This window comes from Podarcis tiliguerta (genome assembly GCF_965153285.1).
Source record: "Podarcis tiliguerta genome assembly, chromosome: 17".
In the NCBI taxonomy this organism is placed as follows: Eukaryota; Metazoa; Chordata; class Lepidosauria; order Squamata; family Lacertidae; genus Podarcis; species Podarcis tiliguerta.
This window is the reverse complement of record NC_139550.1, coordinates 14,895,444-15,016,150: the sequence shown is the minus strand read 5'-3', so window position 1 is coordinate 15,016,150 and position 120,707 is coordinate 14,895,444. Positions and strand designations below refer to the sequence as shown.

At 44.1% G+C, this 120,707-nt stretch overlaps 3 protein-coding genes and 1 long non-coding RNA gene across 15 annotated transcripts; 1 reads left to right on the top strand and 3 right to left on the bottom strand.

Moving 5' to 3' along the window:
- Positions 1 to 10,670: 10,670 nt before the first annotated feature.
- Positions 10,671 to 78,315, top strand: KIAA1958. 8 transcript variants are annotated; one of them, XM_083419861.1, is made up of 5 exons: positions 10,671 to 10,993; positions 25,879 to 27,043; positions 45,393 to 45,476; positions 61,023 to 61,195; positions 65,083 to 66,229. In XM_083419861.1, the coding sequence occupies exons 2-5, from the start codon at positions 25,903 to 25,905 to the stop codon at positions 65,884 to 65,886; spliced, it is 2,202 nt and encodes a 733-aa protein (XP_083275987.1). In that variant the 5' UTR covers positions 10,671 to 10,993; positions 25,879 to 25,902; the 3' UTR covers positions 65,887 to 66,229. The 8 variants fall into 8 exon arrangements, with proteins under 8 accessions (XP_083275987.1, XP_083275983.1, XP_083275985.1 ...); XM_083419857.1 differs by lacking the exon at positions 45,393 to 45,476; XM_083419859.1 differs by lacking the exons at positions 45,393 to 45,476; positions 65,083 to 66,229 and adding an exon at positions 77,795 to 78,315 and having other exon boundaries at positions 10,673 to 10,993.
- Positions 47,672 to 49,063, bottom strand: LOC310668024. The gene is made up of 2 exons (XR_014506553.1): positions 48,180 to 49,063; positions 47,672 to 48,146 (listed from the first exon to the last, which is right to left on the bottom strand). It is a non-coding gene; the product is annotated as an uncharacterized lncRNA (long non-coding RNA).
- Positions 78,316 to 79,499: 1,184 nt separating the features above from the next.
- On the bottom strand, positions 79,500 to 90,031 carry INIP (INTS3 and NABP interacting protein). Of its 3 annotated transcripts, XM_083420900.1 has the most exons (7): positions 89,765 to 90,031; positions 88,171 to 88,263; positions 87,138 to 87,219; positions 83,193 to 83,295; positions 81,078 to 81,137; positions 80,564 to 80,654; positions 79,500 to 79,775 (listed from the first exon to the last, which is right to left on the bottom strand). In XM_083420900.1, the coding sequence occupies exons 3-7, from the start codon at positions 87,160 to 87,162 to the stop codon at positions 79,680 to 79,682; spliced, it is 375 nt and encodes a 124-aa protein (XP_083277026.1). In that variant the 5' UTR covers positions 87,163 to 87,219; positions 88,171 to 88,263; positions 89,765 to 90,031; the 3' UTR covers positions 79,500 to 79,679. The 3 variants fall into 3 exon arrangements, with proteins under 3 accessions (XP_083277026.1, XP_083277025.1, XP_083277027.1); XM_083420899.1 differs by lacking the exon at positions 88,171 to 88,263 and having other exon boundaries at positions 89,765 to 90,028; XM_083420901.1 differs by lacking the exons at positions 81,078 to 81,137; positions 88,171 to 88,263 and having other exon boundaries at positions 89,765 to 90,026.
- Positions 90,032 to 94,008: 3,977 nt separating this feature from the next.
- On the bottom strand, positions 94,009 to 112,557 carry LOC310667538 (maestro heat-like repeat-containing protein family member 7). 3 transcript variants are annotated; one of them, XM_083420159.1, is made up of 14 exons: positions 112,542 to 112,557; positions 112,080 to 112,163; positions 110,191 to 110,648; positions 109,628 to 109,752; positions 107,327 to 107,461; positions 106,574 to 106,653; positions 104,589 to 104,694; positions 103,308 to 103,403; positions 102,690 to 102,794; positions 101,839 to 101,974; positions 100,056 to 100,147; positions 98,291 to 98,443; positions 97,092 to 97,188; positions 94,009 to 95,215 (listed from the first exon to the last, which is right to left on the bottom strand). In XM_083420159.1, coding segments are annotated over exons 2-14 (1,608 nt in total). In that variant the 5' UTR covers positions 112,082 to 112,163; positions 112,542 to 112,557; the 3' UTR covers positions 94,009 to 95,192. The 3 variants fall into 3 exon arrangements, with proteins under 3 accessions (XP_083276285.1, XP_083276286.1, XP_083276284.1); XM_083420160.1 differs by lacking the exon at positions 112,542 to 112,557 and having other exon boundaries at positions 110,191 to 110,326; positions 110,582 to 110,648; positions 112,080 to 112,438; XM_083420158.1 differs by lacking the exon at positions 112,542 to 112,557 and having other exon boundaries at positions 112,080 to 112,435.
- Positions 112,558 to 120,707: the final 8,150 nt, after the last annotated feature.

Here is a 120,707-nt window from a genome sequence, read left to right as displayed (position 1 = left end):
GCAAGCCGGAGATGGTCTGTAGCGTCTTATTGGTGTCTGTGGCAAGGGGTGGTGTTGATTGGATGTTGCTGTGGCAATTGGGCGGGCAATAGGCGATAGACGTTAGGAGGCTGTTGCGATGCACACGAGTATCAGCGTCAGCCAGGCGGGTGAGTGGTTATTGAAAGAAAAAAAAAGCATAGCAACTCTGTGCAATCTATCCCCATTTTCTTTATTTTTGGTCCCCCCAAATAGGGGATGTTTTACACATGGGGGGGGGTGTTATACACGGAACAGTATGGTAATTATTATTTAGTAAAACAGGAGCTCCTCAATGAAAAATATCAGTAATAGCCAGATAATCCTTTGTAAGATGCCTTATTCTCCTGGCCTGGCTCACTCACCATTCAAGAGGGATGATGAGGACACCCTTCAGCATTGCCCAGAAACCTCTCCAACACACTGAGATTCTATGGCAGATACATAGCATTTTTTACGTGCAGAAAGGATTCTCTGAAAGTAAGAAGTTTGCAATGCAGCACTGAAGAGCACCAGATTTTTATTTGTTCTCCTGGTTTTTATGTTTTCAGGCTACTTCCACGGTCCCATATAGGCCTATAAAAGCCTGTGGCAATATATTCTCAAATAAAGTTGTGAAGCAGATCTCGTTCAGAGGGATTATCTCTGAGCTCTAAAGAGTAGCCGTTTTCCCAGTGAATAAGCCTTTTGTAACTTACGCATGTGATGTTTATGTACTCTGAACGTTTCATGTTTGCCAGAAGAATAGCAGTGACCTTTTTCAAAGCGACACACACAGCGATGTATGCTCAGACTCCCACTGTGATTTTGTGTATTTCACACAGCCTAGCAACTTCCACATTAACCGCAAGACAAAGTGCAGTCTGGTTTTGCCTCTGCGTTTTGTCCTCTGCTGGATTTATCTGCCCCCACCCCCCTCTCCCTCTTCAGTATTAAACCTGATTATAGAAGAAAATGGCACATACCAATGTGAATTTAGATGGAGGTCAGTGGAGAGATGCAGTGAAAAATAGAAAGGGCAAGAAGGAATAATTACACCCCACCCACCCACCTGCAGACCTCCTAGGTCGGACTCCATCAAATTTATAAGAAGTAAGAGTTTCTTCTTCACTGCCTGAGTTTTCTAACTCTACTCCATACCTTTTAAATATGATAATTCTGGACCTAAGGTTGTGGAGGGAGGAGAGCTGCCTTGGAAAAATTAATCCACTTTTACCAGAAAAAATATTATTCAGAAGTGAGGAGGAAGAAGGTATTGTAATGATGAGCATGATCTAAAGTTGAACATAATATGTAGTGCAATTTTTTTTCCAGGAAAAAGAGGTGCCAGAATTCACCACGAACTTCTCCCTTGTTCTCTTAGAATTGCAATGGCGCCTACCTGAGAGGTGCTGGAACTGAGTTGAGTTCCGGCAAGTTCTGGCCAGGGGAAAAAAGCCCTAATAATATGTGAGAAGGATTGGGGGCTCAGGGGCACAACATTAGGGAGAAAGACTTCAGTCTGACCATAGCTCAGTACAGTTAGAGCATTAGATTTTTAATCTCAGGGTTGTGGGTTTGAGCCTGATGTTGGGCAAACAATTCCTGCGTTGGACTGAATGACTTAGTGGTTTCTTCCAGCTCTAACAGAGTCTGGAATCTTCACCAGGATTCAATCTTTCAGGCAAAATGCAAGACGTGTACTCTGCTTTAGAATGGGACAACCAGAGAGGGCTTGCTCTGCAGTGGTGTCCCAAGGATGGGGCGCCCTCTCCTTTGACTGCAAATTGGTACCTGCTCTTTTGAGATCTTGGCAACAGGTGAAAACCTATTTATTCCACCAGGCCTTTAGAGTGACTTAATTACCTGAGCCTTGTTCTGATTGCTCAGCTGCTGTTCCTGTATTATGATATTATTTGCTCCTTTTATCTCTGTAAATGTGATTGTATTCTTTGTGCTTTTAATATTTTGACTTTATCCCACTCCGATACCATGTATGAATAAGGGCAGGCTAATTTTTAAACAAACAAAACAAAACAAAACATACCAATAAGTTCAAAGGGCATTTAGAGAAATTAATTATGGATAGATCTCTGAATAAACCTATTGCAAACACCAGGTGTTGCTGCAAACACGTTTGAGTTATTTTCAGTAGGCTGGGTTTCTCTGAACCCACAAGTGAACATTTTATGTCCTAATACTTTATGGATCAAAAGAATTCTGCTGATGTTGCCAGTCAGGTTATTACATTACTAACTATAGACAGAGCAGATCTGGGGAACTGCAATTATTCCCCCTTGTTTTTCCTCATTGGCACATATATATCTGGCTAGTTTACTAATTTAGATGGGCTTATGCATACCAATAGTGATGCATGGAAGTGAGAGCTGGACCATAAAGAAGGCTGATCGCCAAAGAATTGATGCTTTTGAATTATGGTGCTGGAGGAGACTCTTGAGAGTCCCATGGACTGCAAGAAGATCAAACCTCTCCATTCTTAAGGAAATCAACCCTGAGTGCTCACTGGAAGGACAGATCGTGAAGCTGAGGCTCCAATACTTTGGCCACCTCATGAGAAGAGAAGACTCCCTGGAAAAGACCCTGATATTGGGAAAGATGGAGGGAACAAGGAGAAGGGGACGACAGAGGACGAGATGGCTGGACAGTGTTCTCAAAGCTACCAGCATGAGTTTGACTAAACTGCGGGAGGCAGTGGAAGACAGGAGTGCCTGGCGTGCTCTGGTCCAGGGGGTCACAAAGAGTTGGACACGACTAAACGACTAAACAACAACAACAACAACAATGCATACCAAAGGCATAAATCCCTTTTCTCTCTCCAAAAAAAGAGAGGAGAGGAATGTTTGCTCTGTGTTGTTGACAATGCTATACTATAGTTGTTTAATACTTCATAGCAACTATAGTATAGCATTGTCACCAATACAGAGCGAACCTGCCTACAGCATTTCACAGGTGGAAAGAGAGAAACTCATTTATGTTGCACCCATGTTTTCACACCAAGCTATTGTTCCTGAACCTATTCCCCTGTTTGCTGAATGTACTACTACAACTTCTACATACAGTATTCATTTACTCTGCTATAGCTTGCTCTGGAGTGATTTAAAAGTGAAGAGAGTTTTAACCTGATTCAAAAGTGAAGTTTTGTTCTGTTTGTTAAAGATTCACTAGAACAGACTTCTCCGCCCTGGTGCCCTTTAGATGCTTCATGCTGCCTGGAACTTAATGGGATTTGTGCTACAAAACATCTGAAATGCACCAGGTTGGGGAAGGCTCCACCACAACAACATGCTTGGTGACAATATATTATCAACAGTTCAAAATGAACTGCACCAGCTGCAGCTAGTAATTGGCAGAATTTTGTGAGTTTGCTCTGTCCTGCAATTTCCCACTCCCGAATTCCTGCTTAACGCTTGGAGAGTCTCCAAAACATAATTCTGAAATTGGCAATTTGCTGCAACTTTCTGTTCCTTCCACTGTTCCACTGGGATCTTTCCCTCTCCTTTCTGTTATTCATATGCATTGATAAATCAATGTATGTATGCTTGAATCGAGATTCTTTTTGCATAATGCATTATTGATCTACACAAGTGCATGGCTACCATAGAAGAGATATATATATATACAAAATAACTGAAGAAACCAAAAGCTGTGGCCAACTGTATGCTTGAATTCCAGAATTAAATTCAGAATTGCAGGAACACCCTGTGCAAAAGAATCTTGATAGAATTGTTATTTGCATGTGATTAAAATAAAAAAAAATGTTCACAAGCATACTGGTGATTCAAAGGAAGAAAAAGGCACTGAATTGAAGTGGTGAGAGCTTCGGGAAACTTCATTTGAATAGCACCTTCGAAATTTGTATTGCCCTAGTTCTGTTTATGAAAGCAAAGCAGATAAAGATCTGGTGATAAATTTAGGATTCATTCAGAAACATCATTAGCTGCTGCTTATGAAAGGACAGTCACTTCATAGTCCCCAGGCTGCAATCCTGACCTCACTGATGTGGAAATAAGCCTCACTGAATTCAATAAGACTAACTTTTTATAAAGAACACAGGATTAGGATTGCACAATTAATGCATATGCACAAGAGATAAGGCACGTCTGTTTCCTTTGGCCTCTCCTAACAAAGGAAAAGCAGAGACATCACCTTGCCAACAAAGGTCCGTATAGTAAAAGCCATGGTTTTCCCAGTAGTGATGTATGGAAGTGAGAGCTGGACCATAAAGAAGGCTGATCGCCGAAGAATTGATGCTTTTGAATTATGGTGCTGGAGGAGACTCTTGAGAGTCCCATGGACTGCAAGAAGATCAAACCTATCCATTCTTAAGGAAGTCAGCCCTGAGTGCTCACTGGAAGGACAGATCGTGAAGCTGAGGCTCCAATACTTTCGCCACCTCATGAGAAGAGAAGACTCCCTGGAAAAGACCCTGATGTTGGGAAAGATGGAGGGCACAAGGAGAAGGGGACGACAGAGGACGAGATGGTTGGACGGTGTTCTCGAAGCTACCAGCATGAGTTTGACTAAACTGCGGGAGGCAGTGGAAGACAGGAGTGCCTGGCGTGCTCTGGTCCATGGGGTCACGAAGAGTTGGACACAACTAAACCACTAAACAACAACAACAAAGAGTCTGAAAAGATGCCCCTGAGAATAGGCTCGGTCTCTACGAAGAAATGTTGTATAACTATTACAAGAGCCACAGATTGTCTAGGGTTTCCCCCGAAAAGTTAATCTCATACTGGTTACCATTGTACTTTTAAATCTTCACATGATTGTGGGTTATTGCTTCTGTATTTCCCCCCTCTGTGTATGTTCAATTTTTATTGAATTTTTTGTTCAATTTTTATTGAACATACCTTCTCGCTAGAAGGAACATCCTCCTATCAGATGCCAAAGAGATAAACAACTACAGTGGTGCCTCGCAAGATGAAATTAATTCATTCTGCGAGTTTTTTTCGTCTTGTGAATTTTTTCGTCTTGCGAAGCACCAATGTGTATTGACAGTTTCCCATAGGAATGCATTGGCGGTTTTAAAAAAAAGGCCAAGACGTTTTCGTCTTGCGAAGCAAGTCCATAGGGAAATCCATCTTGCGAAGCAACTCAGAAAACGAAAAACTCTTTCGTCTTGCGAGTTTTTCATCTTCCGAGGCATTTGTCTTGCGAGGTACCACTGTATCTGACATTTAGAGGACATCTGAAGGCATTTAGACAACATCTTTAGGGAATGACTAATGTTTTAATGTACTTTTAATCTTTGTTAGAAGGGGAAACCCAGCCAGATGGGAGGGGTACAAATAATTTCTTCTTCTTCTTCTACTACTACTACTACTACTACTACTACTATCAACCTGGATCCTAAAGTATGGTATCATTTTTAGTGTCACAGTTACAGATCTCAGGAAGATGCTAGTCTATTCAAGTTTTGTGAACCTGGCACAACAGCACAAGAGCAGTCCTGAGGAATTGGACAGAAAATGGATTTCGGCCAAGTGAATAATAAAGGGTTCATGAACAGGACTATCTTTGTCCTAATACATACAGAAGTATCTTGCTTCAAAAGTAGTTAAAGATGTAAAAATCTAAGACACTGCATAGTGAAAATAACACTGTACTGTATACTGAAAAGTGAAGATTACATTTATAATAGCCGCCCAATGTGTTCTTTGGTTTTGCAACGTATCCAGAAGATACACTGTGTTATCCTCAGGTAATTTAAAATGCCTTTCATATATTGTTAATAATTCCATTCAACCACCTACTCTCTAATTAGGTCACCTGCTTTACTGGGTTTATTCATCTTTTATAATTGTGAGAATAAATTGTGGCTAAAATTAGTTGCACAACCTATTTATGGCCTTATCATATGAGCTGCCATATGGGCTTAAGAAATCTGCAGGTCGAGAAAGCAAAGTCTCTATCGTGTTCTGCTTTCTACAGAGAAGAGCCATTTCAACAATGGCCTCCACTGCCACTTCACACAGGGCCAGTGTGTCTGTTGCACAATCCTTTGCATAAGTAGTTGGAAATACCTCTCATGGTGTTCAGTACGGCTTATTCCCAGGTAAGTGTTACACAGCATTAGGCAACTATAACATAATTTCTTCTTGCAGCTAGAATCATTATACAAGCACGTAGCTCCCGAATGTCTTATGCAAGACATACATGCCTTGTCTTGACACTGAAATGAACCTATTCTGATTTTTCTTGCATCTATGATATGTTATAAGAAAAAGCTGCTCTTTTTCCTTTATGGAGTACCCAAGGGTCCTCTTTTTAGGTTCTCTATCGGCAGGAGAAAATAACAGAGGCCAACTAGAGAATATGAGAAGCAAGGCAGCTAGTAAGCCTGATCAATGTTCTTATACATTCACATTATTTTCAATCTACCTAGATCCCTTGGACTTCCCCCAGCCCAGCCCACCCGGTTTCCAATTTCCCCCTATATATATATTTTTGCATCTAATTACATTTTCTAATCCATTTGATCTCCTTTTTTACCTTGACTCATATTACATTATAAGTGTTACAACAATCCTGGTAACGTTTTTAAGTATACACAGTGGTCTTTCAGATATTCTATAAACTTTTCCCACTCTTGACTGAATTTCTTATCATCTTGGTGTCTGATCCTCATGGTCATCTTTGCCATTTTGGCATAGTCCAGTATCGTGGTTATCCATTCTTCTTCAGTTGGGACTTTCTCTTCCTTCCACTTCTGGGCAAGTAGCATTATTGCGGCTGTTGTTGCATACATAGTCTTTGTAAATCTTTTGGTATTTAATCTCCTGTTAACCCTAGTAAGAAGGCTTCTGGTTTTTGATAAAGTTATCTTAAACATTTTTTTTCAATTCATTATATATCATTTCCCAGAAGTCTTTTACTATTTTACATGTCCACCACATGTGGTAAACAGTACCTTCTTTATCTTTACACTTCTAACATAAGTTGGAGGTGTTTTTATACATTTTTGCTAATTTTACTGGAGTCAAATACCAATGGTACATCATTTTCATGTAGTTTTCTTTTAATTTTAAGTAAATTTTAAGTCCTCTTTCCACAACTTCTCCCATAAGTTAAATTGTATATTATAACCCACATTTTTTGCCCAGTCAGGGTTTGCGTTTTCTTGGGGAAAATGAGGCACAGTAGAGACTGGTGTCTTTATGAAATGTGGTTTATTCACACATATTTACACCTGAGTTAGCCAGGATAGCTCAGTCAGTAGAGCATGAGACTCTTAATCCCAGGGTTGTGGATTCTAACCTTCTACCCCTATGATTCTATGATATTTGATACAATGTGCTAATAAAATGGGGGAGAATTTCAGACAGAGACAGCCTGTTTCTACAATCCAGAAATAGCAGTCAGATTTTACTTTGATGCAAGAAATTTAGGTTGCATTCCCAAACACAGTTACTCGGGAGTAAGTCCTGTCAAGCTCAAATACCTCTTCTAAAATTAATATTTTCTTTTTGAGGGGGAGGGACCCTGGAGCCAACAGGGGACAACACCCCACTCCCATAAATGGCTTCAGGGAAGAGATGCTCCTTAGACCCTCGGCAGGGAAGAAAATGATTATTTCCCCTTCCACCACTGCTCTGGTCCCCCATTAATTATTGCCCACCCAAAATCAATTTGCATTTTTAAAATATAAATTTCAAAGATGCACTTAATACCACATTGTTAGAAAATTGTAGCATGCACACACATAGCAGACACACACTCCAATTCTTCACCCTTCAATATTCAGAAAATATCCCCTGAGAAAAACCACACTTTATTTTAGCACACAGAACAATCCCAAAAGCCAACCTGGCTCTCCTAATTAATGACTCCAAATATTTCCCCTGCAGAAGGAAATGTCTTGGAGAAACCGTTCCCCAGAGTTCTTTCACTTACAAATCCTTCAACTCCTGTGACCTGGATTCAAGAACTGAAGTTATTGACCATCTCAAAAGAAGGGCTAGACTGCCCAGGCAATGCAGTCAAGTAAAACATTATCAGGGATCTTGGGAGACAGGACAGAAGCAGCACTCTTCAATTTCTGTTGTGGACTGCCTCTTTCTGTGATTTATGGATGATGCTTTTTGGGTAGTCTTTGCCTAAGGGGCCAGGCAATTTCTAAAGTCTTTAAAAGTTCTTGCACAACTTTGTCCTGGGTCCTCGCCTCCTTGCAAGGGGGGGGGGGCTCTTTTGCAACAGAAAAATAAAGATGGTGTAGTGGTTAACAGCGGTGGACTTGTAATCTGGTGAACAGGGTTCGCTTCCCTGCTCCTTCACATGCAGCTGCTGGGTGACCTTGGGCTAGTCACACTTCTCTGTAGTCTCTCAGCCTCACTCACCTCACAGAGTGTTTGTTGTGGGGGAGGAAGGGGAAGGAGATTGTTGGTCGCTTTGAGACTCCTTGAGGGGTGCTGGAGGAGACTCTTGAGAGTCCCATGGACTGCAAGAAGATCAAACCTATCCATTCTTAGGGAAATCAGCCCTGAGTGCTCACTGGAAGGACAGATCGTGAAGCTGAGGCTCCAATACTTTGGCCACCTCATGAGAAGAAAAGACTCCCTGGAAAAGACCCTTATGCTGGGAAAGATTGAGGGCCAAGGAGAAGGGGACAGCAGAGGACGAGATGGTTGGACAGTGTTCTCGAAGCTACCAGCATGAGTTTGACCAAGCTGTGGGAGGCAGTGGAAGACAGAAGTGCCTGGCGTGCTCTGGTCCATGGGGTCACAAAGAGTCAGACACGTTTAAACAACTAAACAACAACAAGGGGAGTGAAAGGTGGGACATCAAGTCCAAACTCCTCCTCCTCCTCCTCCTCCTCCTCCTCCTCCTCCTCCTCCTCTTCTTCTTCCCTGGATCCCTGCCGCCACCCATTTTTCTCTGACCGATAATTGACTGGGGGCGGGGGGGGGGGAGGACATACACAGTCATTTGATGGGCTGCAAAAGCCAAGCCCAATCTGCAGTTTGGCCCTTAGATGCGTGTCTTTAGAGAAGAATCTGCCACCCACACTTGATGTTTTCCTGGAGAGAAGCAGGAACCTACTACGAAGCGTGGAGAGAGTCTGACGCTATGGAAATCTCCTGCAATTTCCACGGGCTCCAGCAAGCTGCAGCCGTGCCTCAGAAAATACTCTCCCCTGGTCGAGAAACAACTGGGTTGGGGGCGGAGGACGACAGGAGCCCAGCGCGTCACTTCGGCGCTCGCTCTCTCTCTCCTCCGCCACGCTTTTCCTAGTTCACAAACAACAACAATACAGTACAAACCTCCCACCAACAAGACAAACGAGAGATCTGTCGATTTAGTGATTGAAAATATCCCCCTTGCTGCTGCTTTCTGTGCTACTTCTGCACACAGAGAGCGCGGAGAGAGCTCTTCCCGCCCGGCTCCTTTCCCGAAGGCGGACATTTGCTTCGACATTGTATTGAACGTGCTGCTTATTGCCTCGCCGTTGAATAACATGCTCCCTCCCTCCCGCTCCTCCATCTTCCTCCCTCTCCCTCTTCAGGGAGATTAGGCGCCCCTCTCTGCGCTATGAGAAGGCGGGAGACGACGCTCCCCGGAAAGCAACGATAATAAAGGCGTACTGCTGTTGTGCTATATTACAATTCTTCACAGTCGCTCCCTTGAAACTGCGTTGTTGGGACGTCGCTCGCCATTGACCAGGATATCTTATGAAATAAACGCCGGGGAAGAATCCAAAATGAAGGAAACGGTGAAAGGATGAGGAGAGCGCCCATTCTGGACTCTCTCTGTCTCTCTCTCTGAATGACCCGTGTCTTTTAACACACATATATGCCGTGTTATATGTGCATATATAGGAAGCGGAGGACACCCCCCTCGGTGCTGACACGTATTGTTTCGCAATGCTCACGTTCTCAAAGCAGTGCTTTGGGATTCGCGACACGTCTAGCCTGCCTTATCTCGGCGCAAATCAACGCCTTAAAAAAAAAAAGAATCGCTTGCAGGGTTTCTGCCGTTTTTAACAGGATGCGAAAATTTGTCGAGACCGGTGACGGGGGGGGGGGATCTTTTGCAGTTATGGCAGAACTAGCTATGGCAACGATGTTCTCTCATCTCCTCCCCGCTTCCCTCTCAGCAGGGAGGGGGGAAACGTGGTGGGTGGGGGGCACAGCTACAGCACACCCCCTACACATTCATAAAAGGCTTTGAAAATGCGCGCACTGGCTTTCGCTTGCGTATCTCTTTATGGATATATATGGATATAATATTACATACTCGACGTCTATGTATTGATCCGACAGATGTTGCATATTACACCGTATGCACTAACGCTGTGTCGAGACGCCAAGTGTACTCCTATAGATGGTTGTATACTAGTGTGGCGGGAGAAACCCAGCCAGATGGGCGGGGTAATAATAATAATAACAACAATAATAATGGTTTGGCACACAAACGCCCCGAATATAGTACGGTAGCTGCGATGCCTTCTCCGCCACTCCTAGATTATCCATCACCATCTCTTTGTAGCTGAGGGCTTGAGGCAGGGATATATAGCATGGAGGTCTCCGTCTGTGTCTCTGTGTGTTGGGGCAGCGGGAGGCAGCAGCGGCAGGGGCTGGCGACGCGTGTGTAACCGGGCTGGGTGTGTGTGACTTCCTGTGGTATATTTATGGCCAGGGCTTCGATTTCCGGTAGCTGATACGAGCCCTCTCTCCTCGCACGGAGCGTTTAATAATATCGCTGAGGGGGAAGGAGGAGGGAAAGCTTTCTGCACACACATACACACACGCACGCGCGCGCACAGTGTGAGGTGAGGAGGAGGAAGACCGAGCGCGGGGATGAAAGACACCTCAGGCACGCACACACACACACAAAACACACTCTCCTTCCTAGTCCGAACAATATATGACGGTCAGGAGCGCAACCGCGCCATTCAATATCACGAATAGAGCACCGGCTCCTCCCGCCCCTCGCGACACGCGCGCCCCGCATTCCTATGGACAGGCACGTGCAGGTAGGTGGATAGGAGAGCCGCGGCGGCGGCGGCGGCGGCGGGGGAGTGTTGGGGAGGGGGGCAAGCAGAAGCGAAATGGCGCGAGTCAGTGGAAGGGGCGCGTATGCTCTATTCTCTCTCGCGCGCGCGAAAGGAGGGCTGGCCGCTCCGGAGTACTTTTGACAACTGAGGGGACCTGAGAGGGGGAGAAAGTCTTCTTCTCGCTCTGCCGTTTTGGCGGGAGGGGGCGGGAAGGCGGCTAGCGTTCAGACGAGAGAGGTGTGCGTGTATGAGAGAGAGATAGGGCAGTTATTGCATGGAGGAAGGAGGCGATATGGGTGAGGAGCGTCTCCCCCCCCCCAAAAAAAACAAATAAACACTGTGTCTCTGCTGTGGCCTCTTTGGAAAGCTCGAGCTCTCGACCCCGCACTTAACGAGGGGGCGTGTATTGACCGGCATTTATTGCGCGAGCAAGTTTATTAGAGCATGAAAGGAACGAAGCGTTTGGCTCTCTTTCCTCCTCCTCTAGCGAAGGGGGGAAAGCAGAGGCTTCGAAGACGCGAGTCGAGAGATGGCTGAATTCAGAAGTGGGCACGGAGCGCGCGAGGCAGGACGGGCAGGTGTGTCGCGGGGGTCGTGGGGAAAGCGCCTTTTCTGTGGGGTTGGAGGGAACGGGGCCGCGCGCGTTCCGGGAGGAAGCGTCGCTGTACGTGGCTGGAGTGGAGTATGGCGTGGGGTCTTCAGTTATTAGCGGGCGCGTTATCAGCCTGGATAGCGCAGTTGGCTCGGGCAGGGTGCTGGTGACTCCAAGGTCGCAGGTTCGATCCCCGTATGGGACAAGTGCGCATTTCTTCGTTGCAGCGGGTTGGACTAGATGATCCTCAGGTTCATGTAACAATCCTATGTTCTGTATAGTATTTAGTAAGAAAGCTGGGGCAAGGTGTGGCGGGACAGGAGAATGAAGTGTCTCTCTTTGAGGCAAGCAGCGCCCTGCTATACATGCCTACTCAGAAGTAAGAGCCATCGAGCCATCGAGCTCAACCTCTCTTGCACCCAGGTAAGTGGGTGAAGGACTCTTCCCACTCGGAAAGAGCTCACCCCGTATTCTGTTTAATACGGATCCGCACTAGCACACGAGAATCGTTATGCCCTGGTCCTGGAATTTCGTCGTGCAGAAATCAGCCTTTCTTTACTTTGACCTAAAAAGACGAAAAGGAGAAGCAGAAAGGAGGGGTGGGGGGCAAGAAGAGCTACAAGGAAAAGCTTTCTGCTTTGTTAAGCGGGGGGGGGGGGGGGGAGGGATACTTCATTTCTCTATAGAGTCTCTAGTTGGTTGGAAGTTTTCTCTCGCGCGCGCTTCTCTTGCCGGGTGTCGCACGTTTGCTTGCGGCTTGTTCCCTAACAGTAGAAAGGCTGTAGAAAGGTGTCCCTCTTTGATTTTGGTAGGAAATGCATCCATTACAGTCCTCTAAAGCACAATTCTATAAACACATTGAACTCCCTGAAGCTTACTTCTGAGTGGGCATGTACAGAATTACGGCGTTCATGGCAGAAGTCAAAGCCAAGCACTGCTAGCAGAACCAAAGGCTTAGAGTCCTAGCAAGAAGTTCAAGGGAGAAAATGCTTTCCTTCCTTTTCTCTCTCTCTCTCTCTCTCTCTCTCTCTCTCTCTCTGCTTCACATTTACTTTCCCTGCAACAGAAGGGGAGCATGGAAAAGTATTAGCACCCTTCTCTCAGTAATTCTAAATTCCAGTTAGTTTTTCATCCCGAATTAAGGTGATAGTCAAGTGACAAATACCGAAACCTCTGTTAACAGAGGCCCTGATGTTATCTCCTAGGATGCTTTCACTATTTTCTCACTCTCTTTATACATGGGCGTGGCCAAGGGGGGGGGCAGAGAGGGGCAGCTCCTCCATCAATAAAAAAGTACATAGCTAACTGAGGTTCTGCCCCCCCACCAAACACCCATGTTGTCTTATCAACGTTTGCAGAACATTATATGTTGCATCCAGAGCATTCACTGAGCGTTCACCCTTACTGTTTGCAGGGGCAAAAGTGGTTGTTAATTGAGCATGCATTCTGCTTTGTTTTGTGGGGAGGTTAGAGAATGTTGCCTCAGTCAAGTGTTATACCACACTTTCCAATGCATTTCCCTGTCACTTTCCTTGTTGCAAGAAGTTGGACCATTTGGGGAAGTGATTTGTTGTGCAAGACCTCTAAATCAACTTTAGCTGCATAGGCTGATAAATGTTTTCTGATAAATTATTGAATCCCACCTGAAAATTGCAATGGTCCGGAAGTGCCCTCAGTCTGAAAAGTGATAGTTGGTAAACGTGTATGTAGTATATTCTCATATCTTTCTATGAAAGCTGATTAGCAGAATTTCACCTTCCCCCAAGATCCACATATTTTAGTCACCTTCGCTAACTCTGAAGTCATCTCTCTTTTGCCCAGAGTTTCTGATCCAGAGTTTCTGGTGAAATGGGCTCTTGTCCACAAAGTTTATGCCACAATAAATCTGTCTTTTAAGTTTCCACAGTAAGCTTTGTTGTTTTTATATAAGCTCTTGCTATTGACTCTTAACAATAAAGTCGCATTAGTAAGGAAAGAAAAAGAGTAGACAAAACTATGTATTTTCATCCACTTTGTGGCTCTCATTCTTGTGGGCTCTACATGGCTACAAATATTTGTATGTTTTTCAAGAAAAAAAGTATGAGTCATATTTACATTTTGGCACCGATTCTGTATATCCTTTTGGATTAAAATTCAGGATCCTATTTAATGTGTTTGTTTACAATACAGAACTGTATTGCTTTAAATTATTAGGCTCTCTGAAGTGTAGTATAAAAGTAAAGCAGCTTACTGAACTGGTTGTCATACTTACACGCTAATTGCAAAGAGACAAAACTTTTAAAACTAGATATACAATATAAGTAATAGAAAAAAGTATGCAAATAACAGTTATGTTGTTTGGGTTCCTGTTTAATATCTTATGAGCCATGGATTTGTTATTTGGGACACTTTCTGGAACCTAGCCAAACAGGTATGTAAGAGATTTTGTTTGTTTAAAGCACAGTAGCTGAAGGATATGTGTGGTAAAATGTTATATCGAGAAATGGAGTCACTAGTCGTACCTTAGAAGTCTAATGGAATCCGTTCCGGAAGTCCGTTCGACTTCCAAAATGTTCAGAAGCCAAAGTGCGGCTTCTAATTGGCTGCAGGAAGCCCTGCTAGACATTCAGCTTCCAAAAGAAAGTTTGAAAACCGGAACACTCACTTCCGGGTTTCAATTGTTCGGGAGCCAATTTTTTTGGGATCCAAGGCATTCAAGATCCAAGGTAGGTACGACTGTACTAGAATGTTGGATTCCAGCATCAGGGAGACCTATATTCAACTCCCCTGCCCCCATCAAATTCACTGCATGACCTTGGGCCATTGACTATAACCTTCTCCAGGTATTTTGTTTCCATGTTAACAAGTAAGGCAGGGATGAATGTGCTTGCTCTGATCCACATCACTGTCTCTCTTGGTGAAGATCCAAAGCAGGAGACAGTTGTACTCAAGGAGGCTCCTTATGTCAGATCGTCACCCTCCTCCAACTTTTGGAGGGCAATAGAGCTAGTGCATTCATTCTCACAACCCTCTTCGCGTCTTAACTGAATACAGAAACATTAATGCCTGAAGAAGACTTACATCTCAGCCTAATATGCACCATAGGGTTGCTGCGGGGATAATGTAAGGGGACATTATGCATGCTGCTCAGTTTTCCTTGAAGGAAGGGCAGGAAAAGAATATGACAAACTCAGTGAGTAGATTCTTCCATGATAAATAGAACACTTTCTTCATTTGGCATACACCTAGGGGTATACATTCGGTTGTTTCTTTTATTTGAACTCATATTGGCTCCTCCAAGCTTTGAGCAAGCAGCTCTTCAAGCCAACTTCCAGCATCACTGATTTGAAACTCTGGTAACTACATCTATATCTCACAACCTATTTCCCAGAACAGACAGCTGTAGAACATATGAGATACTGTCTTTTATTAGATTAACCAACCTGTCCAAAGACATATTAGAATTTTGAGTTTCACTGAATTCTTCATCAGGCAAAAAAGGGCATTCGGAGCATAAAAGTTTGGTCTTGGTTTAGACCTCTGTTTCTGAAGATTAAAGTTTCGCATGGCTAGAAATTAGATTACTTTTTGGCTAGTGATGGGCACCTTTTATGAGTTCTCAAATTACAAACTTGTAAGGTTCATGGAAAGTCCAAGTAAAACAGCACAATATGAAATAATGTTCACCTAAAGTTATCAAAGTTTTTGTGATGACACACACATTCTTTAAATAATTGCCTAGCCAGTTGCCAAATGTCCATCTCAGCTAGCAAAAACTCTTTGTGTAACTCTTCCAACATTATACATTATTGTTATTTATTTATTACGTTTATATTCCGCCTTCCATCCAAGGATCACAGGATGGTTTACAATATAAAAAACAGAAAATACACAACATAGTTACAAATGAAACAATGTATAATGACACTGTCTTTAAATATAGTATCAGATTTGATTGGAAGAATCACTTGACTTTGCTACCATTTCATAAGTTGTTGTGATCAAATGTACTTTATTATGGTTTGCTTTAAAAATTCCTCTTGATGTTACTTTAATTAGTTTCTTCAAAGGAGCAATGGAGCAAATTTTAATTGAGCAGAAAACTGACACGTTATAGTAATGTGATGCCTTGCCATAGCCTCCCCCACTTTTTAACTACATACTAGTCATAATGAGCCTAAGAGACAGGATCCAGTCTTTGAGAGTAGTTTACTGCTTTATGCAAAAGCAAACTTGGATTTGTCATAAGAATGTAGCAGAATATATTAAGAAACATGTCAGAGAGGATGCAATTAGATAAGAAAGAACCTTAAAACACAATTGTATGTAATTTGGGTTATAATCATTGATGCTAAGTGAGTGGGAAGCAATTAGTTTTGTTGAACTGGAGTATGATTGTTGAGTAAATGTAAATTTCTATATGGGGAAAAATACTATTTTTAAAAAAAGAAGAATCAATGTATTTAGCATTAACTCTGGAATTTTGTACTCAATTCTGATGAAACTAAGCCTCCTAGGAGTCTTTTGCTCTAGGCAGTTTAGTTTTGGTGAGAATCAAGTATACACCTCGAGAGTTAATGCTAAATGCCTTACTTCTGGTATATGAGCCACCATAGCTTCCAGAGGGCTGTAAAAAATTGTGTCCTGGGCTTTTTAGACCTGTCTATCCATGTACTGGGATGCGGGTGGTGCTGAAGCTAGGGCTTGCTGATCAGAAGGTGGGTGGTTCGAAACCCCCACGACAGGGTGAGCTCCTGTTGCTTGGTCCCAGCTCCTGCCAACCTAGCAGTTCAAAAGCACACTAAAAATGCAAGTAGGTAAATAGGTACCCCTCTGGTGGGAAGGTAAACGGCGTTTCCGTGTGCTGGTCTGGTTTCGCCAGAAGCAGCTTAGTCATGCTGGCCACATGACCCGGAGAAACTGTCTGCGGAAGTGGACAAACGCTGGCTCCCTCGGCCTGTAAATCGAGGTGAGCGCCGCAACCCCAGAGTCGTTCACGACTGGACTTAATTGTCAGGGGACCCTTTACCTTTACCTCTCTATCAGGTCCTCAGTGATGCTGTACAAGGATGCCTGTACAACCTGAATAAAGTTCTCTACCCTAAAGTGATGTGTTAAAGAGAAAGGCAGACTAAAGAGATGCAAAAGAGGAGACACATCTTGACTGAGATCAACATAAAATGACCTGTGATAGGAGAAGATGCATGAACTTGCAGCACCCTTCCGTCTCCTATGAATGTGAAAAGGGCAAAATCGTCTCCTTCCCTACACAGTCATCATGCAGTGTTAGCCTTTCTAGCCAAAAGTGTAAGAAAAATTAGCATAAACCAAAACAATTTTATTATTTGTACCTGCCCATCTGACTGGGTTGCCCCAGCTTCCAGTATATACAGAAACATAATAAAACAGAGAGCTAAGACATTAAAAACAAAAAACAAAAAATTATTTCATGCATCCTTGGCACAATACCACTGTACTCTGCACTCTATCATACAATACCTATGTAATAGTGGTCCAAAGTTAACTGACAAACTTTTCATAAAATGACCTTGGAGCAACAGCTATTTAATTATAATTCTATTGACCTTTGTTCAAAATATTGATTTTTTTGTGGGTAAAAGAAAAAAGGAAATCAGCCATATTGAATGAATTATTCTGTAAGGCAGAAATTATCATGTATCTGTGCTCAAGTATGTTTCCTTGGTAACTAATATACTACACAGATTCCATAATGAGTTGCTCAGTCTGCTAGCAACTGTGTATATTGCCTTGCTCAGTAATTGTGTCTTGAAGTGAGTACAAGGTCTTGTTTATATGACTATTCAAACACATGCTATCAAAGATAAATTACACTGAAAAATGGAAATCTTCCACCTACGGGACTATATTTCTGGTATATACAGAGTGATATATTGTATAAAAGTTCCTGCGTAAATAATGCAAAATATTTATTCTGCTTGAGAGATCTTGCATCTAAAGGTATAAGCTCATACATAATATGTACTGCTCATGCGCCCTAAGCCTGCAGTACAATAAGCTCATAATTCATTGGATTCAGTTTCTATGTGCAATCTGATCCTATGTGCTTTTACTGAGAAGTTAACCCCAGTGAGTTCAGTGGTGGATAACTCAATGAAAATGTCAACTCATTGTATGGCAGTGGGTGGGTGAAGAAGCAAATTCCATGCGAGGGATTATTAGGAAAGGGATTGCAAATAAAACTGTTGCTGCCTTAATGCCTTTACATAAATCTATGGTGCAACGACATTTGGAATATTGTGTACAGTTCTTGTTGCTTCATCTCAAAAAGGTTATTAAATTGTACAGCTTGAGAAGGTGAATTGAAATGATACAAGGCTTTAACCCCCTTGCGTACAGGGAAAGGTTTATGCTTTTTTTGACTTTATAGTTGGACTGTGTGTGTGAGAGAGAGGGGAGATAATAAAATGATACAAGTGTAGAGAAAGTACATAGAGAAAAGCTATCCAGCTCTTCCCTGACATAGCCCAAGATGCAGGATAGGGGCAGCAGAATAAGATGGAACGTTGAAAGACATAGGAAGCAGCTAACCTGTTGCAGTGGCAGCGAGTTGTTAGCTTCCACAGTTGACCATGTTCCTGGAGCCATGGGAGAATAGCTCCATGAGCAATAGTCTTCTCAGAAGCAAAGACCTACTCATGTCCTAGGCAGGTGTGGTTTGAAATCATAATATGAAAGGAAGAGGAGGGATGAGGCCAAGGGAGGAGTTTGATTGCTTAGGGAGGCTACCAGGACCTAGCTGCCTGAAGAAGCCAATGCTGGTTGCCTGGCTTCCCAGAAGAGCTGACCTCGGACTCTCCTAGTGAGAGATCGCATCTGCTCTCTTTTGTTGACCTCTGCCTGAGCGAGCCAACCGGTACTGCTTTTAAAAGTGCGTCTAAAGACGCCAGTATCTCACAAGCTGAGATCCATTTTTTTCTGTGCGATTAGTGTTTGAAGGGGAAAAAATGATCCTACCATCACCATTGCCATGGTATGGTGAAGCAGTCATGCTTCCCTCCTCCTGGTACAGGTTGAAGTTTTCTACCATCTACTTGAGCATCTTAGTAGATCAAGGACTTACCCAGAAGCAGAGGAATGCAAGAAAAGTGCCTAGGACAGATTAGATCCACAGTAAGAGAGTTTCTCATTCCACAGGTCAGTCAGGCTATTGAAAGAGCAGCTGTTGTCATAACCAGGAAGCTGCTTCCACATAATGTTCTGGCAACCAATTGAATCTTTATGTCTCAGGAGACAGAGTTCATCCAAGTTCCACCTAAACATTAGGAAGAACTTCCTGACAGTAAGAGCTGTTCGACAGTGGAATTTGCTGCCAAGGAGTGTGGTGGAGTCTCCTTCTTTGGAGGTCTTTAAGCAGAGGCTTGACAACCATATGTCAGGAGTGCTCTGATGGTGTTTCCTGCTTGGCAGGGGGTTGGACTCGATGGCCCTTGTGGTCTCTTCCAACTCTATGATTCTATGATTCTATGAAATTAGCCATCCATCCTTACAAAGATTTGGGAGCCTTTACTAGGTAATAATCAGTTCATCAGCGATCTTTGTCAGAATTCCTAACTTGTCCCTGATTTACAATGCCACACATACAGTCACAGATGAACTAGCTGCATTTTGCACTGGATACTTGGCAAAGTGGTAGTATCTTTGTAGGGTGATATGATGCTATATCCTGCTCGTCCTTCTCTGTGATGGTTATGGGTTGGATATTGACTGGAACTGGTTTGGCCAGATGTGGTCTTCCTTATCATCCAGCCAGGTTTCAGTAATGCATGCCAAATCAGTAGCTTTATCCTGAATGAAATTGGATAACAGATGTCTTGTTTGGCAGGAGCCAATTATACCTCCTCTGTAAAGTGAAGGTGAAAAAATATTTGCTCATATGCTTGCAAGCAATTACATTGATTTGGAATGCCCTAGTATGGGTTCAGAACTGCCATAGATTTAGTACTTTTTTCACTCTGACATAGCATTTGGAATCCATGCAGTTCCAACAAAATATATGTAGTTATGTCATGTTTCCTCCCTGCTGCAAATTTGTTTGCAGTTCTCACCATGCCTCCGTTCCAGCTAGCGTCTTGCTAAATAAACTGTTCTGAAGCATTGCATTGCATTCTAATACGCCAATCTGCAGAAAATTAAGGTTGGCCACCTTCTGGGTGCAATCAAAGAGAACTCTCTGGCATAGGATAATGTACGAAGTGGAATTTTATTTTTATATTTCCCTTTGGCATGAAAAATACTCCATTATGCCAAGCTTGTGTTTTCTGAACCAGCTATGCATGACAGCAGTAGAGCTTCGCTCTAATACAGAAACAGAAACATTTGTATGGGAGGTTGTTATTCAACAGGGTCTTAATTTACAAGAAACATGTTACACTTTAATTGAGCCCTTTTCAGCAAGCTGCACCTGCTTTTACAGACACATCTTGTGTGCATATGTACAATTTCTGAAGGACGGTTAAAATCTGTTCGCTTTAATCAGAAGCCAAGGCCAAACAGAAATGCTAGTACTGTATTATAAAGATGGTATTATTACAGTGGTACCTCGGGTTACATACGCTTCAGGTTACATGCGCTTCAGGTTACAGATTCTGCTAACCCAGAAATAGTACTTTGGGTTAAGAACTTTGCTTCAGGATGAGAACAGAAATCGTGCTCCGGAGGCGCGGCGGCAGTGGGAGGCCCCATTAGCTAAAGTGGTGCTTTAGGTTAAGAACAGTTTCAGGTTGAGAACAGACCTCCGGAACAAATTAAGTACTTAACCCAAGGTACCACTGTATATCTGCTGGGTGACCATATTTTATTAAGTAGATTGGTTGCTTAATAAGCCTAGGGTGATTGGTTGTTCCCCAAAAGGGATCTAATGGCAGGAAAAGTGTCTCTGAAAAGTGATGCCTTTCAGCTAATATGAGGGGCAGACGAATGACAACATTGACTCTTGAACAGGCAGACTAAAATAAACACCTCTGTTTATGTTGAGGCGGGCAGTGGACTTGTATCTACCAGCTGTGTGACTTGTGACTGCTAGCTTCTCCATGTGGCGTATTTGGGGCCAAATAGGAACCCTTCCCCTTGGTGGAAATGCCCTAGGTGTGTACATCAGAATGTGCAGAGGGCTCCTTCTCATGCTTGGCAAACATATGGCCAGCAGAGGAGGGGCCTGGCCAGTGTGTACATCATGGAACATGGGCCAGCAAACTTTTTCAGCAGGTGGCTGGGCCACTGTCCCTCAGAGCTTGTGGGGGGGCTGGACTATATTTTAGAGGGGGGGAGAACAAATTCCTATGCCCCATAAATAACCCAGTGATGTATTTTAAATAAAAGCACACATTCTACTCATGTAAAAACACTCTGATTCCCGGACCACCCGCAGGCTGGATTTAGAAGGCGATTGGGCCAGATCCGCCCCTGAGCCTTAGTTTGCCTGCTCATGGAATAGAGTCAATGTGCAGGTGTAAAAGCAAATCAATATTTTGTTTCTATACCAATTGCTCAGTGTAGGTGCTCCCCTAAAAACTATGAGTGGGAAAATGCATAAGTGCAATTAGGGAGTAGGGAGAAATTCAATTTTGCCTTCATTTTAAGGAGAAGCCACCTACTTCTTGAAGCAATACATGAATCAAAATAAGGTTATCCTTTGGAATTCACTAAACCCTTTTGGACTTCACTGCTTAGACAAGTAACCAGTATTGTACTGGATAGTAGACCCCATAAAGGTAAACTATTGGGTTTAAAAAACCCATGTACCGGTATCTCAAATTCTGTTGCCACCTGTTCTCTCAGCTACTAACATAATCGTTCCGTTTATGTTGTTTCGGCTGAATGTAGCTTTTGGACAGACAGAAAGTATATATTAACAGTGATATTGTCATGCTGCAAAACTGAAATGTCGCAAGTAAAAGTGAGATGAAAGCATACTAAATTTATGACCCAGTTTGCACATCTTTTTAAACCATAGTTAATGCTTTACTGTGAATGCGAAGACTGCTCCCACTTTATTCCTTCACCTATTGTGAGCAGGAGTGACAAACTGTGGTCCCTGGGTTGGATCCGAAACTGGCATCATTGCACATTTAAGTGAACCATAGCATGCTTGGAAACCCAAGAACAATCTTTGGCTTCACTTTGTGGTTTGTTTTGAGTGAAACAAACCACCATTTTTTTGTACTTTTACAAACCATAGGCTTAATTCAAGCATGCTGGTATCTTCTTGTTTCTCAGTGGCCCCTTTTTGGCTACAGTTCTACTGGTATCCACCCCCTGAATTTGCTCTTAGTGGAAGTTCAAGCTTATGTAGTGTAACGCTAACCTGGGCAGTATGACAGCAGTTCTCAGTATGCTGGCAAGTTGTAAGGAAGAGTTTGAGTAGGAAAGTATGCTGGAAGACTTAGTTCTTTCTTCCCTTTGGTACATAGGATATTGGGACTAGATCATTATTTGGTCTGATCCAGAAGGGATTTTCTTATAGTATGCAGTCGTACCTCGGAAGTCGAATACCTTGCGAGTTGAACGGTTTGGCTCCTGAACACCGCAAACCCAGAAGTGAGTGTTCTGGTTTGCAAACGTTCTTTGGAACACGAACATCCAACGCAGCTTCCGATTGGCTGCAGGAGCTTCCTGCAGCCAATCGGAAGCCACGCCTTGGTTTCTAAATGTTTTGGAAGTCTAAGAGACTTCCGGAACAGATTCCATTCAACTTCCAAGGTACGACTGTATCTGGTATAATGTAGAATATAAGACATTGTATTATCAGGTCAAGTTACACTTTTATACTGAATTAACTCAACGCAACACTCAAGTTTCAGTTACAGATGCTGGGTTTGGCATTGCTTTAGCATGTGACTTTATTCAAATGTTGTTCTGCTTTGTCCTTAATTGCCTGATCAAGCTGTGAAAGTGCATAGTAAATTCTAAAAGCTAATTCACCAATATCATTTTCTCCACATTCATAATTGTAATGTACAGAGTTTCATACAGCATCAGAGCAGCGGAAATCAAGTTATAATATATATTTAGTAGAGAAACAGTTTCTTTTTGTCTTCGGACAGGGTTTTCAGGAGGTTGGCAAAGGAAAAACAACCGTATCGTTTCCACGTCATTCATTCATTACACTTATTTACTGGAAAGTATTTGAGGGTGGGTGGAATAGTACACTCTGTTGCTTTTACGTCTTCCAGACATTTAGGAGAGGAAACTGAAGAGGCAGCACCTGATAAACATGCACCACATATAATAGCATTACTGGTAAGGACATTTAATTCACTCTCCAGTTATGAGTTTGGTCAGATGAGTTGCATTCAGTTTGCAACACAGTAATGAGTGTTGTGCAGTCTCAAGTAATCAGTCACAGAACAAAATGGATTTTTTTTCATTAGGTGTGTATTATTTTTTATATATGATGTAAATGTTCATCAGACATCTGAGGCCACTATCAACTGAATACTGTGTATTTTGGTTGCAGAAGCAGAAGAGGTGTTATTTTACCTTTCTGCACAAAGGCAGGCTCAAAACTTTTCCTGTTGTTTTAGTGCAATCATGAACCCTTAATGGGTTCTTTGAGGTGCAATGTAACTTTGATCCGTTTATTAAAAAAATTAAAACCAGCCTTTCTACTAGGGATTGAAAGGGTAGTAGTTTTTGGTGATGCATGTGCAGTGCTATCTTAAATTGGTATATTCAGATGCAAAGTCCTACTGGATTCAATGGTTCTGACTCCCTTGAAGTGTGCACAGGATTTCAGCCTTCATCTCCACCCCATACACTATCCCAAAACAGTTTGCAAAAGGTAATTGCTCACTGTATGTATTCTCAGAGCTTTTTTCAGTGTTCTTCAGATGGCAGAATGCACTTTACCAGTCAATCTGTTTGCAGTCTGTTCAGCACCTGTTGAGCAGGCAGTTGTAGCTGAAGTCTTGCCATGCTATACTTGGCAAAGCAACCTTTTCCCCAGAAGACTTGCCAATGGTAGCAGAATGGTAGTAGATGACTAGAAGGAATGCAGTGCTGTGCTATGGCTTAAGCAAATGGAAAATGAAATCCTTCATTAAAATTCTGTAAACTGGAAAGAACAAAATATATTAATAAATATGGTTCACTGTTTATTAGATCACCTGCTGGTGATACTGCATTGCTACAGCAGTCTCTCCTGATTTAAAAACAAAAACAAGCAAAACACCAGTATTAAAATCCTCTTCTGTTAACGCCATTACACCGTTGAAGCAACTTATTCCCCCCCCCTAAATTAACCTGCAGTTATGGTTGTGTTGTATATAAATAGAGGCAGCACGAATTTTCAAACACTTGCTGCACTGTGTGAGGCAATAAAACTGAAACGGAACAGTAATTAATTCTCACAAGAGCAAAGAACTCGATATAAAATGCAGCTGAGAAGCTTCAAAGGAAAATATTTTGGGACTGCAATGTTATTTTATTTGTACTAAGCACAATGTGAGTTGGCCCCAAAATGATGTTCTCTCAAAGTGTGTTCTCATTATGATAGATAAAGTGTGCAGAGGGTGTGTGTGTCTGTGTATTGCATCTGTCCATGGTATCCCCGACAGTTAAAAGTGAGATCTTCATTGGATAGTCCTTCTACAAGTCACTCTCCATATAAGAGGTTGTCATTTTGAGTCCTCTGTTCCCTTCAGTCCTTCAAGGGTCACCTGCAGCCTCTACTGCAACATTATCCCCAGGCGCAACATTTATCCCAATAGGAATGAAAAGCAGCAATTCACTTAAGTGGCAGAGATCTAGGGATGTTATTCCAGGACTGTGCCTGTACATCCTCTGTGGAGCCAATCCAGACTCCACATCCCTGATCGTCCCATCCTCCCACCTTCTCATGCATCAGGAGAAATGGCAGGGCAGGAACGCATGCATAGCACCTTGAAGGAGCTTCAAGGTCACAAGTGAGGGATGGGGAGCCCCCATTTCCATGGTGGCAGAAATGCAACTCTTCCTTAAGAAGTCCAGCAAGCCTCTTGAGGAGCCAAGGAACTCTCATGAGATTGCAATGTGTGCCTATGGCAGATGCAAGTAGGAGGCCAAGGGTGAAGACAGCTCAAAGCTTTCTTTGTTCCATGGCTAGGTGACAAAGTCAAACAGGATGGGGAGCAACCAGATGCTCCTGCCCACCATTTCTGAGGAGAACAGATAGAGAATCCAGGAGGGCCAAAGGAGGGTGCCAGGTCAAAGGCAGCATTTAAGCCTTCATGGTGACTACCACGGCTGGAGTGCTACTTGAGGACATCACTGTGTTGGGCACTAAACTGGCCCCTTTGATGACCGCAGTGTTAGGGCCCTGGGTTATTGGTCTCTGTCAGCTATGTCCCATACTGCAACCTCCTTACACCCATCAAGGAAACTGTGCAAGGGAAGCCCCCATAGAATGCATTGCCATAACCAGTATCCAGTTTTACTTGTGGGATTGCCTTGTTCCACATGGAGCATAGCATGAGAGGGGGTTAATCCTTAAAGCAAATTGGGATTCTGCCCGCCACCCAACATGCAAACTTCAAGCATTTCAATCTGAATTGAAAATTTTGCCAGAGTCCATAAAGTGAAAAACCAGACACAAAAGTTGTTGAACTTCAAAAGAAATTTGAAGTTTCTGAGCTATTTTAAAAGAACGTGGGTTGCCATGTGTCCGGGTTTCCCCAAACACTTGCGTGATTTTCGGAAATTCCACCTGGACGCTATCTTGGATATGTCTGGGGAAACCCAGCCATATAGCAGCCCTGCTATAGGGAGTGATAGAGGTTTCAAGTCCTCACCCCTCATGCTAGAGTTTTGATCCCTATCAGTTTCTGCACTTAAGGGAACAAACATGGAGCTAATATATTGCCTAATTTGTGATCTAAAATTGTTTCACTTTGATAGGGTCATGCCCATGTTAAGCCCATTTGATTACAGCATGAATTGCAGCCTGAGTCCAAACATGCTTACTCAGAAGCAAGCCACAATGATTTCAAGTAGCTTTGCATAGGACTGCAGCTTTGAGCAAGACAACAACATATGGATTGGATCCTTAATATCTTTGCTACATCCAAATGCTTAACCAACTAAAACTAAACCTCTGCAGAAATAAATGGCTATGCTGAGAAGCACCTTTAAAAACTTGTTGATTACTGCGTTTACTATTTTACATGGTTCTTTGTGCGAGGAAAACATAAATAACACACACACACACGTAAAATGTGAAGTCAAATTCAACCGCAAACTTTGGTTCCAGTGTAAAGTTTTCTTGTGTCTCCTCTAGGAACAGAGCTGTTGAGCCTGCACCATGGAGGACTGCCTTCACACTTCTTCCGAAAACCTTTCCAAGCTGGTCAGCTGGGCCCACAGCCACGGGACCATATGCACCCTCATTCCAAATCTGAAGCACCTTCTTTCAGAGGGCTCACATGGCAACCTGACAGCTATGTGGGGCTGCAGTGCAGGCCATGCCTATCACTGGCCCCTGACGGCAACCTGTAGAGCAGGCTCGCAGGAAAGGGTATGTTTCCAGGACAACAGGAGCTTCAACTCAGACAGCCCCAGCCTCATGGGCATGCCCTCGGACACACAAGCCAGCCCAGTGGAACGCTACTCTGGGAGGCCAGGGAAAGCAAAGTTGGACTGCAACAGAACCAGAGACTCCTGTGATTTCTCTTACTGCAGTGAGCCCTCAGAGTTAGACGAAACCGTGGAGGAATATGAAGATGAAGCTACTCTTTTTGACATGGTCTGTGAGTCCTCGGTGACAGATGAAGATAGCGACTTTGAACCTCGCCCTCAAAGATCTCAGACCAATTCCCGCAAAAGGCCAGCCCCGGGCGCCACCTCCTCGTTCCATCCAGGCTCCCATTCTCAGGTCGTCGACGAGAACAGCAGCAATGTGTCCGTCAAAAAAATCAAGCAAGAACTTCCCGAGGATTATTACATTGTGGCTAATGCAGAGATCACCGGCGGCATCGACGGCCCTGCATTGTCCTTGACACAGATGTCAAAACCCAAAGCTCACCCAGCAGCCTCCTACCCTGTGCCATCTAAATCCACCCCTCATTCGCCACCTTCACTCATTGCTGAATATGATTTGCAGAACATCTCTGCCTCCTCCCAGAAGCCTCCCAAAGTAACTCTGGCTTCTCCAAGTAAAGGGCCTGGTAGCAGCCTGGCTGCCAACCCTCAGGCAGCCCTGCAGATGCCTGCCAGCACTTCCAATGCTGGCAAGCCGTTAAGCATTCCTTTATCAGCCTTGCAACTCCCTGGGCAAGAGGAGCAAGCAGCCTCAGAAGATGCCCTCCAGCCTGTGCCAAATCAGGTTCCCAGCGATGTAGCATTGTCTCCTTCTGCTAGCACAGAGCCAGAAGTTAGCTCCAGTCAGCAGCACCCAAGCACAGCTCCCGCCATCACCACAGAGCCAATGGCACAGACAATACCAGGTATCAATACTTGGAATGCTTCTCATGATGTATTGGGTTTTTTGGGGGGAGGTATTTTAAAATGGGGCCCTCTCAGTGATGGCTCTGACCTGGTGGAATGCTCTGTCCCATGAGACCAGGGCCCTGCAGGATTTAACTTCTTTCCAGAGGGCCTGTAAGACAGATCTATTCCACCTGGCTTTCAACTTGAATTTAGCCTCATCTTTTATTCCCCTTCCTTCCCTCCCCCTCCCCTTTTTATGAAGATTACCCGCTCTGGGATCCCACAGCTAATTCTCCCCTGGTCTCCTCGCTGGCCCAAATAGGACTAATTTAGCCAGCTAGCCCTGGTGATCAATGTTTATTGGATGGATTTCCCCCCTAAATTGATTTTTGAATTCTGAATTTATTGTTATTCATGTTTTATACTGTATTTTATGCTATTTTTTGTTGTTGCATCAACTAAGTGTTTTAAATTTGTTGTTAGCCACCTTGAGCCTGGTTTTCTGAACAGGGAAGGGCGGGGTATAAATAAATTATTATTATTATTATTATTATTATTATTATTATTTGAAGGTATAAGTTTTAGTGCAAGTATGGATCATATTACAGGCTGTGCTTTTTCTCTGGCAGTATGCATCAGTATGCAGTACCACCGCCTTTGGGGAGGGAAGGAGGAGGGAGGGCTCTTGGACCGTGTCAGAGCATTGCACCTCCTTCCCAAAGCCTGGGAAGCATTTGCCCAGCTTAAGGAAGGAGGTGCTATGCTCTGACAGGACCCCAGAGCCCTGCCACCTCCTTCACAAAGCCAGGTGGGGAAAGCCTCTTCACCTGGGCAGCAGCACCCTAGTAGGTGAGTGGGTGGGCAAGGTAGCATCAATCAGCTAACCCACCTTTACCTCCCAGCCTTGGTCAGGCCACACCCCTCCCCCATTTGCTGGTTCCTCCCTTTGCTTGTTAGTGAGCGCTAGCACCCCCCCCCCGGGGGAGGGGAAACACTGATTATAGGTCACATTAAAAAAAGAAGAAAATGTGTTAACATATTGGTAAAGAATAAGTATGATTGTTCCTGCAAAGGTAGTTCACAAAGAGATCACTAAGGGGGTTTGTTTACCATGCCATGGCACAGACTTCAATGCGTCAAGACAGTCAAATACAGTTAAATGGAAGTAAGACCCAGTGTTTCAGTGGGGCTTGTTTCTGCAGAATGGCTGGGCCAAGCCGCTGCATCATAAATTGTCTCTTATGTGGAGGGGGACACATGCCTGGTTCTTAGAAGGTGAGCCTTCTGAGAGGGAGGGATTTTTATCCTGGGCAACCTCTGGCAGTGATGGGCAGAAATTGCAACGTGATGGTGTTCTGTTCCTGAACAGAAAAGACTGCCTTGCATTTCATGGAGGGCAAATGGGAGTCAACCAGACTTGGTAGGGAACTCCACGATGAAAGAGTTCTACAGCTCCTACAGAAAAGGCTAGTGATAGCCTCTTGTCAGACTTCAGGCATAATCCAAGCAGGACCCCAGCTAAGCTCTTCTAAGGAACAAGAGGACTATACAGTACAGGAAGAGGCTCTCATTCTCATACTTTGACTTTTGAAGATCAAAAGCTATGGGTTGAGCGATACCAGTGTATAAACTAAGTGCAACTCAGCAGCACTTAAGGGTTGCTGTAACTGACATCAATTGCTATTGTCCCCCACTCCAAAAAAAGAAAAAGAAAAAAAGGCTACTATAGTATTAATCCATTAAACAAAATCAACCCCTGTCATGTTAAAACTAATGAAGTTACAATTTGAATGTTAATCCAAAATTTTGTAGGTTTTGTCGATCAGTAGATCTAGGACTTCAATGGCTTAAGCTTGGGGTCTAGCCTAGTGAGTTATCCAGACTGTATATATGCTCTGATCCCAAAGCCCTCTTCAGGCATGGAAGGGAACAGAGATGTGATTGGAAAGCTCTATAAGTTATTTTGTATTAGGCCAAGCAATCTGATACATATGCTAGGAGTCTAGATTTCTGCTCTTGCCTGGTCAATAGGTTTTCTTCTTAGCTTTTTGTTGGAAATCCTTTTTATGAACTATTTCACAATTGGTTTCAATCTAACATTCTCTATGTTTTGGAATGTCATGAAGTGAAGTTTGAAATGTGCTTTTCTTTTCTTTGTTTTTTTAATGTTGCAACTTGACGTCAGAACCTTCTAAAAGTTTTATTGCCTTTGAACCAACAGTATTTTTAATACTGCATCTTGTATATAGTTCCCTTGTTGTGCAAAGACAATTGGCAGCAAAATGTGAGATGTTTAAAACAGTAGGTGCTTTATTTGCTGACAAAAGGGAACATTTCTTTAGAGTATTTGTATCTGAATGTTGCTAAGACTTAGATTTTATTGAATAAATAGTGATTCATTGTAACTGTTGAGTGCTTTTATATGGACCTTGCAATCCTTTAATGGTAAAAAAAGTTTATTCATCCTAAATAGAAGTCTGGCTAGCCAAAGTCCATTATAAACCTTTTAATGCTGAAAATAAACACTTGTTCACCAGTTTTATAACCTTGGTTATCTATGTAGCAAAAAGTATATTAAACTTAAACACAGGTTTAAATTTTGTCCTTTGCAATCCTCTCTACTCAAAAGACTTACCAAAGGGAACCCTTCATATTCCAGTCCTTTAGCGCTATGCGTATGTAAACCATAGACAACTTACCTTGCAGATTTTAGATGTGGTTTGAGAGCAGGGGCAAGATTCAGATAGGGCTCCCCCAAGCTTCCTTTTGATATATTTAAAATTAAATTATGAAAAAGACAAGATTGCAAAGAACATTGCTTGTGAACATTTCCTACTTTTTAATGCCTCATAATAACTATATTTTCTTTTTTCAAATTTTATTTTCAATTTTTCATCATTAACATCATTCAAACTTAAATTCAACAATATTAATACAATTGCGGGATATTTTCAATACAGTTGACTTAACAGTGACTTAACAATATACTAACTTAACAATATAGCACTGCTTAACAGTGACATCCTTCTTTTTTTATAAAAAAGGAGAGTGGTTTCTGCCTTGTACATGGACCCAATTAATATTTTATAATAATATGCATGCAGTGTGCAGAACTAGCATGTTGGCTGGAGAAATAGATACTTAAAGAGGTTCAAACATATGTGATCAGTGGTACAGTTAGGGTAGTTTTTGATTCTGGGTGGAATGATCTTGTAGCCCTGTCTCAACCGGACCGAATGGTCTTATGAGGACCCCTGTCTTTAAATGCGAATGTGTATTAGTTACTTCAAAATGTGGTAAATCAGCCCTACTGCTATTCATTCCTCAGGTACAGAACAAGCCCTGTCCTTATCTGAGTGCACCACTAGATAGTGATTTGGAATGTGCTGGGGCAACAGAGGCTTCATCTGTTGAAATTTCCTCTTCTGTATAACCACTAAAGGTGCACAAGTTTTGTCTTCCATTGCATGAGGGCCAGTTGCGTCTTTGATGCCAGTTGCTGATCACAAGTGATGTGAAAATTTGCTTGCTTGCTTGCTTGATAGATAGAAGTACCGTATATCATCTATCCTAAGCCCCCAGGACTGGGCTAGGCTTTTTGTAGCATAAATCTTAACAAACGAATTATCAAAACATACATGCATACATGTATTGCAGAGAAAGTTACAGAGCCTTAACTTAAGATTCAGAGCTCTCAACCACTACGGCAAATTGGGCTCTGATTTTGCATGACAGAATTTATAGCTCTTGGCTAAGGCGATTTCTGCAGATAGCCTCTAGGGTCACATCCAGATGGAAGTGGTCAAATGAACAATTAAACTACTGTTGTGGATTAATCAGATGCCCTCTCCCTCTTTCCTGCTTGAAATAAAAGCAGGAAATAAAGGCCACTGGCCATTCAGCATAAAAAATGGAGCCTAGCTCTGCCGCTGAGCTAAATATAACACGATCTCCTGGCACACCATTTTCAGTTGAAGAAATGTCCAAACTTGTGGCTTTAATGTAATGTACTGTGTGCCGTTGGGACAGGGTTAGCTACAAAACCAGTGGGTATATATGAGTTCAGACCTGTGGCTACCTGCACACTGCCCAAAAAGAGGAAATGCAACACTAAAAAAAAAAGACAAAAGAGAACACCAATTTGCATGTGCTAATTTATAAGCATAGGTGCATACAGTGGTGCCCCGCAAGACGAATGCCTCGCAAGACGGAAAACCCGCTAGACGAAAGGGTTTTCCGTTTTTCAATGCGCTTCGCAGGACGAATTTCTCTATGGGCTTGCTTCGCAAAACGAAAATGTCTTGCGATTCTTGCGATTTTTTTCCGCTCCCCACCCCCTTTTTCTAAGGCACTAAGCTGCTAATAGCCTTTTAGCAGCTAATCCACTAATCCCTTAAGCCTTTAATAGCCTCTAATAGCCGCTAAACCGCTAATAGCGCTAATCCGCTAATGGGCTTGCTTCACAAGACGAAAAAAACGCTAGACGAAGAGACTCGCGGAACGGATTCTTTTCATCTTGCGAGGCACCACTGTATTTAGAAGTAATTGCTATAATATAAAGAGAAAGCACAGTACATTTTCTCTCTCTTCTGGGGAAGACCTGTGTGCCTTTCAGCCTTCTGTGCTGTCTGTTAGGGGGCAACTCCCAGCTCCTGCTGGTCATCCTTCCTATGGTTCTTTGTTATTAAACTGAACCTGGGCCTTCAAATACAGAACTGTACTCTGATGACCTTTCAATAGAAGGTTCTCCTCTGTAATGTAGGACAGCTGGCCATCTTTCTGCCTCAGTTCCAGTGCCGGATTTATGTATAAGCCAGTGATGGCCAAACTTGACCTTCCAGCTGTTTTGGGACTACAATTCCCATCATCCCTGACCACTGGTCCTGTTACCTAGGGATGATGGGAGTCATAGTCCCAAAACAGCTGGAGGGCCAAGTTTGGCCATCTCTGGTATAAGCTAAACAAGCTATAGCTTAGGGCCCCACTCTCTTGGCCCCCCCCCATTTTTTTAAAACCCTGGATGTACATTTCCAAAATATAAGATAAGTTCAACAATTACTTTGATGAAATACATATTTTGTTATGTGCAAACGGCTTTAGATATCTATTAGGTCCATAAATTACCGTATACCATATATTCAACACAAAAAACAGTGGCCATTTGTTGTTGACAAAGGACAGCTGGACATATAAAGAGCCCCATTACCTTCAGTAGCTTAGGGCCTCATCAAACCTAAATCCAGCCCTGCTCAGTTCTACACCTTAAAAAAAATCAAAATCAAAGGATATTTGCAAACCCTGAAGTACTTACTTGTTCATTGGGCAGGGTGAAGGCAGGAAAACTAGCTGGGAGAGTGCTGATTGTATTCTGTGGATTTGTGATAAGTCAGAATGCTTAAAATAGGCAATGCTTAAAATTTAAAATATGTGACATCCCTTTCACAGGGCAGATGGGAAGAATTCAGATTTCATTTGCTGCATACTGTTTCCTCTGCAATGAACTTTCAGATTTTTGTTTTTGTTTTTGCAAAGCTGATAGTGCTGGCAGATTCATTTGCAGAAAAGGAATTATAAATCATATGCTTTACACTCCTTCCTTGCACTGGTGATCTTTGCTTTATCCCTTACCCCACCCTGCCCTATCATGCTGTCCCTATCATGGTGTCCATCTATTTATATTACTGCCAGTAAGTACTGACAGAAAAATGTATGGCTCTGTGTGCTGGGATTTCCTTATGGCACCCTGGCAACTGTTTGCTCCCATACCCAACAATCAGAGCATTTGTCTTCCCCACCCAGTACAACATGGTGCTGCTAGATCAGATATGTTTATGTGCCAAGTTTCTGTTTTCTTTCCTCTTGCTCTGTAGTCTGGCTCCATAGAAATTCAAATAGACACGCTGCTCCCCGGCCTCCTGTATTGTTTGGGGCTTGTCCTGTGAAGCTCACTTGATTTAATTGCAACTCTGGGAAAACAAATTAAGAGTCAGAAAGGTTGGTCTTTGCATTCTCACTTCAGCTGTGCATGCATATGCTGTTTGTTTTGGCTTCCATTCACAGATATACATAAACACACACACACACACACACACACACATATATTCATTCTGCTGCATTTTGTCTTCTGGCTTATGATAGCTGTCAAACGATGAGGCCCCAACTAAATCACGCAACAAGCCTACTGCCAGTTTTAGGCTTAAACAAAAGTGTGAATATTTATTACAGGAAAGCAAGGAGGCATCTGAAAACCACACAGCAAAACAGATTATGTATAACATAAGGCAATCGTAAATGTCTCCCTTTCAAAATGATGAATTAAAAACATCTGAGGTGATTCCCTCCTCCTCTCCAGAATTTAATTATTCAGTTTGTGCTATTAAGAGTCCAGAAACAATTATGGGAGGAAGGGAGCGGGGAGACGAGCTGAAAAATATCCATTGCACAATTACGTTGGGGATATGCGCAAACACTGCCCTTTAACAGCAAGTATGTATGAAGAAGAAAAACTGAGCCAAGTCCAGAGTTAATTAGATAAGGAGGGTAATGGTTATGGCCAATGTTCACTAGCACAATTTATGAAACTCAGACTGCCACCAATTTACATGTTTTGGATGTTCACAGACATATATATTTCCATAATCAACATGTGTGTGGACCGATGAAGTCGAATTTGAATGGAGAAAACATGGATTCCAAGTGAGATCCAGCTCAAATGTGAACAAGTCCCAAAAGTGAGGGTAAACATTGTAAATAAATATACTCCTGGTTGCATAGGTAATTAAGAAATATATAAAAGTATGGAACTGCATTATGCTGTGTCAGACCATTGTTCCATCTAACTCAGGGATTCCCAAACTTGGGTCTTCAGCTGTTTTTGGACTACAACTCCCATCATCCTTAGTTAGCAGGACCAGTGGTCAGGGATGATAGGAATTGTAGTATGAAAACAGCTGGAGACCCAAGGTTGGGAAACCCTGAGCTAGCTCAATATCGTCAACAATGATGAAACAGCAGCTTTCTCAACTTTCAGGCAGGAGTCCTTTGAAGCCATACTTGGGTGTGCTTCAGTTTACCTCAGACCTTCTGCATACAAACCACAAGATCTACCACTAAGCTATGAACCCTAGTTCATAAACCCACTAAAGATTAGAATCTACTCCAGAAAAAGTGCAGCTTTGGTATTCAGCTGACCAATGAAAAAGTAGCCCACTGCTCTGCTTCCAGATCTTTATTTGTTGGGTTTTTGTTGTGAACTGTCTAGAGCTGTTATAGGGAGAGACATGCTAGAAATATTTTAAATAAAATAAATAATAGGTCCCCTGGAAATTCAGAAATTGCTGATACGAACAAGTATCTGCCTGATCTTGATGGCAATGGCTCCTGATTTTGGATATCCTTTATTCCTGGCAAGGCTTTACCCCCTTCCCCCGCCCCAAATTGCCAACAGCATTCACTGGAGAGGTTTTCATACTGTGCCTAATCAGAAAGAATGCAAGCTGGGGGAACGGGAGGCACATTATTTTTTTAAAGTCAGAAACTTGATCTGATGCAAAATTTGAAAAGAAAACGGGAACATTGATGTAAAAGCAGTCTTTTTGTAGCTATGTTCATTCCAAGGTGAGAACACCATGAAAATGAGATTCCCTGGGCAGTTTGTATGGGTTCTCTCTGCACTATTAGAAGCTGACAGCAATAGCTCACATGTTATATCTTTACATCTCCAGTGGATATAACACATAAATCAGAACAGAGCATCTGTGATTCACTACCTTTGGCAATATAATAATATAAGAAATCCTGCTTAGGGCCTAAGAACTGTGTGGACCCTCTTATAAGCAATATATCACCTGAGTACTGTCAGGTTCTACAGAAAACTCCAGAGTGTGATTTACTATATTAATTACAGTCTTGTGGCTTCGTGCTGCTAAGCCTGAAATTACAACCGCATTCCAAAGTTGATTTAAGAATATTCTTTGGTTAGGAATACAGCACAGCTTATTATGATTAATGTAATAAAATATTTATTCCATATTCTGTTTTTTCTTTGTTTCTCTGTTTAGTGCCCTACTTAGGAGACCTGTACAAAAGTTGTAGCATCACATTACCAAGGCCAGACTGGATGCGATGGCAACAATATGTGTCTGCCCTATTCAGGCATAAAGCATGTAGTGTAGAGGCAACTCCCAATTTACGCAGGGGTTATGTTCCAAGGCACTGTGCATTTAAGTGAAATCGCTTATATTTGAAACACCCCTGAAAAGGCCTGCTATATACTCTATAACAAGGTTGAAATCAGTACCAATTCCTCTTATCCTTCTCCCCACATGTTATGCAATGCTGACACACCATATTAATTCATTTTACCAGGCTGTCAGATGAAAGGTAATATAAGGAATATAATTGACATTATAGAATATCTGGAGGTCAGGAATGAAAAACAAGCGGCGCTGGTGTTTATAGATGCAGAGAAGGCCTTTGACAACGTTTCATGGTTATTTATGAAAAAAAACACACAATAGAAATGATAAATTTTGGAGAATCATTCTGTAGAGGAATTGACGCAATTTATTCAGACCAACAGGCCATGCTGATTGTGAATAACACGACAACTGAAAAATGTAAAATAACGAAGGGTACAAGACAATTCACTAACAGAACAATTCTATATATGTATTATGTCAGGACCAGGAGATCCACTGACAGAATTACCACCATATCCTATGCATGGAAGGGGGAAGGCACCCAACCGGAACGTTTTGTGTTTTTATGCTGTGAATGGCCCTTTAATCTTTGGATGAAGGGTGGTATGTAATAAAGAAAAACAGGAAAACAGCACCCTCTGCATCCCTGGAAATGCTGCCATACCCTACCAATCAGGAATTGCGCTGGTGACGCTGTCCACATGCCCCCCAAACACGGAAGCAATCATTCAATGCATGATGATAGGGAAGACCCTTTACTGATAAACACATAGAATAATAAAATTGTGGAAGGGACCCTGAGCATCATCTAGTCCAGGGGTTGTCAACCTGGACCCTACTGCCCACTAGTGGGTGTTTCAGGATTCTTGGTGGGCACTAGAGGGTTCTATGGCACAAGCTCAATCCTTCCATCGAGCACTGGTGGGCGGTAAGGAAATTTTACCATCCAAAAAGATGCATTAGTGGGTGGTAGGTATAAAAAGGTTGTCTACCCCTGATCTAGTCCAGCCCCCTGCAATGTAGAAATATGCAGCTGTCCCATATGGGGATCGAACCCACAACCTTGGCGTTATCAGCACCATGCTCTAGTCATCTGAGCTATCCAGGTGATCATGATAATACGAAAACCCATTTATAGATAAGCATCTGTGTTGGGCAGTGGCTTGATATATAGTAGGGTAGCAGGTACAAGTGTCCCTATATGGCACTAGCTTCATGCTAGGAATGCATTCACTCCTTGCATAACTGTCTGCCATGGAGATTCCAAGGACTCAGAATCCGGTCTAGAGCAACCCTACACAGGACTATCTGGGAGCATCCTGGCCATTGCTGCCTCTAGGGGTCCTAATTTGGCTCCCAAGGTCCTTTATCCCCAAATCACACCCACCTGCCCCACCCCCAATATTGTATGTCACATCACGGGTGAGGCAGGTAAATGCCAGCCTGTCATCACATTGAAGTCCATTTCCAAGCTGCAAAGTCAAAGGAAGGGAAATTTCTTGCATCCGGTCTTGTGTTGCTGTGAAGTTGCACTACTGATGGTCTGTACGAATATGTAATAAGTCATAAATATGCTCTTGTACTGCTCTTGTACAGGGTGCCACTGACACCCTGCCTCAGTGGCATAGTGTGGGGGGTGCAGGGGGGGCCGGCCGCACCGGGCACAACATCTGGGGGTTAGGATTAGGGGGCGCAAATCCACGGGTTAGGGGGTGCAAATTACTTGCCTTGCCCCGGGTACTGACAACCCACGCTACGCCACTGCCCTGCCTATATAAGTGCTGGAATATACTGAGAGTCAGTGTGGTGTATTGGTTAGAGTGTTAGACTATGATTTGGGAAACCAGGTTTCAAATCCCTGCTCATCCATGAAGCTCACTGGGTGACAGTGGACCAGGCTCCATCAGTCATTGCATTAAGGCTCTTCAATGCTGACCAGCGTATTGAGTATTCATTCATTCTGACTGGTTTGTGAGAAGGTTATAAGGAATTACATCAGGCAATTTTCATCCCATACTTTCCATTGCATTTTCCTGTTACTTCGCTTATCACAAAAAACCCGACATTTTTGAAGGGGAGGGTGGGGAGTGGGCTTGTTGTGCAAGAACACCAAATCAACTTGAATTGCAGAGCCTGAACTTTTCGATATGTGATTGTATCACACCTCAGAATAGCAACAGTCCAGAATAGCCCATTGTCTCTCAAAAGCCAAGTCATGTGCGCTGGACCAGGAAATGAACTTTTTATAGCATGAGCCTCTGCTCTGATTTATTAATTGAAGTAGGTCAAGCAAGAATAGAAACAATTATTGAAACTTGGCACCTGGGAATCCAACCAAATTTTTAGTGGATGTAAGTAAACTAGAGTAAGTGAATCTAAGAGAGAAGTTATAACATTTGAAATCTGGTCTGTCATCTTCAGACTTTTTCTTCTCCAAAACGAAACAAAAAACAGAATAATAACTATTTCTTCTGTAAATGTAAAGGCTGTAACTTGGATGTCATAGCCAATCAGGGGTCAGAGACTGGAACTGGAACACAGGATAACCAGCTTCCTCTTCCTGCCCTTCCCAGAAATGACTGGTGACTTTTTAGTGCTTAGAGCAGCAGATGATGCTCTTCACACAGCCCAAGGTTGGTAAAAAACCAGTGAAATAAGCAAAGTGATTTGATGGCTTGCTTGCCCTGTAATGGCATGCAAAATCTCCCACCTGAAGAATGCTGCTCACACTTCCTGCTGGTAAAACCAACCCTGACAGCTCTCTTCTGATCTTAAAGAGGGATTTTCCTCTTCCCTCGCTTCAGCTGCTGATTGTCATCATACCTGGTTAAGGGCCAGCAAATTCTGGTGAAGGTTATTTCTAAACTCAGAACCTGTCACTCAACAAACTCCAGATCCCTAAACCATGTCTAGTGGCTATATGACTCCAAGAGCATATATTATATTTGCTAATGTTGGAAGAGTTGACGAGACTCTTAGTTCATAATAGCATAATAGCCTCATTGCAGGCTGTCATTCACTTTCCTCATGCAAGAATTAAGAAACCCATAATCCATGTGACTTATGTTGTGACAAGCGCTGCTATAATAATTGGATGACTGTCTAGACATAGACAGGAGGCTGTTTTGGTATGGTATGTTGGCAGTCAAAATTCTGCCGACATGGAAAGTTCTAATTGTTGAGTGTGTGTGTTACCTACCCTGAAGAATGGTCACTCTGAGTGGCTTAAACTGGAGTTCCTTTATTCTATACTGAACTCATTCATTCATTCATTCATTCAATCAATCATTTAGTATTTGCATTATTTTTACTTATTTTTGTAGAAGTAATTTTCTGAAGACTGGCACAATATAGCCTCTGAAAATCTGTGATTGTAATGATCACATTGTGGCCGATCAATTTCATGTTGCTATAGCAGATTACTCCCCCACCCCCAATGTAACTAGGTGGCATTTGTCAGTGATGTGGGACATTGTGCAGGTTTCTTCTGAAACTAATGTGTTTGAAGCTTCAGGATCAATGTCTTATATAGAGGCGGTGACATCAGCGATGGAAGAGACATTAACAGAACAATCCTGCACATGTTTACTCAGATGTTAACCCCATTGAGCTCAATGTCCTATGTGTGTTTACATGGGCATGCACTGAATTCAAGTGTATAGAATTGCAGGGGTTCAGCACATTCTTATGCATGTTTACTTGGAAGTGTGTCACAATGTGTTGATTGGGGTTAACCCCTAGGTGAGAGTGCATAGTATCAGAATCTTACAATACAGAAATCGGAAGATTCCATTGTCAAAGGTACACTGGTATTATTATTATTATTATTAGTAGTAGTAGTAGTAGTAGTAGTAGTATACTGCCCTATACCCTTAGGTCTCAGGGCGGTTCACAACATAAAATCACAATATAAAACACAAAATACATAATAAAAACAAAAACAACCCAATAATCCCCCTCGACACATTTTAAAAGGGCATTAGATGCCAATCAGCTAAAGGCCTGGTTAAAGAGGAATGTTTTTGCCAGGCACCTAAAGGTGTGTACAGTGGTACCTCGGGTTACAGACATTCAGGTTACAGATGCTTCAGGTTACAGACTCTGCTAACCCAGAAATAGTACCTCAGGTTAAGAACTTTGCTTCAGGATGAGAACAGAAATTATGCTCTGGCGGTGCGGCAGCAGCGGGAGGCCCCATTAGCTAAAGTGGTGCTTCAGGTTAAGAACAGTTTCAGGTTAAGAACGGACCTCCAGAACAAATTAAGTTCTTAACCCGAGGTACCACTGTAATGAAGGCGCCAGCCAAACCTCCCTGAGCCTCCACAAATGGTCCCATTCTGGGTGGCCGCCATCTGGATTTCTCAAGGAGGAGGCACACAAAGAAGGACCTCAGAGGATGATCTCAGGGTCCAGATTGGCTCATATGGAAAGAGGCGGTCCTTGAGGTATTGCGGTCCTGAGCCATTTAGAATGAATGAAACAGGGCAAAGTCACGGGCAGGATGGAGACAGCACAAAGAAGGGGCATAACTGGCACCACATCTCACCCTTTTAATCCACACAGATGCCCCCGTTGATGCCTTAATCTTGCATCAGCCCTAGGCCTGGTGCAAAAAAAAAATATCCCTCCTATTGACTTTGGTGGAGGGGGGGAATTGTATCCATGATAGCCCTGCCACATCACCCTGACAGAGCATAGGATATAGTGTAACTCTGCCCTCAACAACATGGTGCCCTTGGTATCTTTGGACTACAATCCCCATCAACCCCAGCCAACATGACCAATGATTGGGGGTGATGGAAGCTGCAGTCCAGCAAAACCAGGAGAACATCAGGAGGTAGCTCTACTCATAACCACATCATGCTACCACCAGAATATAAACCTGTCACTGGTAGACCATGGCCATATCCACACCATACATTGAAAGCACTCAGCTACCACTTTAATAGTCCTGTGATTCCAAATCTAGCCTGGTCAGGTGCAATATGCTCTCCTTCCATCTCACAAAACAACTGAGCATCCAAGTCCAGGGACCGTGTGTTTCAGCTGTTTGCTGTTGTTCATTATTCTCTCTCTGTCTCCCTTTGCATTCCACAGGCCACTCTCCCACAGGGGCAGGATCTGCCCTACACCCCCTTTCTGTGCTGACCACAAGGGAGACCCACCCCATGACAAGTAGCAGTGACCTCTGTAGGGGGGTTATGACCTACCTGCTCCTGGTAGGCTCCTGCACCCTTGAAAATCTCTTTATGACAGGCAGTTATGCAACAGATGAAGGTGTTCCTAGCATGGAGCTTGTGCTAAAAATGGACCTGCTGTCTGTTGAGCACGAAAATCCTGCTGGGGCAACTGGTTGGCAACTCTCCCTGTGTATCTTTCTGGTTCACAATCTTCTCCAACCTGGATACTGTTCAATAAAGGCATTGGCAATGTCGCCTGCATTGTTTCGTTGACAGATCACTATCTCCCACCCCCTCCTTGTGTGACCTAGTTCCAGCTAGACTCTAGGTGGGGCTTTTGATGGGCTCCATAGTTCCTCCACCTCCTCCACTCTGTTTACTCAGGTTTTCTAAACTGGGATGGAGGCTACCTAGTTTCAGGCCTACCTACTTTCAGGCTACCTAGGTGAAATGGGGAAGAGCCTCCACCGGGTGTCTTCTTCTTTTTTGGTGACCACTCATAGCTGAATAAGACGGCCTTCCATGAATATGGTCTTAACAGTCTTCCTGTAGGTGACTGTGGAGGCCAGTTCTGGATCCACACGTCCTTCCACAGTGGGGACATAGGTTTCTGGGCAGGAACTGATCACAGTGAGGGTTTGCCAAACGTGCCTTCCTGTTAGCTCGTTTCCGCCTTTCGTCCTGAGTTTGTGCTTCTTCAAAGTTCACAACGCCTTTGGTGAAGGCTCTTCTCCAATTGGAGTGCTCACAGACTAGTGATTCCCAAGTGTCTGTGTTTAAACTACATTTTTTTAAAAAAAATTTGCCTTGAGAACATCTTTAAACCTCTTTTGTTGCCCACCGGCATAACGCTTACCATTCTTAAGTTTGGAACAGAGTATTCCTTTGGAAGACGGTAATCAAGCATCCGAACAACATGACCAGTCCAATGAAGTTGATGTTGAAGAATCATTGCTTCGACACCAGTGATCTCTGCTTCTTCCAGTACACTGGCATTTGTTCACCTGTCTTCCCAAGTGATATGGGATAAGGCAGTCAGCTGCAGGTGAAGGGGTGGAGAGCATAGGAGCTAATTCCTAGGGGCTGTGGTCCCTTCACCCCCAATAAAATATTTGAGGGGGTCAGGGTCCGCCCCCCCCCCAAATTGATGGACATTGCATTCAAACGGTGTGAGTACACCACATCATATGATTAATTATGTGGTGTGGGGCTTACCTGGGCACTACCCAATATTTTATTCAAATCAGTGCCTTTGCTGAGCACTGGAGACAATACAGGTTTCCTTTACCGCATCTAAAACCAAACCAAAACCTGGAAAACATTATTTTATATATATTTCAAACAGATACGGAATCATGCAGCAGAAAGAGGGAGGACATGGATACATAATAATACAGAGAGCCTCTTTTGCATTGAAAATAGGACAATAAAACTCCTCAAGCCATTTAGTCACAGCCCTTGATCATAATTCATTTGCATGGGCTAATTTCATTTTAGAAAACATTTAGTCCTTGTCACAGTGATCAACATTAAATATGATGTCGTGTCAAAACAGCTGACATGCAAATTGTATGCCTGTCAGCATTTCACAATGAGCATGAAGTCAGCTGCGCACACACACGCACCTCTTTCTTGCTGGGGAAACCAGGGCACTTGAAGAGCAAGTCAGAATGGTCTTTCTTCTTTCATAACATCACCTTTGTGGGAGTTGATCTGCAGTGCACACACTTCACTGGCACATGAAGAATATCTCAGAGCGAGGTGGAGGAAGGTATATGGTTGCCACATAGTCACTACCCAGTGGTGTTTCTTGATCCTTGTTATTGCTGAAATAGGTCTTCCTTGATCTCTTAGTTGTATGGGGGTGGGGAGAGGATGCACCTCATCGCCTGCATCCCATACGACTGAAGACTCCAAAACACTGCCTCCTCCTCCTCCTCCTCCTCCTCCTCCTCCTCCTCCTCCTCTTGCAGCCTCTATTGGGCCAAGTTCTTTTGGTGTGGGATTAGACCAGCATACTGGAGACTTTATCAGACAGAGCAGAGAAATAGCTAATGGACCACCACTTTTCATGTGACAGGTGCACATTTTGTACATATAGCCTGCACTCTTTCCTTCAACAATGCACTGTTGTTTCAGGGGAGGGGTTTTTAACCTTTCCCCCATGATGCAGTCCTAATCAAAATTGTCTCCTTATTGTGGAAGGGCTAACAGCAGCTTCCGTTGGCATAGTCTGACCCCTTCCTTTGGTAATCCTCACAGAACTCTAGCCCAATGGTTGCCATTAATTTGATTTGATTTTGAATTGATTTTAGAATGAATTGATTTTAGAATATATTGATTTTAGAATGCATTTCAATGACTTGATTGTGATTTTATGTAAACTGTGTTACTTTTATTGTTGTTAGCTGCTATGAGCCCGGCTTCAGCTGGGGAGGGCAGGGTACAAATAAAATTATTATTATTATTATTATTATTATTATTATTATTATTATTATTATTATTATCATCATCAGCTCCTAGTGGCTGCTGAGGTTCCTTTGCCTCCCCCATAAAATATTTGAGCCCCCCTCTCGTTGATGTGCATTGCTACTTAAATGGTGTGTGTGAATCCCCTCTTGTGATCAGTTATGTGGGGTGGGGCTTATCTACCCCCCCTTTTTTATTCAAGTTGGCACCCTTAGTAGCTTCTTTTGTTTTTTTGTGAGGGGGTGTGTGCAACGAAAGTGGCATGCTAATAAGGTTAAAACCCCTCCCTGTGTGCTGCGTTCCCAGTCTTAGTAGTAGTAATAGTAGTTAAAGTATCAATAAAAACCTCTTTCACAATGTAATCATCATACAGTTATAATACAGTAACAAACACACACCAAAACTCATATTCTCTCAAAGGTTTGCATGTTAAAGAACAGAGATCATGATCAAAGGAAATGGAGTCTGTTAACAATTTATACGAAAAGAGAATTAAACATATGAGCTGGCTTGGATTATTTACTTCTATAAATCCCAATTATGATCCTAATCTGGGGCCAAGGTTGCTGACAGATGAATGTGTGTTTAAGTGAATATGAAGAATGAAGGGGATACATGTTCCTGAAAAAAAGCTGGAAGTAATAGCTATGCTCATTTTTAATGGTTTTTACTTATTGCTGGTTTTAACTTGGCTAGGAACCATGATTGAGGGATGTGCTAGAAATCTTATCAGAAAGACCAAACTTTTCAGCCCCCTGGCTTCACTGAAGCTGATTTTCTGGGAGGTATAGGACATGGAACTTCTCTCCCTCTCCCCCCCCCCCCATGTTACACTCAATTTTATTTATACAAAATGCCTTGAGTGAAAAGAAGAAAACTATCGCTAGTCAGCCGCTCTTGCCATCTGCAGGCAAGGTGGTCACTTGGCATTCTTAGCATTGTTGGCCTTCATTTTCTACAGCCCTTTCTTGTTGTTTTCCTTTGCAAAATGCATGTTCTGGAGGAACTTGGGATCAGCCCCCTTCAGAGATTCATATCTATTTGATCTGGGTTTCTTATTGCCCGTTTCTGTGCCACTTGCGAGACTGGTGTGGTTCTTGGACTTAGCCATCACTTAAACCTGAACCTCCGCCACAGTTCAGACCAAAACCAGAGGAGCCTGACATGGAACTTCTTTATTATTTGGAGACCCAGGTCACATTTTAAGAGACTGAAATCAATCAAAACAAAACTATTCATTTCTAAAGGTATGGAGAGGTGATGATGTTGAAGTCACATGACGTCAGTCTGTTTCAGATTGGGTCTTCTCCTATTCTGGTCAATTTTCAGATTCTCACTTAAATCCAGTTATCCACATTTCCACATCAGTTTGAGATAGATAGATAGATAGATAGATAGATGATAGATAGATAGATAGATAGATAGATAGATAGATAGATAGATATAGATACGTAGATAGATGATAGATAGTCCTCATGAAAATTCATCAGCATTTTAGTGCATTCTCCTAATAGACATCTTTTTGTATGCACTTTTGCTTAAAATTCATATTTTTGCAATGCACTTTTGCCTGATATGATGCATTTTATAAGTTATTTTCAGCAATATATGCATTTCTATACACACGTACATTTTTGTACACATTATTTGGCTAGAGAACTGCACTGCAAAATTTGGAAAATTGTGAATGTTGAAGGATGGCTATGTTTTAGCTCGTGCATTTTTGGGGAGGAAGTGTGAATTAGGTAGGTTTGCCTCTAAATGTAAATTCAGATGGATTTCTCCCCCATCTCTACCTGTGGCCTTCCAGACGTTGTTGGACTCCCATCAGCTCCAACTAGCATGGTCAATGTCAGGGATGTTGGGAGTTGGATCCCTGTAGCATCTGGAGGGCTTCAGATTTTCCATCCCTGCTGTAGACGTATCACTATATTTTTGCCGCTTGTAGCAAACTGCACTGCAATTAAAACATTTTGCTCTGGGTATGTTAACATTCTGTATTGCACAAATATGTATTATGCTGAAAGAGACAGCTGATTTACCACGCCGAAAAGTGCATTTCATTAAAAGTGTTTTCGATGTATTAAATGTGGCTTTAGTTTTGTGTTGTTGTTGGAACCAGCGCAACCTCTGGTTTCACAAATGAAATGGTTTGAGAATGGGGGTTACCTTTCTTAATTGGGCGTCTGCACAGAACAGTGGAGAGTTTTTCTATTTTCTAGCTTCTTTCAAAATGCAGACCAACTCAAATCTCATATTCCACCCCGTGCCTATTACAAATCTCCCTGCACAAAAAATGTGAGCCAGTGATTAGTTAGTTTTTCATATCCTTGATAACATCATTTGTGAAACTGAAGTTGGCTTTCCAAACATGGCAGGTATGTAACACGTAATACGCTTGCAAACTTTGTGAACATTAATTTCCCCCCTTTTGTTTAAAGGAAAATTTACATTTGAGAAAAAAGCGTTATCTCCTAAACTCATTCCGTTCCCATCTCTTCTTTTGCCTCTCCCAGACCAAGATGAGAGAGCTGCAGAACTGAGCAGAGAGCAAAATGAGAAAACCATACGCAGTACCCAGACAGCCCTCCGAAACTTCAGGGAGTTTCTCATCTCTAAGTATCCCTCGGAAACCCGGGAGATCTACATCATTCCTTGCAAAGAGCTGGATGCTTACTTAGCATCGTTCTTTGTCGATGCCCGGCAGAAGGATGGTTCAGAATACGAGCCAAATAGTTTGGCCAATTACCAATGTGGGCTGGAGAGGTATCTCAAGGAGCACCGATACGGATACAGCATTACCAGGGACAAGGAATTCAAGAGGTCTCAAGAAGCCCTGAAGCAGAAGCAGATAGAGCTGAGGTGCAAAGGGAAAGGCAACAAGCCGCACAAGTCCATGAAGCTTACCTTTGCAGATGAGCTTATCTTACGCAAGAGAGGGCTACTGAGCCGATACAACCCCGAGGGACTGCTGAACCTCGTCTGGCTTAACAACACCAAGGCGTTTGGCCATTGTACCGGCTTCCACGGCTCCACCCTCAAATGGGGGGACATTAGGCTTCGGGTGACAGAGACAGGGCTGGAATATTTGGAATGGATGGGTCAAGACAGCGGCGATGGGAGCACCAAAACCAAGAGGACGGGCACGGACTCCAGAGTGTACGCAACGCAACACGCTCCACAGACCTGCCCCGTGCAAGACTACAAGGAGTACGCACAAAGGCGCCCCCCTGCAATGCGATATGAGGACGCTCCCTTCTACTTGTCCATCAAGCCAGTTGTTAACCTAGCTGCACTTCATTGGTACAATTGCCAAGCCCTAGGTAAAAATAAGCTGGCCAAGATGGTCAAGACAATGTGCGAGAAGGGGAACATCCCCGGTAGGAAGACGAACTTCAGCGTGTACCAGAGCTGCAGCACACTCTCCGAAGCTCAAAGCAACCAGCTGGTTCTGATTTGCAACAACTTAAGCCAGCAGGCTGCTCAGTCCATGGCGAACCATTCCGGCTCTGGCAACTTCATCGTGTCTGCATCTTATGACTCTTCTTCAGACACGGCTTGAGAGGACTCAAGATGGGAACATGTTGCGTTTGAAGCTGTGGGACTGTGCCCAGGGACACACATCAGTTGTGATTCTACACGGCTACCCTCCTGACTCACCTTTCCCCAGTGTTAATTCACTTTATTAAAACAAATAATATATAAATATAAATATATATTCTTTTTACAAAGACGTGAATAGAAATAGTTTAGTATAACTTATATAGTATTTATAGTGCTGATATGGGGGGGGGGAATGAAACCTACTTATAGGGTGCTAATATAATGGTAGATTTTCAAAATGGGAAATAATTTTCAGGCATATACAAGGCAGGCAATAGTCTTTAGGCAGAAGCAAGCAACACTACGCACTTAAGTCAGTTGTAACACAGCCATATCGTGAGAAGACCCTCTGTGAAGACAACATGGTTCACAAGTGGGAACTGAGCACTGGGGACACCGTGCCCAATACTGGTGCCCCAAAGTGCTTTTCTGCACCTCCTGTTTATTGCCTTTGAGCTTGTGCAGAAGATGTTGTCATTAAATCATGTCCAAAATGCATCACTTGCACCTAAACGTATTTGGTTTTTTAAAAAATAATAACGAGGGTATATTCCCCTTGATGCTTCATGTCTTTTGAAAGTTTGCTGTTAATATGACATGAATTCAGTATTGTGTGTGGAAGGAAGAGGGATAATTTTCTATTTTCTTTCTTGCCGGCAAATATGGTTCTTTTCCAGCCTGATTTAAGGGGGAGAGAAGGAACAAAGAAAATGGGAAGCAGCTTACTGGAGCATTTTTCCTCTATTTTTCATTTTCTCCTTGTGTCTCAGTTGTGCCAGCTTGTGGGGTGGGGAAGACATGATAATGATCAACAAAGTGAAAAATAACAGTGGTCGTAAAAAAAAAGTATAATATTTATCCATATGCAAAAACAAGTGTCATGGCAAAAAACTAGACTGTTACACAAACAAACAATCTTAACTTTCCCTAGCTGAAAACCAGTGTTTTAGCACTTTTGTGACAAGTCATTTTAAAAATATATATATACTGTCAAAGATTCAGCTCTAGATGCTACACCAAGCAGCCACAATGCAAAACAGAATTATAAGGTTGCTTAAATTGTGGCCAGCATTTGTATTTCCTTGATAAAATACAGCAATAACAGCAAAAACAATGCCCCCCCCATCTCCCAGAAACCATGAAAAGCTGAGAGTACAGTCGCAAACCTCATTTTGTTGTTGTTTTAATGGGGGGCGGGGATTTTTCTAGGGAATCAACATGAAAACAGAGAGACCTCCCTGCCCCTCTAAGTTCCAAGCACACTTGTTGTGTGATGCTCCATAATAATAAACACACATGCTTTTTGGAGTCTTTGTCCTGGCTAGATCTGGAGAGAACTGGGCTTTCTTTTCCAAGGCTCAAGCACAGTTGTTCCCCAGCAGCAGGGCTTCCCTGCCATACAGTATATCAAGGGTAGCCAATGTGGGGCCCTCCATATGGTCTTGGGACTCCCAGATTGCATCATCGCCAGCCAGCATGGCCAATGACAAGGATGATCAGAGTTGTAGTCTGGAAGCATCTTCCCAATACACTGGCTACCTCTACAATACAGTCATGCCTTGGAAGTTGAACACCTTGCGACTCGAATGCTTTGGCTCCCAAACGCCTCAAACCTGGAAGCAAGTGCTCCGGTTTGCAAATGCTCTTTGGAACCCAAATGCCCAATGCTTGTTATGTGGGTTCCGATTGGCTGCAGGAACCTCCTGCAGCCAATCGGAAGCCACACCTTGGTTTCCAAATGTTTTGGAAGTCGAACGGACTTCCAGAATGGATTCCATTTGACTTCCAAGGTACGAATGTATGTGATTCTTACAGATTGCCACACTACCAGTGTGTACAGAGGGCACCAGATTGAGGAAAGCTGATCTGGCCCCATATTCCATTATATACAACTCAGCACTAGGAAATCTGTAGCGGGGGCCCCGGGGGACTTTTGATCTATATGCCACATTTAATCCTCCTGGTGATTTGATTTTCCCATTGCATATTTTAGGAAATTTGCATTGTTTCATTACAGAACAATTTTCTATTGAGCGGATTTTTTATAGTATATTAAATCTCATGCAGTAACATCTGATCGGGGCGGGGCAACTTGAATAAAATATGGGGGGCAGGAATGCATAATTGATCATTAGACATGACACATGCACACCATTTGAATGGCAATGCTCATCAACTTTAAGGGAGGACAGGCCCCTCAAATATTTTATGGGGGGGGGGGAGGGAGAAGGGACCTCAGCCCACAGGAGTTGGCCCCTATGCATCTGATGTTTTCTAACTCAAGAATAACCAACTATTCATGTGGGGCCTAAAAGCAGATCTGGAAGCCCTTTGTCTGTGCCTGATGTATGGGGCAGATGAAAGAGCAGCTAGGACTTTTGCACTTTTAATTGCTGTGTAGAAGAGGGGATTTCAGCATCACAATCTGCTTAAGGTGCAATAGCCCTGTCTACATTTTCATTTGGCCACCAAGGCTAGTATATAGTCTATGCCCATATTTCCACTCATAAGGATAAAAAAAAAATGTTTTCATGTTACAGGAGCCATTCCATACATAGTTGCATCTGTCTTTGGGAGTTTATAATGCTCCCTGGATAGCTCAGTTGGTTAGACCAAGGTGCCGATAACGCCAAGGTTGCAGGTTCGATCCCTGTATGGACCAGCTGCATATTCCTGCATTGCAGGGGGTTGGACTAGATGATCCTCAGGGTCCCTTCCAACTCTACAGTGCTATGCTATGATTCTGCTATTCCAGCTTTGCTTGAGCACATTGCCCCTTAACTTGTAGCACTCTTATTGGTAGATGTCATCAACTTTAGTACAGAACCTGCCCATTTGTGTAGAGATCAGTTTGTGCAGCAAAATATACTTCCCCTCTTCCCATGACTGCTGAGAATATGGAAGTTGGTTGTCCCTGTTTTCTTCTAACCAATTCCCTGTTCCAACTGAAGTCAACTTTTTAAGCAGTTTTTTTTTTGGGGGGGGGGAGGGGAGGAGTAATTTGCTTCTAAAAAATAAATAAATCTCTGTCTTGCCAAAAAATAAAAAAAATTCTATGCATTGTGTAATTCAGTGATGTTCCTGTTAAATATGCATGTTTTATCAATGCATTTGTGATCTTTGTAGGATTGTTAACCATTGCTGCTATAACCATTTATTGTAGTTAAATGGGGGGAAATGGTACAGTTTACTGTGAGGGCTGTGCAAGTTAATAGTTTTATGTGTGACATTACAACTTGTATCTTTTTTATTTTTAATTTATATATTTTTTAATCTGGAGTTCATACTAGTGCCTTCTGTAGAAGGAAAATATAATATGTTGTGGTTGATAAATCGTGCCAAATTTTCAAGTCATGCTGTTCTAAGGCATCCAGTCTGTGACCAGGGCAAACAAATAGTTAATGTGTTATTTTGGGCCCAACTTTATATTGTTATTATAAATCATTTAAATAGCACTTTTAAAATGTCCTAGGTGGGTCATTATGATTCTCATTATACAGTAGGGGAAACCGTGGCTTCCCAGGGTGCATCAAGATGACAGACTTTAACTAGTTTAGCAATCATTTCTTTTTCCCATGGAACCCAAAAAATCTATTGTAACTGTGAGGGGGGGATGCTAAAGATATAACAGAATTCTCAGCTATTCACAGTCTAAGGTTTTAGTGAAACTTTGGCCCTGGGAAAAACTACCTTTTATCTTTACCAAGATAGTTCCTAATAAATTTTCGTAAACACTTCCCCCACAGTGTTGCAGTGTATTTTATGGGAGGTGCTGTAACCCTTCACAGTGTCTACAACATCATTTAAAGACTGTCATCTCACCAAGCGAGTTGGCCACTAACAAGCTCTCAGTTTTGCAAATGGAAACCAGATAAGCAGCTGAGGTCTTTCCCCTAAATTAAATAACATAAAAGTGGGGGGGAAAAAGTTTAGGTGCTGGATGGCAAAGGATTCTTGGCTGGTGAAACAGGAAGTTGCTAACTGAGGAACTCTGGATCCCGGTTAGTTACATGATTTTGTGGAATTCTTTATCTGATTATTTAGTAAGCTTCACGGAGAGCCACATCTCCACAGTACTGCACCTGCTTTGCATTCAGAAGGCGCCAAGTTCAATCCCCAGGGATGGGGAACATGTGGCCTTCCAGATGTTAGATTCCAGTTCCCATCAGCCCCAGGCAGCATGTCCAATGGTCAGGGATTGTGAGAGTTGTAGTCCAAAGGAACATAGGTTTCCCATCATTGGTGTAGACCAGGCACCCTCAAACTTGGCCCTTCAGCTGTTCATCATCCCTGACCACTGGTCCTGTTAGCTAGGGATGATGGGAGTTGTAGTCCCAAAACAGCTGGAGGGCCGAGTCTGGGGATGCCTGGTGTAGACACTACCAAACTAGATGGGCTAATGGTCTTTTTTGGTATAAGGCCATTTCCTATATTCCTGGAATAGGTAAGGTAAAGGAGGCTGTGGTCTAAACCACTGAGCCTCTTGGGCTTGCCTATCAGAAGGTTGGCGGTTTGAATCCCCGCAGCAGGGTGAGCTCCCGTTGCTCTATCCCCGCTCCTGCGAACCTAGCAGTTCGAAAGCACGGCAGTGCAAGTAGATAAATAAGTACCACTGTGGCGGGAAGGTAAATGGTGTTTCCATGCGCTCTGGTTTCTGTCACAGTGGCCCGTTGTGCCAGAAGTGGTTTAGTCATGCTGGCCACATGACCCAAAAAGCTGTCTGCGGACAAACACCTGCTCCATCAGCCTGAAAGTGAGATGAGCGCCGCAATCCCATAGTTGCCTTTGACTGGATGTAACCATCCAGGGGTCCCTTTACCTTTACCTTTTATTCCTGGAATAGAACGATCATTTGTATAATAAATCAGTAGTGAAGCTATAATTCGGAGAGCAATACCTTCAGACGAAAGACTTGCAAATTACTTTATTATTTTCGTGATGACCTTGTTCTAATTTTTTTTTAAAAGCTAATTGCAATATGCATGACTCTTTTTTATTTTTGTTCCATCCAAAAGCTGATCCAGCTCATGCAGGAATCACTAGGAGTTACTTGCTAAAACTGGAGTTTTATGAAGTGCAAAAGCTCCTGGTCACAAGCTTCTCAAGGTGATGTGCAGTGAAAACAGCAGAAAACAGTTTTGTTGTTGTTTAGTCGTTTAGTCATGTCTGACTCTTCATCACCCTATGGACCAGAGCACGCCAGGCACTCCTGTCTTCCACTGCCTCCTGCAGTTTGGTCAAACTCATGCTGGTAGCTTCGAGAACACCGTCCAACCATCTCGTCCTCTGTCGTCCCCTTCTCCTTGTGCCCTCCATCTTTCCCAACATCAGGGTCTTTTCCAGGGAGTCTTCTCTTCTCATGAGGTGGCCAAAGTATTGGAGCCTCAGCTTCACGATCTGTCCTTCCTGTGAGCACTCAGGGCTGATTTCCTTAAGAATGAATAGGTTTGATCTTCTTGCAGTCCATGGGACTCTCAAAAGTCTCCTCCAGCACCATAATTCAAAAGCATCAATTCTTTGGCTATCAGCCTTCTTTATGGTCCAGCTCTCACTTCCATACATCACTACTTGGAAAACCATAGCTTTAACTATACAAACCTTTGTTTGCAAGGTGATGTCTCTGATTTTTAAGATGCTGTCTAGTTTGTCATTGCTTTTCTCCCAAGAAGCAGGCGTCTTTTAATTTTGTGACTGCTGTCACCATCTGCAGTGATCATGGAGCCCAAGAAAGTAAAATCTCTCACTGCCTCCATTTCTTCCCCTTCTATTTGCCAGGAGGTGATGGGACCAGTGGCCATGATCTTCAGAAAACAGTTTAGAAATAGGTAAAAGCACCCCCCAATAAAACCCACCCCAGATACTTTTAAAACGAATGTATGAATGGCACATTGCACTTGCTGTGTGAGAACAGATCCAGCTCTGCCTGTTGAGAATTCTGAAGGCTTCTCCGCTGTCAAATGGCAGTCAAATATGCAGAACGTAAGGAGCATATTTGCTTCTCTCTCTCTCTTGAGGCTAATTTCCCCTGCTCCTATCTCTTTTAATACTTAGGGGAAAGCAGCTGCCAAGGAAAGAGATTAAAGTAGACTGGCAATCAGATCCTCTGCATGTTTGGCTTTGAGCACTATCACCTCCAGCTTCCTTTGCATGCTTTTAGAGGAGTTACCATCAGACACAAGTGGCAACTCACAATACATGACTGATGGGATGCATTCAACCTGGTATATGATAAATTGCACAAGCCTATTTTAATTCAATAATTTTCTTCTCTCTCCCCCCCCCCCCCTTTTAATGGAAATATGTATCTGTGACAATGCAATGATGGCAAAGCACAGAAGGTCCACTTTGTCTCACCGTGGTCCATGCCAATTGCAATCTGATTATAAGACGCTAGGTGGCTGAACATCAGAATGGCTTTAGGATAGATTCAATGGAGGTCCCTGAAATGTCCCATTCCTAGCCAGTTCTGTGCTGCTCAACCGTTTTGTGCAACACTACTGTGCAAACACAGTACAAAAACTGTGGTGCAAATAAACCTTGCAAAAGTAACACAACAGCACCTTCTATGAGATACAGAAACAGCAATTGTTGTACCCTGTCCTGAAGACCTGCATACTTGTATAGTGACTTGGTGGTATAAGCCCACTGGTCTATCCCTTCCAATAAAATAAAAGGGATATCAAGAGGACTTGAACCTTGAGAAGAAGGGAAGGGCCCCCTGGGTGTTCTAGATTACAGCTCCCTGCTACCCCAGACAATTGGCAATGCTGGCTGGGGTTGACAGAACTTGGGACGCCAATGACTGGGGTGCACCAGGTTAAAAAAGGGTAAAGGGGCCCCTGACCATTAGGTCCAGTTGCGGACGACTCTGGGGTTGCGGCGCTCATCTCGCTTTATTGGCCAAGGGAGCCGGTGTACAGCTTCCGGGTCATGTGGCTAGCATGACTAAGCCGCTTCTGGCGAACTAGAGCAGCGCATGGAAACGCCGTTTACCTTCCCACCAGAGTGGTACCTATTCATCTACTTGCACTTTGATGTGCTTTCAAACTGCTAGGTTGGCAGGAGCTGGGACCGAGCAACGGGAGCTCACCCCGTCGCAGGGATTCAAACCGACGACCTTCTGATCGGCAAGCCCTAGGCTCTGTGGTTTAGATCACAGCGCCACCGGCATCCCGCACCAGGTTAGGGAAGACTTTTAAAATAAATATTTCAGTTCTGACATAATGAATTGTTTCTTTGACTTTACTCTGATGATTGATTTGGGTAGGGAGCTGCACTACCTGTCCTGGTTCTGTAGGGGAGCCCACAGAGCAAGGCAATCAGCCCAGTACGGAGTCAGACCAGTGGTTCATCTAGCTCAGTATTGTCTACACTGACAGGCAGCAGCTTGCCAGGGTTTCATGCCAGGGTGTCTCCTGTCCCTGCTTGCAGTTGCAGAGGATTGAACCTGGGACCTTCTGAATGCCAAGCAGATGCTCTACGTCTGAGCTATGGCCCTTCCTTTATATACCGTATTTTTCGCTCTATAGGACGCACCGGACTATAGGAGGGGGAGAACAGGAAAAAAAATATTCCCCCCCTCTGCTTAGTGCCCCTTCAGTGAAGCGGCAGGAGAAATGGAGCCCCTTCCACAGTGTTCCATGTGACGCTCAGCTCTCTAAATGCTAAATTTGTTACAAAAGAAAAGGTACCTGCTGTTAAATCTGATAGCAAACAGGGACATCTGCATGGTGAAGGAAATTTGGGGCACTCTGGGGATTCAAATGAGCTCCCTTCCCTCAACTTGTATTGGTTGAGAAATATCCGTGACCCCTTAAGATCCTCATGCAAATTGTGTGCAATTTAGTAGGAAAACAGGGAATACATAGAAAAAGTGAAAGTTTTTTTTTTAAAGTAGATTACTCATTTATGCAGGCAATTATATGATTCTCAAAAGAAAAATGGAGTTGTGTTTTAATTTGATTTTTTTTTTTTTAGGTGAGAGCTTGTATTTTACAATGGCCAATTCTGATGTTTTAGTGGGGGGAAACATTTAATGTCATTGTTTACTGCCCATGATTGTATTAAAAAGTTTCATAAATGACTTTGTGAAAGGTTAATTTCATTGGATGTACAGTGTTGACAACTGTTGAGGGGCATTTTATCATTTTAAAATATGTGTGAGTAGAGTAATGCTCTGGTGTGCCAGTAATGCTCAGAAGGTTCTGCTCTTTATCTAATTTGTATCACACTCTTCTTCCCTATAATTTGGGCTCGCATAGATGTGGAAGACCACATTTTATTCCATAGTTTATGCACCGTGCAAAGAAGTACTTCCTTTCGCCTGTCCTGAATCTTGCCAACAATAACTTAGTAACAATATTTTATTATTTATGCCCCTCCCATCTGGCTGGGTTGCTTCCAACACACATAAAAATAATAAAACACCAAACATTAATACAATCTGATCCAATATAAAACTTTAAAATAAACAACTTCTACCAGATAAGGCAATATTCAATAAATCCATTAGAACCCAATAGTAAACAGTAAAATTAAACACCAGCAAATAATCATTAAACACTTTACACTTATCAGTTACAACAAAGAATTACTAATCTATAATCTAAAAAAAATATCAGCAAATCACAATGCATAAAATACCACAAAACATACAAAACCATGTTAAAGATTCAAATTGAAAACCAAGGACATATCCCTGAACTCCTCTTCTGTCTTCCCAGCTGCCTCTGCAGGAAAGACTCTCAAGGCTTGAGGGTGGGGCAAGGCAGGTGGAAAAAGCATTGTCTTATGATCAGCAGAAACTCTCTCTCCCCTCAGTTGGTCCTCGAGTTGTTATTATTATTATTATTATTATGAGAGAGGGAGAGAAACACCCTCTCCATTTTCTCCACACAGTGCGTAACAGTATATGCCTCTGTCATGTCGCCCGCTTAAGTCTGCTAAGTGTCCCACTGGTGATAAAGGACAGCTAACACCAGCTATTTCTGACTTCCTTCCCTAGTCCTGAGGCTGAACAGTGTAGGGACAAGGATGCCATCAAATCAGTAACAGCAACAACTCCCCTCCGAGGCTCATGGCTTCCTAACTTTAAAGCACATCAGAAGCACAATAGAAAGCTGCTAAGGACCTTTGGCTATCCAGACCCCCAGGCCATCATGACAATAGGTTTACAGGTTGTACAGGCCTAGTTTTGCACATGGAAAACCCAGGTTCAAATCCATGCTCATCTATGACTCTTACTGGATAACCAGGGGTGGTCCATCTTTCTCAGCCTAGGTTTTGGGCTGGAAGGACAAAACACCACTCTTGAGTTCTCTGGAAGAAAGAAGGGCTGCAAGTGCACTAACATCACAGATCCAAGTCTGCAGGCCTAAGGCAAGGCAGACAGGCAAAAGGCAAATCATATGGAGGCTCCAACAGGAGTCTTTCCCTTTGCCTGTGTTGTGTCTACAGCGTGCTTCAAAACCACAGGCAAATTCTTTCCCTGTGATTACAGAAAGCAGCCGGCTTTGCAGAAAACAGTTCATTAAGTTAGGCACAGATAGAATACTGAGGCTAATGGCATGTGTAGCTAACACAGAATTAATTGACCATCTCAGTGGATTGCTTTTGGAAAGAAGCTCTCAGCACCGTGATCCTAAACCTAAACACATCAAAACGAAAAGAAAAAGCCACTCACACAACCAGATTAGCATGTTGGTGATATGGGCAGAGTGGAATTTGTGCAAAGTCCATTAGCATGTGATGAAACAGCTATGTGATGGGCACGGACATGTGGCCTTTCATATGACATGGACCAGTAAATATGGGCTAAGCCAAGGCTGCCACACCTGGAACTACCCCTGGAGTGTTCATTCTCCAACCCAGGAATGGGGTCCTTGCAGCTACTTAGTGGCAAAGCCCAGTATCTGAGGCTATGTGTCTCTAACTACCAGTTGCGGGGAAGCACAAGTGAGGAGACTGCAATCACACTCAGTCTCTGGTTGGCCACTGTGCGTATAGGATGCTGGACTAGATGGGCCTTTGGCCTGATCCTGCAGGCTGGTCTTACATTGTTACTTCTAGCCCCTTCCTCCAGCATCGGTGACATCCAGGTCTTATTGCCAAGTTGGCTATGTCCTAGTCACCAAGAAAACTGCACCCATCAGGGACTTAGCCGTTGGGTTCTTTTCTTCATGGTTTCCCAGTTTCTCAGGGCAGCACCATGGTTTGTGTATTAGGCTTGGTTTTCCAACTCTCTATCCACCCTACTCTTATTCTGACCTATCAAATAGCTTGGGCTTTTGTATCAGGGGTAGGGAACCTTGTCATACATGTGGAGGAAGAACTTAAACACGTTGCAGAGTTCCCCAAAAATAGACCAGAGGCAATTTCATCCAGCAGAGCTTTGACTGGTGCTGAAGGCAAATAAGCATAATGGTCCAATCCATTCAGATTGGCACAGTCCATAGAAATCCAGTTGCAGCAGACTTAACAAACTTGCAAGAAACTTATAATACCGGTAAGTCCAAAACCTTAACACTAAGCATACTATGTACAACACCAGACCAGAACAAAAGAGAGATAGAAAGAGAAAGTGAGTGAAACCCAGGCTCCTTGTGGCCTCCTGTTATGGTCAGCATGACCTTGCAGAAGAGATAACAGAACCAGTTTAAAGCAGCTGTACTCAGCTTCTCAGAAGGAATAACCGAAACAAGAACCTTCTTTCACACAGAGGAGAAAAACTTCCAGTAGCTTCCTGAATCCTCCTGTATTAATCAGAATAGGAAAGATCTCTACACATCAGATCAGCACTTTCTGCACTAAGAAATGCAAACTCCAGATATTGCTGGACTACATCTCCCATCACCCCTGACCTTTGGATTGGACTGATCGGATTCTCCATATTTGCTGTAAGAGCATGAAATACCACACATGAAAACCAGTGTGGTGTTGTGGTTAGTGTTAGACTGACCCCAGGGAGAACTAAGTTCAAGTCTCCCCCATCATCTGCAAAATCTATTGGGTAATAGTCACCCCATGATTTTCTCTCAGGCTCACAAGGACTTTCCCCCCCTGAAGGTAAAAGACCTAGAGGCCTTATGTGCTACACTAAGCTCTTTATGGGAATGGTGGAATAAAAATCTGATAATCTGAGTACAGAGCAGCCACTGAAAGTGTACTCAGAGTTCTTAAGTGGTATAGAGATGGTACACGCATCAGCCATAAACTATGACAACACTCCAGTCTTTAAAACTAACCCACTGCCTCTCCTGCTGTTATGGAAGTTTGAGAGCCTCCCTGTCTTCAAATGACTTCATTTTAATTCACCTCAAAGTTGCTCAAGCTCTGGCACGCTGCCTCTTCAGATACAATCAAGGGAGTGACTCTCGTGATGCAGACCAGAGCAAAATTCTCACTGCAGTTGGAAATGAACCCTTGTTTTGCTTTATAATTCTTGCCAAGAACAAATGAAACTTGGCTGCTTTCCCTGGAAAGGCGTGTGAGGTTTTAATAAAGAAGAACTAATGGTTTTCTCACCCCGTCTCTTTCTCCCCTGTTTGTATTATTATTGCGCATATTAATATTATAATTACAGATAGTAACATTACTAGGAGCTGCTTTGTAGCACACTGGGAGGAATACTTTGAAAACAGAAAACAAATGCAAGTTTCTACAGCGTTTTCACATGAAGTCAGATCAGAATTTCATTTTTTTAATTAAGTCAGTTTCTGGTTTTGGCCTGATATAACCTTATGAGCAATCACTAATTCTATTATGCTCTTAATTGAGTTATGTTCCTGTTGTTGAGTACAGCGCTCTTTCTCTTTTTTCATGTACCGTGAACCACTGTAGATCTGGACCCAATGCAAATCACTGCCAGTGCTTTAGCTACTCGGGGGAAAGCATTTTAATCTGTGATAAATTCTTACGCTTGCTGTGATGCAGTTTTATTTATTTATTTATTACTGGGACTGGTAAACAGAGGAAGACTTTAAGGGCACCTCCAAACTGTAGCTATTTTTGGGTGGGATTCAATCAGATACCAGGAATAAAACTGCTAGCACTTATGCAAAACAAAACAGGGTTTGATATGGTTTAGAATTGGATGGGGGGGGGCACGTGTTGAGATACTTTTGTTGCAGGGGGGTTGGACTAGATCAGGGGTCAGCAAACTTTTTCAGCAGGGGGCTGGTCCGCTGTCCCTCAGACCTTGTGGGGGGGCAGACTATATTTTTGGGGAAAATATGAATGAATTCCTATGCCCCACAAATAACCCAGAGATGCATTTTAAATAAAAGCACATACTCTACTCATGTAAAAACATCAGGCAGGCCCCACAAATAACCCAGAGATTCACTTTAAATAAAAGAACACATTCTACTCATGTAAAAACAAACTGATTCCCGGACTGTCCGCAGGCTGGATTCAGAAGGCGATTGGGCCGGATCCGGCCCCTGGGCCTTAGTTTGCCTATCCATGGAATAGATTACCGTACTCTTGTGGCACCTTCCAACTCTACAATTCTACGATTCTAAGTTTGTGTGTTTACAATCGATTGGTAGCACTTGCGGAACGAATCTGTTTCCCCAAAGGATCAAATTTTTCGCAATAAGGAAAATGACACAAAAATGCTCTGGATATGTAACAAAGCCAATTGCCACAACACAGGAGACTAGCCTGGCTTAATTAAGCTTGTGACTCTTGTAGACCCAAGGATTAAAAGTGTTGGGCACACAATTTAGCACCCCAAGTCTTAATTAAATCCTGACACTTGTTGGGTCTGGAGATTATGGTGGCCTGGGCCCCCACTAACTCATAACAGTATAAAGCATATTTGAAAGTATAGCGTATGCAATAAAATTACAATGCAGCAATAAAAAGATACTGCTCTTTCATAAGAGTTATTAAGAGCCCTTTCCCAATTTGTGAGTTATCTTTCAGCATATATACACATTGCAACATCTCTGCACATTTGCTATTCTGGCTTTCTCATGGCAGCTGCAGTCCAGTGTCCAAGGATCTGTGGTAGTGAGTCTTAGGCAGTGCTTTTTTTCTGGGGGGACACAAGGGTATGCACACCCCTAAACCTTTTGTGAATCTAAGTTTGGCCTCATTGAGAGGCAGTATTTCAATATGAATAAGAGGAGTACCCCTAAACATTTTTTAAAGAAAAAAATAGCACTGGCCTTAAGTATGCTTAATTGTCCACTCAGCTGAATGTGAAAACAACAGAAGACTGTATGTCTGCCAATACTCAAATTATGGGGGAGGGGGCAAGAGGGGTCCCTATCCTGTTATTTGCAACACTGTCTAACTTACCACAAGTTAGAGCTGAAGCACTGGCGCCACATTTTGAATCGGGGGCCCAGCTCCCCCAATATTGGTTGTCCCAGCCACTCTGAGTGGCTTCCAACACATATAAAAACATAATAAAACATGAAACATTAAAAAAAAAACTTCAGATGTCTTCTAAAGGTTATATAATTACTCCAACATTCATCCAATGAAAATAGGGACATCCTAAGGAAAAGCAGGACATTCCAGGATCAAATAAGAAATCAGGATGGCTTCTGCAAATCCGGGACTATCCCTGGAAAATAGGGACACATGGAGGGTCTGAAATTTTGGTTTGTGCAATTTAAGTGAATTAAAGCAAGCAAGCAACAACAAAATGCACCAGACTTTTTTTGCAGTTTGGAAAGCGATGGGGCAGGCAAATGATTAACAAGAAGACAAATAAATGCATTGCAAACAAATTAGGAGGAATGCTCATCGTTTCATAGAACTGCAACACAAATATCAGAATTAATATGACTGGACTGCGTGTGTTTTGTGCAAGCAAATCAAGGTCATCTGGCGTCTACACACACACGCCCCAACTCAAGTTTTCTTTTTCCAGATCTGAGCAGCTCTGCTAAGGAGAGCAAGAAGCCCATGGTTCTCCTCTGTGACTCCAGGGCAGCTTGGCCAGTCACTTCCCGTGCCAGAGCATTTGAAGTGCATGATCTCTGAGTGCATTACCATATAGATTTTCTAGCAGAATGTGAAAAAACTACATATAGGGATGCAGAAACAAAATCAGTTATAATGCTGAGCATAAATAGCCTACACATTCCTTATCTTAATAGAGTTCTCCCCCTCCTGGCAGCAGTTAGTAAGGGTCTTCCTTAGATCTTTTCTCAATGCAAAAAGGTCGTGCGTATTTTTTCACCTACAAAATTTATAGTGCTTAATATTTTTCATCGTTGAGGCCACTGAGACAATCTCAATATGAGCTGTGCTGAAAACACTTCCCTGAGCCGAAAGCTTCAATAATAAATGTGTGTTTAATGGCTGAAGTGAGATTTCCCTGTGTTGGCTCATGGGGGCTGCAATCCTGCCCCTTTAAAAGGAATAGGAGTTGTTTTTATTTTGTTTTAAAGACTTCAGTAGGAGCTGGATTGCATCTTCATTTTCTTAATATGCCTTACATTCTTGGCACAACAGCTCTCAGCAGACATATTATTATAGAAGCAAGACAAATTTACTTTGCATTTCCCTTCCTCTTTGTTTTTCAGCCTATTCAACAAAGCTCAATAAATTCCCCATCTTCAATTTTGATGATGACTTGAAGTACTTTTGCATCAGTGCGGTGAGCCCAAATACGACAAAAGCAACTCTGTATGCTCTGAATGTGTGGCGATACTGGTGTATGACGAAAGGCCTGAAAGATTACATGGACATTACAAAGGTGAGTGGCCTTGGTTCTGATGGTGTACTGTAACTAGATTAAATCTGCAAGGCAGAAGCCTTATTTATCTGGTGAAACCTGCCCCAATCTGGTGCCCTCCAGGTAATTTTGGACTACAACTCCCATCAACCCCAGCCAGCATGACCAATGCTAAGGCCTTATGGGAGTTGTAGTCCAAAACAGCTGGAGGGCACCAGCTGAGGAAGGGTTCTGTAGGCTTCCACTTTGTTCTCAGGCCCAATTCAAAGTCCTGGCCTCAAGGTTTACTGCCCATAGGGCCTGAGACCAGGATATCTCAAGGACAACCTTCTTCTGTCTGAACTTCCCTGTGTTTGTTTCTTTTTGGCATTTGAAGCCCAGTTGGTTGTTGTTCTGGCTTCTGAAGTACAGCAGGGGGAATGTGAGGCTGCTAGGATTGCCATACGTCCAGAATTTCTTAGATTTTCACTTTTTGAAATATGGCAGCCCTTCCTATCTCAGCGGTGGTGCTTAAGCTGTGGAATATCCTACTACACAGGTAGTTTCTGAACTGAGCGAGAATCTCCCAGGAACCTTTACTCAGCATGCAAAGAGTTGGTGGTGCTGGCAGATGTCTAACCAATAGGCGATGGCCAGAGGTGCCAGCTTGTGAGGGCAATTGGAGGGGCCAACGTTGCACGTGTGAAGTCAGATATGTGCAGTGTCCCAATGTGATGCACACGTGATGACAGGAGGAGCCGGAGGGAGAAGCTGAATGCAGTGGCCACACAGATGCAATGGCTGGCGGCCCGTCCTCGTCCTCTTCCTGATGCTGTCACTGGCAGGAAGCTGCTTCAACCCACCTTCCTGTCCGCAGGAGCAGCAGCAGGAGAAGAAGTAGATGACCGCTGGAGCTGTGCCGTGCTTGGCTCTGTGCTTCACCTCCACGCTTTTGGGACATTGTGGGGCAGAACCAACCCCCAAAATGGACTTGGCCCCCAGGAGTTGGCACCCCTGGCGATGGCATAGCTAGGGGGGATGGCAGGCAAGTGAGGAGGCAGAGGGCAGGCTGTGGCACCAAGGCCTGGCTAAAAGTAGGCCCAAGAACCACTGTTTGAGAAAACACCATTCTGCTAGTATTCAGAGAACGTTCAGTGTGTGGGGTCAACACCATGAAGTCTCTACCAGTTTTACTGATAGAGGTTTGAGAGGAAACATGCAGGTCCCATTTCTACCCAATTACTAAGTAATATGTCAATCTGCTCCGGCTGATAAATGTATGGCTTATTCTATTGATAGTAAATCACTTTAATATATTAGGTTACCTGTGTTCAGGGCTGCTTTGCATTGATTCTCCTCGCTCCTGATCTATCATTAGCCACCGCCCCACGTTTTTCGCAAAATTTCTGGCTACAGGCCCAAGAAGTCTCCGTGTAGCTTAATAAAGCCTGAGGTACAGATGTGAAATAAGATAGCCGAAATTAATCTTGTGATGAGACAACACAAAGAAAAAGGCTCCTTGCAACTTTCATGGCTTTCAGCATCAAAGGCAATGTTATTCATGCCTTCCTCCTGTTTATGCCAGCATCTCATTATAACCAGCTTAAAGCTTTCCTTTTAATTATGAGCTTTATAGAGGCTGTAAGTAGATCTGAGTGGCAAGGCAGGATGGGAAGTTTCTGCTACTCAGGTGCAACAGGGAAAATGTAAGAGCTGGACAGCTGTTTATTTAATAGCTGGAAAAATCCAGGCTATAGATCTCAGGGCCAAATTAGACACATTGTTCGATATATGTTTTTTCCTGTCAATGTGCAGAGCTTCTTTAAAAAACAGAAATGCCAATAGCATCAGCTGAGGAGAGATTGGTAATATCATAGCAGGCATGGAGGGAGAGTTTAACCCTTTCTTCCCCTGCTGAGCCACTGAGGACAAACCCTCATGGAAGCTAGCATTTGTGCTGTAGATGTCAACAGATAATTTCCCTCAAAGCAAATTCTAGCGTTAGAAGAGTTATTTACCCCAGGGGTTGGGGAAGGTGAGGGGGTTAAATTTCCTATTCTGGACAGTCGTCTGCCCTTTTCCCTTTACAAACAAGCATGTTAAATGCATAGGTGCATTGAACCTTGGGGCAAGTTTGGCCCTCAGTGCTCCACAAACTGAGATGCTGCTGCTGCTGCTGCTGCTGCTGCTGCTGCTGCAGAAAGGCATTTGCAGAACAAACAGTTGAAGATGATACAAACCTGGAAGCCATGTGCCACAGGTAGCGCAGGGAAGGGGCTATATGGAAGGTCGGCAGTAGTCTGATCTGGGCGAAAATTCCTTCCTGCCCCCAGATTTGGTGACTGGTCAGAGACTGGGAATGAGTCACCCTAAGGCAATTCTGACTGGGGCATTTCAGTTCCATCCAACTTCCTTTCCTTGGTTCAGGTAGCGTTGTATTCTGCTACAGCATGGTAATTTGATGATTGTTAGACATGAGTTAGGGAATAAGCAGGACCAGCCCGATGATGATGATGATGATGATGACTTACCGTATTTTTTGCTCTATAAGACTCACTTTTCCCCTCCTAAAAAGTAAGGGGAAATGTGTGTGCGTCTTATGGAGTGAATGCAAGCTGCGCAGCTATCCCAGAAGCCAGAACAGCAAGAGGGATTGCTGCTTTCACTGCGCAGCGATCCCTCTTGCTGTTCTGGCTTCTGAGATTCAGAATATTTTTTTTCTTGTTTTCCTCCTCCAAAAACTAGGTGCGTCTTGTGGTTTGGTGAGTCTTATAGAGCGAAAAATACGGTATATATCACCCTTCATCAAAAGATCTCAGGGCAGTTTACAAGATAAAATCTGGGACAAAGTCCCTCCTGCACAGAGAAACTATCTTTAGATATCCTTTCCATTAGATGGAGCCACCTCCAGCTATGAATTTGGGGTGCCACGAAAAGACAGCAAGCGGATAGTTATCTAACATATCATTATTATGTTTTTACTGCTGGGGAAGTGGGAGAGGCAATTCTGGAATTTCCTGCCTTGTAAAATAACTTGGCTGGCCTTGGGTACTATGCACCTTGACGAGATGTGGGGAGTGCTCTTTCTGCTCCTCCTTAGGCAGCAAAATGTCTTGGGCCAGCCCTGTGAATAAGGAATTTGCCATGGTCCTTGGAACCATGAAGTAAGTAAGTGGTAGAAGGGTCCAAGTTCAACCCCCAGCATCTCCTGGTAAGACTGGGGGAAAGAACTCATGGAGAGCCACTGCCAGACAGTGTAGCATAGCTGGCCCACCCATAAGGCAGGATGAAACCATTGCCTCAGGCAGCAGATCCAGACCGCTGCCACCACAAGTAGTCCTTGGATCTGCAAGGTCAATTCTCTGCAAAAGATTGGTTTGGCTCTGAGTGCAGTAGTGTAGCATGAGCGGAGTCACAAGGGCAGTTGCCCTGGACGCAAAATTCTTAAGGGCACAAAATTTCAAATGAAAAAGGAAGAAAGTAGTAGTAATAATAACAATAATAGTTGTGCAACCTCCCCACCACACAGAAAATCTCCCATGTCCACATGGGTAGACAGAGGAGCAGTTGGTTGCTAGATTGTCCTCTGCAAAGGCTTTAAAAAGATACCTGCTCCAAACTAATCCCCCTTCCCGCTTTCTGCTGTGCTTGACACTCGCAGAGCTCTGTGGCTGCCACTTGGATAGGCCACTAAACTATTGCCCCTTCATTCCAGCCTATTGGCGAGCAGTGCCAAGGATATTTGCTTTGCCCCGGGCACTGGCAACCCATGCTACACCACTGTCTGAATGCTAATACATTAGCTCAGTTCAATTTTTCAGACCCAGCTCTTGTTAAACAACCAAAGAAACCAAAAAAGGTGGTCATGGTGGGCAGGGGAAATCGTTCTGTGAGAGTTAATGCAAACGCTCCCATTCCTTGCAAGCCAGATCCCAGCGGTGAAGCTGAACGAGCTCCTTGAAGATTTCTATGTCACCGTGAAGAAAACCGACGGCTCTGATTTCCTGGCCACCTCTCTTCACGCTATCCGCCGAGGGTTAGACCGGATCCTGAAGAATGCTGGGATTGGTTTCTCCATCACAAGCGGAAGCTTTGGTTCTTCCACCAAGAAGCTCAAGGAGAAGCTGAGGGTGCTCAGCAAGGCTGGGATGTCTGGTGCCCGCTCTCGCAACATCATCTATTTTTCCCTTTCCGACGAAGAAGAGATGTGGAGGATTGGGTGCTTGGGTGACGGGAGCCCAGTAGCCTTGCTGTCCACTGTGGTAAAATACAACAGCCAGTACCTCAACATGAGGACACTTCAGGAACATGCTGATTTAATGTACGGGGACATTGAGCTGCTGAAAGATTCACAGAACCGGCCCTTTTTTGCCAGAACAGACAATGTGAAACGGGAGAAAAGGCTGGGCTCAAACAGAGTGTGCTACGGCCAGATATACCACGACCACTCCAAAGGGCACAAGGTTTGTCCTTACTGCCTCCTTTACAAGTACATGTACATCCACCGGCCTCCTTCGCAAATGGAAGGCAAGTCACCTTTCTACCTGACTGCTCGGAAAGAGACTATTGGCATGGGCAGCGTCTGGTATGAGGAGCAGAGGATGGGCTTGCGGTCACTGAGGGGGGTCGTCCCAAAGCTGGCCAGAAAGGTCAAGCTTGACCACTGCGAGAACTTCACTTTCATCTCCTTCACCCAGGCCTCCCGGAAGTTTGGCTCTCTGAACTCCTATTAGTAAGGGCCAATCTAGGTGTGAAGTTAATTGTTTGAATGCAATTGCTCTGCATTTTTAATTTTTTACAAAAACCTGTAAAGAGGTTGGGTGAGAACACGCTGAACAGCATGGATGTTGAAGGTGATGGGTATTGTAGTCTTTTCTCCTTTGCTATGATCCCAGTGATAATTGCCCCAATCCCTGGTGCTTCATTTTGCATTGGAAGGAAAACCTCCCTCCATGTGCAAATAGCAGCTTTTGGGGGGGGGGGGCGGAGAGAGCTATTTTTATCAACTTCACAAAAGGGGAGAAAGGGTTAAACTTACCTACCCATGCTGCTCAGCCTCTCCAGCCACTGCTGCTACTTACTATATATATATATATATATATATATATATATACACACACACATATATACATATAAAATGCAAGTTAATTACATCCACTCAATTAACACCATGTTAGCCTTCTATCACTTCCAAGTCAATTGGACAGCAGCAAGAGCCTCTTTCAGTTTGCACACTTGCAGGCTGGCTGTTGTGTGAATTTTAATAAGCAGTTGTATATTGTATGACCTGCTGATGTTTCGTTAATGAAGTGGCTGCACCTTCATACAAACCGATATCTACCCCTAAACTATGTTGATATTTTATTAGGACATTGTGCTTCTACATGCAGTAAAATTGCTTTGGGAGTCTGATTTATCAGTGCCTTTTAGAATAGGCTTTGTAAGCCAACTGATCAAGAGAAAGAGGCTCAGTAGCCCAGTAGCTGTATTAGATCACCAACAATGTAGGTTATTTGTAAATGTCAAGAATATATATACATATATGGAGATATATGAATGCGGGTGGGGCTGTGGTCTAAACCACAGAGCCTAGGGCTTGCCGATCAGAAGGTGGCCAGTTCAGATCCCCGCGACGGGGTGAGCTCCCGTTGCTCGGTCCCTACTCCTGCCAACCTAGCAGTTCGAAAGCACGTCAAAGTGCAAGTAGATAAAGTGCAGTCCTCTGGAAATCTATTCTAGAGGTTTGGGAGACCCTCCAGTACAGCATGAAGGGTGGTGCAGGGGGGCTGCAGGGGAAAAGGGAAAAAGGATATTGCCTCCCTTCCTCTTCCATTAGCAGACCCCTCTACTGGATCAAAAGCCATTTTGTGTCTTTTGATCAGCAGCACTGAATTTCATCCAGAGTTTGGATGTACAATGAGCCATGGTTAAGGGGTAGACAGTGTATTTCTGGATCCTGCATGGACTGCCTCTGCCTTTGCCCTCTTGTATGCTAATTCTTGCATCTTCTCCTTTATCCTCATTCAGCATCACATATGACTGTTGGAAAACATTTTCATCAGGTTTTGGTGTTGTGTGCAACTGCAGCTAATGTGCTGAGCCTGGTGCATTCATGACAACACCCTCTTCAGTTTGTGACTGTAATTTAATTACTACATTCAGAATTACCCAGGTTAATTTTATCCAGGGTTAACAGGAGATGCTTGCAACTTAAAACCTAGGCAGAGAGATAGAGAGGTGTTATGTCTGAATCAGGCCAGAGTCTTTTCCATAGATTAAATGTTTTGGAGAAGTTTGATATTTTCTATCCAGGGGATTAACTTAGGTTGGCTCTGAGCGGGGTTCAAATGCGTTTATGTATTCATGGAACAAGATTCTCTCCCTCTACTTTATGTGCTGCCACAACCCCTAAATCTGCTCTGGAGCATTGGGAGAATTTCCAGCACAGGTTGATGGGGTACACAATGAGAAGAGAGGGAGGGAAAGCCCTATGGGGAAAGAGATTATTGGGTTGTTTTTGTTTTTATTATGTATTTTATGTTTTTATTTTGTGATTTTATATTGTAACTGCCCTGAGACCTGCAAGTACAGGGCGATATACAAATTTAATAAATAAGGAAAATAAATATTAATAATATTGCTCAAGTAGACCTTGTTTTCCACACATATACCCTACTTTGGGCTACACCTAATTCCACCCTCTGGTTCTACAGAACATCCATTTATAGCTTTCTTCATTTGCAAGTATTTTGTGGAAAAAAATTACTTTGGCATTAATTAGTTCTGGTTAAAACATTCCTCTCTTGCAGGGATGAGGGGATCTGTAGCCTAGCAAATGTCATTGTGTTATAACTTCCATCATCCCTGACTAGCCGTGCTGTCTGGAGCTGATGGCAGTCGGAGTTCAGGGAGAAGTGGGCACAGATTTTTCTATCCTTGCTCTATTGCCTTTCCATCTGAGGCAATTCCAGGAAGCTGGAACAGTGTGGTAGATCGATGGGAGTCGTGACCTACGAATTATATTTTCTACTATGCTGTTTTAGATTTTGTAACCCTAGAGATACGTCTTTGGAATGAGAGACTTTTCACAATTAAAGGCTAATATCTCTTGAAGCAGAAGTCGTTTTGTTTCCACTTGTGGTTGGCATTAAGAAGGTTATGTTCCTCTAAACTGCAGGTGTATCCACCTACCTGTTCATTACATCACAAAACCAGGCTTATCCCCCCCACATGTACCTTGAAGTTAATAGAGACAAGTAGAGATAATGATTTGAATAATCACAAATAAAGGAAAGTTGGTTACCCATTTTTCATCTGTCCATGGAGATAGTGGGGAAGGAGAATCTAAAGGCCCAACTTTCTCTGGGACTGTCTCTTCCCTCTCTAAGCCTTCCTAAAACTCTTCCTCTGCCTCCTCTTCTCCTGTCTCTGATGGCCTGACCTGCTCCTCTTCCGCTGCCTCATGGGTGGCACAGAACCCCACAAATCACTGCCCCCTTCCCTTGGATCATCCTCCTGCTCCCCTTGCCTCCTCTTTCTGCCCTTCAGACATCTGCCTGTCTTTGGCATTCAGGGTAAGTAAGTCTAATATTTTACCAATGAAAATCAGAGTTTGATTGTGTCTGTCCTGTTTTCCCAACAAGCATGATAAATATGACCCTAGTAAGTATTGATCGAATGTTTGGACTTTTGTTATTCTTGGCTCTGACGCCTTCTTCTGAGGGAGCTATTGTTTTGGCTACAGTTGGCTGTCTATATCATGTTAAACCTCATTCCCCATCTTTGTAATTATGCTCTGCAGTAGATGGATGGATGGATGAAACGATAGATGGATAGGAAGACAGGCAGACATATCAGAGCACAATAATTTCAGAGACTGGGAGTGAAAAGATCTGGAATTAAAATTGTGTATGTTTGTGTGTAATTACTGAGACTTATGGTAAAACATATGGAATCAGTTTCCCCTTCAAATGTATCCCATATCCTTCAGATGGAATTCAATATCCTTTGTTTTCCAAGTTTTTGTGATCTTTCCTCCTTCTAAACTATAACATACATTTCAAGGCATGTCAAAATACTCTGGCTCTAAATTACATCATTAAATTAATCTAATCCAGCATTTGAACATACGGTATGTTCTCTTATTAATAAAATATTTAAATATATACAAAATTCTTCCCCCACAAGGTAATTCCCTCACCTTTAAAATTGATCATCAACCAATTAACTGGCCTAAAGACAGTAAGTTAAAGACCAGAGTAACTTAGAATGAATAAAGTCCTTTCCCATAAGGCTCTTAGGTAGGATGTGAAAAAAGCATTCTTAATATCACGTTCTCTTTCTCTCATTCTGGATTCATGAATACAAAATAAATTCCATGTGCTAGCTCTTTAATGAAAGTTAGTAACAATGCAATCCGTACATGCCTATTCAAGAAGTCCGATTAAGTTCAATGTTCAAAGTGTATATAGGATTGCTTCCTAAATGGGCCAACAGAATGAGTACACATTCAGTTAAAGAAATGGAATTTTCCTCATATTATCCTCCGAACAACCCTGTCAGGTAGGCATGGCTGACGAAGATATGCCCGAGGCAATTCAGTGAACTTCATCGCTGCACGGGGATCCAGTATTGCACAACTTGTAAAACAGATAGGCTCAGTTTTGTCACTTCCCAACAAGGACCAAGTAGAGCATTATTCTGGTGTAGCATTTCAGTAGCATTCAAAAGGACAAAGGGATATTCATGAGCTATCTGGTAAAAGAATCCTCATTTCTTGGAATGAATGGCTATGCAAGATTGGGTTTTCGAGTATTGTTATGTTCTCTGTTCCAAGGGTATGCAGTTCAAATCTCTCTGAGGTCTACTTTTACATTAGAATTAATTCAAATGGGCTGCATGGCTATGTTAGCTGTGGGGAAATTTTTTTAAAAAATTTTTTGGTAGTCACACTGTCAGCACAGTGTTTTCTTTTTCACGTATGCTTAGCGAATCTCTCCACTGCCTTTCTGTTACCTTTTCCTCTTTTTCTATCTTTGCCCCATAGAATTCACTTTTGATTCTTTCCCAATTACCTCAACTCTCCATTCTGGGCTTCACTAGATCAGGCTGTCTGGACAAGTTTTTGTTTTGTTTTAAAAGTTAAAGATTTTCAATGCCCCCATTGCGTTGTTGAGAGTTGTTGGCGAGGAGCCCTGAGGACTCTGATGAAAAAGTGGAATAAACGTGCTTCTAAGAAATACATATATATGTGTGTGTGTATATATATATACATATATATATATATATATATATATATATGGAATGTTGTTCGTTCACTATGCATTTGGATACTTCTAAAGATATCGCAACCAAATTTTGCATACCGGTTCCTAAGGGAAAGAAAGGATCTTGCCTGTGTTTGAATTCAACTGGACGCCATTTTGAATCAAGGCGGCAGACCGAATCTTTCAAAACCGTACTGATGGTGGAGTTTCCTTAGACTTCCCAAGCAACGCCAGGTCTAAGGCTGCTCGTAAAAATTAAAAAAATTAAAATGGAAGGTGAGCAGATGTGACCAAAAACGGGGGTGGGGGTGGAACTGTGTTTCAGCACATTCCACCAGAAAAAAGCACTGCCTCTGTTGTTTATCACCAGCATCTGATCAACAGGATTACAGTGGTACCTCGGGTTAAGTACTTAATTCGTTCTAGAGGTCCGTACTTATCCTGAAACTGTTCTTAATCTGAAGCACCACTTTAGCTAATGGGGCCTCCTGCTACTGCCGTGCCACTGGAGCACGATTTCTGTTCTCATTCTGAAGCAAAGTTCTTAACCTGAAGCAATATTTCTGGGTTAACGGAGTCTGTAAGAAGCGTATGTAACCTGAAGCGTATGTAACCCAAGGTACCACTGTATACTGCCTCTGGATGTGGAGGTTCAACTGTACCTGCTGTTGCTTCTTTTGCCACTGAATTAATATAGTCAATTTTTATGCATTGCGCCTAATTTCCTTTTGTCTTTCTTGATTTCCCTATCAGTCGGTTTTGCTTGGTGACCCAGAGTTCTAATAAAATGGGGGGCGGAGAATATCTCTCCAGTTCATTCTGAAGTGCTACAATCTCATAAGAGGACTGTACCACATTTGTTTTAGCATGTTTGAATCTGTTCTTAGGGCGAGGAGTCACAAATGTTTTGGGGGATAGAAACACCAATCAAAACAAAATATATGCCATAATATTTACACAAACGCAAATCATAAGCTGTCTCCTATGTAAGCCATCTAGTTGTGGGAACTCTTCAGGCATATTTGTGGAGGAGAAGTATCCTTTCTGTAAAAGAATGACAGCAGTCCAGCAATGGAAATATACTGTAAGGTCTGAAATTGAGGGGAAACCAGCAAACAATATGGTCCAGAACAATATTGTAAATACAATGAAGTTCATCGAAAGTTTCTGGTTTCTCTAGACCCTTTATTATCTGCATTCCCAGAGATATATTATTTAGTGTTTTCTCTCTGGAAAGCTATCAGCAGCAAAAGTAAACTCTGCTATATATTAAGTGGCCATTACTGGACTCCTGAGACTTTGTTTTTGAAAGCATCCCTTGTAAAACCTGACCTTTTGCAGAGAAAGAAGCTGGGAGCCAATTACTTGGAAAAGGATTGCTATTTTCACACAGCCTTTGTGGCTACCCTCCTGAGAGGTTCAGATTTGCGACAAGAGACAAAAGCTAATTTAATTTGAGATATAAGGTGTGTTGATTTCAGTACACTGCTGGCACGGTTTCAGTCACAGCACTGTCTCCCCTCTTACCCTTTGAAGTTTAGAAAGCTGGTGCCATTTTCTTTCTTCTTACAAGTGCTGCAGTCAGATGTGGAACATCCTAGGATGTCTCTGATATCGAAACACCAGGACCGTCAATTAGGCAACAAATGCTTTTGATGATTAAGGGATGGGGGCAAAAATAGCCATTTCCAAAATCCTGAGGCTTTAGCTGTCAACAACTGATAAATGTAACATTGCAGGGACATACCAAGGTCAAGAATCTGTCTTTGTTTCCTAGGAATCTGCTAAATTAATCTGATGGTGAGCGTTACACAAAGGAAACTTTCCTCTTTGGGTGAGGCGGCTGGAAGAATTGAATTTAGTTACCCAGAGGAAAGGTTAAGCTCATGATAATAGTAAGTGTAATAATAATACACCACGCTGCCTCAGTAACTAGTTCAATGAAATATGAGGGGTGGTGGGCTACAACCGTGTTTGTGTGTGTCTTTCTGTGCACATTCTCCTTCCTAGACTCACCACCTCAGTTATCCATCAAGTGTTCTTTCATGTGAAACCAAAACTGCCTGGTTTATGCTGGTTAGTTTATTGCAGCCTCTTCATTGGGTGTGAAGCATCAGAACAAAGCAAGGATTGTTTCTTCTTGCAAACACTGCGGCGACACTTTCTCTCTACAACTTATCTCTCCCTCTCTCACGCTCACTTTCCCTCGCTCTAAAGGGGTGTCCTGGATCTGGGCTGGAGTTTCCCACTTCTGCTCCGTCTAATAAGACTGCCATCTGATCTCCGCTCTTTGTTACGGGTGCCCCTGATTCAGCATAATAATTCCTCCATAGTGGGAGGCTAGGGAAGTGGCAGAGGAAGAGTGTGTGCGGTGGGGGCGGGCTGCCCCGGGTGTCACCACTGAGGGGGGGTGACAAAATGCCAGGCAGCACTCACTGTGGGGCCTTCAGCGTGCCCGAGCCATGCGTCTCTCCTGGGAGTGACGCAGTGGCTTGGATGTCCACAGTCTCCACACTGCCCCAAATGGTTTGCCTGCTGCCTCCTGCTCAGCTATAGGGTGGCTGAGTGGGAGGAGGCTTGGAGGCCCCATGGAGTGTCCTGCCCCGGCTGCCCCCCCCCCCCCGTGGGTGCAGGGCACATGTGCTGCCTCAGGTGCCCAATCGGCTTGCTCCACCGCTGGCTAGGGATGAATGACACAAGAGGATGACCAAGCTGCCAGCACTTGATGTTGGGGGGGAGATGGGGGAGAACATTTGTTTGTGGCCTTTAAAGTTTCACTGGCAACTTTTTATGAGTAAGAAACTGAATGATGCTTTAATGTTTGAGTGGAGTGTCATAGTGTGTGCCCTTTAAGTTGTGTGATGGATTGCATCAGCATGAGGTGGCCACATGGAAAGCAGGTCACCCCAAATTAATATTGGCATGCTTTTTAGCAGCTTGCGCATAAATCTGCAAAAGTGTCTTTCAGTGGAGTAGGGTTAGTTTGGTTAGAATCGAATACAGCCGTACCTTGGAAGTGGAACAGAATCTGTTCCGGCAGTCCGTTCGACTTCCTAAACATTCGAAAACCAAAGCACGACTTCTGATTGGCTGCAGGCAGGGGCAGAGGAAGGGGGGTGCAGTGGGTGCGGTCCGCCCCGGGTGTCACCACTGAGGGGGGTGACGAAATGCTGGGCGGCACTCACCGCGGGGCCTAAAGCGCGCCTGAGCCACACGTCTCTCCTGGGAGAGACACGGTGGCTTGGGCGCGTGCAGGCTCCACGCTGCCCATACGGTCTGCCTGCTGCCTCCCCCCCCCCCAGCTGTAGGGCAGCTGAGTAGGAGGAGGCAGGCAGACTCCGGAGGCCCCACAGTGCGTCCATAGGTGGCTCGCCCTGCCCTCGCCCGCCCCTTTGGCCGGCTCATCCCACCCCTATGGACAGCTCGCCCTGCCCCTGGGCACGCTGCCTCAGGCGCCAAACGGCTTCCTCCTCCACTGGCTGCAGGAAGCTCCTGCAGCTTGTGCATCGAGTTTTGATCATTCAGGAGCAGATTTGTTCGGGAGCCTAGGCGTTTGAGGTCCAAGGTATGGCTGTAGAGTGGTACCTTGGTTTATGAACTTAATCCATTCCAGAAGTCCGTTCTTAAACCAAAGAATTATTAAACCAAGGCATGCTTTCCCATAGCAGCAAGGGACTCAATTTACAAATGGAACACACTCAACAGGAAGCGGAGCATGTTCTTGTTCCAAGGCAAAGTTCACAAACCAAAACACCTACTTCCGGGTTTGCAGTGTTCTGAATACAAGTTGTTCATAAACTAAGCTGTTCTTAAACCAAGGTACCATTGTATACCCTTCCAGAGTTCATGCTAAATACATGACTTCTGCTAAATGAGCCACCATAGCTGCTAGAGGGCTCTGAAAATGTGTGTCGTGGGCTTTTTAAATTCTTCTACCCATGTACTATCTGAAACCAAAGTGGCACATTGGTTGCCAGATGTGAGATGTATTGGCATAATTTTCAGCTCTCCTGCCCCACTATTTAGTGTTTGAAAGCCCAGGATCCAAATAGTATGTTTTGCAGCACAATCGTGTACACCAGGGGGTGCCTAACCTTTTGCCCTCCAGATGTTTATGAATGCCACCTTCTCTTTTGTTCCTGACCATTGACCATCTTGGCTGGGACTGACGAGAGTTTGAGTCAACCACATTTGAATGGGTCACAGGTGTCCCCTCACAGAGCTACAATTTCCTGCACCAATAACAAAGGGCAGTTCCCAGCGTTCTTCAGGGGGAATTGTGCATTCAATGTATGCTGGGTACGCAGCCTCGTGTTATGCAAGGCTTGCCTTTCTCTGACAGTTAATGATGGCAAAATATTGCCGCTGATTTACATGCAAAGGAGTTCCTACCTAGCTTTGATTTCCTGAGGGTATTTCTCCCACTTCTTCCTGCTGCCAGCTGTTTTTTTCCAGTTCTTTTACCTAAGCCAGACTACAAAGGGATTAGAGACACAATTACATCCCTGAATGTAAACAACAAATATTGCATAGTTCAAAAACACTGCTGTTAGCTGGTAAATAATAAATTGCACCCCACCTAGGAAAGATCTGACAGTGATTCACAGAATGCTGGCTTCGTTGCTCATAAAAGCCTCTTTCCCTGTTTTGAGAAAGCTGACATATTTATGGTGGGACTGTAGGATACAGTTTGTAATTCACTGTTAATAATTATTTACAGCAAATTTCCCTCCTTCTGAAGCCAGCAGAGAGCTGTCAAATGGGAAGATTTCGCAATTTATATGGGGCTGTGTGCATTAGGCAAGCCCGGGAGTATATTAACTTATGGCTGCCTGGAATCCATTTGACAGCAAATAGATCATGAGAAGCAAAATAGTGTCAGAAACAGGAGGGGGGAGAAAATGTTTCCATTTTAGAAACAATTTTAAACATCAGACAAAGAAAAAAAGCATGTCATTCACCGGAGCATTAGATTTTCCTTAGTTTTGAAGAAAACCCCCAGTGAATTTTGTACCTAAATAGTTCAGTTCTCGAGTGTGAATTTTGAAACGTTTCTACATTTTATAAGTGAAATATGCTGTACTCCAAACCATGGGAGAATCACAAGGAGCTATAGGTAGAGTCCTGAAATCCCATGAAAGGTGAATGACAGAGAGCACCTGAGCTCCTGTATGTGTGATGCAGAAGCAAAAAAAAAAAAAAAAAAAAAAAAAGCTAATTCTATTCTAGGCTGTATCAACAGAAGTATACAGTGGTACCTCGGGTTAAGTACTTAATTCGTTCCGGAGGTCCATACTTAACCTGAAACTGTTCTTAACCTGAAGCACCACTTTAGCTAATGGGGCCTCCTGCTGTCGCCACGCTGCCGGAGCCCGATTTCTGTTCTTATCCTGAAGCAAAGTTCTTAACCTGAAGCACTATTTCTGGGTTAGCGGAGTCTGTAACCTGAAGCGTATGTAACCTGAAGCGTATGTAACCCGAGGTACCACTGTACTGTCTAGATAAAGGGAAGTAATAGGACCACTCCGTTCTGCCTTCATTAAACCACACCTGGAATACTGTGTCCAAATTTGGACAGCACAATTTAAGGATGTTGACAAGCTGGAACATGTGCAGAAGAGGGCAACCAAGGTGATCAAGGTTCTGGAAACAAAACCTTACGAGGAGCGCTTGGAGGAGATGTGTATGTTTAGCCTGGAAAAGATGAGACTGAGAAATACGACAGCCATCTTCAAGTATCTCAAGGGCTGTTGCCTGGGAAATGGAACAAGCTTGTTTTCTCTTGCTCTGGAGGGTAGGACTCGAACCAATGGCTTCAAGTTACAAGAAATGAAATTCTGACTAAACATCAGGAAAATACTTTCTGATATTAAGAGCTGTTTGACAGTGGAACTGTTCAACTTCCTTGGAGGTTTTTAAATAGAGGCTGGATGGCTATCTGTCCTGTGTGCTTTAGCCGAGATTCTTGCATTGCAGTGGGCTGGACTAGATGACCCTCAGTGTCCCTCCAACTCTACAATTCTCTGTGATAAAAGTCATGCAGCCTTTCTAAATATTGATTTGTTCTCATGGCCCCTTCCAGTTCTACAATTCTATGAAATGTAAAAGTGTTCAAATTATCAAAAGATACGACTCATACTGAACATAACTGCCCCTTGAGCATGGCTGGTTCCAGACTTGTGGACCCATGGCTTAGAATGGTCTTCCCCACCAGTTGTTTTGAATGAAAACTCCTATTATATTTCACCAGTACCCGTACCGGCCAGTGGCGTAGCGTGGGTTGTCAGCACCCGGGGCAAGGCAAGTAATTTGTGCCCCCTAACCCGGGGCAAGGCAAGTAATTTGCGCCCCCCCCCCGCTGCACTGTCCCTCCCCCAGATAGTCCCTCGCTCTCTCTCCACACCGCACCGCACGCCTGGCACCCTCCCCTCCACAGTGGGCGGCGACCCGGCGGCTCGGATCGGATTCGCACAGCCAGCACTGCAGTGAGAGAGAGTGAGTGAGCCAGGTAGGGGCAGAGAGCTGCGAGTGCGAGCGCGCCCCCCCAGATGTTGCGCCCGGTGCGGCCGGCCCCCCTGCACCCCCACGCTACGCCACTGGTACTGGCTAAAGGTAAAGGTAAAGGTACCCCTGACCATTAGGTCCAGTTGCGGATGACTCTGGGGTTGTGGCGCTAATCTCGCTCTATAGGCCGAGGGAGCCGGTGTTTGTCTGCAGACAGCTTCCAGGTCATGTGGCCAGCATGACTAAGCCGCTTCTGCAGAACCAGAGTAGTGCACCGAAAGAGTGTTTACCTTCCCGCCGGAGCGGTACCTATTTATCTACTTGCACTTTGACGTGCTTTTCAACTGCTAGGTTGGCAGGAGCAGGGACTGAGCAGCGGAAGCTCACCCCATTGCAGGGATTCGAACCACCGACCTTCTGATTGGCAAGCCCTAGGCTCTGTGGTTTACACCACAGCGCCACCTGCGTCCTCAGCCGTACCGGCTAAGGGTGGGCTAACTGAAGTAGGAAGCCAACTACATTTGGATGAGCAATTTTGAGATGAGCAATGACAAAAATGAAGAAGTGAATGGAAGCTTATCCAAATATTTCAATCCAGCAAGGTGTGTGTGTGGGGGGGGGGGGGGACATGCACAAGAATGTTGGTTTATGAATGCACAACTGGGAAGTGATGCAACAAGAAGTGTTGGATCAGGGCCAAACTGGACCGGTCTGGGTTGTGTGGTCATGTATATTTTCAACACAATCTTCTGTGGACAGAAGACATGAGATTAGCTCATTTGCCTAGACATATAGGTGATCTTCTTTTCACAGCTATGGTCCTGCCAGTCTTGAAGATTATATGGCAGTATTTCTTTTTCTTTTTATTCAGACTCCCTCTTGTGGCAGAACATGATTAAGAACCCAGTTCTAACCAAAAGAAAAAAATTCCTTCTGGTAGCACCTTAGAGACCAACTAAGTTTGTTATTGGTATGAGCTTTCGTCAAAATTTGAAACGTGGTTCGTTTTAAGAAATCTGCAACATGGGCCTGATGACTTCACTTCTTTTAAAAACTCCCGAATCTGCACTTTGGTTGCAGGGGCGCTCCGTTCCCTAAAAATTGAAGCCTATTGTTTTGTACTCAAGAAAATGCAGCAATCTCCCACACCCCAGGCCGAGTTATCTTGAACAGGGTGTAAGTAATAGGACCCAACTGGAAATTGTACGGTTGTCACTAATCACACAACCTTCCATTCTCGAATCTCGTCATGAATTGTCATGAAATTGTCAGCATTTGTTACCTTGTTCCTTTAAAGTTGTCGTTGTCGTTGTTAATGTTTACACAACTAAGCAATTGTGCTGCTTAAGACTTCTATGTGATGACTATATACACATGTGCCTTTCTTTTGGGGGGGGGCGGGAATCACTGAAGAATATGAAAGGGTGGCAGACAAATTGTTTATCATGGGCTGATGTCTGTCAAGGAAATAAACACCTATCAGACTTTTAGAAGACATCTGAAGGCAGCCCAGGCAAGTTTTTGCCTGGCAAGTTTTTAAAGTTTGCCTGGCAAGTTTTTAAGTAGGCAAGTTTTTAATGTTTGCTGTTTTACTGTGTTTGAGGTTTTGATTTGTTGGAAGCCACCCAGAGAGGCTAGGTCAACCAGTTAGATGGGTGGCATATCAATAAATTGTTGCTGCTGCTGCTGCTGCTGCAATAACCTGAGTCAAATGTTGTCTTTTACCCCAGTCTTCAGATACTGAAACACACACACATGTCACACAAATACTAACATCTGAAAATATTCAAACCCAGGGCAGGCTGGTGATGTGATAGTCACTTTAATGTTGGTTAAGTATGTGATCTGTGGTCCTGGAAGCCCAATGTTCAAAGCTCACCACAAATATCAATTTCCTAGGTGGCTGAAAGGAAATCACACCTCCCCCCCCCTCTCTCACACACACTCATCTGGAACATCAGTATAACAATACTGACCTACCTTACAAGGTTTTTGCAACAACTATGGAAATAATGCAAGTAGAGCCTTGAGATGCTTCAGTGTGCTCTACTGAATTACCGGTATTTAATGGGCGGGTGGCGCTGTGGGTTAAAGCCTCAGTGCCTAGGGCTTGCCGATCGAAAGGTTGGCGGTTCGAATCCCCCGGCGGGGTGTGCTCCCGTTGTTCGGTCCCAGCGCCTGCCAACCTAGCAGTTCGAAAGCACCCCTGGTGCAAGTAGATAAATAGGGACCGCTTACTAGCGGGAAGGTAAACGGCGTTTCCGTGTGCGGCTCTGGCTCGCCAGAGCAGCGATGTCACGCTGGCCACGTGACCCGGAATGTCTTTGGACAGCGCTGGCCCCCGGCCTCTTGAGTGAGATGGGCGCACAACCCTAGAGTCTGTCAAGACTGGCCCGCACGGGCAGGGGTACCTTTACCTTTAATGGGCTATACTAGGTGTGTTACTTAATGAGATTGATGGGCATGTGGTAAACTGAACTAAAAGAGCAAGGAAAGATTGAAAACCACAACTCAAGTACAAAATAGTAATATCCAGCTCTGAAAACCAAAGGAAAGAAAAACAGGGTGCCTGAGAATTCATTTTAAGTAGTTTAATGCCACCACCAAAAATAAAAAAAATAAAAATGAAAGCCATTACAATGAGTAAAAAAGAAATCAGTTTTGAGTCCTCTCTTATTTTCACAAACCATCGACTGAAAGTTTGGAGAAGCAGCAGCTGCAGTAGTGGATGATCTTCATTCTAAGGGCTCTCTGTCTCACTCTGACTCAAGTCGTGGCAACACAGGGAGAATAAGGTTTCCAAAGGCGGAGTCTTGGGTTATAAAGTATCCTGAAGAATGTGCATGAGCATGCTGGAAGAGGAAGAGACAACACCTGGAAAATGGCACATGTAATACACCCATGCAAGAGTAGCCTCCCCACGGCGCTAGCCAAGCAATAGGAGGGCATGAAAAACACAAATCAGATTCAGAGGTGGTTTGGTGGTGGTTGGTTGTTTTTTATAAAAAATTCTATATTGGAGGTTTCAATCCTTTTGATTTAATCCTTTTGACATCTATGGGATTTAATTCTGTGTGGCACTGCAACTGAAATATTCTTAAGAGTCAGGATCTGGAATTCAATGTAAAAGACAGGTGCTAATGCTTATGGGATTGTCTATAATTTCTTCAGGCTCCCTTTGCATCCTCTGCTGCTTGAATTCCAGCCTGTCAGGATGCAGGGGAGAAATGAGCCTGAATCTAAAATGAAAAAAACGATGTGGTACAGCAGGCGCAGGCACACTCAGCCCTCCAGATGTTTTGAGACTACAATTCCCATCATCCCTGACCACTGGTCCTGTTAGCTATGGATGATGGGAGTTGTAGTTCCAAAACATCTGGAGGGCCGAGTTTGCCTCTGCCTGTGGTTCAGGATGGCCAGGCACCAATGCTATTATTACCGCATCACAAATAATTCTGATATACAACTATGTTATCACTGTGCAAGTCATAAAGCTGCAAGATGCATGTTAGTTTTGGTCCCTACCACATGCAAAAAGGACCTTAGGAGCAACAGCTTCCAACGCACCAAGACCAAAAAAAACAAAACAACGAAATACGGATCCTGCCAACCTGAGTCTTATGTGACTGGGACGACTCACCTGCAGAGCGGCCTTTTGCTGCGCCGCTATGTGCTGCTGCTCAGCATGATCGCGGAAATCCTTGTTAAGGGAGGATCTAGCTAGAGAGATGCTACAAGCAACAGAAAGGAAGGGGAAAATGAGGCGTCACACAAGTGCAGCAAAGGAAACAGCCACCACGAGATCATGGGTGGGGTGGGCATTTCAGAGTCAAGAAAGTTCCATGATCTCCTACTTGGAAATACAAGGCTTGAAATTTTGGGGGGATTCGATCATGCAAGGCGGTGTTTGTGTGAACACACACCAGGCGGACCGTTCTGTTCTGGAACTCTCACCCCAGCGGAGGCAGGTCAAGTCAAATGGAAAGGAAAGCCCTGCCCCAGAATAAGCCAAAAGGAAGTCAGCTGGAAGTCATGCAGCAGAATGATGCTAGGGGAACCCCTGGCACATTTTGGGGTTGGTTTGTTTTTGCTCGTTCACCAGCGCCACCCAATGACTTGCCTAAGTGATACCTGAATAAAACAGCACTACTAACCAGGGGTCCATAGTCTTCAGGATGGGGAGTTCATATGTTTGGAAGAGTGGCTGCAGAACTCTGTATGCAGGAAAAGAGTTTCCCATTGAGATCGAGCCCGGACAAGGTCTCTCCATAGTCAACATGTTGACAAGTTAACAGTGCACAAAAACGCTACTACTACACCATGAGCAATAAATCAAGTTCTAGGCTAAACTCTTGGGGTATGGGAAAGAGGAAGAACTGATATAAGAGAGAGTCACACATATTCCTTGTTCCCTTCAGGTTCCACTTAAACATCTCAGTGGCTTACTGTAAAATCTCAGGTCTAGAAAAACTACGATAAGGTCCAACATCTGGAAGGGGAGGTTTGGAGGTGATGGTGAAAAGGTGTGGACTGGCCGCTGTGAGGTTCTGCTACTTCCTTGGGGGAAAGTGCCCTGAAATAGCTGGTTATGTGTACGCTCTGGGCAAAATACAAATGCATCTCTGACAATGACAACTTGGCAGTCTCTGACAACTTGGCACTCCTAATAAAGAGACGAAATCTTCCCCTCTACGTTCACCTTGCAAGGCTTTCCCAACTGCTCTGAAAAACTGAATGTCTACATAGGCAATAAAAGTGTTCAGACACACAAATGCTCCTGTGAGCTATTCAATGTCATTTTATAACAAATATTTGAAAGATAGAGAGAGGCAGAGGGACGGAAGAAGCTTTCTGCACCTAGTTCTCTGATAAATTGTTTTGGTGCTGAAATAGAGCACCTAAGAAATCAAACAATCGCATGCACTTCACTAAGTGTGCATATAGACCTAAGAAGGAATAAAACTGTAAAGAAGACTGGTGTGGTTTTTTTTTTAAGTGTGGAAATGAACAACTTATGCTTTCCTTAAAAAAATATTCTGAAAAGGTTTTTAAATACTGGGAAAGGGTTGTAGATCAGTAGTAGAGCATCTCCCTTGTTTGCAAAAGCTCTCAATTCAATGTCTAGCATCTCCAGGTAGCAATGGGGATGTGCCCTTCTTGAAACTCTGTGGAGAGCTGCTGCCAGTCAGGCAGAGACAATAATCAGTTAGATGGACCCAGATTTAGTAACACAGAGGGAAAATGTTTGGTTTTGATGGGTTCCAGGAACCTACTGAGGTTCTTCTGCTGTAATTTGATATGTGCTCTAACATTCTCATCTTCTACTGCTGGCAGCCTTCAGTGTTTGCATTTTTATAATTTGCTCGTTTATCTAGATAACTTCTACCCCAATTTTCTACACAAAGATGTACTTGTAGTGCTTTGTACTTCTGATCTGCAGCATTGTATTTTAAAGGTTAGCTGCTACTGATCTGCTTGATAATTTCAATTGCCATTTTATTGAGATTTACGTTAGCCACTCTGGGTGCCAGCAAGAGGAAATGTTGGGTGTAATAACCAGCCAACAAACAAACAAACAAATAATAAACAAAAGCTATATGGTGTTGTGGTTATTAAGATCAGTGTGTTTTAGTCAGTGCTTTTTTCTGGGGGTACACATACCCCTAAACATATTGTGAATCTAAGTTTGGCCTCATATTTCAATATGAATAAGAAAATGAGAGTACCCCTAAATGTTTTTTAAAAGGAAAAAAAAGCACTGGTTTTAGTGTGTTAGCTGCCTTTGAGAGCCACCTTTGTCTGAGGAGTGGATGAAAATAGATTTAAAATAAAATAAAATCGGGGCTGCTAGTGTGTGGGGCACACATGCAACCAAAAAGACATCCCCAGGTGCCTACAGGGTCCCCTCCCCGTGCTGAAATTCGGTTTGAAAAAAGCATTCTATTGTCTCTGTGTTGTGCTCACAACAGTTCATCTGGTTTGCAAATGCATTCACAAGCCCAATCAGTTTTGGCAACCTCAACTGTATTTAACTTCTCCTCTTCCAGAGGGAAAGAGCAATGGGAGAGGGTCAGAAGACAGAAATCCAAGGAACATGCTGGCTGCCCTCCTCAAAGCTACATTTTTGGGGAACAACTAGTGCACAACTCTGTTGTGAAACGGGCTTATTGGATGAACATGCAGCTGACATGAGAAAGCTGCATGTGGCTTTCCTCTTTGATCTGAGAGCAAGACTGAAAGGAAGAGACAGGTCTCTAAACATACTGTACCTGGCTCCGGGGTGATTCGTGGAAGACTGGTTTTGCATCAGTAGCTTCCTCTTCTCTTTGTCGAGCTCAGCCAAGATCGCAACCCTGTTCTTATTCTGAAAGCCTGGGAAGAGTGAGAGGAATGTAAAATGTTACTGATGCATCCTATTTCTCTGAGCCACCTTGTAACCCTACTGGCTTAAAGCGAATGATGATGAATATCAATGATGAATATATTAATCTTCAGAGCCAACGAGCACAATCCTTGAAGTCTATTTATAACTTTCCTTTCCCCTCTCCTCATTAACAACATGAAATACCTTCCTAACAATGTCATCCATACTAACCATTTAAATAAGTCTTTAATCTCAAGCCTGGCTTTCAAGAGCTGTCTGTTTTACACTGCAATAAGGTTTCTGGTATTAAAAGCACTGCTTCCTCCATTAGAAATACCTCAGCATAGATTCCTGAATTCCAACCATCTTAGTCTATAAATGCCAAACATTTGTGACCGGAATAATTTATATGTGTGAAACTCTCGTGCCATGGCTGATTGCAGAAGGTTTGGCAAAAATCAGGCATATATATGTGTCTGTGTTCTTCTGCCACTCATAGGAACAGGATAAAATCTTAAGATTCAGAGTTTTGGTTGTTGGAGCCAGTCATGGTGTAGTAGCTAGGGCATTGGGCTAGGACCCAGGACACCAGGGTTCAAATGCCCACCCAGCCATAAAGCTCACTGGGTGACCTTGGGCCAGTCACTGCTGCTTGGCTGGACATCCTTCCCATAGTTGTTGTGAAGATAAAATGGGAAGAGGGAGGCAGCTCACATGCATGACCTTCAACAACTTGGAGGGAATGTGGGGTGAGACATACATATTTTACTTTAAAAGTGAACAGCCCTTGCTCAGGGCATTGAACCAAAGGTGAATTGTTCTGGAAACTCTGCAAATGCCATCTTGGTACTCAATATAACCCCCCAATTAATTGGTGGTGGTGGTTGTCACCATGAGCTCATTGATGCTTATATTCACTTGCTTTGCTATAAGCTAATGGACTTGCTTTGATGTTTTCCTTATCTGTGGGCTTGGGGTGCTGGGCTCTGAGCCCAGAAAGGGGAACTATCTGTAAGATTTGGGTATTTGCCACCTATGCCCTCATCTGGGGAGGTGAAGTGATGGGGACTCCTGGCCAAAGTGACGTACGCTGCCAATGTACAAATACATGAGAACACAGTTCTCTCAGGAATGCCTATTTAAGGAGGTGAGCACACTAACATGGCAAAAAGCAGAGTTGTAGAGCTGGAGGGGACCATAGGGTTCATCTAGCCCAACCCTGTGAAATGCAGGAATCTTGCAGGACAAAGAGAGGTTGTTTTGTTTTTGAATGCCAAAGTCTCTTTACCAAGTTAGTACTCTAGCTGAGAAATATCCATACATATGCCTAAGCTTCTTCATTCCAAATCAGACCAATGGTCTATTAAGTCAAGTAGGGATACTGACTGGCCACAGGTCTCCAAGATTTCAGATCCTGGCCTCTCTGTTGCTCTGGAAGCTTGCCTTGGACCAAGGAGAAAGCACAGGAGGTGATCTTTTCCTCCTCAGTCCAAGCCTCCAATGATCACCTCAGAGTCAGGGATTGGCACACCTGATTATGCACCATTTAAATAATAATAATAATAATAATAATAATAATAATAATAATAATATACCACCCTTCAGCCATTACACCATAAAAAGCACAATAAATGGGCTTGATTTGGACTTTGGGCTGAGAGGAAGAATGTACAGTGGTGCCTCGCAAGACGAAAAGAATCCGTTCTGCGAGTCTCTTCGTCTAGTGGTTTTTTCGTCTTGCGAAGCAACCCTATTAGCGGATTAGCGCTATTAGCGGTTTAGCGGCTATTAGCGGTGATTAAAGGCTTAAGGGATTAGCGGATTAGCTGCTAAAAGGCTATTAGCAGCTTAGTGCCTTAGAAAAAGGCGGTGGGGAGCGGAAAAAAACCCGCAGGAACTCGCAAGCCCATAGAGAAATTCGTCCTGCAAAGCACCTCCAAAACGGAAAACCCTTTCGTTTAGCGGGTTTTCCGTCTTGCGAGGCATTCGTCTTGCGGGGCACCACTGTATGTACTTTCCAGGGTGCTGCAGAATTTTACGGAGGATGTTCTGCTATTTTTCAGAAAGGCAGGCTAGGGTCTCTCCTGGCAGTAGAGATTCTGCCCTCCTGAGCCAGACTACCAAATTCTGGACCTGAATAATCATCCACATACAGACTAGCAAAGCTTAGAAACAGAATACAGTAGCCCTGCCTTCCCCAACGTGGTGCCCGTCACCTGTTGGTGGACTGCCAATTCCCATCATCCTTGGCTATTGGGCATGTTGGCTAGGGCTGATGGGAATTAGAGTCCAGCAACATCTAGATGGCCCCGGCTTGGGGAAGGTTGGCGTAAGCGATTACTGCACCACTTACAATAACCTAATTGCGTCTCGCACAATTACCATCTACAAGCCAATTCTCTCAACCTCTTTCTTTCTTACAACAAACTACATTCTGATGTATTCTCCCACATGCTCAGTAACAATTAAGGAGAATTCATGTCGCTTATTAGATTTCCTTTGAATTATTAAAGTATGAATATTTTACTTGCCTCCAATAACTGTGACCACACAGACAGAATAATGCAAGGCATTATGGATGTGGTGTCCTTGGGGAAATCTGCACATAAAGACTAATTAATGACCTCAAGTTGCAGGCTGTGTATTAGGACTAGTGATTTAAATGCTAAATAAAAAGGTCTCGGTCCTTATCCTTCACAAAGAATAACACAATTCTGAAATGTACTGTGACTTTAAATTAGATTAGGGTTGCCAGGTCAGGAGCATCCCAGACCCTGAGATTTCAGGGCCCATTCTTGAGACCCGAGGCAACCCTGCTGATGGCTTTGGAGATGGAGGTTAATTGGGAAAGTGGAGGAGAAAGGGGAGGGGAGACACTCCCCAATGCAATAATCTGCAGCCAGCTCCTGTCAGTTTGCTGAAGTTTGCAAGCAACATGTATAGGCTTCTTAATATCTGTCTGTCTGTCTTCTGTCTGTCTGTCTGTCTGTCTATCTCTCTATCTATATCTATCTATCTATCTATCTATCTATCTATCTATCTATCTATCTATCATCTATCTATCTATATCTATCTATCTATCTATCTATCTATCTATCTATCTATCATCTATCATCTATCTATCTATCTATCTATCTATCATCTATCTATCATCTATCTATCTATCTATCTATCTATCTATCTATCATCTATCTATCTATCTATCTATCTATCATCTATCTATCTATCTATCATCTATCTATCTATCATCTATCTATCTATCTATCATCTATCATCTATCTTTAAGGCACTCTCAGCCACCTGGAGACTTAAGGCCTGCCACCAAGAGGGGGCCAGGCAAGGTTCGAGACTCAAGATCAGACCTGGAGGTCTGGCAACCACAATTAGGATAGTTTAATAAGGAAAAGAGTCAACTCTATATTAACACATATTACAGAAACAGGAAATGATCCATGAATGGTTCTCTTTTTATATACTCTCACACGACAAAAACAACCAACAGATCAATGCTTTATTATTATTATTTTAAGCACTGATGATGAGAGAAAAGTTCATTTTACAAAACTGATCCCTGGGTATAGGCTCCACAACCTTTCCCCATAACAGTCAAGTTACACATTCAGAAGCTTCATGTAAAACAATCTTCAATGACAGTAGGATTTCCTTATCTACCTATAAGTTTCCCTATTTTTTCAGCCAATTCACCCAGGGTGATTTACTGCCTCAGGACATTTCTAATATTGCTTTCTAATTATTTCTAATGCTGATTTCTAAGCTAGCAGGGATATTGCATGTTTTTCCACATAAAAGAGAATCTGTGGTCCTAGTTATACGGAAATGCAACATTTACCTTGTCCAGGAGGATTGGAAGCCATCTTGCCAGGTTTCCCCTTAATTTAACAAGAAGCAGCTATAACCTGCTATGTGAAAACCTATCAAAATGAACAGAAATTAATGTGTGAACATAAAGGCATGCAACTCCAAAGCTCAGCAAAATCTTCGACCAACAACTCTCGGGAATGGTTGCAAACAATACAAAGTAGAAGCTAGGTTGGTTTTATTTCTTTATAGCAGTATTTTCAACGCTGCCAATTTGTACAATATAAGACGGCAGGCTGCAACATTATATACAATAAAATATAAAACACCATTAAAACAGTAAAAGACAATTATAGCAAACACAAAGATTAACTGGTTTATTGTAGCATAAGCTTTCATGGTATAAAGATCAGTTTTTGTTTTTTGTTTAAAAAGGTCATTGCATTGAAAACCTGCACATAAATGCAGCCGGCAGCAGTGGCAGAGTTTCATGCTCCAGCACCGGGGGCGGCGGGGGCGGAGAGCAGGCGGGGGCGGGGCTGGCGCACATCCCAGGGGCATGGTGCGCCACCCACAGTGATGTGGTGCGTGTCCTGAGGGTGTGGTGTGTCGCCCGCAGGGATGTGGCACGCGTCCTGGGGGTGTGGCTTGCCACCTGCAGGGGCGTGGCTCCCAGCGCCGCCGCCGGGGGGCAGCCGCAATGGCACCCCACTGGGATTGCGCTGCCAGGGGCAGTGTGCTCCCCCTGCACTCCTCTTCCTCCGCCAGTGGCCAGCAGGTTGTTACTGGAGCTGCTACCTCCAAGCAATCGGCCCACTTTTAGAAACAGCTGCACTGATTTGTTAGTAGTGGTCTTAAAAGTCCTTTGAAGGTAAACAGCCTTTCCGTGGCCTCTGGCACTTGTCATGGGGTCCCATTGCGCCAGAAGCGGTTTAGTCATGCTGGCCACATCACCCAGAAAGCTGTCTGTGGACAAGCGCCAGCTCCCTCGGCCTGAAAGCAAGATGAGTGCCACAACCCCATAGTCACCTTTGACAGGACTTAACCATCCAGGGGTCCTTTACCTTTTACATGTTACAGCTAAGGACGAGGATACCTGAAGGCTCACAGGTATGAACCTGCGTGCTTTCTGATCTCATCACTGGAAGTCTCCCATCCTGTGTATGCCAACAACCACTGAAATACATTTCATTGGTACCAGGGAAAATGTCTCCTCAGCAGCTGTGCCCTGACTTTGAAACTCTCACCTGAGGGAAGACTTCCTTTTCCAGAAAGGCCTTTTGCTTTTAACTGTGCTGTAAAATTGATTTAACAGGGCGCTTCCTACTGTTATTTTCCCCACGGCTGTTCCTATTTAGTAGCTTGTTTTTAAATGTGCATGGTATTGCGGCTTTTATTTTTTTACTCATTGCAACCCACCTTGGTTGGCTTTTTTCTCCATGAAAGATGGGATAAAAATGCTTTAAAACAAAGTAAATGGACCAATGGGAATCTGGAGTTCCAGATACCCAACGTTCAGGGACAGCTGGTCACCCATTTGCTCAGAAGAGGAGAGTTAAGCTGGCAAAAAAAATACTGGCTCATTTTGAACATCCCACTAGAAAAGCTCGGAAGCTAGTTTGTTTCAACAAACCACAGTTCAGGTTAACCTCAGTTTAAGGTTTAGATAACGCAATAAAGTGCAGTTAAACAAACAAACAAACAAAATGTTTCCAATCTCTTCCTCAAAGATCATCCCAAATTTTGATATCTAGGGTGGTCGGGGGGGTGCACACCCTTATGAAACATCCTGCACACACCTGTGGGCCAATTGTCAGTAGGTAAAGCTCTTCTTAGAATGAGATATGGCAATAAGACTCTAAAATAATAATAATTTTATTATTTGTACCCCATCCATCTAACTGGATTGCTCTAGCCACTCTGGGCAGCTTCCAACATATAGACTATATACTACAGGGCTGCTTTCAGATGTCTCCTGAAGGTTATATTGTTACTTATCTTGACATCTGATGGGAAGGCGTTCCACAGGGTGGGTGCCACCACCGAGAAGGCCCTCTCTTCCTTAGTTTGTTACGCAGGCACTAATGACCAAGCTGTCCTGCCCAGAAAAAGAATAGGCAACCTTACTGTCCTCAACCAGTCAAAGCTGAGAAGAGAGTGGAGCAGAGAACCTGGTGGGACTAGCACCCTACAAACAACCCTGTATAAAACAAAAGCTTGCTAAAGACATATGCACAACCTTGTGACAAGCTTTTTTTAAGAAAATAAAACCCACAAAAAGGCTGCAATTCTATACCCACCTACCTGAGACTAAATCCCATCAGAGCTAGTCGATGCATTATTTGAGCCGGCCAGCAGAAATCTGCACTAATTTAACAATGATTTATTACACTTTCTCCTAAAAAAAAACTATGCCCAAAGCTGTTGATCCTCTCTGCTCTTATTTGGTAGCCCTGACTCCGACTCCTCCCTCCCTTCCTTACACTCCTATGCATTGAAACAGGAACAAGGAGGGTTACAATCTCCTAATCATTATTTTAAAAATAAAAATAAATATGCATAGTGGGTAGGATAGGGGACAGAGACTAGCGGATTAATATGTTCAGTCAATCAATCAATCAATCAATCAATCAAAAGCCCCGCCCCAGTTTAAAATACCTGGCAGGTGGGAATCCCAATTCATCCCTATCCTTCACGTGGGTTGTTTGCTCTCCCTTTTTCTCTCCTTTGCTCTCCCCACCCCCGTTTGCACAGATGGGCTCTCCCGCGGCTCCCCCTCTTCCTCGGTTGGGATGCTCCCTCCGAACTTGACGTTCCCGATGAAGGAGCGATGAACTCGCTTCGCCGCGTCTGCGCGTGCGCGCGGCGAAAGGAAACTCGCCGCCCTTTCCTTCCCACCGCTCGATCTCTAGCGGCGTCTGAAAAGGGTAGAATCAACGCTCTAGCCTCTCTGCAGACTTATAAAAAGTGCAGGGGTGCCGCACGTCTGCCAGCTTCCGAGCTGAGTTGGAACTTTCACGTGATGCTTTGATGAGGACGAACGAGCGACTTAGAAGGATGTCCGAGCGGGGCAACGTTAGCAAAGACGATCTTTGCTGCTGTTTTTTTTCCCGTGAGTGGGATTTCTGGCCCGAAATCCAAATCGGAGCTGTTGAAGAATCCCAACTGTTGTTCAATTATTATTATTCTTAAGGACTAGCTACGTTTTTTTTATTATTATTGAAGGTCTCTAACTGCATGGTTGCACCGGACTACACTGCGGGGCTGTTGTAAGCCACTCTCTCTTAGACACGACGTTTACACACACGCATACACAGCCGCAACTTAATAATAATAGCGATCGGTTTGCATTTTGCAGAAAACGGTAGGTAGGTAGGTAGGTAGATCGAACTGAAATTTAAAACCACATTTTCACATTCAAATAAGATCTGCTTCTACCTTTTGATAGGGTGGGGGATGTTACATTGCTGTCCGTTCAAAGGCACTCTCAATTTCTGAATTTCTCTGCTGTATTCTCATGGGCGTAGTCAGGATTTATGGGGGGGGGGAGGAAACCCACCTGTCATCATCCTCTATCTGGCTCTGTCTGGTACAGGGTTTCCCAAACTTGGGTCTCCAGCTGTTTTTAGACTACAACTCCCATCATTCCTAGCTAGCAGAACCAGTGGTCAGGGATGATGGAAGATGTAGCCCCCCCCCGAACGTCTGGAGACCCCAAGTTTGGTAACAAATTCGGAATGAAATGTTTTAAATTGCTTTCTTTTGACCCCAAGTGCTCAGAAAAAAGCTATCTCAAATCTTTCTACAATTTCTACTTTTGGTTAAGTATTTTTATTTATTTACTTGAATTGGGGGGCAGCTGACCCTCCTGGTTACGCCCATGTGTTTTCCATTGTCCACTGCTATCCATGCTGGTGGATGGTTTTCAAAAGAAATGGAATCGGAAGAAGCTTGCAAGTCTCTACTCCAAGCAATGGAAGTCGAGTCTTCATCTTTTGTAAGTCTGTGGGAAATAACACTGACAGACACTGCAGGGCAATGAAACAGGAAGCGAGTGCAAAAAACAGGGAGCAAAGTGGCTATTGGTAACATAGATGCAAGAAAGGGAGAGACTGATACATCCTTCACTCATGGGCAGAATTCTGTGGCTACTTTTGATGCCCTGTGTCTGCTGGGCAGAGCATCTCTTTGTACACAGAAGGTCCCAGGTTCAGTCGATGTGGGATGTTCGGTCTGAAACCCTGGAGCGCCGTTGCCAGTCAGTGCAGACAACACTGGGCTCTGTGGACTCAGTGAAGGCCAGCTTCCTATGTGTGTGCTTTGCATATTTGAAGGGTAAAAGTAACAGGTGCTCATAAGAGACAACGCAGAAGACCTGGAGTTTATCACTGCAGCCGTGTGGCAATATCACTCCTCGCTCACTCCTCACTTGTCCCTGTTGCTTTGTTATAAGTAGCTTTTTGTGGCTGCCTTTCCTTTGCCTAAATTAGTAACAGGAACATACAAATATCACCTATTTCCCCTCTTTCTTTCTTTTTATACTTTCAGAGTTCTATAGCAAAATCTCCCCCCCCCCCACTTGTGTTTCCTAGAAGTACAGTATAGCAGTATTCTCTCTGCCCCCCCATTTTTATTTTTATTTTTGTTTCTCTGTTTAATTTTTGTTGGGTTGCTGTAGGTTAAATGTTTAGTTGAGGTTGGCGGCTACTTTAATTTTTGGGTATAACTGTAAACTGTTTACTGTATTATTGTTATTGGTTTTTACTGATTTATTGGTTTATATGTTGTTTGTATATAGGATATCTTTTTTTAAATGTTTGATGCTTTGTTGTGTTTTATATGTTGTAAGCCCCCCAGGGTGGCTGGGGAAACTCAGCCAGATGGGCGGGATATAAAAAAAATAAATTATTATTCCATTCCACTACCCTATCACCCCAAAAAGTAGAAGCAAAGGCAAAAGTCATGCCTTTTAAACTAATGTCTTACTGTGTGATTTATTTATTTTTAAAGCAAGCTTGCCTTACCACTACTCATTGTGCTATGGGTGGAGAAATAAACTGGGGGCGAGGTTGCTTAATAGGCTTCCGACAAGGTATTTTTTCTGTTCAAAATGGCCTAGAAGCATTAAGCTGGGGGGATTCTGAGAAGGGAAAACTCCACTAAGAATGTTTAAGGCTGCAGTCCCTTTGCCTCTCCCCCCCCCAGCTGCTCCTCTGCATAGGCTGCAATTGTATACCTATTTTCCCAAGAGTAAGCCCATTGACTGCCTATTTGATTGTTCTTTATTTCAAATAATGTCAAAGAAATCTATGGAATTATGAACAGCCTGCAGTTAGTTGCCGTTGGCCCAATTTATCATTGGGGGGGGGTCATCTGTTAGTTACTTCTGAGTAGCCGGAGATGGAGGAGACTCTTGAGAGTCCCATGGACTGCAAGAAGATCAAACCTATCCATTCTGAAGGAAATCAACCCTGTGCTCACTGGAAGGACAGATCCTGAAGCTGAGGCTCCAATACTTTGGCCACCTCATGAGAAGAGAAGACTCCCTGGAAAAGACCCTGATGTTGGGAAAGATGGAGGGCGCAAGGAGAAGGGGACGGCAGAGGACGAGATGGTTGGATAGTGTTGACGAAGCTACGAACATGAGTTTGACCAAACTGTGGGAGGCAGTGGAAGACAGGAGTGCCTGGCGTGCTCAAGTCCATGGGGTCACGAAGTGTCGGACACAACTAAATGACTAAACAACAACAACAGCCATACATAAGACTGTGGTGTTAAACTCGCCTCTTCTCAAAGCTGCTTTAAAAAATAAAATTGGGAGGTTACATGCAGCTGCTTACAATACCACTGTTGTGTGAAAAGGTACTCTCTCTTGCCTGCCCCGAATGTGTTTTAGGCACACCTGTAGGATTCCTTATGGTGATTTCACAGGATTTGACACACTGTGGTGGATCAATGAGTGAAGAGTGTACCAGTGTTCCAATGACACACTGCTGCCAGAATAGCCCCCACTTGCTTCAGTGTTGCATTTTGAGGTGTTAATGTAGCACTCTGAGAGTGGCACAGGAAATGGCAATGGATACAAAGGAACATGAGTGTTACACACGACCCACACTGAAACATCCCAAAGGTTCTCCGCATATCTTGGGTTTGGCTTCCTTCAAATGAAGATCGCTGGAAACAGTGGTCTCTTTGTGATATATCATTTATTTACATGTACATACCCATACCCTCCAACATTTCTCCGATGAAAATAGGGATGTCCTATTCCATCATATTAATAATAATAATTTTATCTGGCTCGATTGCCCTAGGCCCTCTGGGCAGCTTACGAAATATATAAAAACATAATAAAGCATTAAATAACTTTCCTATACAGGACTGCCTTCAAATATATTCTAAAAGTTGTGTAGTTATTTCCTTGGTTCGGGGGACACATAACTTCTTAGCCTCCAACATGCTTTTGATGAAAATAGAGACGTCCTAAGGAAAAGCAGGACATTCTGGGATCAAATCAGAAACCGGGACGGCTTCTGTAAATCTGGGGCTGTCCCTGGAAAATAGGGACACTTGGGTGGAATCTAGACACACATAAAAAATGCTGTGAAAATGCTTTTTTAAAAAAGTTTTAAAAATATACAGTGGTACCTCAGGTTACATATGCTTCAGGTTACATACGCTTCAGGTTACAGACTCTGCTAACCCAGAAATAGTACCTCGGGTTAAGAACTTTGCTTCAGGATGAGAACAGAAATCGTGCTCTGGCGGTGCGGCGGCAGCAGGAGGCCCCATTAGCTAAAGTGGTGCTTCAGGTTAAGAACAGTTTCAGGTTGAGAACAGACCTCCAGAATGAATTAAGTACGTAACCAGAGGTACCACTGTATATTGAATTTGCTATAAGCTCACCTTCGCCATCTAGTGTCACATTTGTACAATGCACTTAAAACACACTTAAAACGTTATATTTGCAGCTGTACAGCTGAGTCCTTGGGAGGGTCTGATATACAGGCTGAGCAAAACATGACGTTTCAGGCATTAACACTCCAACAGGTCTTGCTCCTCCATTGGCTTTTTGGGGAGTGTGGGGACAGCAACACCCAATGCCATAGCTTTGGGTCCAGCACAGAAAGCAAATCAAGCCTGTGCCTCTCTGCATTGTGGTTCAACTGCCAGCTTTATTGTTCTTACTCTCACCATTGAATTCGAACATATTTAATGCCTGACGCCTATAAATGGATAACAATGGCACCAGGCATGCCTTCCTAGGGAGAGGATTCTGCAAACAGGGAACCACCGCCTGCGTTTCATGCTGCCACTCAACACACACCTCCTGTGTGAGGGCTCATGCTGAGAAGGGCCACCGAGGACAAACATAGGGTAAATATAAATATTAATTAATTAAAATAAATATATCATATACTCACACTGTTTTCTTATTCCCCTGCCTGCCCTCCAGTGGGCTGTTTTTACATGTGTTTTTTGTTTTCTTTTTTGAGTAGAACCACATGGTTATTGTTATTGTTATTGTTATTATTAACCAGTGTTTGATTTTAATCACATCTGTTCTGCAAAGTAACACAAACTGGCTTACACACACACAAAAAAAACAATTCAGTGCAACACAAGATAAACTCCAGCCTAAGCAAAAACAATTCACAGCAAAATACACAGCAAGAGAAAGGAATCACAATGCTCAGTTAATTGTAAAAAAAGTAAAAATAAAATAAAAGTAGTTTGTGTCATGCTTTGGGGATCACTTATGGGTGTGTGCCCAGCAGGTACACACCTCTCTGTCTGCCCTCTGTCTGTTGGCACTGCGCCCAGCGATATGCCCCCCGCCTCAAGCTCCCAAGTGTATTTTATAGCCAGTGCTGCTCTGAGATCCGGTACAAGGCTGGTTCTGGGAAGAAGCCATCCCTGGAGTCCCTCTTGGTTCCTAGGCAGCTGCCTTTGCCTTTCTGCCGCAGTGGTTGGGGTTGAAGAAGAGACAAGCTCTGCAGAAGAGGCCGATGAAACGCACAGAGGAGAAGTCTGATCTGCTGCTGTCCTCTCCTTCCTGCCTGAAGGAATATTATGGTTCATCCTTTTAATTCTCGGGCATCATTTTACCTGGACAGAAAAACAAGTAGAACGGGGAGACTTAATTATTCAAGCTAGGATTTAACTAGAGATGATAAGCATGAAGGCATTGTTTAGGGGAGGCTGCAAGTTCGGGCTCAGAGGGAGCTGCGGCTCACCAGCTCTTGTCTGACCACAACGCCCATCAAACCCAGGCTTGAGGGCAGATACCAAAAGATTCCAACTGAGAAACGACTCTGCCCCTGTGGAGATGGCAATCTGGAAACAGTGGCTCATGTTCTCCTGTCCTGCCCCCTTTATAAAGATCTGAGGAATGAGATCATCACCCCACTCTTACTTACCATCCCAGGCCGCCCATCTGCGGCCACATTGTCCTTTCTTTTATCATATCAAAATGAACAGACAACAGCAAAGGTTGCTAGGTTTATCGAGGGTGCAATGAGATTAAGGGCCACTTTCCGTGTGCGGCTCTGGCTTGCCAGAGTAGCTTCGTCACGCTGGTCACGTGACCCGGAAGTGTCTTCGGACAGCGCTGGCTCCCGGCCTACAGAGTGAGATGAGTGCACATCCCTAGAGTCTGGCAAGACTGGCCCATACGGGCAGGGGTACCTTTACCTTTTTATCTGAAGAATAATCGTGGTCATTTGATTGCCCTTTTTACCCATTGTTGTCTTTTTAATGGTATATACTGTTTGTTTTATGTTGCTATGGCCGTTGGCTAATGCGAATAAAGTTTATCTATCTATCTAACGCAGGCATCAAGGATGATGAGAACTGTATTCAGATAACATTGGGAGGGTGACATCTTCCCCATCCCTGCTGCAGGTCTTTTATAAGAAAGAATAATTTCCCCCCATTATACTGAAATTTTGATGTAGATCTAGGGGCAATTACAGTATATTAAAAGGTGCAGTTTGTAACACTGGGATCAGTGGGAACTCTTTTCCTATTGCAGTGTGTGTGTGTGTGTGTGTGTGCGCACACACACGCATGTTGGGGGCCCCCAGTCTGTATATATTGTATGTGTAAATTTTGCAGCTGGTGGGGAAGGGTTAAACATCTTCTCCCCTATACACTACAGTCCTGATGAAAATTGCCCCCACACTTGCTTTTTTTTTGGGGGGGGGATAACTTTTATTGGGAATAATAATAATAATAATAATAATAATTTTATTATTTATATCCCCCCATCTGGCAGGGTTTCCCCAGCCACAAACAAGGATTATGGGAATAATAAATGATACAAATAAGCAGAACAAGTTTTCTCGTGCCATTTCTATATTCAGTTCAATTTGATCTTTATTACGGTCCAGAGACCCAACAGATCATTACAAAGCAATACACAATTTAGACAGCCTACTATATTGCAAAAACAGCATAATAAATTTGCAGTAAGCCCTCCATCCAGAAAACAGCAATGCTGATGTGACTGCTAGCAGTTCATTCAGCTTCACATGTAGTTAGGCTCTCAAATGCAATGAAGCTTCATAAAAAATAGTATCCCTACGTATAAATGTCAACCTTTTGCCTCCCCTGTTTAATTCTGGGTGTCTTGTTGAATCCTTGCTGCATAAGCACAGCTCACTGAAGTCCAAGCAGACCTTAAATCCCAACCGCACGAGTAAACTATCATGTGATTCTCTTAGCTTGACATTGTCCTTTCCCATTTCCCAATTATGGACTGGAAACTGCTGTTTACCAGGCAATAATATTTGCTTAGGTAGCACAGTGTAATCTACTTTGAAGGCCACCAGGCCTCCAAGCTCTTGTGCAGAGAGAGGCCGTTCCCATTATCTACTATCAAACTCTGTTTTAACTGGAAATATTGGGGGTTGGAGTGCTGAACCTAGAACCTTCAAAGCTAAGTATATGCTCTGGGCTTGTCTCTTGAGTCTGACAGCATTACCTCTACTTGCAAAGAAGCCTTGCAATGCTTCTGGCACCTCTCTGAGTATCTGAAGCTTGTAGATCTGCTGGTAGATCTTCTCCGCTACGTCTTCTGCCTGGAAAGATGAAACGACGGCAAGCATCAGGCTACCTTTGGGTGCAGGTTTCTCTGCTCTGACGTGAGATCTCTTTTCTCCTGCTTTGAGTTTGGAATCTTTTTCAGCCTGAGGGCCACATTGCCTCAGAGACAACCTTCCAGGGGCCAATAGTGGGTGGGGCAACAGATGGGTCTGCAGGAGTGTGCCTTTGGGGGTGAAGTCAAACAGTTGAGCTAGCAGCACTGAAATGACCTCATCAGGGTGCAAGCCTGGGCCAGATGATAAGACCTCATGCTTGCTGATGTGGTCCAAAGGAAAGCAGAGCAAAACGTGGGCTGTAGGAGTTGCTGGAGGGAGACATACAAGGTGCCATCTAACCATCTTAGGGACTCCACTCTGGATTTGTGTAGGGTTTACTCCTTAACCTTTTCTTCTCCCAAAGATATCCTGCAAGGTAGCAGAAGATCAGAGTTTTCCTTCTCCTAGATCAGGCTTCCTCAACCTCGGCCCTCCAGATGTTTTTGGCCTACAACTCCCATGATCCCTAGCTAGCAGTGGTCAGGGATGCTGGGAATTGTAGTCTCAAAACATCTGGAGGGCCAAGTCTGAGGAAGCCTGTCCTAGATGGCCCCTCTCCCTAGGTGGACGAGCCTCATCTGTTCTTCACTTCCCTCTACAGCACATGCAGAAACTACTTTCTTGACCGCTGGACCAACTATTGGTCTCATCCACTCAATCTGCCAGAGAATGTGTTCACATGCAGGGGAAGTCCCTAACTCACTGATGATTTGAGACCTGTTGGCTATCCTCACCTGGTTTAGCCAGCCAGTCAAATCTGGTTTACGGGATGTGGCCACTGTCGCATGCTGACAGCTTCTAGGAGCCACAGGTAAGAGCTGAGTGCAGGGTGGAGACCAAAAGTGGACATTGTACCCCAGAAGAAGGTGCGTCACCCACCAGAGGTCCTGCCCCTCCCCTAACACTTCATACACCCTAGTAGGCTACAGTCCAGCCACCAGTGGCACCATCTTGCACCCACGACTGCGGATACCCAGGGCCCAACTGATGTCTTGGTGGTAAAGCAGTTTCTGATGTTTGGAAGCCTATCTTGGTAGCTCACCTTATCTGCCATTATCTCATTGGCCTTTCCCAGGTGGGAAAACACTAGGAGGATCCCAGCCTCTCTTATCCTTAGCTCAGGATTATAAATGGCCCTCAAAGATGTCTCCATAAAGGTTCTCTTCTGATCTTCTGTGAAGATGTTTCTGAACAGCTAAAATCAAAAGTGTCCACATTTTAAAGATTGCGTGGCAGAAGTACATGTATATATATGTGTATATGTGTGTGTGTATAGATACATATGTGTGTGTGTATGTGTGTACATTTGAATGGAACAAGTGGAGATCCATAACAAAAGTTACAGTGTCTTCTTTTCCTAAGGCCCCTCCAAATGGGTGTCATTGTGGTTGTATTCTGCAACATATTATTCTTGACATGGGAGGTGGGTTTATTCTGCTTTAGCTTGCTCTGCGATGCTTCCTCAGTGCCAGCACATGATTGCTGTCAAGCAACAAAAGCAGGACAACAATCAACCAGGACAGTTGTGGTATAGAAAGCTATGGAACTTCAGCAAGACATTGTGGGGTGTGCACTGACTGGAAATGAGCAGTGTGACTACCCCCAAAACTTTTGCAGTTGCAAACAATCCTTCAAGCAGGATTATGTGTGACCACCCCAATAACTTCATGAGCACAAATAATCATGAATGGAAAGGGATTCATCTGGAGGGATAATCATCTCTGGAGGATCTGGTGTCCCTCACAGGAGTCCTGTGAAGGGCTCCACCCAACCTGGAATTAGGAGCTGTGTAGCACTGGTTGGGCTTGAGCAGGGAAGAGTATCATGAGAAGAAAGGAAGAAAAAGACATACTTCTTTCTTTCCTAACCCCCATCCTTGGGAGAACTTACCCCATTCTTCCAAATAAGTCTGAAGAGCTTTGGTTTAAGGATGGCTGCTACTTTCAAATCTGAGTATATTATTGCTCAAGCTTGTAAGGGTGGGGTAGGTTTCTAAAGTATGGGGAAGGTAGGTGCCCTGTTTCTATTTCAAGCAGGCTAACTCCCTTTCCCTTTCTTCCATCCCCACAAACAGAACCTACAAAGCCTGGTGGGCCGTGGGTGCTACTAAGCATGCCCAGTCAAAATGAAGTCTCCCTCTCAGGTTGTAAACAGATACATTTCTACATATCTAGAGAGTCCCTCAAGTGTGCATAAACCATCGTCTTGTCCATGGTGGCCCCATTTTGCTGCCAAAGTGGTAGATAGGGGTCAGGGTTTCCCAAACTTGAACCTCCAGCTGTTTTTGGACTACAGTTCCCATCATTCCTGCTAATGAGGGGTGGTGGGAAGTATAGTCCAAAAACAGCTTGGGTCAGCTGGTGACCCAAGTTTGGGAAACTATGGCATAGGGCCACTAAGATCGTTCTTGAAAGGAACGGTGCTGTGGTCAGAGGGCTCTGTTACCAGCACCACCAATACTGAGGGCTTGTCCACACTTGGGCTTGTCCTGAGCCTAGAAAGCATGGGTCTGAGTGGTCTTCAGCTTGTCCTATGCATTCTTAGAATGGGTCTGAGTGGTTTCCCATTGCCCTGTGGCTTTCCCAGGGAAAACCCACTCTTTAGCGATGAATCAGGGCAAATATCAATCACCGAAAACCCGACTGATGTTTGTTCCGATTCAGCTCCAAAGAGTGGGTTTTCCCCAGGGGAAAGTGAAAGTATGGATGAACCTCTTCTACACCAGCCTAATTTTGGGAAAGCCTGAGGCATTTCCATTGGGTGTGAACTTGTCCATATTTAATGCTGCCTCAGAGGTATGTTCTTACCTCACCCACCCTGCAGGAATCCATGTAAGCCAGCATTTTCTGGTCTTCGTAACTGTGGCACCACAGTTCTTCAGCCTCACTCACGCTCAGCCCTGACAGGGAGACAGCAGAAGTACCTCTGTTTCTGTCTATGTAATGGGTCTCCTTGACATTACGACCTGGCATCTTTCTGTCCCCTTCGGAAGATAACTGCTATCTGTGCAAGGATTTGTGAGGTATCCTAAGATTTCCCCACAAGGGGATTTGTCCAATCCCACTTGTTCCTGCAGTGGTCCGAAGCAAGACTTGAGAAATAAAGATTTGCATCTGGGTTAGGAGAAGATATGTCAAATACTTTGTGGCCTTAATTGCTATGCTTACGTTTATATATGGAGTGTGGCCTATGGGAGAAGACGAGGGCAGCATGAAACACAACAGTGAGCAGGCTGCCAGGTTTTTGGAGTTTTTTTGCCAGTATCAGCTTTCTTGTGGAAGAATTAATATGTGAAAAGAAGGGAGATCGTTTCTCAGTTAAGTCCTAATCCCTGTGGAATACTTTGCCCTCTGGGATCTATACAAGTTAAGAGAAACTAGAACAAGTTAAGAGAAACTAGAACAATTACACCTTTCAGCATGGGTGAGGAGATTAGCTCAATGCTACAGTGCTGAATGGGACATGGGTGGCGCTGTGGTCTAAACCACAGAGCCTAGGGCTTGCCGATCGGAAGGTCAGCAGTTCGAATCCCTGCAACAGGGTGAGCTCCCGTTGTTCAGTCCCAGCTCCTGCCCACCTAGCAGTTCGAAAGCACTTCAAGTAAATAAATAGGTACCGCTCCGGCGGGAAGGTAAATGATGTTTCCGTGAGCTGCTCTGGTTTGTCAGAAGCGGCTTAGTCATGCTGGCCACATGACCTGGAAGCTGTCTGTGGACAAACGCTGGCTTCCTCAGCCTATAGAGCGAGATGAGCGTGCAACCCCAGAGACGTCCACGACTGGACCTAACGGTCAGGGGTACCTTTACCTTTACAGTGCTGAAACAATAAGCCTGGAAAGAGTTTATAAGATGTGATAAGCATGAATTGCCCTACCTTAAGCACATGTAGGTGAAGGTAGGATAGGTGAAGTGGGGGGGGGGGGGGCTTCGGGTCAGAAACAGGTCCTACTATTCAGAAGAGTGAGGGGGTCACCAAGGCAACTGATAGTGGGTGTCATGAAACTGCTAGCTATTTAATTTACCACTTGTGCTTTTAACTCCTAGGAAGACAGAGTTGTGGGATTTTCAACCTCTAGTTTCAACATAATTTGAGTAGCCTTGACTAGGTTAGTGTGTGTGTAAAATTTGCACACCATCCTTCACCTGTCGATCTCAAGGCAGTTCACAACATAAAATTGCAATACACACAACACTTATGATTTATAACAAAATTATGATATAAAAATGTCCATGGTTCAGATGCATCTCCAACTCGCTTTGAAACATCTTGAGGAGATACATCCTTAATGGAAAATGTTCTAAAGGGATGAGACACTGTATATGGATTTTCATGAAGAAGAAGAAGAGGAGTTTGGATTTGATATCCCGCCTTTCACTCCCCTTCAGGAGTCTCAAAGCGGCTAACAATCTCCTTTCCCTTCCTCCCCCACAACAAACACTCTGTGAGGTGAGTGGGGCTGAGAGACTTCAAAGAAGTGTGACTGGCCCAAGGTCACCCAGCAGCTGCATGACACTGTATTATCAGTCACTGGAAGCCATATGTGGCCTCCCAACAAGAGGCTGCTGGTCTCATGTTTTCAAACCAACTTACCCATCTGATCGAGGAGCAGCTCATAAAGGCAGCTGATGGTCAACCTGGCCTGGTTGCTCACATCTTCCATCGTATCTGTGATACAGATTCCAAACTCTGCCACGTGGTGTCCCAAGGCAGGAAGCTCAGTAGACTTCTGCAGGGACAGAAGACAACAGAGATCTCCACCCATATTTTGTGGTCTGCTTCTCCCCTTGTTTCAACTGAGCTCTACTCTTCACATCCTCAGTCCAGTATATCTGAAAGAGCGTCTCCACCCCCATCATTCTACCCGGACACTGAGGTCCAGCACTGAGGGCCTTCTGGTGGTTCCCTCACTGCGAGAAGCCAAGTTACAGGGAACCAGGCAGAGGGCCTTCTTGGTAGTGGCACCCGCCCTGTGGAACGCCCTCCCACCAGATGTCAAAGAGAACAACAACTACCAGACTTTTAGAAGGCAGCCCTGTTTAGGGAAGCTTTTAATGTTTGATGCATTACTGTATTTTAATATTTTGTTGGAAGCCGCCCAGAGTGGCTGGGGAAGCCCAGCCAGATGGTGGGGTATAAATAAATTATTATTATTATTATTATTATTATTACCCCAGCCTGTGAGGAAGACAGGTCCTTAGCAGGAATCCTTGCTGTGGACACATTCCCATGAACATGGAGAAGGGGAAATGACAGGTTGGATCCGCTTCACCTAGTGCTTATAATAATATAATAATCACTTTATTATTTGTACCCCACCCATCTGTCTGGTTTGCCCCAGCCACTCTGGATGGCTTCCAACAAATATAAAAGCATAATAAAACATCAAACTCATATCTCCTAATTGGGGCTGCCATATTGAGCAAGGATCTGGGGGTACTCACATTGAAATCTGGCAGCAGAAGAGCATGTCGCAACACAGTGGTGCTGCAGAGGACAGACCTATACCTCTCTTGGGGATCGTTGGAATGAATCCAGAAGTTGATGTGCTGAGGAAGGAAGCAGCAGCTCAGAATGACTGCAGCACCTGGCCTGAGACTTACACACCACACATTGACAACTGTGTCCCCACAAACATCTCTTCTTCCTCTCTGCCCTGTCATTTGAGCCTGAAAAATTCTAAATGGACTCTGCATTTGTTGACAACTTTGGTCAGCCCTTTGGTCGGCTCTCACAGCCCTTCACTTCATCAAATCTGGCCCTCTTTGAAAAAAGTTTGGACACCACTGCGACTTAAGCCATGTTGCTATACTGTTGCCTGGCGGGTGATGCTGCTGACTCAAATAATGCCTACTACAATGAAAACTATATTCCCATGAGATGTATTTACATGAAACATTGTTTATTGTGTTCTCGTTCTCTCTTTCTCTGGGATTTATGTGAACAATGAACAGCTGGCTATAAATACATTAAGCAAATATTCATAAATGCTTTCCCTGCCAGATTCTCCATCGTATAAGTGGCAAGAGAAAGTGCCACTCTCTTCCCTTTAACCCACTCACCTTCAAAATAAACAGCAGGTGGCTTGTAGTTGGAACCTCAGACAGCAAACCCTTCAGCATGATCTCCATTGTGTCTGCAGACGATTGGTAGAGAGCCTGAAGGGAAAGAGAGCCAAAGGCTAGTGCAGGGTATTGCAAACTTGGGTTTTCAGCTGTTTTTGGACTACAGCCCCCATCATCCCTAGCTAGCAGGACCAGTTGTCAGGGATTCTGGGAACTGTAGTCCAAAAAACAGCTGGAGACCCAAGTTTGCAATACCCTGGGCTCATGTGTAGAGCAGGAGTGGGGAACCTGTGTCCCTCTAGATGTTGCTGAACTTCAACTCCCATCATTCCCAGCCTGCATGAACAATGGCGAGGAACAATGGGAGTTGTAGTCCAACAAGATGATCTGGAGGACCATAGGTTAGCCACTCCTGGTGTAGAGGCTGAATTCCTTTGCCTGCTAACAAATAAGATGACAATCAGACTGCCACTTCCTGAGGAGTACCCATGTTAAGTCTGCTGCAGGGGAAACAACAGAGTCCTGTGGCTTTTGTGGACCAGAGTTCCACTTCATCAGATACTTGAAAGGTTGTCTTCATTGGCAGGTAAGAACATAAGATGTGTTCTGATGGAGCAGACCAAAGGTTCACCCAGTCTGGCATCCTCTTCCCAAACAGATGGAAAGCCCGCAAGCAGGACCTGAGTGTAGCATTGTTCCTCCCAGAAACTGGTACTCAGAGGCACACTGCCTTCAGCAGTGGAGGTATAACCTAGATCAGGGGTCAGGGAACTTTTTCAGCAGGGGGCCAGACCACTGTCCCTCAGACCTTGTGGGGGGCCAGACTATATTTTTTGGGGGGGGAGATGAATGAATTCCTGCGCCCCACAAATAACCCAGAGGTGCATTTTAAATAAAAGCATACATTCTACTCATGTAAAAACACACTGGTTCCCGGATCGTCCGCAGGCCAGATTTAGAAGTCTCCGGGCCTTAGTTTGCCTACCCAGTGGGCTCAAATGTCATGAGACGCAAAAAATGAGAAGTCTGCAGCAGTTCAAGTGGTAAAATATATGCAGATAGACTACAGAAAACCGTGTAGCTCAGTAACAAGATGGAATGTGTGATGCAGCCAAACAACTCCCCGTCCTTATTTTTCTGATACTTGCACCTGCCTGCTGTAGCCCTGAGGATGGACTGTCTCTCAGCAATATGAGCAAAACTAAAGGGACGGTGCACCACAGAGCCAGAAAGAGAATATTCTCTTTCCCCAGTATTTATAAGAAACCCTGAATTTACCTGGCTGTGAGGATTTTCCAAATCTGTTTCCATGTTGAAAATGCCATGGAGAGCCAGCCGCAAGATACCAGACAGTTGCTCAGGATCAAATGGGGGCTTCATTTTGCTGGCAGGACCAAAGGAAAAGCAACTGGTTATTATGCTGGTGGAGAGGAGGGGCTGTGAAATAGAGAAAAATGCAAATTCTGTTCTCCCTTTAAAAGTGGGGGGGGGGCACCTCCTTCCTCCATGGAGTCTTTTCCTCCATGTTCTCCTAAGTAAGCCAACAGTGTCATGTAGATGCTGCACATGCCTGGAAATGGCAAGTTTCAGCCCTCTCACCAGAGATCATGATGCTCTGTCTGCAAATCCCACTGAGAATCAGAGAACTGTAGAGTTGGAAGGGACCCTGAGGATCATCTAGTCCAGGGGTAGTCAACCTTTTTATACCTACCACCCACTAATGCATCTTTCTGGATGGTAAAATTTTCTTACCGCCCACCAGTGCTCGATGGAAGCAAGATTCAGCTTATGCCGTAGAACCCCCTACTGCCCACCTAGAATCCTGAAACGCCCACTAGTGGGCAGTAGGGACCAGGTTGACAACCCCTGGTCTAGTCCTTGAATGCAGGAATTTGCAGCTATCCAATACAGGGATCGAACCTGCAACCTTGGCATTATCAGCACAGCGCTCTAACCAGCTGAGCTATGTCCAAGAAAAAGGTATGTGGGGTTTTCTCCTTAATGAGAACTATATGCTGAGCACCACTTTCCTGGCTGAGGATCCTATGGATTGGAAGTGCCTGAAGTTTTCTCTGCCTGTCTCCTGCCCTGAGATAAGTTGCTGTGGTGTCATGGGCTGGGGAAGGAGGAGGTTTGCAGAACCCGGATAAGCACAGACCTGCTTTCAAGCATTCTAAATGAGGCACCCACGTTGCAGGCGCCAAAAACCGAATGCTCAGGACCCTAAGCAGCATTCTAAATCAACAGGACTTGTCTAGATTGGGAATATGAGCTATAGGAGAAAACTTTAGAGTTGCAAAGAAGAATGTAGAGTAGCGCCCTCAGAAGAAAGTAAGAGGAGCAGACAAAACAAAGGGCTTGGGTTTAAGAAAAAATAATTTAATCTAGTGCACATTTGTAGTTTAAAGATTATCATCCAAGAGGAGTCTGGAGCATGACCATAAAAAAGCAAGAAAAGACATGGGAAAATCTGAACTGAATATCATCAGTATAACAGTGATGGTACGCGGGACGCAGGTGGCGCTGTGGGTTAAAGCCTCAGCGCCTAGGGCTTGCCGATCAAAAGGTCGGCGGTTTGAATCCCCGCGGCGGGGTGCGCTCCCATTGTTCGGTCCCAGCGCCTGCCAACCTAGCAGTTCGAAAGCACCCTCGGGTGCAAGTAGATAAATAGGGACCGCTTACTAGCGGGAAGGTAAATGGCATTTCCGTGTGCGGCTCTGGCTCGCCAGAGCAGCGATGTCACGCTGGCCACGTGACCCGGAAGTGTCTCTGGACAGCGCTGGCCCCCGGCCTCTTTGAGTGAGATGGGTGCACAACCCTAGAGTCTGTCAAGACTGGCCCGCACGGGCAGGGGTACCTTTACCTTTACCTTTTAACAGTGATGGTACAAACCAAAAGAAATCACAAGGGACACTGACTGAAAGAGGAAGCAATGAAGGGAAGCAAATCTCCACATCAGTACCACATATTTAATGCACATTTAAAACACATGGGTTTCCCCAAACAGTAGTTTACTCCTCACAGAGCTACAATTCCCAGCACCCTTAACAACCAGAAACCCGTTTGGTTTTTAAAACAAACAGGAGGGAATAATAGAACTTTGTGTGAAATGTAGTTTGAGGTGGAGCTGAGGATTTCTGGGTTTATTCCGGCAGTGGTGTGGGGGGTGAGAAATGCAACTGGAAAGAAAATCCCCCTTCCCCAATGAGAAATACCAGTGCTAGAGCCAGTCTGGATGTCATTGTCATAGGTTGACTTGGTACCTGAGGTTGTAGACCGTGAGCATTGAGCAGGACAGGAGGAACGATGGCACAGAGTGAACAGGCAGTGTCTCCATCACCACCTGGGAGTGAGCGGTACATGTAGGACGAAAGGGGAGAGTCATTGCTGTGTAACACTTTCCTCCCAGGTTCTATTACTCAGCTGCAGTGGTGTAGCAGGGGTTGCCAGCGCCTGGGGCCATGCGGAGGGCAACAAATGGAATACGCATGCACATTCAACTGCCTAATGGTATCTGCGTCACCCAGGAGATTATAGCCACAGAGATAAGAAAATAAGAGTTGTTCCATTTTCTGGAGCGGTCACTTCCTGGTTTGCATGGAGAAACTGTTTTCAATGGAGACCAGTGACGGAAGTAAACAGCTGCATCGAAGCAGCACCGGGTATTGAAATTTTGCACCCCCTAACAATCTTGCACCCGGGGCAACTGCCCCTGTGGTTTCCTCATGCTACACCACTGCTCAGCTGTATTTGTCGCTTTTCCCCATCTAGTTGTCTTCCCCAAACCTCCAAGCCGACATTACACCTTCAGGATATCATTGTTATTATTATTATTTACAATAGATTTGGCCATCCTGTTCTAATATGGCTGCACACCTCTCTCCTTTCTGCCACAGCCACATCTCCTCCCTTCCCCTGGGTTCTTCTGTACTCCTCAACATGTAGTCCACCCCCCCCCCCATGCTTAAGCTGCCCACCTGCCCCACAGGATTCCTGGTGCCAGATATCTCACTTACCAGAAGTGCTTCCACCAATTCATTCTTTGTGTATGGGAGATCCAAGGTGTCCTTGCCACTTTTCTGCGCAGCCATGCAACTAGCAGAAAGGGCACGGAGGAAGCTAATTTTCTCCTCATTGTTGTCCAGGATATTCTGGAAAATATTATTCATTCAAGCTGCCCCTACTCCTATGTGGGAACGGCAACAACGTCTTGCAGCGCAGAGTGACACTGTCCAGCATTCCCACCACCCCACTCCATTCCATTCCCCTTCTCCCATTTTCCATTTCCTCCACCCACAAATCTCCATCATCATTCCATGGCCACTGAGCATGCTGTATCCTTATTGGGCTGTATCCTTATCAGCCCTCCAGATGTTTTGAGACTACAATTCCCATCATCCCTGACCACTGGTCCTGCTAGCTAGGGATCATGGGAGTTGTAGGTCAAAAACATCTGGAGGGCCGAGTTTGAGGAAGCCTGCCTTAGGGTGTGTGTGTTTTTGTAAAACTTTTTTTTGTACTTTGGCAAATGTTGGGGCTAACTTCTTTGTGGGTGATGCTGTTTTGGCTATGTAAACTATGGCAATCGCAGCCTGAACCAGGAGCTGCTGGCATGGTAAGCAACAGCTGCCCCCTGACCACCCAACAGCTGAGTTGCTGTTACTCAATTCTGACCAAACTAAGCTTCGTAAAGCAAAATATACACCAGGAGGCGGCTTAGTTTGGTCAGAATCCAGTATAAATGAGCCACCGTAGCCACTAGAGCAGAGCTTTCCAAAATTTTCATGTTGGCGACACACCTTTTAGACATGCATCATTTTATGACACAGTAATTCAGTTTCACTAGCAAACTGGAGCTTAAACTAACCCCTTTCCAGCCCCAGGAGGAGTGTGGGGAGCGTTCGCACGACACACCTGCCCACTGCAGCTGACAAACCAATGTGTTGCGACACACAACTTGGAAAGCTCTATGCTAGAGAGCTGTGAAAATGTGTGCCATGGGCTTTTTAGACTTGTCTACCCACGTACAGTACTACCTGAAACCAAAGGGGTGCTTTGGTTGCCAGATGCGATCCCCCCCCCCAGTTCTCCTCCCCCCTCATTATAAAACCTGTCCTTTGATACATTGCATTTCCACAATATATAATGAGAAGCAGAGCCTGCAATAAAATATTGCACTGTACTCTCACCTCCTAATGGGAGTGCTCTTCCTAATGGAGCTAGCCATGCCTTCTCTAGCAAGCTGTTCTGTCTCCACCTTGAGTTACTGCCCTCCCCACCTTGCCAAGCTCTCAGCATTCCTGGGTTACTGGGCATAACCTGAAATTCTCAGAGTCCCCCTGAGAATGTGTAGACATCCCCTTCCTTTTTTTAGCGGCTCCATTTCAGCTGCAGTGTTGTTGGCACTGAGCTCCTGGAGTCAGTCAGAGAGAGTAGCAATATGTCTGGACAGCGTATCCTTGTTTCAATTTTTTGCTTAGCTACATTTTATGCAGCCCTCAAGACTCAACTTCAACTTCCACCAGTCCCAGCAAGCATAGTCAATGGCCAGGAAATACAGTTCAGCAACATTTGGGGGGACCAAAGCTTCCCAATATCTGTCTTAGGTTTTATGCTTCACCACTTTCACAGTTTCTTAAGGGTTCTGGGATATTCCTGATGCAAGGGATGGGTTGATGGGAAATGAAAACAGTATTTTATCCTGGCGGTCTTTCTTACTGGTAAGTTTTTATTAACTCCATGAAGTTGTCACCCTTAAGAAATTCCCAGGATTCTTTGGGAGAAAGCCACGATTGTTAAAGTGGTTTAAGAGTACTGCTCTTTAGTGCTCAAACGGAGCTAACAGGAATTTGGGTTTTCCCCAGATTGCTATTTTTTCTGATATATCACTGAAAAGCAGGTTTTCCCTTGGAAAGGAGCAGGAAAAGTAGAAAACTCCCTAGACCCATGCTGAGAAAGTGTGGGTCAAGTGGGAAACTGCCAGGACTTGTGCTTTCTAGCCACAACACATGCAGAAGTGTGGATGAACTCTGTAATATATATATGAAATCAATAATTGCAGTCACCTGTCTATGACAGTTGTGTACATTTTACAATTTTGTGTGTGTTCTGTAAGCTGCCCAGAGTGGCTGGGGAAAGCCAGCCAGGCAGGTGGGATATACATAATAAAATCATCACCATCATCATCATCATTCAGTGCATGGTGTGGGAGTGACCATGTGCTCAAGATCCTGCAAACACAAGTTTTGCTTCAAAAGAAGGAAGGAAGGAAGGAAGGAAGGAAGGAAGGAAGGAAGGAAGGAAGGGGAAGTTTGTACCTGTTCTTCACAATTAGGTGTTTCCATCATATTAACGATGATGTCAAGATCTGATAAGTTCCCCATCTCTGAATAGATCGAGGGCATCGACTGGATCGTAGATTCCAAGGTACTGAATGATGAAACTACAGCAAAAGATATGGTAGAAGCAGATTAGTGGGCCTTTTTAGTGGGTACTCCTGGAGTACAAGAACCTCTCTCTTTTTTGCTGCCCAGGGCAGTCATTTTAGGCTGGCACCCACAGCACTCATGTCAAAACAGCACTGGAAAACCAGTAATTCCATACTTCATCAAAAAGGGGTGCAGCCAGGGCCGGATTTAGGTTTGATGAGGCCCTTTATATATCCAGCTGTTTATTATATTTATGATATTTAATTTCTCCTTGCCCATTGGGAAAACAAGCCTTCCTTAAACAGGACCATTTGGTGCCATCATTGCAATGGAAAACCCCCTTGCAACCAGGCCCCACCCCTCTGCCTCAGTCTTTGTGACTGACCCAATTCACCAGATTCTTGGCTTTTGTCTGAACAACCCACTTTAACACCCCCCCGGCACCTCCTTACCTACAGTACCCCCAATTGTACTTGTGCTCTCTGGGGTGGTGCTCACAAGTACTAGTGAGTTGTGGTTTGTCAGGGCACGGACATCGAGCCGATCAACGTTGGGTTGCTTCGTCTCCATTACTGGGTCTTGCTTCTCCTGTAGTGGTTTAAAGCTTTGGGGGCTGGTCTTGCAGTTCCCACAGCAGTCCCACAACAGTCTTCTGTTTCCCCCATCCCCTACCGAAACATCCCTGTGCGCTCTGCAAAGGCGAAACCTCCAGGATTTGGAAGGCCCTTTCTTCTGATCCTTGGATTCAGGGCCCACAGCTTGCATCCTGTGGTAGGCCGTGCATGGCCTGCCCTTGGGAAGGGTCTCCAAGGAAACATCAGGTTCTCTCTCAGGAGCACTTACACTTTCCTCTTCCGCTGGAGCAGCATTGGTGTTCCTACTTGAAAGGAGGGCCCGCAGTCTTCCCAACCTTGAACAGAGTGGGGGAAAGCTGAGGAACGGGGCTTGTGACGCCACCTTATTTTACTGAGCTTAGTCTACCTTAGCCCTCTAGGATGGGGAACCGGTGGCCCTTCATAAGATGTTGGACCACCAGCTCCATCCAGTACACAGACTGAGACCATTCCTGCCTGCAGACTGTCTTGCCAGAGTGGACTACTGCAACACACTCTACGTGGGGCTACCTTTGAAAGTGACCCGGAAACTGCAATTAATCCAGAATGCAGCAGCTAGACTGGTGACTGGGAGTGACCGGCGAGACCATATAACACTGGCCCTGAGAGACCTGCATTGGCTCCCAGTACAGTGGTACCTCAGGTTAAGTACTTAATTCATTCCGGAGGTCCGTTCTTAACCTGAAACTGTTCTTAACCTGAAGCACCACTTTAGCCTATGGGGCCTCCTGCTGCCGCTGCGCTGCCGGAGCACAATTTCTGTTCTGATCCTGAAGCAAAGTTCTTAACCTGAAGCACTATTTCTGGGTTAGCGGAGTCTGTGACCTGAAGCATATGTCACCTGAAATGTATGTAACCCGAGGTACCACTAGCGGTACCTCTGGTTGCAAACTTAATTTGTTCCGAAGGTCTGTTCTTAACATGAAACTGTTCTTAATCTGAGGCGCGCTTTCGCTAATGGGGCCTCCCGCTGTCGCCACGCTGCTGCCACACAACTTCCACTTGCATCCCGGGGAAACGTTCGCCTCCAGGTGCACCTACTTCCAGGTTAGTGGAGCTTGTTACCCGAAGCATTCGCAAGGAGGACGGTACGTAACCAGAGGTATTACTGTACAGTGGTACCTCTGGTTGTGAACGGGATCCGTTCCAGAGCCCCGTTCGCAACCTGAGCAGAACGCAACCCACGTCTGCACACGCACGGGTCACGATTCGCCGCTTCTGCGCATGCGCATGACATCATTTTGAGTGCCTGTGCATGCGCAAGCAGCGAAACCCAGAAGTAACCCTTTCCGGTACTTCCGGGTCGCAGCGGGACGCAACCTGAGAACGCTCAACCTGAAGCAAACGCAACACGAGGTATGACTGTACTTAAACCGTTGAAGGTAGGTCTGTCTTTTGAAAATAAACCCTGCCATGGCTGGGGAGGAAGGAATTCCCTAGAACTGTTCTGAACTATAGCAGGCCTGGCTCATGGTATTTGGTTGTCTGAGGGAGTTTGGCAAAAGCCAGTTGGACTAGCAGCTGAATCTGAGGGCAGCAGAGTATTGTAGGGGATGCATAATATGTATGCCTCTCACGCAGCAACTGGGGAATGGCAGGGAGGCTGCCGTGGCTGCTCCCTGCCACCTGCCACCTAAGGCAATTTCCGCACTCTGCCCAATGGTAGGACTGTTCCAAATGGATATTGTTAGAACCAGCGTACAGAGCTGCTAAGAGATCCTACTTACATCTCTGAATATCTAATTCCCCCCGTCACATTCAGTCTCTTCAGGAAGTGTTGTCCGGAGGCTTCTTAATCACCTGGGCGAGGTCTAGAAAACAAAAGTATTTTCAGACTGAACAAATCTCTGCCACCAGCCAAATCAGGAACAAATGCAACCCCCATGTTCCCCCTATATGGGATCCGACATGAACACACAATCCCCATGTACATCATTTCAAACTGATTTTTTAGTGTGGCATCAACTACACTTTACAACTCTCTGCCTATTGATATCTGGCAGGTGTCTTTAATTCCTCTTTCTCTCTCTTTTAACCTGTTTTCTATTCTTTTTTTCTTTTTCTTTATCTCCTCCCCTTTTTGTGTTTTTATTATAATCTAAATAGAAGTCTTAGTTTAGTTAAAAATGGGTAAAGATATTAAGCTTTGTATTTTTCTCTATAAGCAATAATTTATTTATTTAAGATACCTGGCAGGTGTCTTCACTATACTCTTTCTGGGGCTTACTTAACATTTTCTTATTTAGGCAAACAGATCCAGACATTTAGTAGTTTCATGTGTTTTAATTTGTTTTTAGCTCATTGTTGATTTTAATGAGTTGTTGAATGTTTTTTCTTATAAGGCTATTTTTAGCCGCTTTTAATTGACAAATTTACTTTTCCGTAAACCGCTTAGAGGTTTTATTACGATCAAGGACTATGTAATTATTTCCCCCAAATAAACAATTTCCTACTGATGTGACAAGTCAGTCCAAAGCACACACATGTTCTGTGTGTTAGGATCATTGGAAGTTGTCTCAGTTATTCCCCCTTGTTCTTCAACCTAATCTGTTCCTCTAGGCCACTGGCATGGCCCAACTTGGGACTACAATTCCCATCATCCCTAGCTAACAGGACCAGTGGTCAGGGATGATGGGAATTGTAGTCCCCAAAATATCTGGAGGGCCAAGTTTGGCCAATTCTGCTCTACTGGCTCCAGCGTTGGGGAGAGTTCAGTATCAGCAGGTGATAAGACCTTCTTTACAGTTTGCGGAGTTTTCTAGATATGCACCACCTCAGTCTCCTGTCCTATTAGTACACCATAGTGCGAGACTCAAAATATAGCAGTTATTGGGGGGGGGGGAGAGAAATGCCAACAAAATGGGAGAAAAAAACCATCAAGCACTTACTCTCATAAAAGACCTCTGGTTATCTGACAGGTGAGCCAGCAGGGGGAAATGTCACAATGGAGGACATGTGACAGTTACCTTAGCAACCTGGGCATTGTTTTTCTTAATATTACCCTGGCCTTCTTTTTATTCATTAAGCCTGTTATGTATTGCGTCTGGGTTTTCTTTCTGTTTGGCCTTGATTTGCACCTGCACCTGCTATGCCTAGGCACCTGGGATTCTCACCCCCTCCCATTCATACCTGGGGCCCCATTACGTGCTCCTTCTGGCAATGTGCATAAAGGATTTAAACCAGCTCAAAGGCAGCTGCTACGCTGCTCATCCATGCTACGGTTTCATTATGTGTGTTACTGGAGTAGATGGGGAATGTGCCTTTAGGCACGGGGAGCTGTAGGAAAAACAAACAGATCTGTGTGTCGTGGATGCACGTATCAATTAATGCAATTGCTGTTGCTGTTTGTGCTTTCAATCCTGGCCTCCTTAGCAAAGGAAATATTTTTTATGAACGTATTTAATGCTCAGGTTTTCCCCCCTGGTGGCTAAGGAAAGGCATCATTACAAGCAGACCCGTATTGTAACAAAAATCCTGGGTGTCCACTTCTGTGTCAGCAAAATGCTTTTTTTTGGGGGGGGGGTGTTGCTGATTTTTCAGCAGACACATGTGGGGTGTTTGTGAAGAAATTGTGTTTTCCACTGGGTGACTTCCTCAGTGACTTAGAGGTTAAGCCTCCTCTGCCATCAGTTCTCTGTTCTAATTTCCCCTTTCTTGAAGTAGCTTTTCTATGAGAAAAGCACTTTGGGGGTTTGTTTTGACTTTTTAACCACTCGTTTTGCTTGCTTGCTTCCTACATCGTATGTGCTTCATTTTATGCCTGCACCGTTTGTGACTGGACCGGCCAAATGGTTGACTATAGACTACACAAATATTGTGTCCTTCTAGGTCAGGGATGGGGAATTTATGGGTCTCCAGATGTTGTTGGACTACAACTCCCATCATTCCTGCCCCATTAGCTTTGCTGATTGAGAGTGAAGACAGGGAGTCCAACAACATCAGGTTCCCCATCATTGTGCAAGGTGTTTGAGGAACCTTCTTTTTTTAACCATCAAGGAAATCAGCAAAGTAGGATGTTTGTGAAGCTTCTACTCAACTGCCAGTGGCGTAGCGTGGGTTGTCAGCACCCGGGGCAAGGCAAGTAATTTGCGCCCCCTAACCCGTGGATTTGCGCCCCCTAACCCTAATGCGGGTGACGCGGGTGGCGCTGTGGGTAAAAGCCTCAGCGCCTAGGACTTGCCAATTGAAAGGTCGGCAGTTCGAATACCTGCGGTGGGGTGCGCTCCCGCTGCTCGGTCCCAGCGCCTGCCAACCTAGCAGTTCGAAAGCACCCCCGGGGGCAAGTAGATAAATAGGGACCGCTTACTAGTGGGAAGGTAAACAGCGTTCCGTGTGCGGCTCTGGCTCGCCAGATGCAGCTTGTCATGCTGGCCACGTGACCCAGAAGTGTCCCCAGACAGCGCTGGCCCCCGGCCTCTTGAGTGAGATGGGCGCACAACCCTAGAGTCTGTCAAGACTGGCCCGTACGGGCAGGGGTACCTTTACCTTTACCTTTAACCCTAACCCCCAGGTGTTGCGCCCAGTGCGGCCGGCCCCCCCTGCACCCCCCACGCTACGCCACTGTCAAACTGTCAACTGCTATGTATATGTTGGTGTTTCATGATCAAAAGTTGTGCCTGCTTGCTTTAATCTTTTCTGTTTGGCAGAGGGGAAGTGGAATAAAGAGCACAGACATGCAAAAACTGTCATGTTTCTCCAGAAACCTATCTCCTATGCTTGTGCAAGGAAGCTGAGACTCAGAAGTTCACCTCCTGCTCCCACCAGAAAGAAAATGGGATTTGAACATTCAAATGTGAACATTCATATATCAAACCCTTCAAGTGTCCCTATTTTCCAGATACAGTCCTGGATTTACAGAAGCTGTCCCAGTTTCTGATCTGATGACAGGACGTCCCGCTTTTCCTTAGGAAGTCCCCATTTTCATCGGAGAAATGTTGGAGGGTATGGAGTTATGCAACCCGCGAACCAAGGAGATAAGTAACTATACAACCTTTGGAAGACATCTGAAGGCAGCTCTGTATAGGGAAGTTTTAAAAAAATGTTTCATGTTACTATGTTGGAAGCTGCCCAGAGTGGCTGGGGCAACCCAGTCAGATGGACAGGGTAAAAAGAATAAAATGAAGAGACAACAATAACAAAAATAATAGTAGGTAAAGAAGATCGCACACTGGTGGAGGGAAGTACTGGGCTGTGGGGGAGGGAGGTGAAGGGATTAATTGAAACTGTTAAAGAGTGGTATAGGATTTAAGAGATTTAAATTTTCATGAAGATTCTATAAGGAAAGCAGAAAGCAGCAAGAAATATCAAGTAAAGGTATCGGAGAGGAGATCAGTGTAAATGAAAACATGAGACTTAAGGTTTTCTTACATATGATTTTATTTTGGAGTTGTCTGTTTATTTTGGAATTGTTTGTTATAAAGAATGTATATTATGTGAATAAAATAATTAAGGATAAAAATAATAATAATAAAATGAAGATGATAAAACAGGACATCCCTATTTTCATCAGAGAAATGTTGGAGGGTATGATATATATATGAATGGTGCTTTTATGTTTTTAATGCTGTAATGTAGTTCTGCTTTTGTTTTCAAATGTGTTGTAAGTCACTTGGAGACGTCTGCATATCAAGCAAGCAACAATGACATTACAATACTACAATCACAAACAAACGTACACTGACTAGCATCAACTATTAGGCCTCAGCTTCTGGCTGGCAGGGCAATCGCAATACATTTTGCTGCCTGAGGCAAAGAACAAAATGGCGCCCTCCCCTTCCATTTCTAGAATCCAACTGGCAGCAGAATCTTGCTTCTACACTGGGATGAGATGCTGCCCTGCCCTGGGGGCAGTAGACTAGGCTGGAAGGCACAAGGGAAACAGAGGGCTACTGGATGTTCTGCCCTGAGTGTCTGCTGTCTGAGGAAGCTGCCTCACTCTGCCTAATGGTAGTGCTGGCCCTACAAGACAACCAATCGGGAAAATGGCAACCATTTCTTCTAAAACATATATACTAGGTTTTGCAAAGTGAAGAAGAAGAAGATTTGGGCCTTCGTACTCCCTTTCTGCGGAGGCCTGTAAAAACAGGGTTATGTTAAGAAAAGATTTAAAGAAAATGTACCAAAATTATTATTGCTGTTGATTTATAAAAAAAAGTGTAGTCTGCTTTTTGCCCCAAAGGCACCCAAAGTGATTTCTGCCATAAAATCCTGCAATCCTTAAAGCCAAACACAATTTGAAACATAGCTGTACAAACCAAGCAATATGAAAATCCCAGAATACTGGGAACTTTGGATGTACAGAAATACCTATGATTCCCTATGTATATGCAATAAAAACTATGACATTTTGGTTGTTCTTTTGAAGGAGATTGAAGGATGGCCTTGAATGGTGTTCCATTTCCAAACACAGTTGCCAGCAGATGCAAGTATTAAAAAATAAAATAAAATACAGAATTTCTAACACCAAAGTAACAGGTTATCTTCTTGTCCCCTATTGAACAAATGCAACAACTGTGATAAAAATACATCTCAATACACAAACCGAGCTTCAGTAATAGCAGAGCAGCATTTTTTTTACTTCCATGCTAGCTAATAGCTCCTGACAAGGAATATGAAAATATACTACCCTGTGGATATTTCCCTATCAGTGCAAAATGTTACCAGCAATTGACCCAGGCCCTGCTGAGGATAAAAGCCCCCTTTTATTAAAATGGCATGCTTCCACCATGTTAATGCTGTGTTATTTCCCCCACCACCACCTAGTATTTTGGAAATGTTGTTTGATAGACACTAGTTTGACAAGTATCTGTAGTTATACAGACTGTTCATAGAGTGAAGGCACAAACCCCAATAACTCGCTGGAATAAATGCTTTCATTAATTTAAATGAGGGTGATCGGATGTGGAAAACGGCAGCACTCCTGCAACTTTAATAGCTGTGCAGGAGAGGGGATTTCAACAAGTGTCTGTGGTGTGGGATTGCCTCTTCTGCAATATTAAAGGTGCAGAAGCCACCCCCCCCCAGCCACATTAATTTCAACAGAATTAACTGCTAAGGAAGTGTTCAGGAATATTTTAATGTTCTCTCTCACTGCTGGTGTCAGTAGTTTTGTTAGTCCTCATTTAATCTGTGATAGCATGTGATTTCACAAATAGTTTTTGCATTTAGAAATAGTTTTAAATTATTTCACCAGATGGAGTTGCTAGCTTTCGAACCCTCCCTTGAATAGCAGTTTAAATTACAATGATTAGCAAGTCATAATGTTTAGGTCCATGCCATTAAAAGCTTCACTTGCTGATTTCTGCCTTTCCAACCCCATGAAGGGGATGGGAGCAGACCAGCTGGCAATGATACAGCCTAGCGCTTGTAAAAATTAATCTTAAGGCATTTTGTGTAAGAAGCCGTTAAATAAATATCAGCTGGTAAAGGGATCTGCAGGTGTGGAGCAATAACAGAAAGAGAAAGAGGACTTTTCCTGCTAACCTGTTTATTGAATAGTCATTCTGGTTTGCTTGCTCAAAGCTTTTGAGGACGTTAGGCTATGTCTGGTCTTTATTGAGCATTCATTCTGATTTATTTACAGGGAGGTTATAATGACAATGAGCATTCCACCTGAATTGTTTGCCACGGCAGTTATAAACCTTCCCATTACTCATTTGTTCATCCTACACAACAGAGCACTTTAATCCACTTTAATTGCACGAACCTAAATTTCCTGGATGTGTTTCCATCCCTTCTGCAAAACACTGTCTGGAGGCAACCAGAAGGAGAGGGCAGAATCTGTGAAGATGCGGAACACAACAAGAGATACAAAAAGGCAGAAGAACACAAAGACTTAGCAGGGAAATATAGAAAAGCACAAATGTTGCCAGCTGCCCTTTGCAAGGAGATGTGCATCTATCCACAAATAAAAACAGAAGTAGTAAAATACATGAGATGTACGAATAACTTTTGGGCGGAAGGTTCTAGAAGGTTTGCTGTTCCAAGAGACATGAGAGTCAGTGTTTCGGGTGGTCTAAATATACTGTATCAGGACTGGGCACAATTGTATCACTGCTGCTGCTGCTGCTACTAGTGCTAGAGTGTGGTCTGAAGGCATGGGAGTCTGGTACTGGCTAGTGCAGGGGTCTGCAAACTAAGGGCTGCGGGCTGGATCAGGCTGAATCAGGCGCACCTGGGTCATAAATCAGGCCTGCACCCTGCGCTGCGAAGCCGGAACCTGTCGCGAAGCCAAGACTTCCGGCGATGGCGACAGGAGGGAGAGGCCGATCAGCGGCAGCTCTGCCACTCAATCACCGCACCTGGTTTACCTCAGCGGCGTTTGATTGGCAGAGACGTCCCCGCACCACGCTGAGGTAAACTAGGCGTGGCATATGATTGGCAGAGCCACTGCCGCTCGGCCTCTTCCTGCCGTTGCAAGGAAGCAAGGCAGCGCCCACCACCGGCTCCGGCTCCTCCCACCTTGCCACCTCTGGAAGTCCACTTTCCCTTCCCTGCCAGCTTCCACCTGCACCGCCAGGTGACTGCCAGGAGACGCTGCGTCTCAGAGCATAGCCGCACCCTGCCCTGCCATTGGATGCATGGACCCTAAGAGCCTAAGGACGCACATACTCGCAAGTAAGCTGCGATCGTTTCAAGGCCGCTTGTTCAGTGCCTGAGGAACTGCTCAAGCCCACTGAGATGAAATGCGCTACGGATCGTGCCCCGGGAAAGGTAAGCATAGCGGCTGGCCCCCCTCTCCTCTTCTTCCAGTGCTGCCCCCTATGCCAATTCTCCGGCCTGCCACAAGGTCTGAGGGATAGTGGACCAGCCTGTGGCTAAAAGAATTTGCTGACCCCTGGGCTAGTGCTTGGAAGGTGATTGTATGGAAACCACATGTGGCGCTTCCTATTTTGCCACCTGAGGCGAATATGCCACCACACTGCCTCCCTTACTTGCACTGTGGTGCATGTAAAGTAATGCCAGTGGCTTCCAAAGAGATCTTGTGAGATCTCACCAACGTCTTACAAGATCTCTTGTGTTCTGTGACATCTCATGAGATTTCAGTGAGATCTTGTGAGATTTTGGTGAGCTCTTTGCTCATGCAGGAGCCACATCTTGGCTTCCTTGCCATCTTGGGTTCCACAGAGGAAAAAAAGGCAGGCTGTGAGTGTGTGAAAATATAGACAAATTATTTCCATATATAACTGACAAATTTTCCTTAGAGCAAGCCTCATTGCAACCATCCCTCTGATCAATCACTGTTTACTCCTGCTTTATATGTGGATTACTGAGGTGCAAAGAGAAGAACTTGTCCAAGCTGGATCTACGGCAACAGGGGACCAGAATTATGACAGGTGACTACCAGAGATCTTCACAGTTGTGGCACTCCAGGCGTAGAACCAGGGTAGCCAGTAGCATAGCGTGGGAAGGGCCAAAGGAGCGGTTGTCCTGGATGCAAAATTGTTAGGGGTGCAAATTTTTAACAACTGGTGCTGCCTCAGTACAGCTGTGCACTTCCATCTCTGGGCTCCACTGAAAATAGCTTCTCCATATGAACCAGGAAGTGACCTCTCCAGATGACAGAATGACTTCTTCTCTTATCTCTGTGGCTGTGATTTCCTGGGTGATGCAGATGCCATTAGACAGTTGAATATGCATGTGTTCTCCATCTGTTCCCCTTTCTCCATGTGGCCCCGGGCACTGGCAATCCATGCTATGCCATTGAGTCATAGAGGCAAAGGACAGAGTTCCTGCACCTTTAAGTGTGGTGTAGCGATTTTAGCCGGCAATTTTGTTGTGCAAGCTACACCTGCTGAAATCCCCACTTCTACACAGCTATTAAAGGTGCAGGGGCCCCATATAATGTAGCTCTTTCTGGGCCAAGCCCAAATTCTGCTTTCCCAATGCAAATATAGAAAAGCATAGCATTCTTGATGCAGTTATGATGAGTCTGCTTCTGTGGCCATGCCGCTTATCAACTTTATTTTTTTATAGCACTGGGCTCTTGTGTGGGACCAAGAGGAAGGTCAGGGTGGAGAGAACCTTGACACAATCTGGTGGTCATGGGTGAGTTTTAAAACCAGGACAGAACTTGGTGGGTCAAAAGTGAAGTAATGATGGAACCTGGTAGTCCTGGATAAGGCGAAATAGAAACCTGTTTGGTTACAGGTGAAGAGCCAAGGCAGAATATTAAATTCACTTGCTTTTCAGGCATCTTGCTACTTATCTGATCAAATACAGCAGGAGTGAGGAATCTATAGCCCACCCGATGTTGACAGACTCACATCAGCCCCAGGCAGCACAGGGCATGTTGTGGGGTGGTGGACACTGGAGTCCATCATCTGAGGCCCAAAAGTTATCCAACCTGGAAATAC

Excerpts from the sequence above, each read along its gene's own strand:
- INIP (XM_083420900.1), bottom strand. The coding sequence starts at position 87,162 with ATGGCTTCCAATCCTCCTGGACAAG. Across the intron at positions 80,655-81,077 it reads CTGAAGACTATGGACCCCTG|CATCTCTCTAGCTAGATCCT; the intron begins GTTAGTAGTGCT and ends TGTTGCTTGTAG. Across the intron at positions 79,776-80,563 it reads AGCAAAAGGCCGCTCTGCAG|CATGCTCATGCACATTCTTC; the intron begins GTGAGTCGTCCC and ends TTCCTCTTCCAG.
- LOC310667538 (XM_083420159.1), bottom strand. Across the intron at positions 103,404-104,588 it reads TGGAAAATCCTCACAGCCAG|GCTCTCTACCAATCGTCTGC; the intron begins GTAAATTCAGGG and ends CTTTCCCTTCAG. Across the intron at positions 102,795-103,307 it reads ACCTGCTGTTTATTTTGAAG|CACATCAACTTCTGGATTCA; the intron begins GTGAGTGGGTTA and ends TTCCTTCCTCAG.
- KIAA1958 (XM_083419861.1), top strand. The coding sequence starts at position 25,903 with ATGGAGGACTGCCTTCACACTTCTTCCGAAAACCTTTCCAAGCTGGTC. Across the intron at positions 27,044-45,392 it reads AATGGCACAGACAATACCAG|ACCAAGATGAGAGAGCTGCA; the intron begins GTATCAATACTT and ends TGCCTCTCCCAG. Across the intron at positions 45,477-61,022 it reads GACAGCCCTCCGAAACTTCA|CCTATTCAACAAAGCTCAAT; the intron begins GGGAGTTTCTCA and ends TTTGTTTTTCAG.